Source organism: Lycorma delicatula, chromosome 6 (assembly GCF_047948215.1).
Source record: "Lycorma delicatula isolate Av1 chromosome 6, ASM4794821v1, whole genome shotgun sequence".
Lineage (NCBI taxonomy): Eukaryota > Metazoa > Arthropoda > Insecta > Hemiptera > Fulgoridae > Lycorma > Lycorma delicatula.
The window spans coordinates 4,223,505-4,347,896 of record NC_134460.1 but is presented as its reverse complement, the minus strand read 5'-3'; the positions used below and the strand labels follow the sequence as shown (position 1 = coordinate 4,347,896).

Genomic DNA, 124,392 nt, shown 5'->3' with positions numbered 1-124,392 from the left:
GTTTACTTTACTTGATTACCACATCCAAGCAACTAAATGCACGCATAAACCCCACCATCTAAAAGATCATACTCGACAGATACCATAGTCATTTGTTTATTTTTGTAGCAACTATTTTATTTTTATGTCAGGCCGAGAACTTTAAGAACGAACCTGGCATCTCAACTTCGTTCCTTGGTTAAAAAAACTAATGTATTTAATTATTTTTAATCTATATTCTTAAGTTATAACAAATTTACTGTAACAATTACAATAATTTATAACATTTTTCAGTCCTATTTTTTAAATCGGTACTTTACCAACCCACTGGGTGTGGAGTTGTGGTGAATTTGTCATTATTGCAAATCAGCTGATTTCAAAGTTGAGAATTCTAAGGTTCAAATCCTAGTAAAGCCAATTACTTTTATACGGATTTGAATACTAGATGCTGTCATAGATACTGGTGTTATTTGGTGGTTGGGTTGAGAAACATCAGTACTTGTAATTACACATCTAGGCATCACATGTTACTTGTATTTTGATACTTGCATATCCATTTATATAACTATCACCAAGGTTGGTTGAATTTTTTATTTTTAAATGAACACAATCATCTGCACTGATTACACAAGACATTTTGATCAGTATATTCCATTTTTGTATTGCTACATCGATTTCGGCAGCAGTTTGTGGAAATTGAATCCAGCAAACTTTCTCCGTTACCTTTTGCAGAACATAGTCAACTTTTTACTTCACCATCTATGAAGCAGCTATAACTATATAGAAGGGAAAATATGGCGATTGGTCAAAATTGGGCATATCTGATTTTCACCAAATCTTGATGAATCCACCCCTAAGGACCCCAGAAAACCGACAATTACCATTGAAATTTCTACAACAATATGTGTGTACGTATGTTGCATGTTGGTGTGTAAATCGCCTTATATCTCCAGAAGTGCTTGACTGATTTTCACCAAACTTGGCTATAATATTTCTATAGTAGGGACAGATGCTATTACATTTTCAATTCAATAGGTCAGGGAGAGAGGATGCAGGGGAAAAAATTATCTTCAGATATTGTATAATTAAGGTTATATATTTTTTTTTATAATTTTGTAAATTTAATAAAGTAAACAACTTTTGTAAAAAAAATCTTTTTACTAAATTTCACCCTCTACCACTAAAAACGATTTTCAGTGTTGGCCTATAAATCACCTTATATCTCCGGAACTACTCAACCGATTTTGACCAAACTTTATCAGATTACATCTGTATATGGGACAATGCTGTTATTCAATCTTCTAGAATACTCACAGTTTCGGGTCCTGTACTGACCAAAACGATAATTAAGTTCAAAAAATCAAATTAATATCCTCATCTGTTACTGAAAAATTAAAAAAAAAAGAAAAAAAGGTAAATTTTATTGTTACTCCATTTTACCCTTTAAACTCGGAATTTCAGAAAATCTTTTCTTAGTGTGCACTTCTACTATAGAAGAACACGTATACAAATTTTCATCAATTTATCTTCAGTAACTTTTGCTGGACATTGATGCATCAGTCAGTCAGTCAGTTACGACTGACTGACTGATAAGTTGTTTTATAGGTACAGATGTATTATATATATATTTACCTGTATACCTGTCTTAAATTTATTTGTCTTTAATTTCTTCTTTAGGAAGAAAAACTGATGTCATGCTACTATTAAATGTGTAAATATTTGAACTCAATTTGAAAGCAAATTTAATCTCTTACATTATCTCTTAAAATTAATTAAAAACACGGAATATGATAATATATTTAATTACCGGAGGGAAAAAGCTAAAAAAAATAAGTCGTTATTAATTTTATTTTGCATCTAAATAAGACTGCCTTTACTGAATGAATATATTTTTTCTGCTTCTGATAATTAGAAACTTGGTGGAACTAAGTCAGGAGGGTGAGGAAATATAAACTACGTAGATATATATTTCAAATCAAAGAGCTCTGAAATTAGCAATTATAAAGTTTTAAGATATCCAATTGATTTAGGATCATAACACTGAAGTCTTAAAATCTTGAAACGTGAATTAGCAGTCACATGTTTGTTAAGAAACGTGACTGACTATCGATACAAGTTTGTGTCAACGCTTAATGTTTATAGATTTATTTTTAATTTAACCTTTATTAAATGTTAAATGTTAATTCTTTATTACCAGTGTTATTAAATTCAATTTTATAAAATCACAGATTTTATTTGGTATTTCTTAAGCTATCTTTTATATTATTATCTATTTCATTTTGCGTCTACTCAAATATCTTTCTTTAATGAACCTATTTTCTATTTTTCCATATTCCTTTTGTATTTTTATATTATAAATCTATTTTTTTGTAATCCAATTTTGAGCAATCTTAGTATATGAACTACATGAGTATATGAACTACATCAGCACTGTAAAAATTGATCGATGTTGTAATTTTTAAGGAAATAAGTATAAATTGTGATATTTTAATGAATGAAAGTTCAATTAAAGTCTTAAATGGTGTTATAGTTACTCATCATATCTTTTTTTAAATTTGTGTTTAAAGAGCTTCTCTTTGTAAATCTGTTTACTGAGAAACGAGTGCTTGAACTGGAAGCGGTCCATTTTTGTTGATCCTGATTGTCTTTCTTCATTTCTTTATAACTTCTTGTTGCTTTGATGTACATTATTATTCAAAACCTTTTTCTTTCTCGTACTCATTTACTTTATCTCTCTCTGTTACTTCGCTTGAAATAATTTCCTAATTACCATGCGATTCAACCAAATGCTTTTCCTTATACATGTTCATCAGATTCCTTTCTTATACGCTTCAAAATTTCCTTATTCCTCTTTCCTTTTCAATCTTTTTCACTTTCTCCATCCTTCTTCACAAAAATATTTCAAAACTTTCCCGGATAATCTCAGATCTTGCACGTGGAAATAATATGAGAATTTTTTAGCGTATGATAAATGCTAAGCCTACTACCATTCAAATCAGATAATTTCAGATCTCTTTGTCTCTAGACACGCAGTATGATCGGGATGATCCTCATCCTAAATGACCCCTTATAACTTTCCAAAAGCTAAAATTTATATAGATGTGCTGCTTTTACATCTATATTTTTTTTATATCTATTCAGATTCCATTTTACATTTCAAGTTGTTAAGCTTGCCAAAAAAAATCTTTTGAATATCTTAAGCGATTGCAAGAACACTTACTTTGCTATTCTACACATAATCTGAACCCTGTTAATCTAGATGTCACTTAATTCAGATAGCTGCAGTACTAAAATAATAATATAGTGTATTTATTTTAAATATGACTTTTATTAGTAGAGAGATGTTGATAGGTAATACTGACTTGCTACAGAAAGTCTGACTTGCTCAAGAATGAACTCTAGGACTATCTCCAATACAATATAAATATTGGTGTTTATAAATATGATGTATCAATCTTCAGTAAGTTCTGTATTTAACTAGTATAGTAGTAATAAATAATGTTTAAAATGAATTGTTGTGTAAGTCTGATTGGTAATTAAGTATTCATTACTGAACACCAAATAATAAGGAATCAACACTCAAACCAAAACATTTCAAATATACCATCTAGCTAGTACTGTTAAATTAGACTAAGGATGTTCCTAAAGTTATACGAGCTATAATTTAAATTATTAGAGGTATCTAAAATATTAAAATAAATATGTTATAATTATACATAAATATGTATAATTATAACAAATTTACTATAGTATTTAATTTAATCTGGAGTCATACTATTGTAATCCCCAAAGATTCTAGTGAACCTTGCTGGGAATCAAACCTGATTATTAAAATTATAAGGAAAGTACAATTGGTTGGGATGTATTATTTTGTCAAAAAAAAAATTGTATACATTGTTTATTTGTCATGTGCTGTTTATGACATGTTAATTTATTATTCAAAACCTAGTATTTTAAGTTTTACATATGAACTGGTGGTGTTAAGATAACCATTCACAAATTAAGGAAAATTTTTAAATGGCTTTTATAATCAGCGTCCCTCAATCTTTTCCCTGATACAATCTTTTGTAATTATATAAAAAATATAAATATGTAAACATAACATCTTTTATTTCACAGGTTAAAGTAGATAAAAATGTTGTATACATACATATATATATTTATTTATACATTAGTTTAGTACTATATTTAAGGGAAAAGTATGGTGATGAACCAAAAATAGCATATCAGGGTGTTTTTGAACATCTTTAACTTTTCAGGTCCAACTAGTTCAGCCAGATCAAAAAAACAAATATATGTACGTGTAAAAAACATACATATCCATGTATGTTCTGATTTTAGCCTTATATCTTAGGATTGACCAAATTGATTTTCTTCAAATCTGGCTTAAATATTTCTATCTATGGGGCATGGATCATATTCATTCTTTCGAAAATTCATTAAGGGGTGGGGGATATCAAGAAAAGACCAAATTTGATATTCTTCAGAGGCATTCTACAGAAAACTTTATTAAAGTAAATTTTTTATCTACAGTGCATAATTTTATAAATAATGGAAAAATATTTTAAAAAAAAAAATCAATCCCCTACTTCTTAAATAAGGCATATCAGTGAAGGGAGAAAATTTAAAAGCTTGGTAATTCATTTGCTATTTGAGTAAGGATGCTGAACTTGATATATTGTCAATAAATTAAGCCGTTTAGTAAACATGGAGTAGCAGTCAGGTGTTCATCATGCTTCCCATTCAGTGGTATCTTTTGCCTTGCCATGGTGAGTGGGCTTGCATGCTCCAACAACCTCGAGAACTATACCGGTGGTAAATTAGCTACTGGTTGGGTCTTCCACGTTGGTCAGGTCTTCTTGAGGTAGGAGCAAGACTAAAAGAGATACCTTGATCCTCCAGGCTGGGGGTTGAGTGTTGGGCTAACGACCCGCCTAAAATTTTGATATGAAAATTATCCTGGGGAAGACGCAAATACCAAATTGGGTAGAGAGGAGATTTGGAGGTTAGCTATTGGAAATGAGAGCATGCACCAGAGATCAAATGACAATGGTACTTGACTGGTGAGCTTTACAACGGCAAATGACCTTAAAATACCTAGTACCATGTTCCCAAGTAGACATTCATAAGTACACATGGACATCACCCGATGGAGTGACTACAAACCAAATTGATCATGTGCTTGTTGATCAAAAAAAGCATAGTGGACATTAGAAGTGTTAGAGGGATAGAGTGTGGGACTGACTATTCGCTGGTTCTCAGCCAAAGTGACCCAAAGAATAGCAATCAAGATAAGAAAGGAGGAAGGAAATGAGAGAAGAATAAACACTGAAAGAATTGCAAATAACCATTAGCTGAGGGATTCAAACTCAAACTTGAAAATCAGAGAAGAAGTGAAGGATTCAGTGAAGGCACTAAAGAACAACAAAGTTCCTGGGAAAGATGGAATGAGAGCGGAAATACTGAAGAAGGAAGGTGATGTAATAATAGAAAAATTATGGGAAATAATGTTGAAAATCTGGAAAAAGGAGAAAATGCGAACTGAATGGCAGGAAGCAATAGTTGTACCCGTACACAAGAAGGTGGGAAAAAGAAGATGCAGTAACTTCAGGGGTATCTCACGCCTTACTATCCCTTATAAGGTTGTTTCAAAAATTATTCTGAACCACCTAGAACATTACACAAGTGAAATAATTCTAGAGAATCAGGTGGATTTTATGAAGGGTAGAGCTACAATGCATCAGATATTCATAATAAAAGAAATTGTGCCCAAGCACTGAGAGTTTAATAAAGAGTTCTATGTGGTCATTATTGATTTTCAAAAAGTCTATGACAGCATAATTAGAGATAGACTATGGATAAAGCTAGACAGATTTGGAGTCCCCAAAAAATTGATAAACCTAACTAAAATGAGTGTCGCAGAGTCAAGGGGCTCAGTGTGGGTTAACAGATGTGTTTCTGAGTCCTATAAATAAACTCAGGAGTCAGACAGAAGATGGGTTCTCTCCAGTCCTGTTCAATATTGCCATGGAGGAAGCACTAGAGAAGGTGGCAGAGATGGACCTGGGTGTTTGGATCGGAACCAAAATAAATATATTGGCATTCACGGATGATGTAACAATAATTGCAGAAAGTCTGGAAGATGTAACCAAAATATTTATAAGAGAAACAGAAAAAATGGGATTGAAGACAAATGACATCAAAACTAATTTCATGGGTTTTACAAGAAACCCAAATCAAAGGGATGGCTCTCTACATTTGTAGAGAACCATCCCTTTGATTTGATATGATTTTGATTTGATATGTCTCTTCCCTCAAATTCTTGTCTCTTTAGAAGAGACATGAATTTGAGGAAGTTGACCAATTTAAGTACCTCCTTATTCTCACTTAATATAATTATATTAAGTGAGAATATAATTATATTAATATAAATATATTAATATAAATATATTAATATAATTATATTAAGTGAGAATACGGAGGTACCAGAAATACAAAATAGATTAAATTCAGAAAAGTAGATGCTTTTATGCATACAACAGAATAGTGTCTTCATCCTTATCACACAAAACAAAAATTAGACTGTACAAAACAATAATCTCTCCAGTATTGCTGTATGGAGCAGAGACATGGAGAAAGGATAAAAAGGAAGCAAAAAAGCTCAATGCATTTGAGCTGCGAAAATGGCACGAGCTGCAAAGCATCTACTGCGAAAATATATGGACCTACATGTGAATAGGGGGAATAGAGAGATCAGGGAACTGTACAGAGTGTGGATATAGTGAATGAAATTAAGTGCAGAAGAATCCATTGGACTGGACATGTACTGAGAGGGAAGGATGGATGTTTGGTAAAGGAAGTGATGAGAAGTAATCCTGAAGAAAGGAAAGGGCTGGAGCTGCTGAGAGGGATGCGGGAGACCGGCCCAGATGGAGGGGATCTGTTGGTGTGGCTAGACGTCAACTTGGATATAAATGGCCCTGGGAGTGAGTGGGAGAGTGCATCATACTTTCTGTGTTAAATCATTTTATAAAATGGTGTCTTTGCGACAACTGTATGAAGATTATTTTGTAGGTGGTTCAATATTTGGCATCCTGCAATTAACTTATGGGTTAAAAAGTTTTAGGAAACTGAGCCACATTAGATTTTAAACATAAAGGGGCAGTAAAAATTGTTAGAATGCCACAAAACATTGACAGAGTTTGAACTGCCATATACGCATTCCAAAATATTTTGCGATTAAAAATGTTTAGCATTGAATATCTGTGAACTATTGATTTGTCAAATCTCACATATAGACTTAAATTTTCATCTCTAAAAAATTCTAATTATTCAGGTATTAAAAGATGCTGATTTGGTTGCTCACATGAATTTTTGTTAAATAATGTAGTTCGGATGGTGATGAAAACTTAATCCACCATATGTTTATGTCAGACAAAGCTCACTTAATAATAGGGCTGTGTTAATAAGCAGAACAGTCGACATTGGGGCACTGAAAACCCACTTCAGTTATAAGAGAAAGCATCGCATGATCTGTAGATCACAGATAAGTTAGGTCCATAAGTAGATAAGTTAGTAGGTCCAATGTCCAATTTCATCATCGGTCAATATTGGGCTGTTCTTTTTTCAAGAGACTGAGAAAATGCTACAGCCGTTACTTTAGCGTGTTACACAAGCATAGTCGCAACATTTTTGAGGAACAATTGGTTTGATTAATGCCACAAATTACATGGTTCCAGCAAGATGGTTATACAAGTCATACCGTTTGTGTGTATTTTACTACTTTAAGAAAACTTTTAACCATACCATACCAAATCCAAAAATGGGGGTATTGTTTGGCTAGATCTTCTGATTTGTCCACGTATAAATTTTTTCTTTAGGGTTTGCTCAAGAGCAAGGTGTAGCGACTGCAAACATTAGCAGAACTAAAATTAAAAATTCAGAAGTTGCATGTACGTATTACTGTGAGCGTCTTACACCAGTAATAAGAAATTTTTGATTAAAACTACAATAGTGCATACGTCATAATGGTGTCCACCTATCAAATGTTATTTTTATAAAATAAAATGACAGGCTTAACAGATAACTGTAGAAATATTCATATTTAAAAAACTTATTTAAATACAAGTGCTTTAAATTTTTCTGATTCACTGACATACCTTTACTAAGTCAAAACAGAAACTGGTATACATAAAGTAAGTTACCAAGGATGTGCATACGTTAAAATTAAAGGATTAGAGCAAAAAGGAATGGAGAATAGCATCAAACCAATCAAATGACTATAACTCCTAAAAAAATTAAGCAAGATGAGTGCTGGTTATTATCTTTCTTCATGTGCCCGGTTCCCGAGGAAACATTCATTGCCCAGGAAACAAATTTAACAGGTTTATGGAGTAAATAATTATTTAAATTTTTTTTTTGAGAAAGTTTGTAGGCATTTTATTACTAGTCAGTCATTTCTTTTTTTGCCACAAAATATTCAAATGGCAATTAAGAAACATTCTTTAGTTTTCATTGATATTCCTTGAATGCCCAGTAGTTGTTAACTTGTCTATCACTGTTATATTATTACCTCACAAATAAACTTTTCTAAACATTAATTACTATTGGATTAAGCAATAAAGCACACACTTCTCTGAGATAGTTGCTGTAATGTATGACAGTATTTTTATTTATTTCCTATTCTTGCAAAATGCAACAGTTATATATCCAAACGTCCAGCAAAAAATGAAATGAAAAACTTTCTCAAGAGGCAAACTAGAATTAATAAGCATACAGTGCTTATTTTGTTCTTTTTTAAAACTGCAGTACAATTTTTATTGCAAACATATCTCTCTTGCCTTGAAAAAAATACAGAATTTTTTGCTGTGAACTGCTCATAAGCTGGTTTTGAAAAATTTAATTTTCTTGAAAGTGAAATCATGAACCTAATGAAATTCACAAGCATAATGAAACTCATTTTACTGAAACAGCATTGTAAACATTAAATAACATTAAACCTGCTCCACTGAAATTTAGAGTAATAATAATTTCAGAATTTAAAATTAACAATTATCAATTGACTCTTATCATTTTTATAATCAAAACAAAAACAAATAATTATATGTAAACGATAAGAGTGACTAACATGTAACAGGAAAGTGCCAGTTTGTATTCAACATGAGCACTAATAAAATACCAAATATTTTTATTAAGTATCAAGTGTAGCAAGACAACAGGGGCAATATCTTACAATATAAAATTAATCAAAGGACAACATTTTAAATAGAGTAAATAGTCTTATTACAGAATTATTATTGTAAATTACAGGAATATGCTTTTGAAGATAGATCAGATAACAGAATAATCATGAAGCTAATGGCCATTAATCTAGATTAATTTGTTACAGCTCTACTGGGTCACTTATGTGTGATTAATTCAAATATCAGTTACTGTTAAATAAAATTTAATATATTCATATGTACAATATTTTATTCTATTGATATTTTAACACATTCAATGCAGCAAATTAATTATTATAAACACATAATCAAAAGTTTAATAATTTCAATTTAACATGAAGTAAACACCATGCATGGGAGTAGATTGTAAAGTGAATCATTGTGTACACACTCATCACTAATTAAGAAAAAAATTAAATACTTAATATACTTGACTAATCACAGAGAAAATTTATGTAACTATAACAGTTTTTGTAATTTTATACTTTCGACTTTTATTTAGATTTATAAAGTAGTAATAAATTCATTATCTGAAGATTCTACGATTCATTTACATGATTGTGGAATAGAATATTTCAGGAATGATTATGGTAATACGTATTCATTAATTTATTATTATTTAGGTTAACTACATCTAATCTCACCTCATTCCTGTTGACAGTTGGCCCTGAGATTCAGCATGAAAGTCAGATAGACATCGTCTACTTTGATTTTCAAAAGCCTTTGATAAGATGCCACACCATTTGCTTATTGAAAGACTTCCATGATTTGAGATCAGTGAAGAGTAAGTAAGATTGCTTAATTCATATTTATAGGACTTCTCTGTATGTTTTGGAGGCACCATCTCTCAGAAATACAAAATGAAGTCTGGGGTTCAACAAGGTTCCAATGTTGGTCCTCTTTTATTTATTAATGATATATGTTCTATGTTGGATCGGTGATTTACAACTGTATGCTGATGATTTAAAGAAACATAAAGCAGTTTCTTGAAAAGAAAATCATTTAGCTTTAACAAAACAATATAGATAAAGTACAGGCCCGGTCTCAAAATAACAGTACACCTCTCAGTATTAAAAAATTAAGATAGACAAATTTTCAAGGAAAACTAGACGGTATTTAAACTATTTAATCTCAAATGTGCCGATTATAAGAGATGAGATATATTATTGGAGATGTTGGAATTCTCTAGGATAATATGCTTCTCTGATGAACCGAGTGGAAAATATTGTTAGTAGAGTCAGAAAGAGTTTTAGACTTATTATGTGGATCGGTAGAAGCTTCAGAAGCATCCAATCTTGTTTTCTCCTGTAAAAATCACTTAAAGACTGAACCGCTTGAAATATGCTTCTGTGATCAGAACAGGAATAGGGAGTATACATTTGCAGCGATAGAAAAAGTCCAAGATAAATTTATCTCGGCTGAAATTTAAATTTTACCTTCCAGTAGAGTCATCCAATGACGAGCTTTGAACATATACTAATATCTTAAATTTATCTACAAGAAGAACCATATTTGATCAGGTTTTTGCATTGTATCCTTTGAGGAGAACAAAGCCAGGAAATTGATTTGGACATTTGAATCCCAGGATCAATTTTGAGAAGCTTCAGGCTGTGTTAAACTAAATTGAAGCTAGATCTGTCGCCAATTAAGAGCTTACTAATAATTGCTATGAAGACTTGGACTTTGGAGGTGTAATGGTAAACAATTTAAGAATTATCCAGAAATTATTGCAATATGAATTTCTGTTTTTTGTAACAAAAAAAAAATCCTGTTTTAGGTTGTCTTCCAGTTATTTGTTTTATTGCGCGCATAGCAAACCAAGGTTTTTTATAATGCACTGCTGTTACTCTTCTTTCTCCCTTCATTATCCTTTAACTGCCTGGTTCTTCTGTCCATTTGAAGAGGGTAGGAGTAGAGAAGAGAGAGGAGGAGATGACCCTTTAAAAAAAAAAAATATATATATAAATTATTATTAATACTTTCTTTAATACTAATGTTTTCCCCGACCAAATAAATTGATACATTAAAAAATAAATTCTTCCATTTATCTTGTGTCATATTAACTTCCCTCTAGCTGAACCCTACAATTTATATTTTTGTACCGAGTGATTAGTAGTCACTCAATCTCTCTTTTGATCCACTTCTACCCGCCACCTTTACTGTACATTTAATTTACTTATAAATTAATATTTTTAATATCTTTATTTTTTGATCATAAATAATCATTATAATGATATTTAAATACAGTATTACAAGGAAACAATATAAGATTTTGTTGAACAATTAATTTTTTTCCCTTTTCTGTAACAAATTTCATTTTCTTTTTTTAATTTTGATCGTCCATTTTTCTAAATTATTTTTATTTTGTTTTGTCATTGAAAATTTTGTTTTATTCAATTTGTGGCTTAAAATCTGCCGCATTTTGATATGTTTTGTTTATAATAAACTTAAATATTTTTTCGTTTGTATTCTCTACAAATTTTGTTTAAAACTTTTACGTGTTTATTACCCATTTAACAAAGTAATTTTACGCCAAACATAAAGTAGTGTTTTTTCGTTTCCGATCTTTCTTTCAACCAAGATTTTTCGAAGACTACAAAAAATATGGCTCTGGGACCTATTTTGTTTTTCAATTTTTTAGCTAAGATTTCATATAAAACCGTTAAATTTACCCTTTAGTATTTGTCCCAAGAATTTTAGTATGGTTTAATTTTACCGAAGGCGGAGAAATCAGGGCGAAATCTTTCGTCAGCCGGCACTCGCTAACTAGCGTTTCCGACTCTATGTTTATATGAACTTTCTTCTTTATTTTCACCGGTAGGACACACCCTGAAAGTTTGTTACATTTTCGTGAATCACATTGTATATGTGAAGTAATCCTTTTATTCGTCAGCAATTTATTTGCGATAACGCCAATTAAGTGTTCGTGAATATTTAAACGTTTCTCCATCGCTGTAAAAACCAACAATTAAAATTATTTTTATACTTCTGGATCCTTTTTTTTTACGAATAAAATGTTTAAAACGTACTCATCGTTTTAAATATTATACTTAAAGCGGAGAAAATGTCAAATGATAAAAATGAATTCAATTTGATCTCCAGGGTCTGAAATGCCTGTCAAGCATATTCTGAAATGCAACTCATGAAGAGAGCTTCATGCTATTGGTTTTTATTAAATATTTTTATCAAAATAGAAGAATTTTGAAGATATTGATGAAAAATATATTCGTCAAGTATTTGTTAATCGATATACAGAACGGCAATAAATCAGTTTCTCCTACGATAATAACAAATTGAAATAATTTAAAAAATTGCTCTCGAGATATATTTAATTTTAATGAAATCGTTCAACATATCCGTTTTATTTTTTTATCGTCTTTATTTTCCCCGCCCCTCGGATCCGGATCCGCAGCTAAGCGTAAACTTAAATCCGACTTAGATCCGGGAGGTGCACAAGCGCCTCAAACTACCTCGGAAGGGCACAACATCCCGCCCAGGTAGCCGGGACTCGGTCTTTTCTTGCTTGCCATACCTCTAACGGGTAGCTCCCAAAAGGGACCACCCACCGGGAACCCAGTCTTACATTTTCCCCAATGGCATCTCAAAGGAGTGCCCACCCGATCATTAAAGGTGGAAAACCGAAGCTTCCCACTCGTCCCGGACGGGGCTGTCTCTCAAACATACCTTGAAGTTACTGTGAAGACACAACTCCTGATGCAGACGAAGCCGTCTTGCATTCCCGACCTCCGGGCGCATGACCGTGCAGTTTGCAGGATGTACATCGAGGCTCCTATTTACAATCTTTACGTATACGGCTTTACCACACGTGAAACAATGACCACTCCTTCCGGTGCCGTTACGGAACTTGGTCCTATGGCTTGGACTCCAGCATCTGAAGCAGAGGTCGTCGGAGGTATGCCGCATCATCCGACAGGCTACCCATTCATTGTGAACACTCCCGTCAGACAACAGTTTATCCTTAAGAATAGGCGGTACTGCCAGTGCGACTATCTGCATTGATCCGTAAGCCGGCCGCATTGATAAAACATCTATAGTGACTGACACCCGTTAGTTTGCAAAGTTCCCCAAGAAACTCATCCTGCGTCGTAAGAGCATTCACGTGCTTAACTAGGATGTGGTACATCCTACCATCCCTTCCAGACAGGGCCGTGGTAGCACCCTTCACTTTTTAGGCGATATCTCTCCTCAACTGTTCGGCCTCGCCGCTATCGGCCCGCACCCAGAGTTGTAGGTCCTCTCCCTGTTTCTTCCGTACGGAGAGGATCCCGGTTTCGCCCGGTGACACTGCTCCCTTCACCGTGCGGAGGAGATATGTGTAGGTCTTCCCCTCTGCCCTGACAACCACTGTAATAGTTGGAGGGCCTGCGGGACGCTTCTTGCCGGTCAGCGTCGACGTTAGTGACGCTTGTAACACATGAACGAAAAGCTATTTCTCCATCCTTTTACCCACATATTCCACGGACCGTCTTATTATCCGCTCGACTCGCCCATGTGAACCACAGAAGCATATCTGCCGATTCTGTTCATCCGTCAGCACCCGCGAGGTAGACCTGAAAATAACCGAGGCTACCTCACGATCCCCTGCCAACGAGTCAACGAACAGAGGGTAGTCAGACCGCTCTAGAGCAATTTTACAACTGCTATCCTCCTCTGAAAGATCTTGAGCAGTCGATTGCAAAACCAGGACCTGGTCCGGGTTCAATCTACCCGCACTGGCCAAGCCCCGAAGATATCCACCAATAACTCGCTCCTCCCCAAGTCGGAGACCTTCTCAGTCGAGTACAAAGAACTCCAACCAGCCATGTGCTTCTTCGTTCCCTCAGAAGCCGAAGGAGAACCACGTAGCCGACGTTTCCCGGAATGTTTAGTCGCACTCTGCTCATCGTTCTGTTCGTCTCATAACCCGACCGGGACAGACGGAGAATCTACGGACCAGGCGAATCAATAACCCTTCTCTGGCATCGAACCGAAGTTTCCCCCGTCGTCTTCTTTTTACGCCTGGAAATCAACCGATTAGCGCGCCGAATTTCGTCTATGATCATTTCTCCAAAGGTGTCGCCACCGCTGCTATCAGACATGACTTCTTACACCGTGATCCTTGTGCTTCCCTTCTGCTGGATAAAAATTGCGCTAGAGTTTTATTTTGCAGTCGAATACACGATAAAATTTCTTAATTAGAAATGTTTTCTAGTTCGCATTAGTTTTGCAGTTTGGTCCGAGTACAGCGCTAGATATTATCTAAAAATTATAAATACGAGTATTATAAAATGTGTATTTCTACTTTTATACGTGTTACTTGAAACCTCGTGGCGGCACCAAACAACAATAGCGAAAGACAAAAGCGCATAAAAATGTTGAATAATTAACTTGTTATTAAAATGAACGACCAGAGGAAGAAATACGACAAATCGGGATCGTTTACAAAAATGCGTAAGTCGATTAAAAGAAAAGTAATTAAAAAATACTAATAAGAAATATTTCAATTTGCGGTTATTTCCGTAAAGGGTGATTATAGTTTATTTAATTTGAATAAATTCTATTTCATAAAACCGATGATCCTAATAAATTCAACCTAATAAAACCGGTGTATAATATAAGAGGTGTGATCAAAACGTAAAGCTCATAAAAATAAAAATAAAAATACTCGATGTACTTAGTTCAATACTTAACCTCTCTGATGCGACGCACTTATCCCAGCGACGTTTCCATCGTCGAAAGCATTTTTCAAACTTCTTTCTAGCGAATGCCGTAAGTTCTCTGGTCGCATTTCTTTTGCTTTTCTTTTCTGTCTTCAAATCTCTTTTCTTTAAGCAAAATTTTAAACAGAGGAAGGAATCAAAAATCGTACGGAGCCATTTCTGGTGAGTAGCCTGTTGAAGTCATCCGATTCCGTATTTTGCCAAAAATCTGTGGATAAGTTGCGTCGCTCAGACCGGAGCACTGCAGAAATGAATTTTCCAATCGCGATTTTCCCAAAGCTGTGGTGTCTTGAGTCGAACATCTTTCAGCAGACGAACAGTTATGTAATACTCTTTAACGATAGTTTATCCTTGAGAAGCGTACTCGTGATGACCTTTGTTCCCTGTCTTTCTTTTGCCGCGAAGAACTTGAAGTTTTCCGACGGGTTGACTCTGTTTCAGTCAGAGCTCAGTCCCAAGTTTCATCTATTATTATTTTTTTCATAAAATCAGGATCAGTGTCAGCACATCCTTCTGCTAATGTGATATCTTGGGTAACTTGCATGTCTTGAGGAACTTGCAGTCAGTTTTCCTTTTTTTTAACGAGTGAGAAATTTCGGGATGATTTTTGCTGCTACGCGCCGCATTCCGATATCTTCCGTTAAAATCGATTGCGGTGTGAAAAATCAATTTTTACTTCATCTTCAAGCTCTCTGATTGTTATTTGACGATAATCACCGTCTGTTGAAGTTTTTTGACTTTTTCTGGTGGAAGGTCTGCCAGAGGGTTCGATTCATTATCATCTTTTGTTAGTCGCTGAGAAAAAGTAAGTTAGTATTCCGTTACCGTTTGAATACGTAGAAAATTTTGTATTGAAATCATTACGTGGAAATTGTTTCACGCCCTGCTGAAAAACAAAAGTTAGAAACAATTCTCCAAAAATTATCCGTAGTTTTGTTTGTAAAATTATTAATTATTTTATCGCATAAGAACTGACGACCAACCGTAAGATCATGTATTAAGACCGTACATCATAACCTTTTCGGTACCGCATCAGAAGAGTATGACGCTAATGAAGAGTCAGGTTGCACCCTGAACGCGATTTTACAGGTTGTAATTCCCACGTCTTTTAAAACGTGCAGGAAAATCGAAATACAGAATATAATAACTATATCGTAATAACGCAATATACACTAATTGAAAAATTTCATCGGAGCAGAAAGAAATTCATGCGATTCCAGTGGAAAGTCTCGGACGACGTCAGATGATGTGCAGAACATGTGCCTTACCGCTAACGGCGATCACTTGCGTGATGCTTTCTTCAAAAAGCGAGTTGAAAACTAAACGCTTATCTTTGTTCTTTAGAATGGTGTTCTAGATTAAAGGTTCATTTTCAAGTTTTAAATTTAAGGCTTGAAATTTATTTCTTACCACGAAGGCTGGACATTTTAATTTAAAGGAAAGATTATGCGATAATAAGAGGTTATAGTTTAGCGACAAGTAAGACGAATAAGTTTTTCGTTTAAGAAAAAACAGGAAAACATTAAAAGAGAAAAAAAATTAATACATGCGGGAAACGGCTGTGTTCGTGCACGCGCGGTTGTCTGCTCATTTAAGAAGGTGTAATGGTGCGGGTAAGGGAGTTATTTTTGGTTTTGGAATAACAATACGCTATTTGAACGGATGCGTATGAACCCCAGAAACATCCTCATTGGTCGGAATTCAGTGACGTAATGTTTGCAGGGGTTGACGCACCGACCTCTAGTTTGTGAATGACCCGCCAAAATATCCACGTGCACCTCAAAAATAGGTCACAAGGTCAAACAAACGTAAACTTTCCTTAATGTTTTCTGCAGGCAATAAATGTATCTTTTCTAAATAAAAATAACTATAACATTAAAAATTATTTTCACAAATAAATAAATAGAGAGCGTTAGATATTTGAAAAATTTATTTTTTTTTAAATTATATTTTCTTTTAAAATTAATTTTGGGGATAAGATCAATTTTATTTTTTAATCCATTTAATTCGTACAATTTTATAATTTAAAAAAAAAAACTGCGTCGATTACCAAGAACAAAACGAGTTGGTTTTTTAAATTTTACGTAGACTTACAAAAATTCGTAAAATATAATTAATTTTCTTTTAATTAATTAATATAATTAATTTTCTTTTAGACTGTTTTCTTAATATTAGTTTATTTGTATTAAAATGGATAGATCTACAAAAAAAAAGAATAAAAACAAAGTCAATTGTTCTTGAGTTTGGAAGAAACGCACAAGCAGTTTCTTGCAAACATCTTTCGCTTTTGCAAAACGTCTCCAAGTGCAGATTTATAAAAAAAAAAAAACGTCTTGATAAGAACAAGAAAGGAATACAAAGAAACGATGTAAATAAATGGAATTTAGGTGTTAATGGTGGCGGGGGGGAACACCAGACTTTTCTTGAATTAACATGGGTAGTTATTGCTGGTTTACAATAGGAAGCCAAATAACTTGATACCTTGAAGCATGTCGACAAGCAATCGTCTTTGTTCCGTACCGTACTGCGACAGATGAATTCGGCCAACTATGACTTCAAACGATGGCATGCCGTATCACGATAACGATGTTTACGCCACTTCGCATCGGGCCAAATACATTCAGTCCTTTGAAAATAGGCCCCGGTCTCAGGGTTAACGAAATTATATGTAAGATTGATTTTTAAGTGTGCAATTCTTGCTCTCGACTCCATTGTGTAGTACGCTTTCCGGCAGTACGAACATATTTTCGATCCTAGGCGATGTTATTTTTAATCGCATCGATCAGGATCGCTCGTAAGCAGTGGGAAACCATCACTACTAAATACTTGTTGGTTTCCCGACATATGCCGCTAAATATCCATTGTTGTGGAAATATGCGGCCAGCGTTATTCTTTCTTTTACTAAATAAACTCTTATCGATCTCAGCGACTGTATCTGTCCCTCCGATTTTATTTTCCCAGCGATTTTAGCGAGTCTACGCACGCTTCCCGCATGTAGCTGTTCCTATCTATACCCGCATTTGCGTTTTTATCACACCCGCATTTTTAATTGACTGAGACAATTAAAGATGTACAATCAAATGCGCTTTCCCGGCTTCGTCGGTGAAGTTACGGAGCTCATTTTTTTGAATTTAATCATTTTAAACTCTATTTATATCTTTTTAATAAAATAATTCCTTTCTATTGAAAAATGTAACAAAATTATGATTTTTTTCATATTTTTATGTAAAAATAACTATTGTAATTTTGTGATACATAGATAAATACATAAAACTGATTATTTCTGTACATGTGGAGGACTTGCGTAAGTTGAACGGTTGGACTATTATTTTGTGTTCTTATTCTTTTCTAAACATATACAATAACTAGAAATACGAGTAAATTCATAATTAATTTTTTTGATATGTCAATCGGTTGCGGCCTACGCTTGACGCCTACTTGTATCAGCTCTTGAAGAAACGCCCGATAATATTATTATATTTGGATCGCAATTGCGAAAAATATGTTTTCGACTTTTTGAAAATTTGGGGGCTCATGCATCAGGGCACTTTTTTAACGATTAAGGTATCTCTTGATCAAAAACAAAATGTCTAACATACATTTTCTATAAAATAAATCGAGTAAAAGATTTTGGTTTGCTTGACATTTCTGCCGCCACCACCCCATTCAGTCGCCCTAAAGGGGAATGGAATGCAAAGTTGGCAGGAGTCTATTACTCCCTACTTTATCGCAGAACCTGGACAGAGTCCCTTGCTGCTGGATCATTCTAATCGGGCTTGTTTTTAAAAAGGTTATTTTTTAATCTCGGATCTAATTTTTCAAGTTTTGTCTATTATTATTTTAGTGAATTTAAGACGGATTTAATTGCATTCCAATCCGTTGTTAAACCAGCGTTATCGAACCCATTTCATGGGCCGACCGCGGAAGGCTAGGCTTATAAAGCCTGTCCTCCCGACGTAATTCCCCTTCAGACCGTCCACTGAAGTCCTTTCGGTGCTAACTCTTTAATAGGCTAGCAGGAATACGCCACAACGGGACACTAGCTATAGGGAGGGAGCAATGCGTCCCCTTTTCCGGAGGAGTCGCAATTGCTGGGTTATTTTGTCTTACTGTAAGTTTTGAAATAGGAGAGGTTGTGTAGAAGCTCTTCATCCGCTTCTGGTATGGCTGCCCTTCAGGACGCATCTCTGCTGGGCTCTGTTCCGGACTCCAGTCCGTGATGTTGAGGCGAGTGGTTGGTCTTCCTTCTTCTTCTCCCTCTTCTTCTTCCGAAGACCTCTTCGTTCTTCTTTGGCCTGCACTTTCCAAGAATTGGTAGTAACCGAAGTTACATACCATTAACTCGCCCTAAAGCGTAAGACCGAATGTCTGCGCCACAAACGGCAACTGAGCCTCGAAACAGTTTAGCGATCAGTGTTATAACTAGTTCCTAGTGCTAAGCAAAAGCGTGAGCGGAATAAGCGTGGTACTATACACCACTCGCTTGCGTGTCCCACCGCCCACTTGTCATACATCACTAAAATGGGTAGGCGCACCCCGTCCAATACTAAAACATGTATGACTATCAATCTATCAAAATTTGTACGACTATCAAAATTTATCTCCTCAAATACAGCAATTCGCTGCCCCGCCTAGGCCACTGAATGCCAGAGTAAAAGATTTAAATAACACAAAGAATATTTATTTTGCTTATGCTCATTCTCTTTTTCAGTACAACACTGAAGTTTGGGGAGGGGAATGCTTTCGATACGCATTTTAATAAACCGCTTACAATACAAAAAAAAAAAAAACATCGTAACAGGCTCTAGGATGACCTAAAATTTGCTAAACCTGCGACAAACGTATGTGAAAAACGCAATTCTGTTAATAAACAGAAATCTTTGCTACGAGTAAAACCCCTTATGACATACGTTAATCGGTCTTAAACGCCTACAATACCGATGTTGCAACGATAAATTCTTTATACGCCAATTTATACGTCGATGCCGTCTGTTAATAAATAAAAAAAATTCTTCAAAACTTTATTAACTACAAAAAAAACCAAAACTCAAAACAAACATTTTGAGATCGAGACCTGAGTGAAAACAGAATTTTATTTCAAATTATAATTTCTGTATTAATCCTAACATAATGGGGTAATTATTTTATCGTATTCTGTTTAAATGATGAATTATTTCTGTTGTTTCATCTTATTTTCTTTTTCTACTTACGTTTGTTATTTTTAGGTTATTTTACAGGTTAACTAAAACTGTAAACATATATTCGAACTTCACGCTAGAGCTCAGTTTTTTGTTTTTTTTAGCGGCGCCTATTCTACGTTATATTTAATAATTTTATAAAATTAAGATAATAATAACATTGTTTTTTTTTTATTTCAAAAATTGCAAATCTGTATATTTTTTTGGCGATAAAAAAAAAGAGTAAAAAAAAAAAAATACTGCAAAATACTTAATATTTGTGCAATAAAACGTGTGTAAACCGATGATGACCGTTTGACAAAAAAAAATGCGCATTTTATTCTCCAAGTTTACTTCTGGTTAGTATTAAGCTATTTAATGTAGTTTTATTGCAATCAGTGGTCTCTTTTAATTGAATAAGACCGCAGAAGAGTATTTAAAAATATTTTATTATAATTAATTTAAAAAAAATGATAATAATAATATACACGATACAGAATACAATACTATTTTTACATTTTACACGTTAGACAAATTTAAAAACTTTTTTTAATTTTTTTATAACGTGTAAAGTTGAATTATGATTTTAATTTTTTTACATTCATATTTCTTCGCTGAAGCATTTATAAGATTAATGAAAAAAATAAATCGTTATACGTCATAAACTCGCAATACCTTTCTGGGTAACATCAGAACTTCGGAGAATAATAAATTACATACATTTTCTTTGTAAATAAAGGTTTTTGGTTGGAATGAAATCTATCTACTCGTATTTACCGTATGATAAAATTTATTCACTAAGTATCATTAATAATTAACCTTAAAGTTAAATAAAATGGGATATATATAAATATATATATATTAATAAATAAATAAATATACCGTTACATATAGACGATCTCTGTGGCTGAGTAGGTAGCTCCTCGGCATTTCGTGCGGAGGTCCCGGATACGAATCCCGGTCAGGTCTGCTCTTTCGTAAGAAAAAAAAATTGTTAAAAGAAAAAAGAAAATTTTGTTGTATCTTTATTTAAATGTAGATAAAATAAGCGGAAATAATCAAGCGTACTAAATTTTGTACAGGTTGTGTGCGAAACAATAAGTATTTATATAAATCTAATAATAATAATTAATCTAGAACAGCTATTAATCGGATAATGAAATACTAATTTACTATCTTTGCTGTCGTTAAAGAAAATAAGCAATATTTGTAGGAATTAAGTTTTTAGAATGCGGATTCGTCCAAGAAAATAAATCTTTTTTTTTTAACAAATATAGATTCGTTAAAAATCGACTAAGAATTATAACTTGAAATAGTTCCTTCATTATGAAGTGAACGTCACCCTTTTTTGTTTTCTGAAGGGTAAAGACGTACCGTATTGTTTACTACAATAATACATCTTGCGTATTGATTATATAAACTTTAAATTATTCCAAGTATGATTGATCTTGCTTTTTTTTCAAAGAATTAATTAATACGAAAAGAACCGATTTAATAATTAAGTACGCATCAAACAAATGAACTTAAACGAACTTTGTTGTCGGAATAACATTAAGTAATCATATTTATGCGTCATCATATTACGCGTTTGAGATAGTTAAGTCATATATTCTGTATGCGAGTTATAATTTTTTAAACTGAACGGTATTTCTTTTTCTACGTTCATACTGTGAAAGAAAGATAACATAAAGCAAAAAACTGAAACAGAAACTAATCTATATCCGTTTCATAGACGGAAAAACTACATTATTTATGCATTTATAAGATTAATAGATTTACAAGGTATTTAAATTTTTACTAGTATCTGTTATGTACAAGAAAATGAAAGGTTAAATTCGTATAGATAACTCTTAAATAAAAAACATGATGTTAAATACACAGATGTATTATGTTCGAGTGTAAGCTTTTAAACTACATCGTTTTTTAACTTTTGAAATTTAATTTCTTCTATATGGAGCATTATTTTTAGCAGAGACTTTTGTTTTTTCAGCTAAATTGTATTCATTCTAATAAAAAATTTTCATGTAATAAATCGAAAACCCGTTAATTTTTCTAATATCTCTACAGCTGAAGTAAAAATTAAATAGACGATGATTTTCTAATTTTACATAGAAAAAACTAGTCTGGGTTCTAGAGATATGAATGCTGAAATTTTTAATTTTTGTAATTTCAATCGGCAACAAATAAACTAATTATTACATAGATATCATATTATAATATGAGATAATATAGAATATATAAAGCTATAAATAATGCGTTATCGCAAAATTTATTTTCTAATCGTTTGTTGTTCGTTGAAAAATATTATTACTGTTTAGTGTTTAGCGGAAAAAATAAAAGCTTAGACGTTGCAATAACTACACAAACGTTTTTCTGATTATATGTACATATATATATTTCAGGAAGTTTCTCCCGTAATACATAGGAGTCATCTAAATAAAGGAAAGCGTTCTTATAAACCAACATCTGGCAACGCGCTTTGTTTTCCAATTACATCTGACGACAGATCTCACCCAGATTTTTGCTCTAAAGGTCAAATAGTCATATAATAAAATTCTACCAGGAAATTAACTATTGAAAAATTTACTTCTTTTATATGCAATCTTACATGATGAATTGAAAATACGGGTCCCGAAACTTTATCTCTAGTAATTTCCGAAAGATTTGTTGTAAAACTAAAATAATCGGAGTGGAAGTAAGCTTTTTTAGGTTTGTCGTAGATTTATTTTGTTAAATTGTCAATATCCAAATAAAACTTCAAGAGAAAAACTGTAGATTTTTAATTTTGAGAACAGTTAATTATATAATATAGTTAATAGTTATAATTAAACTCGATAAAAAATCGAATAAAACTTTTAAAAATTCATCTTTTATTGAAAACCGAATAAAGAAATTAATAAAGCTGTATGAGGATATACACGCATACCCGTGCATGAGTGGGTGTATATGCGCTTGCCTATATTTCACGTAAACGCTGAATTTTACAGGATAACGTCTGCATATGGAGCAATGCTGAAAAAAAATCCGTCTACAGAATGAAGGGATACCAATATAAGAATTTAAATTACAGCTGTTTTATTATCTAACAAAGAAATTTATTCCACGCCTAAAAAATCGTGTTTTTCTTGGAAATCACTACGGATACAATTCTGGGGCCCATTTGAACCCATTTTTTTCAATTTTTCACGTATGATTGTATAAAAAATCGGTAATTTTGTACAACTTGTCTCTATAGAGTTTTAGTATAGCATTATTTGACCTTTAAATTATTATTATTATTGGGCATTCAAGGGAAAGGTTGACGGATGACAACGTTCGATTGATCCGTGATCTCATCGAAGACGATAGGCACCTTACGGTCGATGAAGTTGTCATGTAAGAACCCGTTTCATTACCCAAAACACGACGCAAAGTATGTGCGAGGTGAATTCCAAGACTTTCGATCCGAATTCAGAAATAGGCACGACAGGAAATTTGCAAAACGATCCTGAATCTATTTCGATTACTTTTTTTTCCAAATAGTCACATGCGATGAGATACGGCTGTATCACTACACTCCCGAATTGAAATCAGCGAGTACGGAATGGCGTAGGTGTGGAGAGACTCGTTTTGTAAAGGAGAAAAAGCGTTCGTTAGCTGGAAAAGTCCTGGCAACCGTCTTTTTGAATCGGAAAGGCGTAATGTTCGTCGGTTTTCCCACAAACGTCACACCGTGAACGGTATACTATTGTCAGCTATTGATCAAACCGAAAGCCGCGTATAACAGTGTCGACAGCTGATAGAATGAGATTCTCCTTTACGACAACCCCAGGCCTTACACAGCCGCTAGCAATCGGATAAACTGTACGAAATTTACCGAGAACTTTTCGAACATCCTGAGCACAGGGCTTTATCCCAGATTTATTCTCGTTGGATTCATTTTTGTTTGTACCGACAGGACATCGATTCCAGAGTGACAACGAAACGGAGGAGTTTGTGCTCAATTGACTCGTGACACGTCGTCAAACTCTTTATGAAGGAGGATCTACAAGCTTCGCTCAAGTGGGAAAACGAGTAGAACTTTAGAGAGACTACAAAAGCGATAAATATGTTTTGTATTATTATTCTGTACTAATAAATGTTAAAAACAAAATTTCGGTTTGTATTTGGCTAACCTAGTGTATCTATACTCGTATACACATGTACAAAATACACATATACAGAGCAATGTATGTACAAAAAAATTTGTGTCGCTACAAAAATAATTTTTTTTTGTTAATATTAAACGGTTGCATAAGGGCAGAAGATATTTGTTTGGTGCAACAAGTGTTTAATTCTTTGAATAAATTCTTATTTTTGTTAACAACATTATACTGTATTAAAACGGTTAAATACTAGTATAAATATTTATATACTGGCTGTTTGTTTTAAAACGCAACCCAAGCAAAATACTTTTTAGAAAGGTTAATACAATAATTACGGATGGTTGCAGCACTACCTATTGTTCTTGTTTCATTATCACCTGATATTATTTCCTATTTATCGGTTATCTGTGTTTTTTATTAAGAATAAACGGTTTTGATCACGGAAGAAAGAAGTTTTATTGCGGAGAATTATTTAACGCTAAATGTATTGTTTGTGCCAAGAAGCTTTTCAATTACAGTTCCCAGGTAAAAATATACCAAATAAATGTTCATTTCATCGTTTGATAAAGAAATATAGATGGATCGGTTCTGTTTGCGATCAGAAACACAGCCGGAAACGTTCAGTAGTTAATTACGAAACATTGGAAGACGCTAGGGTAAGCTTTCTAAACTCGCCGAAAAATATCGTTAAAAAAATTTGTGCAACCTAAAGGAATATCTCTGCACAGTGTCTTTAAAGCTACTTAACTTTAAAGACACCGATTTCACGCGAATTACATTCAGTTGAATATGTTAATTTTGTTATAATTTTTTTCTGTAATGCGAATAAATAAATTAACACTGCAATTAGTATGATTTCATTTCTGCTTAACTACAAAGCAGTGATAAATGATAAATAGCGATACAAATTAATTGTTTTTTTTTTTTTTTAAGTAATGAAAGAAGATATATATATAACAAAAAAAATAATATAAATTCATTCAACTTAATAAATAACCGATTCATTGAAGGTTTTGGCAGACTTCCAAGTTTCCTGAATGGGTTAAAAGGTGACACCCAGTGAGTATAAAAATCTTCATTCCCATTGGTCGCTTCAGATATGACGTCATATAGGAACGGGAGGTTGTTGACCCAATTCACAAGCTCAATCTTTTGGCCCAGTTCTTGAAATAGCTCATCCACGTGTTTAACCTGAATTCTCCTATCTAAAACGGGAAGTGCGAAATGTTTTGTTATCGACCGCACCCTTTACAAACGAAACTGATATTTATTTATTTTTGTTCCAAAAGTTAAAGTAAAATTATAAATTGAAAGTTCGATGTAACTTTTTACATGTTAGAGTTCATTCAAATGAAGATAATAAAGTTGGTACTCGCTAAAAAAAATCAATTTACATGGAAATTTTCCAGTGAAAAACCACGGGATATTTAAATTTAATGTAAATAAGGATCATCCTTTTCAAAGAAATTTTATTCATTTTGAAAAACTAGAAGCCAAAATGATTTTGAATAAATACGTTTTAACACATGTGAAAAGCTGCAGCGTTTTTCTAAAGGGGATGATAAAATTCCATTTAACCCTTTCTATTAATATAAGTTTGGCAGATTACATTACAGATCGCTAAATTTTAGCATTCTATTTTAAGTGAAAAAGTTTAAGCAAAACTGTGAGCAAGCAGGCAGATAGAATCTGATAACTACCGGAAGAGCAACTTAAAACTGAAACACGGTTGCTACTGGAAATGAGAAGGTACATTAAATTAATTACTGTATTTACATTAGCAAACTTTCATACGATGTTCGAAGCGAGCGCCTGAACAGTGATGCACTTTTGCGCTCGATTGACCGTATGAGAATCACCTGACGCAAAACGTTGTCGTCAGTGTCGTTGATTTCTTGTTGAATATTTGCTAGTCGTTGAAGTTCATCGGTAGCGAGGGGATTTGTTCGTAAGCTGTATCTTTCAAATAGCCCCGAAGGAAAAAATCGCAACTAGGCAAATCTGAGGAAAACGGAGGCCTACGCCCTCTACTGACAGTTCAATCTTTTGTAAAAGCCACATGAACGCGCGTGCCAATTTATCGTTTGATGTGCGACACCTAGCTCCGTCTTGTTGGAAGAGTCGTACGAGCTGTTAACCGAGCCTAGAATTATTCGAAAATTGAGCGGTACATTTCTGTATTGACAGTTCGGTCAAAAATATTGGCCCCGCTATACGATTACCAAAAACAGTACACCAAACACCGGTTTTCTCGTCGCGAAGTGAACATTAAAATATCCAGTGAGGATTTTTAGCCATCGGATATACGGTATTGTACAAATTAAAACGCCGACATGAATTAAACCGTGACTCATCTGACATGAAATACACCGTTTGGCTTATCTGTGCAGGGACAATGTTTTTGACAAGTCGATAATATTAATTAAGACGTTATGGTTTGTCTCTTCTTAAAAGAAGTTGTTGTTTGCACAGTAGTTATACCGTGCGGTTTTAATTTATATCGTGAAGAATCTTAGGGAAAGGTGTGTATTTCATAGCACTTTGTTGTTATAATTTAAGTATAGATTTTTACCTTTATCATTAAAAAAATTAATCTGCATGGTATTGTTTATTGATAAAAATATTTTTCCTGAAAAGTGTTCCAACCCCTTAATGGCATATTTTAAAAGTTAAAACAATCAATCCCCTCATATTACTTAAAAAAAAAACCAACAACATTTTATTTAATAACTATAGGTTTGTAAACCAACCTATAGTACGTAGAATAAATACTCAAAGAAGCGCGCGCACGCACACACACAAACATACACAATTTTTTAACTAATATTTTATTAGTTTTGGTTTCAAAGGAAGTCTTCGAGTAAACATCAAGAAAAGAAATAAAATTGGGGGTGGTCTCCAATAGCAATATTTTCAGCATCGAAATTAAAAGATGAGTACTCCGTAAACGTATTAAAAAAAAGAAGAAAGTAATCTGCAATTTAAGTTCAATTACTAAACCCGATAACCTATTTCAAAAAGTTGTTAACCCTCATCTCTGTATGTTATTTCCTTTTCGTTCCGACCACTACGGATCACGTTTGCATATTTTTGACTTCTTTTACTCTTCCCAAAAAATTCTCGTCCTTTTGCCCTGTTGTTGTTCCCTTTCTTCTATCCATCTATTAAGGTTTATATCCTTCTTTTTCTTTCTCTCTGGAAATTAGATTCTCGAATCGCTTTTCTCGATTTGTCTCTGTCTTTTCACGATCCTTAATCCTTAGAAACGTTTAATGTTTTTAAATCTGTTTCTGTTCCTTTAAACCGGTCGGTCTTTGTAGCTCTGTTCATGAAGAGATTAAATATTCGTTTTGTCAATCTTCGGTTGTTCGTTTTGCATTCTAAATTTCCATAAAACTGTAATCTTGTTTTTGGGATTAAGTCCCCTGTTTTTTCTGTACATTTGTAAATTTATTTTTCAGTTTTCAATTTGTAAATTCCATCTTCATATTTTGGTCCGTAAATTTTCTTAAAATTCTTTTTCCTAATTTTGTTATTTCTTTTTCTTAAAAAAACTGAAGAAATTCTGCTCTGTTTAGTGCTTCTGATAGGACTACAGTTTTATAGCGCCTTGATTTGGAGTTACAAGACAGGAATCTTTTATTTTAAATGCTCTTTCTGAGATGATAGGCGGTTTCCATTTTTCGTACTTTGTTCAGTAAATTTAACTCAATCGACTTCGGTGTTATGATTTTTCCCAAATATTTAAATCTTGAACTCTACTTATCTCTTTGTTGTCGGAAATTTCAAGGGTTTGAATTCAAAGACCGATTTTGCTTGCGATTAGCTTTTGAATATTGATTTTAGCCTCGTTTACATCTCTTACGAAAACTGCGATATTTATTATTTCCTTATGTATTACACAAAATAATTTTTTACCGATAAGTCTTCTTATCTGTTTCACCATTTTTAAAATCGTTTAAACAGCCGTGGGAAATTTTATCACACTATACGAGTAGTATACCCAATTATTAAAAAAATAAATGAACAGATACAGTGTATTTATAATTGAACACCGAGTTTACTTCTTTGAGTGACTTATTTTTATTTTTCACTAATTAAAAAGTTAAGTTATAAAAAGTTGACAAGTTAAAACGTGTGTTTCTATTTCTGTTCCTGAATTTAAGAATCTCCGTAAATTCTTTTCCGTAAAGGCTTTTTGGAACATCTAGTTTTTCTTATACGTCTTTAGTTAAGTATCGTGTTAAATCTTCTTCCTCATCGTACAATTTTAACTCGCATCAAATTAAAGATTTGAATTTTTTTACTTAATATTTACTTCAAAAATTTTTTTTTGTAATTAAAAAACTTGAATCGGTTTATCTAATTAATAGACTAAAACGCAACAAGCATTTCAATGCAAGTCGGTACGACTTTTTGTAAAAATAACCCACAAAATGTCATTTCTGATTTGATAGTTCGTACGGTTAGGGCCTGTTTAAAAACGTATAAGGTATTCTAACTTTCTGATAAGGATATAAAATTGTTTCCGCCTCCTGATAACATTCAGGAAAAATCAATAATAATAATAACTTTAAAAAAATCTAAATTCAATAAATTGAAAGTAGTGAAAAGATTGATAAATTAAAAAAAAAAAATAATAATAAATTTAGGAATGAATTTAAATATTTTCAAATAATTTCAAAAAAAAAATTAATCGGTATTTGAAAAGATTTTAGCTTATTTTATGATTCTAAAATGAACATCTTTTTATCGTGAAAATAATACAAAGAAAATAATTAAAAAATTACCGAATAATAAAAATATGTATATTGATAATTTCTACAAACGACTGCCTAATTGATTAGCCGGCTAATTAAATTTATTAATCGAATCTGATAAATTATAAATAAATAAAGATTATAATATAAATCGTTATATATTTGCAAACATCTATTTTATCCTGATATAAACAAAAGTTAATTTATTTAATAATTATTTTCTAGGGTTAAATTAAAGGAAAATTTAAGTTTAAAAAATCGTGAATTACAAATAGAGTGAATTAAAAAGGAGGGGGAGAAAAAAAAAAATATATATTATTCTCGTGGCCCCAGTTCAGTGACCTAGTTTATTTCCACGTGTAAGGATGACGTCGTTGTTTGGAAGTGTGATGTCATTTCGTAGTGGCCGTTACCATGGAAACTGCACGTTCACTTTTCTTACACGTGGTACTCTAACCCCAAAATGATGATCTGGGACCGTAAAAGGAGGGCAGGATGTATCCACGATCTAGTATTCAAAGCAGTTACTTTTATACGGATTTGAATTCTAAATCGTGGATACCGGTGTTCTTTGGTGGTTGGGTTTCAATTAATCACACATCTCAGAACCCGTCGACCTGAGAATCTACGAGACTACTCGTACAAGACTACAATTCACTTACACTTATACAAATCATCCTCATCATCCTCTGAAGTAATACCTGACGATGATTTTCGGAGGCTAAACAGGAAAAAAAAAAGTAAAAAAAAGGATGTATACATTATACGTTTTTTGAACAAATGTGAATGGATTTATATCGATAAGGAATATCGTATTTAAATACTAACGTCTTTAGACTGGAGTTACGTTACAGGAAAGAACGTAATTATTATTTAAAAAAAAAGAAGATTAATGAACGAAAAAAGTTTTTTTTTAATTATTAGAAAATTATTTTGGGTCAGATAGAACTCAGATTTATTACATTTTAACAGGAATTAGGGCAACGTGGTTCGTTATAAATTGTAATTTTACATTACATCACGCCAGTTAACCTTATTTGTTACTACCTAAAATGAAAGTGTCATCGTCTATCATCCTTCTAGGTGAAAGTAAGATATATACTTATATAAACAATAATGTTCTTCGTAAAAATGAAATGAAAACAATTATTAAAAAAGGCAGAAATAATAAAACGATTGCCTTTATGTAACTCTGCTCACCGATCACCATTATTAGTACGAGGGCCGTTCAATAATTAAATAGACAAAGCCTAGAAACAATTAAATTTTTATTCAACGACATGAAATTACCAAGTTTTCAACACATTCTCTGGCTACATTTAGGTACTTGTCCCGTCTTTCTGTGAGTTTACTTACTCCAGCAATAATGAAGTGTTCGCTTCCGAGTTCACCCTACGTTTGAATTCCGGTACAAAATTAATCCGATTTTCATCACAATTTATCGTGCGATTCAAAAAAGCATTACGTAACCCTAAAAACCAACGCTTAAATTTCCGTACAAATGTGAATTCGGGCATTTGTAATTTTACATCGACCGTTTCAGAATCCACTGAAACACGTTTTGGGATAATTCAGCTTATTATGGATAACAGAATAGCAGTGTCGATACTAGTACTACAAATTTCAACAATTTTTCAAATCTTTATGCGTCTGTCCTCGCGAATAAAATCATTAATGCTATTTTGCAAGGCGTCAATCGAAACTTTCGCCTGTTTTCCGCTACGATGAAAATGGTGACACTTGTGCCCGATTTAAATTGTTCAACCCGTTTTTAAAAACGTGCACTAGTAATGGACTTTTTACCATCCACGAGTGAATTTCAGCCGGTTTTACCCCATCAGAAAATAAGAATATTATCACTGCACACATCTAAAGCGGAACCGACATTTTAAATTATTGTAACTTTTTTTATTCGTTTAAAAATGAAAAAATAGTGGATAATAATGAAAATTTTTTCAATTTACTCTATTAAATAGTTTTACCGTTTGTCACTTTATTTATTAACGATCCACCCTCGTTTAATGAAAATAAAATAATCGTTAAAAATTAATAAAACGAAAAAACAAATTACAGGGTTTAAAAATAATAATAATATTTAACAATCACGAAACCTAAATTTGACACCTACTTTGAAAAATCAGATTTTAAATAAACGAATATTATTGATAATTTCTTCCTCATAATCTATTTTTTGAAGTTGGTTTAATAAAAAAATTTACTTTTTGTTTTTCTAGAAAAATATATTGCCTGTATTGTACGCAAGAAATTATGACTGCGGGAAACAAAGTTACGTATTCATTTTTTTCCGCAATAATTTTATTTACAATCGGTTTCTAAAGCGGACCAATAAGTAAATTGCGTAATAATAATCTCATGATACGGGATTCTTAATGAACTCCCATACGGATAAACAAAAAAAAAAAAAAAAAAAAAAAAGTTATCGACAAGCAAAGTTCTTAACTACAAGAATATTCTCGTATAACCGCATTCAATTCAATTCGCAGTACATAAAAATAAACGATAAATAAATAAATAAATAATCGATAAACAAAATATCAATAAAAAATAAATTATCAAATAAATAAAAATAAATACATATGAACACATGCGCATAAGTAATCTCAACAAAATGCCGTTAGTGAGACGACAGACACGTACCATGACAAGAACAATGTAACAACGATTAACAAAAAAGTAAAAAGTAAACAAAAATAATAATAACAATATCGGTGATAATAATTGCAAACTGTCAGTTTTACTCAAGTCTAGCGCACGGAGACTTTTCAACCTTCGGATGTTCTCGCTGTTATCAAGCAGATTGATTGCAGACGTGATTTTCTAGACGCCGCGCCGTTGATATGTATTACTGTTATCTTTCACAACTTCACGAACTCAAGCTTCCGAAAGCTTGAGGTAATCGTGAATCTCATCATCGTTCTGTGCAAACCACGGAGCCTCCTCAATTGTCCTTTTTACCTTATTTTTTAAACGTTGTATGACGGCACGTTACTTTTACTAGTTCCACATCGTATAAATCCAGATCGGTCGTAGGACAACTTTGTATATTAGAAAATATGAGGTATGCGTTTCTTCTCAGTAGCCGATGCAGTTCCCTATATTTCACTTTCAGTTGTCTTTTCTCCGTCACGAGGTATTTCAACGTCAAACGCCGGTCTTGGTGCAATCCAAGACACTTCATACCCTCTGCGGGATCAAAACACCGTCCGCGTTCACTTCGGGACAGTCACCTCTTCTTATTGCGGATGTTATGCGTTTCGATTTATTCCGATTAAATTTTATCCTTCGTTTCTTTAGCCGTGCGCAGATGAGTTCTAATGCCGATTGTAGTCCCCTCGAGGCTAGTCCAGGGTCTTCATCGACGGCAAGGATACGTGTGTCATCGACGAATGAGGCGACGGTGCAATTTTTCAGGGTCGGAAGATCCGATGTGAATATTGAATACAGAACAAGATCCAGAACTGAGCCCTGAGGGACGTCTGACCTGATGTCGAAGTATATCGGCAACCGATCGGCGTATCTGATTCGGGAGAAAAGTCCCTTAAGTAATATAGTAAATGAAGGTAATACGGTCAAGGAAGTTTTAATTTTAATTTATAGAGTAGACCTGGCTACTTGACCCTGTCACAGGTCTGTTGGATATCTAAGAAGACCGTAGAACAGAATTTTCTTTCTTCTAGACGTCAGTGAACTACGCTTGGAGGTGAAAGCAGATAATCTCCGCAGTTAGACGTCTCGTCGTATTATTATTAATTTAACTACTTATTATTAATTAATTTTTTTATTTATTATCAATAATTTTTATTATATTTAGTGGCGGAAATAAAAACAGGTGCGCAAGCGTACTGCCGGGTTAATTGTCTACAATAAGTCGATTGTTTGTCAACGGAATTTTACAAACGAGGTGTCAATTTGTTCAAAATAAAATGTTTAATAAATTTTGTCATAAGAAAAAATTTTATTAAAGGCAAATAATTACAAAGATATAGAGATTAAAAAATTAAGGTGGCCGCCGTTTTGACATTTTTGAAGGTGGCCTTTTCAAAATTTTTAATTTTGTAGAACAAGATAAGTCTTAGATTTGCCCGTTCCTGAGAAATAATTTTTAAAATGGCGTCCAGAAGGAAAACAAAGTAGGACTTTATCGATATGAACTTTTTTCTCATTTTGGTGTCCTGATATTCGGCGAATACATCCCAGAGAACTGCATTTTTTGTAATTTTCGAGAAATCTTGGGTAAAAGACAAAAGATTGGTTCGAAAAACACACTATTTTACGTTTTGGATAAAATAACTTTAACTTAACTGATTAACTTCTAATTTTTCCGATTTTAAAAACCCTCACCGGTGCTGATAAAGTTACTACGGGAAAACAAAGGAGCTTTTAAAAAAAATAAGAAAAGAATTATCGACGTAAGTTAATTTGATCGTAAGATTTGAACATTAAAAAAAGTACATAGGCTCAAAGACTACGAGTAAAATTCGGAAAGTCCTTTTATTTTTTTTTAAATCGGTTAAAATGATTCGAAGAAAATTGTTTTTTAATTCAAAGAAAGGAAAATAAAAATTTCAGCAAGAACAAAGTCGATAGCCTTTATAAGAAAATTACCGACTAGAATGAAAAAAGATTAAACGTAGAACGGTTTAATAATTAAAAGGAAATTTGATATCCCAGCCTGTTTTTGTAATGACCATTATAAATTCACAAAACGGCATTTCATAAGGATTGAAATCGATTCTTAGAACACTTAAAAATTACGCAAGGAAAATGATGTATTTGAAAATACATTTTTGGATGATTAATAAATTTAAGTTTACTTGTATTTTCGTTTAGTCGGTCCTTTTGTCTTTTCAATGATACAAAAAGTCTGATCTTTGCTTTTTAAATTTAGCTTTAACTTTATACCGCATGTAAATTTTTGTTTTTTACTCTTAATGATTTAAAAAAAATGTATATTTTAAGCGTAATAACAAACTTCACTGCTAACGCGTGCTTAACCGCATGAGAATGCATTTAATGTACCGGTAGCGAAACCTGGACTACGAAGAAAAAGAAATCGTAAAGGATTTTTCAGAAGAATAAAATTAGGTTTTTATTAGATGAAATTTTTGTAGAAATGATAAGAAATTAAAAGTTTAGGTAGTTTTATCTTTTTTCCTGAAGTTATCAGAAGTGGAAACATTTAATGAAAACTAATTGAAAGCCCAAATGTGGGAGTAGTTAAGAAATCTGTAATCAAGATTCCATCACTCTTAGAGAAAAATGTATTTGTGGATGATCAAAGAAAAGATGACGCTAGAACGTTTAGAAATAATATTTAATTATTCAAGTAGAAATTTAACGAAGAATAATTTATTTTTGAAAAAAGAAAGGTTCTAATAATAATTTCTTCTAAGAAAGGAAATAATAATAATAATAATAATAATAATAATAATAATAATAATAATAATAATAATAATAATAATAATAATAATAATAAAAATAATAATAAGGTATTATTTGCAATACATCACAAAAGAGAATTTTTAATTCTTTTTTTTATGTCGAGTGCAGGGTGAGTTGAACGTTATTTGTAGTGTATTTTTTGTGAAGGTATTTAGCGGTTTCTCGTTGCATTTACAGAAATATGTACTCTTCTATTTTGCAATAAAAAAAATAAAACACGTTGAATATAACATGACGTCGGTATAAACTTGTCGACTGCAGGACTCACCGTTGTTTGAAACGTGTACATCTGTATCTCGTTAAAAAACTATACGTTCTGTCTGCTATCGGTAAGTGACTTTTTTCATCGCTTTTAATAATGATACAATAGAATACGTAAACCGATTCGACTACAAACGTATTTCAAATCTAAAATACTTTATTTCCTTGTACAAAACCGCATAGAGTAATGCGTTTCACCTTTTTAATTATAAGATCTAAATAAATAATAATGAAAAAGCCGGAAAGGGTTGTATAACTCTTCCGGCTTTATCCTAGACAGATTTGTTTTTCAATTACCATACAGGGTTTTTAACTATTTGACATAATTATGCAATATATAGAGTACAATCGCGAAAAAGATCAAAGGTTTAGTAAAAAAAATGTTTGGGTCCGGGGGTCCGCTTTAAGTCCCTCGATCAAATTATGTTTTTACCTTAAAAATTATACAGTATTAAAAACATAGTTAATTAAGAAAAATATAAAAATACGTAGTAAAAATTTTGGATTTTGGTTGACGCCCTCGATCAAATGACGTTTTTATCATTATTACTTCATTGTATTTAGAACATAATTGCAAAAAAATTGAAAATGATCATTAAAAAAATTGGGGTTCCATTTAACCCACCCTTGCTCAGGGTCACCGCTCGAAGGCGACCTCATATAACATTTTTATTTACAGCATTTTCAAGTTTTGTATAAAACCAGATAAAGTATAAGAAATAATAAAAAATTCAAGAAATTCTTTAATAGAATCTCATGAAATCCCTTTTTTTTAAAAAAGTTCCCACGGCGTCTACATTTATACTACATACAGCTGAATTTTCAAATTTTCAATCTTAAACATTAATTTAAAACAATTATATATATTTTACACGGGTCTTTTATTTAGCGCCCTTATTTTTGAGGGCTTAAAATTTTATTTATTGGAGTAATTTTTTACTTCAATAAGTAAATATAGTATATATATATATATATATATATATATATTACAATAAAATTTCAATTCAATATAATTCATTCCCCATCTTCGAAAAAGTGATCTTAGGTCAAATTTTATTGGTCGTACATTTTCTAGTGGATTTTTTTTTCTTCCATTTAATATAGTAAACGTAGAAAAATCGAAAAATTTTCTTGGATGGTGAGGAAACAGAAAAATTAAAAAATAACAATTTTTTAAAATTTAAAATGTTTTTTTTTTATAATGATAATTTTACAATGAAACTTCATCAAAGATAAATTACTCCCACCTACAAATATTTATTTTTAGGTGGGAGTAATTTATCTAAACTCCCAATTAAACTTCATCATGTACAATTACCAGAAAAAACGCTTCGTTAATTGTTAACCAATTTTTTAAAAATAATAAACATTTGATTAATATGCCGATATAATTATGTAAAATCGATTCATTAATTAATCGTTAATTACGTAAAATCGATTGTTAAATGTCTATTAACTTAAAAGCCGACATCATTTAATACAAGTTGTGTTAAGACGATTAAAATAAAATAAATATTTTTTGAATAAACGTCTAAAATATAACCGATAGGATTAACATTTAAATTCAGACGTAAGCGTCATAAAGAATTCTATTAAAAATTTTAAGAAATTACAAAAAATAAAGATTAAAAGTTTATCTACTAAACTGAAGTAAGAACTTTTTCGTAAATCAAAGATGCTTTTAATGAATTTAAAATATTCAATTATACAATAATGTAAAATCTATTACTCGACAACGTATGCAAGAAAGAGTAACAGAACTTAAAAAGGTGAATCTATTTAAAATAAAAAAACACAAATTTAAAAAACTACATTTATGAGGACGGGAGCACAAGTTTTAAAAGCCTAGTCTCCCGCGGTCGGACCCAGAAATGAGTTTGAGAATGCCGGTCCAAACGGATATGGAAAGGTATTCACAAATTCGTCCGTAAAATATAACAAAACTTAAAACTTATAACCGACATTAAAATAAACGCCCGATTACAGAATCACACAGCAGCAAGGAACACCGTCCAGGCACTGCGATTAGAAGGGAGAATTTGTCATACTCCCGCCGTTCCGTATGAGGACGGGTAAGCTTCTAATAATACGAATTTATTACCAAAAGAGGAAAGAACTGAGGAAATTGAATAGAATAGATAACTGGAAATTAGATAAAAAAATATGCTGGAATAGTGAGAAAGAAAAAACCAGGTGTAAAGAAAGGACAGGTAAAAAAAAACACGCATAGGAATAACCGTAGAAGCTAGAAAGAGAAAAAAAATTAGCGGTAAAACTAAAATTAAATCTAAAGAAACATCTCAAGACTTATTATGTTTAGAGTGTAATTTTTATCGGTATCAAACAGAAGGAAAAACTGAAACTGGAGGGCTTCAAAAATATAAAATTGAAAAAAGACAACATACCATATTAAAAAAAATATATATATAATCACAATCCTTCGAGAGATTTAAAATTTTTCTTGCACGGAAGATATCGATATCGAGGATTTAGAACCGGTTGCAATCTTCCTTCAGAATAAGCGTAAAGATTTTTCAATCCTACAAATTATAAAGATTGAAGTCACATCTTTACGACACACCGAAATAACATAAGAACAATTAAAGACGAAATACCCCCGATGAAAGTTTATCTGGAAGATTATAGGTGTCGCATAGTTTCGGGGATTTGTTTTAGAGGGAAATAAGTACGTCGCAAGAAAATTATGGATACAGATCACAAAAATTAAATAAAATATAAGTTGAAAATAAAATAAAATCCTTTTTTTGAAATTAAAAATTAACAAAGATAGATTTTAAAAAATCAGTAAGGCGCATTAATAAACAAACGATATTTCTCTAAAACTAAAACTGTTACCGATTATAAAAATAAACCGGACTTCAAAAAAAATCTATAAAAATTTTGTAGCGATATCATCGGTATAGATTAAATGAAGTAAAAATTAATAGTAATAAAGAACTTGTAAATCTTGCGGATAGCCACACGGGCGTGAGTGTTGCAGCTTAATAAAGTAAACGATAAAAAAAATGATGTATTATAGTACCGTAAATGAAGAGGTCAAGAGATAGATCAGCTTGACAAAAATGATTATCTGTCAGTGATGGTAAATAAATTAAAAAAAGTACTCGGTAATTTATTATATTTGAGCAACTAAACACCTAACCAGTTCGTAAATACAATTTTCCGTAGTATTAGTAAATCAGAACTAAATTACATAATTAATCTAATAAACTGGGTTATGGAAACACATTAGATAAAAAGACCAAAATTAGAGGATGTTAATATTCTCCGGTGAATGTTGACACATATCAAATACGTCGGTGAAAGAGCAAAATATTTACTTATATTGTTGTACATTCAGAGCTTAGCCGGTGCATGTCGACAAACACAGATAAATACGGTGGGGGTCGAAACGATAACTATAAATTAACAACCATCACCCTGTACCATTCTTTAAGGTAAATAAATTATGAGAACCCTTGTAAGAGAAAGGAAGTTTAAATTTAAGCCAAACATAACTTACGCTCGCTTCCCTTGTCTAATTAACGTTAAATATGCAGATTATATATGTTATTCTCCAACATTGAAAGCTATTAATAAAATTCACCGTATTCAACATGCACTGATGATGAAAGTCGAATAAAAATTTATAAACTGCTGAAAATTTGACAGTGCTGGAGAATAACATATATAATTTGTATATTTAACGTTAATTAAATTAGGATAGCGAGCGTAGGTTATGTTCGGCATATATTTAAACTTCCTTTTTTTTACGAGGGAACTCGTAAACTATTTACCTTAAAGATTGATATCGGATGATGTTTTTTAATTTCTAGTTATCGTTTCGACCCCCGCCAGAGCTTATCTATGTTTGTCGACATATATCGGCGAAGGTCCGAATAACCGAATATTTCGGTCTTTCACCGACGTATTTGGTATGTACCTATAAAGATCAAACGTCACAAAGAAGCTAAATATGAATTGGACTTAAACAAATCTGAAAGAAATATTTTACGTGAAAAGTTTATCGTATCGTTTTGATCGAATAAAACAAAATTCCCATATAATTTAACTTTAAAAAAAGATTTTTGTAACGAACCGAGTGAAGAAAATGAAAAAGAGATAATCTCTGAGATATTTCCTCTTTATATTAATAATAATGATTAAAATTTAAAAATAAGAGGTTCACTTGAATCAATTTGCCCCAAAAACCGCTACGACCGACGAAATCGTCACAAAAAATCCACAGTTTCCTATTAAATGACAGTCGACTTGCTGTACGCGAGCTTGCTGATATCAGAAACATCTCTACCGACTGTGTCTACGAGATTTAACACGATGATTTCGGGTATGAAAACGTTTTACGCTCGATGAGTACCGAATTTGTTGACCGGATCAGTCGACCGCAATCGCATTCGACTGGACGCTTCTCGAAGGTGTTAAAACTTATTTAAACGCGATTCCGTTTCGATGTTTTATCGCAGACGAAACGTGGATTCACCATTAGACGCCGAGTCAAACAGCGAGTGGCCGGTGAAAGTACGCTGAAGAATGTAAAAACCGCTCAAACTGCAGAAAAATGAATCGATACAGGTGTTTTTTAAGGATTTTCGTGGTGTATTGTTCATACACCTCTTGAAAAGGGTGGATCATCACTGGGAAGTATTACGCCACTACCGACAGATTGAAGGTCGCTAGATGTCTAAGAAACCGCTCTTTCACCTCGATAATGCGCCTGTACACTCGTCTCGGTTGTCGCTTCAAAACTTCCAAGTTTCAAAATGCTTCCATATATGCCCTATTTGGCTACCGGTGATTATCTCCTCTTTCCAAACCGAAGAAATGGCTCACCGTATGAATATTCACTTCAGATTATGAAGTCAAATTACGAGATAACCGCTTATTTATAGAGCTGGAGAAATCATATTATACTTAACCAAAAAATAAAATAAAAATTATAATTTTTTATAATTATTATAATTATTTTTTATAATTTTTTTTGGTTATGGGTTTTTTGTTAGACTAGAAAAAATTAAAATTTTTTTGGTCTAAAAGAATCGAATCTCAAGTCGACTACGTTGAAAAAGTTTTTATTTTGCGTTAAAGGCCCAAGTACGCATAGTTATGGATTAAAAGTGCACGAAAAGTCCATTAGGCTGAACCGCATAGATTCAGACCTGTGTATTTTAATCAAAAAGACTGCCTACTACAAACTTGTGTATCGCAGAGTAGCGGACGAAATATCATCGGTCAGTTACAGTCTAAAATATTTTATAAATTTCAATATAATTGCAATATTTTATTTTGAATTTATATGAATATTTTAAAAGAAAGACAGTTTTTATTCTACAAGTGAAAAATTAAAATACTGCGTCAGAACTTTACAAATAGGAGAGAATTTTACTTAGTTATTAATAAAATATTAGCAATGAGGATGGATGGCATAAAATTATATGAAAATGACCAGACTCTAAAAAACAAATTGAAGGTAGCATTTCTTCTAACTGGAGTTGTATTTTATACCTTATAAATTTATATAAGAAGAATATTATGAACGATGAAAGTACTACGTAAGGAAAATTTAACAAAATATGTTTACATTCATTAACTTAGATTTAAATCCATTTTTATTGTTATAAAATGAAATTTAAAATAAATAATAAAAAGAATAAAAAAGAGAAGTAATTAATTTACAAACAAATATTTTTATCTTTTACATGAATTTTTTGTCACACAAGAATAACATTATGTAAACACAGACACACACACACACACACGCACACACACACACACACACACACACACACACACACACACACACACACACACACACACACACACACACACACACACAAATTATCAAAATCGAGAAACTAAATAAATATTTAAATAACTAAACCTACGCTATACAGAATTGCTATATTATGTCAATAATTTCAGTTTACAAAGTGAAAGATGGATATGACAACGATCATAAATACGTCTGTTGTTTATTTCCTCTTTAAATATGGAAATGATATATTTCGTAATTAATTACAATTAACAATGGCTTTTGTTTGAATAGATTTTGATGACAGTCAAACAAAAATCAAATCGTACTTTGCATAATTGGACGAAACGAAAATAACTCAATTCATTAGTAAGATGGAACATTTTCTGCAGTTTACTTAAAAATTCTAATCGCAAAAAAAATGTTATTTAAACTATGTCAAAGATTAAAAAAAAAATTATCAATTATGATATTGAACTTCCCTCGACGTTTAAATATTTAACACTCTTTATAAAGTTCAAGTACAACAGAATGAAGTCGAAAACAATTTTACCCGCACGACTTCATTTTGTTGATTTATTTTCAATTAATAGCTGCAGAGAGACGTGCCGTAGGTAAGCCCTCCGTTCGCTCTGTTAAATTAGAAATTTTACTCTAGAAATTGATACTAACGAATCGGGATTTTCCGCTAGTGATCGATACATTCCGGTGCCTACTTTTTGGTTATATTTCGTTATTTTGCGATGAAAAACAATCGCATAAATAAAAAAATCTGAGGTGAATACCATATGACTTCCTTGTAATATTTCCTTAATATATATTTCGCGTATATATCGATATATATTTGATATTTCGATTTATAATATTGTATGACATGTATATGACTTTTTTTTTTTTACCTCCGGGTCCGCAGTCAAACAATTCTTTCCGCAGAGGATGAGATGAGTGATTTGTAGCGTGTGTGAAAAATACCGTGCTAACCGGGATTCAAACCCAGGACCTCCGAGTGAAAGGCCGAGACGCTACCATTCCCGCTACGGAGGCCGGCAAAAAGTATATAGCTGACCACCACGAGACATGTACTAACGAATCGGGATTTTCCGCTAGCGATCGGTACATTCCGGTGCTAAGCTAAGGGGGACTCGGGCGCACACATACACACAAATTCCATTTAGTAGGGTAGGATTATATAATTTAAAAACTTATAAACAACAGATGCTCTCTTAGTCGAGATGCTATTTCGGCTATTTTACATAGATTTATAAAGATTTTTTAAAAATTAACAGATTTTGTTATGTCGTTATTATCGTAAAAAAGCTACCCTAAAATGAAATTAAAAATAAATTAAGTAAACTTTGGGATGTTTAAAAATATATATATATATATTATTTTAAAACTACAGCCAATGGCGTTACTAATTTCCCAGCAAATGATTCGAGGGTCGATCACTAATCCTCCACTATTTCCCCTCTCCTTTGATACACTGTATTTAGACTTTTGAGATTTGGATACAGGAAAGGATGGAGAAAGTAAGTAAGACGGACGGATAAAGTGAGGAAAGAGGAAGTAATGAACGCAGTTAAAGAAGAAAGAGGACTTATGCTGGAAGTACACGAAAGAAAATAAACCGGTTAGGACCTGCGGTATAAGTGGAATCTTGACGATCGCATCCGAAAGGTTAGTAAAAAGAGAAAGGAAGCGAAGAAGAAGTATGAAGTTAAAGGATGAAATAAAGATTGGAAACTACAAAGGGACAAAGGCACGGGATCGAAAAAAATAGAGAGAGCGTTGGCATAGGGGAGCTGCCGATAGGCAGAACACCCGACGATCGAGACCTTAATTCCAAACTTAAATAGAATCAAGATGTAGAAACCACCGTGCCACGTATGAAGATTTTTAATCCGACCGATCCTGAGTACATATAAATTAACAGAACTTACCGATAGGATATACGATGAAGAAAATTTAATTTATAACTAATCAATTATTTTAATAAAAAATAAAAAATATAACTAGGAAATTATATCCGAAATTTCATCTAAGTAGTTGAAAGGCAGCAATTTGTTTAAGACTTTTGTGCATTAGCGTAGTTTAATGCTGTAAAAAGTTTTTATATATCTTTTAATCTTGTTACTATTATTCCGTATTTAAAACCCTTGAAACAAAATTGCCACTGACGCGGATCTGTTTTTCAGCCGACGCATACTTTCACAGTCCGAGTGATGTTTTTCTGTATAACAGTACCAGGCAATATGTTTACGTATAGGAATCACCGGAATGAACCGATTTCACACGGAAAATTTCGATTACTGCCAGAAGAAATTTGGTGGCGGCCAGTTATCGATTAACTTAACCGGCTAATTACTAATCTTTACTCGTTGTCCTCGCCCGGTTTGGGTGTCTTTAGATCGAGTGTTTTCCAGCTATCGGTCTAGTAGCTACACGATTCAGCAATTATTATTCGTAAAATTTCAAAACCTATTATGCTCGTCAGAATATAGTAAAATTAATAAATTACAACCGTCTGTAAAATACCTATTTTTTTTTCATCATCGAGGTTATTAGCCGTAAACATCTAATGAAAGAAAGTAATAATAGTTCATTTTTTTTGGATCATTTTTTAAACTCACACAGTGGGGCCGGCATTCGCCTGGAAGACATTACCTTAGCCGCACTTATGAGTCGTAGTGGCGACTAAAAACCCACCCTTACTTGGAGCCCTTACGCCCCCCCCCACCATCGGGGTCCTCCTTGGATCACCGGGATATCCGACGTTCCGTTTCTAGAAGACCCGAAAGTCCCTCCCCAAGAGGGGAGGGACTACCTTCCCTGTCCTTCTTCTACGCAGGGTCCGGGTATGCTTCCCACGCATACCCCCCCCCCGTCCAACGCATCCTTCCCGAATACCTTGGGGTCCTTAATGCGTCATCGAACGCCCCGACTTAAACCACTCTTGCGTGTGATTAAAGCCAAGACGCCCTCAGCAATAAGGCTGCTCCCTGGTCCTACACGGTTCAACGTTTCGTTGTCCTGGCGATCTTATTTTTTTTCCATCCCCATTTTCGTCTTTTTAATAATAGTTTATTTAGGAAAAAATAATAAAACGCGATGATATTATTTATTAAAAGGTAGGTAATTGTATAAAAGTATGGACTCGACTCTTGATTTTGATGAAATTGGTAATATACCTTATTTAGCGCCTAAGTTATTCGTTACGATTGAAATTATTCGCCGGAAACGACTTTTACTCGAGTTACGTCCCTAGAAGTTACACAGTACAGTCGCTAAAAATTTCGTAATTCATCACTTTACAAGGAAATTATTATGGGAATTAATAATTTGGTTTCAATGAGATTAAGTCAAGAAAAATATTAGATTCACTTAAGAATGAATAAAGTTAGGTTAAGCTGAAAATTTGATAACAATCGGTCGGTTGGTTTTCGCGTAACGCTGTTGCAAACAACAAATAAACGTTTGGAATTATATATAACATATATAAATATATACATACATACAGTAAGAGTATAGTACTTATTATAATACATATTTGTAGTAAATTATATAGGGTTATGTTATGTTATTTGTAGTATATTTTGCATACCGCATAGGGTATACCTATATGTAAAAAGTATTAAAAATAGTAAATAAAATTGCTTTTTAAAAAATGCAGTATCGTTAAGAAATAATTTATATACACATATATTAATAACGTTAAATTAATTCAATATTTCTAAGGAATAGGTTACCTGAACACAAACTATTCGAAAACTAATTTCATTCCTACATATATTAAAACAGGCAGTATGCGATTACATTATCGAAAAAGTCACTGCAACAGACTTTTTCAAGTTACAATATATATCAACGTGGTACAGCGTCATAACGGAATGTTTCGTGCCGTCGAAACAGATCCGTGAGCTAAGAGGATGATGCGCAAGGGCTAGGTGCTCGTAGTGCTGGCACCAGCTCACTCTATCGGCAAAACAATCTGATATTTAAATAAAATCGTACGCCCCAAGTTTAGAAATTTTAATTCACTAAGCCTCAAAATATAAATGAACGCTGTATATACATTTAACTCGTTCAACGATCTGGTTTCGATAACTAAATTCTAAAATTTAACAACAAATTACGTAATCGACTTTGAATGGAAAATAACGAATCTAAAGTAGATGAACGTTTCGACTAAATTCTTCGTACTTGGTTTTAGGAATCGCAAACTTTTATAACGATATTTTATATTTTTTAAAGAGATCAAAACCCGTACGAGTAAAATTTTCATTAGGTCTAGCTCCAGCCTGTCCCTTTGTATATCCTCCCGTGAATTCAAATTTAAATACTATCTGCCAGTTTTAAATACTACCGATACCCCCTGTGTAGAAATTATTATGAGAAATTTGAAGATATTTGGTCCAGCCGATTCCGAGCTATTGCAACCAAAATAGACGCCAATACACACAGCCTCCTCCCTAAAATAATGTATACATATAGACCATCTGTAGCCAACTCGCGGCACGCGTGCCACAAGCGGCATCGCAGGGTCACTGTGAGTACCCACCGGGTTGGTCTAGTGGTTAACGCGTCTTCCCAAATCAGCTGATTTGGAAGTCGAGAGTTACAGCGTTCAAGTCCTAGTAAAGCCAGCTATTTTTACACGGACTTGAATACTAGATCGTGGATACCGGTGTTCTTTGGTGGTTGGGTTTCAATTAACCACATATCTCAGGTACGGTCGAATTGAGAATGTACAAGACTTACACTTCATTCACACTCATACATATCATCCTCATTCATCCTCTGAAGTATTATCTAAACGGTAATTACCGGAGGCTAAACAGGAAAAAGAAAAAAAAGGGTCACTGTGAGTGGCGCGTGGAGGATATAGAAATAAAAACCTTTAAAAATGTCAACTTTGGAGAAAAAAATAAAATCTTCCGTTATTTGAAAACATAACCGAAACAATAATTAATTTTCTACGTTTATTCTACTATAATTACACACTGTCTTCAATACTCGAATATTCAAACTGCATTTAATATAAACATTCTTTAGTTGCAGTTAATTAGTTGCAGTTATGAGTAAAATTTTTATTTCCTTTGAATTGTTATAATTCCGTTGCTTTACAGTGGCGCCAGGCATGTCTGGTAGACTGCGCCAGTAATATGGGTCCCCGATAGCTTTGAAAATACCCCGTTGCCTTGGGTAACCTGCACAGCAGTCGTATGACAGTAGTCGAATGAAGTCGATCTCGGATCAGATTTACGTGAATTTTACTTTTATTTTCGTGGGTGTCGTTTAAAGTTTTTCGTATTATGTCTTTAAATAAGCCATTTACCTCAAAACGAAAATACGAAGAAGATATTGCCGTTCGTGAATTCAAAAACGCGCGAGAGGAACTGATTTTGTTTACTAATCAAAATACATCGAAACCAGTTTGTTTGATTTATGGTGCTAGTGTAGCAGGGCCAAAAAAATTTCACGCGGAGCGATATTTGAAGAAAAACCATGGCGATTTTAATGAAACGAATCCTCTCGGTTCATCTTTGAGGACAGAATTCCTTAACAAAAAAAATAAATCTTTAATAAGTCAACAAATAGTTTTTCAAAAAAAAAATGAAGAATTAACGTCATTAGTCAAAGCTTCTTACAAAATTTCTTTACTTTTAGCACGAAGAATGAAACCTTACTCTGACGGGAAAGAAATTATTAAAACTAGTCTGCAAATTTTTGGTAATTACGCTTCCGACGCGAAAATTAAAGAAATGATGGAACAGATGGCCCTTCCGCAAAATACGGTGATGCGTCGCTTAGATGATCTGGCTGTGAACTTTAATACGAAAATTGTGTCGGCATTAGCCTCATGCAAATATTTTTCTTTAGTCGTTGATGCACTAATAATACCGACACTGCTTATTTAAGTATTTTTGTGCGTTGTATCGATGAAAATTTTGATATTATCGAAGAAATTTTTGACTTGCGACAATCAATACCAACGAGAGGCGAAGACATCTTTAATGGAATAAAATCGGTCACTGAGAACAATAATTTACAACGGGATAAATTAGGCAGCATATGCACGAATGGAGCCCTAGCTACGATCGGTAAAATTAAAGGTTGTTTATCATTACTTGAAAAGAGGCATTTTTAAGTACCATGAGGATTCTCAACGCTCCAGATACGCTGGTTGTGATAGTTTTGAACACCATTCCTGTTGAAAGAAGCTTCATTTTTACATCGTTAACATAATCAACAGTAATAGTCGCTGTGTAAAATTATTCAAAAGTGAAAAATTAATATCGTTCGTTTTATTATTAAATTTTATCGTGAGAAAATTATTACTTAATTTGATACTAATTCACAATAATAGAATTAATAGTAAATAAAAACAATTAATATTTAATCGAATTGAACGTCAATATGTGGACATAAAAAACAAACATAAAATTATAACATCGATTTTCTGCCATAATTCGGCTATTTGTTAACCGATTTTAAAAAATAAAATGTCATTTTTTTCAAAATAAAGGGCTTAATATCTTAGCAGTAACATGCATTTTGATACGACTTGTATTTATAGAGACATAACGGATTGAAAAATAAACATGGTCGCCATTTTGTAATTTGCGAAGGTATTTAGTCCTGATTTTTTGGTAATTTTATTACCAAAACGCCTACCAAATATTATTGTGTGATTCTTCTATACAAACTTGAGATATAGATTTTTATATAAAAATAAGAAAATGGCGGACAGAGGGAGAACGAAGGAGAAATCGCCATCTATCCTAAGGATATTTTTTGTTTAGTTTTACAAGTAGAATATAGCCAGCCCACCATCTTAAAAACACTCTGTATAATTAAGTTTATAAAAGAGTAGTAATAATAATAAATTTAAAAGTAGTCTGTTTGAATAGAGATAAAACAATATAACGACGAATGTATTTAGTATGCCGTTGTCAAAAGAATGAAAAATAATATGTAAAATACCGAATAAAATTTGCCTAATATATTTAGAATAACAACGGTATTATTTTGCACAAAACTAAGTTCATTAAAACGCACGATCCAATCAACTACTATTGTATAAAAATGAAAACAAAATTCAAAAGTAAAACAGGCCACAACAGAACTTGACAGCATATTGTTTTTTGAAATTAACAAAAATAAAATGATTTTAAAAATTGCTAACCGCATTGACCACTGAAGGAGAAAAACGCATCCGGCTTCATTTTTAAATTAACGAACACTCAAAAAAAATATCTTTTATAAATTTCCATCAGTATTAAATGTAAAGACGGAAATTGAGATCGACTACTCAATAATATTATTCGTACATACAAATCGCCTTTTTCATAAGTCGTTAAAAAAAAATAAAAACAAGAGACAAATATTAAAGATTAAATATACGAATGCCAAAAAAAAAAGTTCCTGACAAACATTGCTCTTTAATATAGTATAATTAAAGAGTCAATGATGACCATTTTCTATAAGTATAAGTTTTTTTTCAATTTTTTAAAATCTACTTTTATATATATATATATATATTTACAGAACCTATTGCACTCCCGGTAACGTAAGGATTCCAACGCGGGACCTACATCTAAATTGATTCAGTCGTTCGGCCTGCTTCGGTAGAAAAAAAATACATACATACATACTCTGCAAATACATTATATTTCTTTTCGGGCAGTCGTGTAATAAGAGCATGTCTTCAAGAAAAAAAGTTGAGTAACTCGTTATGTCCAATCTTTTGACAAATTAATGTAAAAAAAAGACATATGTCAGAGTTTAATTATTATCGTACTTCATGAATAAATAGGAAGGTATAATACTGATAAACGAAACAAATTACTTAGGTATTTGCCTGAAAGGAGGAAATTGTTGAAAAAAGATTAATTAGAAAAACAGGATCGTAAAATAAAAAAGCCAGAAAATTTGTAGCGTTTGAAAAATGCCATGCCTGACCGGGTTTTAAACCCGAGACCTCTGGATGAAAGGCCAAGATGCTACCGCTCCGGAGTGTTAAGTAAAATTTATTTAAACTTAACTAAAGATTGTAAATAGCAGAAAGTATTTACTGCAAATTTCATTTAAAAAAAAAACAAAAAAAAAACGGAAATAATGACAAATCTACCCTCTAAACGCTAAAAAGAAAAGAAAGAATTGTAGACAAAAATCAAATATCTAGGAGAAATAATTCAGAAAAATGGACTAGATAAAAAATGTTTAAAAAATAAATACGGTTTTAAATAACGAAAAATTTTTACAATAAAATATCGAATTTTTACAATGCAAAATTCAGACATTACAGCACGGTTATAAGATCTGAACGTGTTTACCAGAAACTTTCATTAAATAATAATGAGGGAAGAAATATATTAAAAAAGAAAAGAAATTCTTCGAAAAATATTAGGCGCAAAGTATGAAAATAATAATAATATTTCTTTTAAGATCAAACGAGGAAATTTAGAGAAAATTTGAAAACAAAATCGACACGATTAAAAAACGGGAATCGTATTTTACGGTCGTTTCAAGAGAATGAATGAAGAAAGATCGACAAGAAATATTTTCGGTTTCTTTAGTAATCTCAAGATTGAAAACAATTGACTTCTAGAAATAGGAAAAGATTTCCAGGATATCGGATTACGAGAAGAAAAAGTTTTAGTCAGGGCAATTTTCAAGAAAAAAAGTAAATTTAATTATAAAAATTATTTAATTATATGGGAACTAGCAGTTAATGATGTTAAAGAACAATTTAGATTCGGAGTAACAGTACAAGGTGAAAAGATAAAGATGCTACGATTTGCTGATGATATAGTAATTCTAGCCGAGAATAAAAAGGATTTAGAAGAAACAATGAACGGCATAGATGAAGTCCTACGCAAAAACTATCGCGTGAAAATAAACAAAACAAAAGTAATGAAATGTAGTAGAAATAACAAAGATGGACCGCTGAATGTGAAAATAGGAGGAGAAAAGATTACGGAGGTAGAAGAATTTTGTTATTTGGGAAGTAAAATTACTAAAGATGGACGAAGCAGGAGCGATATAAAATGCCGAATAGCACAAGCGAAACGAGCCTTCAGTAAGAAATATAATTTGTTTACATCAAAAATTAATTTAAATGTCAGGAAAAGATTTTTGAAAGTGTATGTTTGGAGCGTCGCTTTATATGGAAGTGAAACTTGGACGATCGGAGTATCTGAGAAGAAAAGATTAGAAGCTTTTGAAATGCGGTGCTATAGGAGAATGTTAAAAATCAGACGGGTGGATAAAGTGACAAATGAAGAGGTATTGCGGCAAATAGATGAAGAAAGAAGCATTTGGAAAAATATAGTTAAAAGAAGAGACAGACTTATAGGCCACATACTAAGGCATCCTGGAATAGTCGCTTTAATATTGGAAGGACAGGTAGAAGGGAAAAATTTTGTTGGCAGGCCACGTTTGGAGTATGTAAAACAAATTGTTGGGGATGTAGGATGTAGAGGGTATACTGAAATGAAACGACTACCACTAGATAGGGAATCTTGGAGAGCTGCATCAAACCAGTCAAATGACTGAAGACAAAAAAAAAAAAAAAAAAAAAATTTAATTATAAAATATCTAATCTGAAGACCTATCTGACGATTAAGTAATTTATTCAAATTTGCAACGGAAGCCTAACCCTTTCGTGTATTTCAAAGTTGTACGCTGCGTTAAGCGAAAACAATTCTGTTGTGGTTTAATAAAACCGATATTACTAGTTTTCAGGAACGAATGACTTTTTCTGTTAGAAAAAATAGAACTTTTTGTAAATATGAACGCATAGCAAAGCTAATTTTTTTTTACAAATTTATCGGTCTAAATAATTCATTCAAAAGAGCGCCGAACGTTCTTTCGATTTAGTGGAGTTTCATCGTACTATAAACAGGTAAATATGCTCGTATATTAATATTATATTTACAGACGGAAATACGTCATATTATGCCTACTTCTAAAGAAGGCGTAATATTTTACAGTCGACGTAGATACGAGTAAGTAAAAAGCCCATTATACAAATTAATGTTTTATTTCTGAGAGAACAAAGATCTGCACATGTCTGATAGAAGTATTTCGTTGTCGATGCGTTTTGTAAAGTTATAATGCGATTCAAAAATTGTAATTATTTTTTTGTTTTAACTAAACTTGTTTTATTAACTGCAAATTTCCCAGGTAATTTAATCCGCTCGTTGAACTCGATCTTTCGTCCTGATCCCGTAGAAGAAGACACCCGTTCCCTTGTGGCGATTCTGGTCGTCACACCATCCCCCCCCCCGTTCCGTAGCCCTAAGAGGTCGCCTTTTAGATCCTCTAAACCTGATAATATATCATCAGTATGGCCTTTGTTAGGATGCTGTCGATTCAAATGCCTCGGGAGATATTTCCATCGGTGTATTTACGCAATTTATTATCGCCTTCATATGGCTTCTTCCAACCTCGACCGCCTATTTACTGTAACTTACAACCCTCAACTATAAAATTAACCGATTCGCAGAAGGGCGATTCCCGCGCCTTCCTCTAACACCAAAGGTTCCACACAAAACGCTTCCGTTATTTAACTTGAATTAGACTATGCACTGCACTAGCTTGAGTCTTTTAATTACCAAAATTACTGTTCCCATACCGACATAGCAAGTGACGCAGTGATCGCAGAACGACAGTTTTCAATTAAATATACCATCAATAATCCGTAATAAATGTTATATTGGTAAATATTTATTTTCGGAATTATTAAACTGAAAATTCGAAGGTCTTTCAGGAAAAATTATTTTAAACAAATTTATAATCGAGGCTAAATTTGCTCGAACTTTTATTGAATCTCTTCAAAGAAATTCAGATTGAAAAAATAATAAATTACAGAAAGAATTAACAAAAAAAAAAAAATTACAAAACGAAAACTACATAATAAAAATTATTTTTCTTCCGTTTTTTTTTAGGGGGTTAGAGTTTTCCGGCCGGATCGTCTCTTCTGATCTCTAACTTACTAGCAAGAATCTATTATTAAAATTTGTAGTGCGTGCAAAATGTCGTAACCGACTCGAATTTGCATTCGGTCATTGTCATTTATTTTACTAATTTAAGTAACGAATTAAAAAGAGTATATATAAAGTATTCACAAAGTGGGAATGCTTAAATAACTTTTCAACTGTAAAATACAAAAAAATGAAATTTTGCTATATTCTTTTCTAAAAACGATATATTTTTGGGCAGAGACTACAGCACACCAAGTCTCCAGGGTTCTTCGTCGGGAAACTCAAAAATTTTAATTGCGTGTAGATTACGATATATTATTTTAAACAAATTGATAAAACGAGGTAAATACCGTCAAGCAAGCATAATCCTAACCAAAATGGCGGCCGCTTTATATTTTTTATACCTAGGTTCATAAGTGGTCTACAGTAAACCCTACTTAATCGCTTTATACAAAAAAGTGATTGGTCAATACTACTAAAAATAGATTGTTTTAAAGATGGAGAATTTACTATTTTTTTCACTACTTTTTTTTTGTGTTGAGAAGTTACTTAAGAGGTGTTGTAAACCGCTTTTAAACTACCTATGAAAAAAAAACTAAATAGCTATCATTTTGGTTAGGAGTGACATAGTCGAAAGGTCTTTATCTTAAAAGTTTAGTTTTATTGTGCCGTTTATGATGTGTCACAACCCTAACCTTTTCATTATAAATTCTTGAGCTGCCCCCAACAGGATCGTCCCGTTCTTTGATACGGTTGTCTCGTACTGAAAAATAGTTGTTTTGAGGTAGGAGCATTTACTAAATTTAACTTTTCTATGTTTGAAAGTTAAAAAATTATTTAATAAGAAATTATTATTTAATAAAGAAATTAAATAATATAAATATCTTTTAATACAAATAATGGTAATTTTATATTTCACTATTCTCTTAAAAGCAACTATCTAGAATAACTTCTTACAGTTATTTAAATAAAAAAAAGAGTCTAATTTATACGATTTTTGTAATCTTAAATTTCTTAAATCTTTTGGATAAGATTATATATATAAAACATTTAGCTACTCGCTATATTATTTTGATCGTTTAATAAACGATTTAGTAATTTTTTTCAGGTATGATTCAAGACGTAAGATTTCTCTTACTAATTTTGATAGGAAAAAAATACGTTAAGAAAGCACATTTAAAAAATGTATTGTATGTAGTTGAAAGACAGCGCCAACATTATTAAGCGTACATGTCCTTTTATACACTACGGTAGTTAATTCTAGTTCATTGCGCTAAATTACAGTGCATTCCAGAAAATCGGGCCGGTTCGGAACCGTAAGTGTATAAAGGAAAATTGAGGAGATATACGCAAATACAATTTAAGGTCTTATTATTTAAAATTTTATTTCTAATTCGGTATTAAAGTTAAGTAAACAAAATTATTAAATCTTTTTGAAGTCTTACATCAGTAATAAAAAAACTAAGCTTGATAAAAAAAATAGAGTTACAAGTAAAAATATAATTAATGTCATTTGCTTGGTTAAACTTCTTGAAAAATTATCTACTTTGCTCAGTCTCCCTTTCGTTATTTGATATTCTGTAAATCCGATACCCACTCGCAGTTTTGCTTAGGGACTCCTTCGTTACCTTCTTGCATAAAATACTACCAAAGTCCGTCGATGTATATTTTTGCATCTTATAATAGATACGCCTTTGTCTTCATCGTATTTCTATTTCCTGTTTTTGATTATTTCGTCATCATCGGTTTCATTTTCATCGTAGCAATCTCTCGTCGATTTCTGAAAACTTTTCAAAGTATTGAATCTTCTGCTGCAAAACGTTTAGCATCATCTTCGGCATCGACTTTACGCTTGGCAAAGTGTTTTATGATTTCTACTTTTTAATTCTTCCCGAGTTTTCTCGGTTAAGAAGTTACCTCCCGCCATGTAGTATACAAAAACAACGGTTAAACGAATTACATCGCTAATGAAATTGTGTTATTTTACGAATAAAGTAAATATACGAACTAGTAAAACTTTTAGGCGGTATTTTGGGCCGTTAAACCGGCGAAATTTTACATGAATTATACCAATATGTTTCTTTTGTACAAAACTGCCCCGATTAAATAGCTGCCACAAATAACCGTTTAATAACAAGTAGAAACAATTCGTAACAATTTTCCGACATAAATTCCCATCAAAGTTTTAAAATAATTTTTTTAATAAGTGCCAAAAAACTAATAATTCCGATGTTTCTTCTATATTGAATTTCCATGAAAAAAAGTTTTTTCTACGCAAAGAGAAAAAAAAAAACAATAAAACAAAAATAAAAAACATAAGATCATAAGAAAAATACCAGTACTTTATAAGTCTGCATTTGAAAATATCTGGTATTACAACCTGATTTGCTTTACAACAAAAAGTAATAAAAATACCATTAATTATTCTGTGGTTATCAAATATAACGTTTGATTCATTTCTACACGATCATTAAAAATGATTAAATTGTACATACCATATGTTTCTTGATTAAATCTATTGTTTTTGAATTATATAAATTATTATTGCATAAGTAAGATTAGGATTTTTCAATCGGTACACGTCGATCTAGTAGGTTCTATCAATATTATAAACAAAAGATTGGTTCTATATTTGAACTTCTTTGGATCTAAATTTAAATAAGAAAACAATACAATAAAATTATTACGTAGTTAAAATACAATAGAGTATTATACTAATTAAAATGATGAAGATGTTATATAAATCTTATTTATAATTGAATGGAAATTTAAAATAAAATATGACGCTAAAATGTAATATTTTTTTCTTTCTCGCTCCAGTTAATTTCTGTAGCGATCTGCCCGTTCTTATGAATTCATCTAGCTACGAGAATCGTTGGGTAACCAAAGATACAAACGACTGTAGAAAGATTCTTATTTATTCGACGACAATAAAACTAACAATGCTTTTTAACAAAATCCTCGGTTAAATTTAGGCGCTTGTGCCGTGATTGTGTGAGCTTTTTTATTTAAATAGTAAAGAATTGTTCACCTCCGTGTTTGAGCTATTCGTTTAGAATTTTTGACCGGCTTATTGTTGCCGAAATCGTTGCCGCGTAAAAACTCTTAGAGAAGTTCAAACGAAAAAAATTTCTGACGGGTCAAGATCGGCACTGTAAGACGAATGCGGCGATACTTTCCGATCCGCCAAATGTAAAATTAGATTCTATTTCGATCCAAAAAAATTTATCGATTGATTAAAGCTTTGGTAAAATAAATAATTTATATATTAAGCGTGGAACAAGAGTATAAATACGATGTCCTTCTATAATTAAAGAGACAAGCAACGACAGTGGAAAAACTACGAGTATTTAATAGAATAAACAATAACAGTCTGACGTTCAAATTGGCACCGATGACAGAAAATATCAACTATTTATTATGACGCAAAAACTATTTATTATTATAACGTTGTTTTCTTTTAATTATCGGCCCCGCTTGAAATGTGTACCGTTAAAGAACAACGTGATGCGATAAGATTTTTGAATCCTGAAGGTTAGGTTAGGTTAGGTTAGGTTAGATTAGGTTAGGTTAGGTTAGGCTTCTTGCCTAGGGTGTTCTGGCCCCATGTAATGGAGTCGGGGCTCCCCGATTAAGGACCCTCAGGTATGAGAGGTACGCGTGGGGGTAGCGGTACGCGGAAGGCGTGCCGGCTACAGGTAGGATAGGGTCGGGGAGGTTAGCCCCATTGAGGAGGGGGGAGTTAGCTGCCCGCACGAGGTGGTTGGCTCACCCCGAAGAGGCTTTGGGGACCCCGGTGGGAGATCCTCCGGCAGGAGGCAGATAGGGGGGGCAGAGACTGCTGCCACGACACTGCAAGGTGACCATGCTATGTCCTAACGGGCGGAGGCTGGTTGCCTTGGGGTGTTTAATAAGATAAAAAAAAAAAAAAAAAAAAAAAAAGGTTAGGTTAGGTTAGGTTAGGTTAATTTGGTTAAGTTAGTTAGGTAAAGTTAGTTAAGTAAAGTTAGGTAAAGTTAGTTTAGTAAAGTTAGTTAGTTAGGTAAAGTTAGTTAGTTAGTTAGTAAGTTAGTTAGGTAAAGTTAGTTTAGTAAAGTTAGATTAGGTTAGTTTGGTTAAGTTAGTTAGGTTAAGTTAGTTAGTTGGTTAAGTTAGTTAGTTAGGTTAGGTTAATTTGGTTAAATTCACTTCAGGGTGTAAATCAATATCGTAAAAAGTTTTTTAACCGTGGAAATCTTTATAAGTGAATCGAAAAGTTTAAATCGGGCAGCATAAGAATCACCGATTTTATTTAATCTTATCGGAAGAAATATTTGTTTTTAAACATTAATGTTTTATTTTTCTTTTTTACATCGACAATCTATTTAAATTTCTTCATAAAATTTCAATATAGAGAAAAAACATCGCAATTATTAGAATTTTGTCGCAATTATTTCGCATCAAAGTTTTTAAACTTTGTTGTCAATTTATGTCGGCAAATTGTTTATACTTTAAATATAAATACCGTGAATTTCGATTAATAGGATCACTGGTTATTCGGGGAAGCCGTTTAATCGGGGCAGTTTTGTAAAACCAGAAACACATTGGTATTATTAATGTAACATTACGCCGGTTTAACGGCTCAAAATGCCGCTTATAAGACAGTAGTTCATTTGTTTTTTTATTTTAGTTATAAAATAGCAATTTTGTTAGCGATGTAAGTCGTTTAATCATTTTTTACCTTTGACGTAGCTTCCAGCGTTTATTGAGCGGTATGAGGGTGGGCGTTACCTTCCAGCAGATAACGCCTTTTGAGATAGAACTGGGACGCTACCTCCTTATTGCGGGTTTCGGATTCTGCTATTTTCTAGCGTGTCAATAATACTCGCTGTTGTTCTTCCAAATAATGTTGTTGTGTACGTCGGTTGTTCTTCCAAATAATCGCAATAGCAGGGCCTTTATCGTTCCAAAACACCGTTAACATCAATTTACTTATTGACGCAAAGGTTTTCAATTTTTTCACGAAGGGCGAAACTTGAATATTTTTATTTAATAATTTGTACTTGAGTCCGAATGAAAACGATGAATTCCAATTTCATAACGAGTCATTGTGATCCACAAAAGCATTAATTTTCGCTAAAAATTGTCGCTTAAGTTCGAAAACGAATGTGGAAACAGAAACAACGAGGAAGAAAATGAAGCATTGATTAATGCACAACTTTCAGCGGATGTAATCACATTATAGAATTACTTCGGTTCAGAACGTGTAGCCGCTTAAATCATTTAATACCTTCACAGTTATCTAGGAGTTTACGGCAAGATAACTGATTTGCAAGGCATTTCTACTATTCGGTCGCCCTAAAGCATAAGACCGAATGTCCGTGTCACAAACGACTACTGAGCCCCGAATCAGTTTAGCGACTAGTGTCCTAACTAGCTATTAGAACTAACCTAATTGTGTGAGCGAATTAAGCGTGCTGCCACACACTACTTGCTTCGTGTCTCACCGCTCATTTGTCATATATTCTAAAATGGGTAGGCGCACACCATTAACTTTTAAAAATATACAGACACTCAATAAATTTAATTTACATCGTCAAGACAGCAATTCGCTGCCACGCCTAGGTCGCAGAATGCCAGAAAGTACCTGTCCATTAGTATTAAAGCGCTGGTTTCTAGCCATAACTTGAGTAGATTTCTACAGCAACGAGGTGCGGATCTTTTCCCTTAAATAAACTACTGATGCCGGTTGAACATAGCAACGGCATCAAGGAACAACCACACGGTCCAACAATGTGGCTCTCGCCACATTGACTCGCCGTTTATGAGTGGCTAACTTTCTCCTTGGCCTCTAAGCTCCAGGATGGTCTGAGTTCTGACCTCCCGAGAGCTGGACAGTCGAACATCATATGTTCGCTCGACTGGACCTCCCGGCAGACGCATAGCTCGTCAGCTGCCAGGCGGAAACAAAACAAATATTGGCTCAAATTCGTGTGGTTGGAGAGAACCTGGGCACCTGTTACCATTAAAAGCGAAGGAGAGACATACCATACCCCGTTGGAGATTCCTGTATAAATCTCTACAAGGATCTTTCCTTAGTCGTGGAGTGCCATTCTTGCTGCCACGCATCCACCGCGAAGCTGTAAAGCCTCTTCCGCAGGCGGTAGATGAGCAACTGTTGCAAATTTAGAACCGGTGCATTGTCATCATCGTTCCCTCCGGTACAGGCCCGGCTCGAAACCGCAACCCAAATACCTCGGCCTCCCTGCCTCTTTGTAACTTTCACATGACCGTTTGAACTTTCACCACTAAATCGATTGGGAGAGCCTTTCCCAATACGGCGGTAGCCTCGTAGGAGGTTGTTTTAAAAACACAAGGGCGTACAATTAAGGCTGTGCGTTGGGCCCTTCTTAAATTCTGAATAAGTGTTCGATTTCTGTCCAACCTATGCACCCAAACGGACGCAGCACAAGAGGCCATACTTTCGAAGAAACCTCGGTACAGCATGTACAAATGACGGTCCGACAGCTCGTAATCCTTCCGAATAATCCCCCCAGCCCCAACTACTATGGGAAGATCTTTGTGTAACTTTATACAGGATCTGGAGAGACGATCTGGATGCCTCTCCGTTTTTAAGGGCAACGGGTACCCGGGTGCTCACCAACCTTATTAATTTAACCAATATCTGTTTCAGTTCCGTCTGGCAGCTGATGAGATGTGTGTCTGCAGGGAGGTCTAGTCAAATGAACCCCTGATATTTGACTGCCCTGCTCTTGGGGGAGCCAGAGACCGGACCTCCGTGGAACTTAGAGGTCAAGGGGAAAATTGGCCACTCTAAAGCGGCGAGTCGATGTGGCGAAAGCCGCATTGTCGGACTTTGTGGGAGTTCCTTGATGCGATTGCTTTATTCAACCGAAATCAATAGTTTACCTAAGGGTAAAGACTCTTATTACACTGCTGTGTGAAGCTAACCTAGAGATATATATGGCTGACCACCAGCCGGTTAAGGCTCCAAGGCCTTTAATATAGTGGACAGGTACTTGCTGGCATTCAGCGACCTAGGCGTGGCAGCGAAGTGCTGTCAAAACGATATAAATTTTAATTTATGAATGTAATATATATTTTTAGTAGTTGACGAGGTGCGCCTAACCATTTTAGCAAATACATGACAAGTGAGCGGTTGGGACATAAGCCGCTGGTGTATGGCACTGCGCTTAGTCCGCTCACGCTGTTAGGTAAGCCCTAGGATATATTTAGAACACCGGTCGCTAAACCGTTCGAGTCTCAGTTGCCGTTTGTGACACGGACATTTGGTCTTATGCTTTCGGGTGACCGAATGGGGTGGTGGAGGGAGAAGTGAGTTTGGGACAAAACAAATTACCGGTAAGATACTCCTACCTTACTAACGCTTATTGAGCAATCATAGAAAAAGAAATTGTAAATAGATTACAGGGATCCCCTCTTCTATTAGAACATCCTTTACACAAAGGATGAAGTTATTCCAAAATCCCAAAGGAAGTCTGTGCATTTTTACTCGTTATAGCAGTAAAATTTTACTAATTAATTACTTAGCCGTGACCATCTGTAATGTATGTTACAGAATAATTTGATTTATTCAGTCGTCCGAGAACAGATTCAGAGTTCTAAAAGATGATCCTCGATTGAGTAATATCATCTCTAAAAATGCATAAATTTGGTATATTTCAGTCAACCGATAAATAATGGATTAAATTGCATTCAAGGATTGTACAAATTGGCACGGTACGAGATCGTATTTTCGTTAATGTACGGCACCAGATAATATCAGCAAATAGCACGTTAACTGTTGATCGTCAATATTCTGCGGGATATTTTGTCAGTAAACACATCCGAAAATACAGAATTTATAATAGATTTTATTTTTATATCTTAAATTCTGGGATATTAAAATGTGGAGAAATACGAATTTCGATGAATGAATAGGAGGGGTGCTTTCTGTACAAGAAAAAATAGGCTTTTTTTCTTTCTATTACCTAACACACTGTATTACCGGGGAGAAGTAATAAAATTGACGTTAAAAAGTTCTTAAAAATTTATAATTCGTATTATTTAGATAAATTATTTTAGTTTTTAAAATCGTTTAATAATTCCGCTTAAAATACGTGTATTCATTTTCTACAAGTAATTCGTTATGAAAAAAACAATTATTTGTGACAGACGTGTTAATTAATCATAAATAACAAATTGTCATAAACTAATGTAGGCCTAATCGCAAGTAAAAAGTGGAAATGTTTGCGATAATAGAATCGTAGAATAGGCTTGAATAAAAAATATTTAAATAAGAATTTCCAGAAAGGTCAAAAATTAATTTCAATTTAATTGCGAAGTATTATGCAATAAAGATTGACAATAATTATCTTAAATTATACGCGTGTATAAAATATATTAAGTATTCAACGCATTACTCATTATGCAAAGAATTGAATCCGTATTAATGAACTGTTTGTATAACATCATTGTTTGTCAGAGTATAAAGAGAGATATAGTACGAGTTTTCAGTTGTACATAATATAATAAAGCGCCAGTCACTAAACACTACACATTACACGATGTACCCTCTGCTCTTAATGCTGATTTTGCACACTTGCGCGTAAGTATCTTACTTACATTTTCATATAATTAACATTTTTGTGAACCTTAATTTTTTTTTAAATTTACATAAGTAAGTTTCAAAAAAATATTAAATTTGAACATTTTATTTACTATAAGAGATAAAATAAAACTCAGCTGCATCCGTTAATAACGACTCTAAATAAATTTTAAAAAAATAAATAAAAATCTAATGAGGTCTACGTACTACTTTGCTCGTAACATACGAGACAGAATGCAAGTATTATTAGCAAAAAAAAACAGGATTGACTTTTTTTTTAATAATAATTATATTTCCCTACATTCCAGAGAACCTTAGCTTACACGAAAAAGTAGTCTCTCGATATTACTTCTCTGTATTCCTTTTCTTGTTTTTATCAACAGGCAAAGAATTTCGTCTTCGCATTTGTCTTCTTTTTTTTTGAAACAGGAAATGTTTTTGTATACCTAATCGTACTTCACATTAAACAAAATACATTTTAACGAAAAATAAAAAAGTAACTTATAAAAGTTAATATAATATTAAGCGATTAAAACTTAGTCATTTCTTTTTTAAATCTTAATTTTTCGAATTTGACATCAAACTAAACATTAATACATCATCGGTAGTAATTTTGTATGCCCGCACCTTCCAAAAAAGATTAAAGGGCATACTTTATTATTTTATTAACTTAATTTTACTTTGACTGGTCTTTATTTAAAGTAAGATAATTTATAATTATTTTATTTAAATAATTTTAAAACGTTAAATTAAAAAACTAGATTATAAAACAACTAATACTGGAGTCGAGCTTTACCAAATTACGTCAACAAACTATCATAAAATAAGTAAATAAATCCTTAAATACATAATAAATCCTTATTATTTACTTATCCTATTATTTTACTACCGAAATAAAGGAATATTTCTGTATTATATTATTATTTTAAAAGAGTAGACTTCTCCTTTAAAGTAATATATATAAAAAAAATATTTTTCTTTCTGTTATAAATAAAAAATTTACAAATCGAAATAAGATTATTTTATTTACTTTTATTATTTACTACATCTATCTTAAATACCTCTTTTTCAGCACATTTTCATTTAAAAAAAAGTCTAACTTTACCGGGTACGCCGGTCAAGTTATGCGAATCATTTTTTCCATATCGTAATAAATTTTAACGTTATTGATTTAAAATAAAGCTTTTTTAATTCCGCATCGAATTACTTGTTTGATCATATTTGAACGTTTTAATTAAAAAATTTTAAAACCACAATGCTCAACAAAATAAGCGAAGACCAAAATTTTTAATATTAGTATATTACCGCGATTTCTAAAAATGTAATAATCGGTAATATTAGTAATAATTAATCATTAATTAATTAATAAAATCACTAATTATTAAATATTACCGATTAATTAATAATTGGTAATATTTAATCGTGGTAATTTTAGTATATTACCACGATTAAAAGTTTGAAATTAAGGAAACGATTTTTTTTCATTTTGGGGGCTTCCACGCTCAAGAGGGGTTCGGGTAAAATTAATTTTGAGAAAATGATCCCTAATCGGTGAAAATAAATTTATTAAGTAAGTTTTTAGCGTTATTTAAAAAGATACAAAGATTCAGCCAGAATTCTAAATAAATAAAGTTTTAATTTTTTTGGAAGGATGTGAAATTTTTTTCCAGAAATACTAGAGTAAGGTCTATAAAAGATTTTTAATTTTACATTTTAAATGCGACAGATAACTTGCAAGATGGATTTAAATTTACGATAAATTTTAAAAAGGTTTTTAAAAATTAAAAAAATAGTTTTTGTTACCGCAGACCATCGGAGTGTGACGGGCATACAATTTTTACATCGGTTTGAAAGCCAAGGTTTTTATTACGAAAAGGATTTTATCAAAGTGTCTCGGTAAAAATTTGAAATATCTTTTCGGCCTTCCCCATTTTCAAATTTTTGTACAAATTTAACGTATTTTTTCCCGCCGGAGGTAGTACCTGTCCGTAGACAGGTACTACCTCCGGCGTTAGAAGAAAATCGGTCGGCGTGATCGAGGGTTGTAAGACCAAATACATGTTGACATACGTACGTACATGCACGCACTCGTCCGTCTGACAAAAATGATTTTTTGGACTTCGGAGCATCGGAATAAAACATTTTTTGCAAATTTTTTACGATTACAAATCTATATAATTGTTGAAATTAAAAAAAAAATCATTACAGCAAAAACTTAAAAAACATCAATTGTTTTTGATTTCTTTTTGATCGATCTAAATATTTTACCGTTATAGATACAGCTACTATAGCAACAATACGTGTATATCGCTACAGCCGGGAGACAAGACAATGATTCTCTCTTTTCAATAAAAAAAAGAATCTCTCTCTGTCTCTCTCTCACTCTCTCGCTCTGTCTCTCTCTCTTTCTCTCTGTCTGTCTGTCTCTCTCTCTCTCTCTCTCCCTCTGTCTCTCTCTCTCTCTCTCTTTCTAGCTCTCTCTCTCTCTCTCTCTCTCTGTCTCTCTGTCTCTCTATCTCTGTCTCTCCGTCACTGTCTCACTCCCTCTGTCTCTCTTTCTCTCTCTGTCTCTCTCTCTCTCTGTCTCTGTCTCACTCTCTCTCTGTCTCTGTCTCTCTGTCTCACTTTCCATTCATAATTTAGATATAATATATTATAAAAAAATAATGAAATAGTAATATTATATACTTTTCATTTTAATTAAAGAAGAAATAAAATTAATAGCATTAAACAGAATTAAATTAAGTTACTAGTTTTAATCGTGCGAGTTCATCAGCATCAGTAAGATCAAACAACTTAATAAAGTAGAGTTAGAGATCATTGTTCTACCAGCTAATTTAATTAAATTTTTATCAAAAAGTATTATAATTAGTATTATTAGTATTACAATTTAGTTGTGTTTCTACCCTTAATCCCCAAAAAAGTTAAAAACAAGAAATAAATAAATAAATTAATAAATTCCAAAAAATATGAATGTATATAAACAATATTAATAAAGATTAAATAAATCGATGAAAATCTGGTACCGAAACGAAAAATAATTGTTCCATCTGTTCTTTTTAATTTTAGTAGATTATAAAACTGGTACATTGAATAAATGATCGATCTACATTTAAAATACAATGACTCTTTTTCGTGTAGAATTGTGTTTCTATTTCAAGAAAGTTTTATTAAACTGAAACAAACTTATTTTAGTTATTTTTATGTAATAAAAGTTTCTAATTCAAGAATTAACAGGTTAAAGGTTGCTGAACTATACGATAAAAAAAAAATGTGTACAACAAAAGCTGAATGACGCTGTCATATGAACATCTTTTCATTCTTTTTTTCTTTTTTAAAAAAAAGAAAATAATATTGGGTGAAACCAGAAGAGAAATTTTCAGGTCACTCACCGTACTAAAATAAAATGAATCCCCACATTTTTATTAAAAAATTAATGAAAGAAAAGATGTAATTTCTGTTTATAACTTACGATATCATTCATTCGTTTCGTCGTACAAAAATACTATGTTATAATTAATAATAGAAATCATATATTCTTAAATTGTTTTCTATTTTTATATAAATATTTTATAGAATTTTTACAAATATATGGATTCATATCCAATACACATTAAATACATTTGTAATTATAAAAACTCTTGGCCGATTATAAAAATCTACTGACTTTCCATTACTTCTAATCTTTCCATTTCCCGAATAGTAAAAAAGCAGATTCCTTAAGAAATTAATCCACCATTATTCGCAAAGCAGATTTATAGAAAGGTAGAGCTTAATAAATGTTAGTTAGATCAACAATCTCTAACCGGTTAAAAAAAGACATATATATATATATATACAGAGCGTTCGGAAGTCGCTGTGCAGTATGCTGTAGAATTATATGAGCATTTTGCTCTATCAGTGTTACGTTACGAACCTGAGGGTTCGTTGGGTGTTGCCAATAAACCAAGACGTCAGATGTCGATTCGGCGATTGAACGCGCTTCGATTCGTTTATCGGGATTAATAATTGCGAGAAACGTAACGGTTCTTTCGGTAGAGGAACGTATTTTTATCGTCGAACACATCTTTCGTGACGGTAAAAAGTATACTGATTTAGTGAAGCACAAGTTTTCTGAAACGTTTCCGAACACTTCCGTTCGGAAACGTATTTTAATTCACAAAAATATACGACTGTGGTCGACACTAACCTCCGTGAATTACATGAACAACATTTACACGAAGCGAAAATGGTGTTTGGAACGGTGCGAGTAGAACTCGCATTGTGGGTCCAATCTTTTTTGAAAATACAGATAAGTGATCATTACTGTGACGTTTTAACAAAAGTGGAAGTCAATCACGGTCGGTTACTACAAGATGGCGCTACAGCGCACACGGCTTACATACAGATCAATGACTTTTTTTTTGAACGATGTGTTTTGTGCACGAATCATTTCGAGGGGTATATGGCCTACAAAATCGCTCGATCTGACACCTTTCTATGGGGGGGGGGGGGTCACAGTGAAACAAGGAGTGTATAGCAACAGACCACGCACGATTGATTAACTAAAAACCGCAATAACGACATACGTACGAGATATTCCATTACATCAGCCGGTTAAAGTGTTTGAAACCGAATTACGAAACGTGTGCAGTAATGTACTGATGTCGGAGGAGGTCATTTTTAACACCTTTTATAAACTATTTCAGTTGTAATATCTATTTCTGTAAAATAATGAAAAAGAAACACAAAATAATAATTAAAAAAGTTTCATCATTACACTTCTATAATTCCAGTGCACAGCAACTTTCAGAACGCTCTGTATAACAGCTTTTTTTCTATCTGTATTTTCGAATCGGTTGAAGGGTAAAGTTTTTCATATTTTTCTTTACAATGTAATAAAAAAATATAAACAGTTTTCCCGGATTTGAATCGAAACCCCTTAATAAGGGTTTATAATACGATTTAAACCTTAGTAATAAGATGTTTAAATATATATTTAGAATAAAACTTTTTTTTTAATTAAAAATTGGTTCTAGTTATTTTTCTGATAGCATTTACAGATACCAAAAAAATTTAAAAAAGAAGAAAAAAAGTTTAAAAAGCAAAATAAAAAAAAAAAACAATTGAAAAAAATAGACAATGCAGTAGAAACAAGATGATGAAAAAAAATCATCTTTTTAAACCATGTGAATTTTTGTCTAATAAACCTTCTTCCTCTTATTCTAGAAGAAAATAAATGGTTATAGGTTGAACTGAAAACTTTATTTTTTGAAAACGGTTAAAAAGTAACAAAAAACGTAAAAAATAAAATTTTTGTTTTATTTTTATATAACAAAAATTTTCTTTTTCACGTCTTGTTTTTGTTTTCTTTTTTCATGTCTTTTTCTTTTTTCTTTTTCACTTCATTATTACGATTTTGCAAATGCGGTCTTTTTTAAATTCTTATTTTATTTTTATAATACTTACTAAATTTATTTGACCGTATGATATTCAGTAATTATATTAATACAAAAACGAATAAATAAAAGGGATTTGAGGTAATAATTTTCAGTTATATTCTTATTTTTTATTACAAAATTTGAATTTTTAAAAATTTCTATTTTGAGCCTCCTGTTATAAAGTTGCAATAGATTATTTGATCAAGGGCATTGTTTTTCCGAGTTTCAATCTTATGTGACATTATGAAGACGTTTTTCCTAATAATACTGAAGACAGACGACAGACGAATTAACTATGCGGTGTGTAATGCGAAATAACAATGTGAGACTTTTCAGTTACCTATAAAGTATTCTCCTCAAAAATAAATTGTTATAAATGTCTCAAAACAAGAAAAAATACTTTAAAAATTATGTTTAAAAAAAATATACGTAAGATATATTTTTATAGTAATAATTTATGAAGATTTTTCACATTTAAACTGTCGTAAATAAAAATATTACGTTGTTGAAAAAATAAATAAATAAATAAAATAATTCTAATAAGAGCATAACAGATAGGACATAATGGATAAAATAAGCATAACAGATGGATTCTAATAAGAGTATAACACTATACTTTTTAAAGACTAGTCTACAAAAAAATAAAAATTACATCCATTATAATTACATAGTACTGTAATTTATCGTTATAATAATATTACAAGAAGGTAAGTTATGCGTGCATAAGCTTTTTTGTACTGGGAGAAGGTTAATTGTGACCAAATATAACAAAAGTTTTCATCGAGATAAAATAAATTTTTGTATTCACTGATAGAGCAAAAAGGCTTGTGAAAATTAATTAAATGATAATAACAGTTGACGCAACTATGTTATAACGCTTAAATAACCCTATATAACGAATGACGAGGGGGTTCTATGACGTCACCCGAAGGTATACATCTGAAAGGTTTGTCTAAAGGTTGAAATTATTATATACTTATTATTTAATTAAATAACTAATAAAAAAAATAAAGTTTTGTATAATTAAACCTGTTAATTCTGATTTATTATTTTCAGGGCATTGCCGCCATTGTTTGAAGGACCGTTTATGTAAGTTCGATAATAATATTTTACTTAATGTTATTTGAATCTAGGATTGTATGTATCATACTGTTCGTTGGCGGTCGGTTACAATTGATCTGAGACTACAAGACTACATTTCATTAACATTCGTACATATCATTCTCTGAAGTAATACCTTACGGTGGTTGCGGAGGCTAAACAGAAAAAGATAAAGGATTGTATTATCGGATTAAATATATCGAATGCGTAAAGAGAAATGTTTCATTATTACTCGATTATCTTTACCCTACAACGATACTTAATACTTCTTCGATAACTATCGAGGTACTTAGGTGATATTTTTATTTGTTTGTGCGCCGGTAGCTCCAGAAACGTTGTACCGATTTCAATGAAATAAAAATCAAACGATTTATTTTAATCGCGCAGACGACTGTAGATACATTACGACCTGAAAAATATAAAATGACGGACATCAGACGTAATTTTCTTAAAACTGAAAAAAAGAATTTGTTTGGAAATTAATCGAGTACGGGATATCAAATAAAACTGCTTGAAAATGAACTAATTAATTAGAAATAATCGTGGTAGTATTTAAAAAAATTCGAAACATCTTTTCAATAAAGCGGTCGGCGTAAAAAAATAATACGAATGGATAATTTAATTCGAATCACTGAAAATCTTTTAAAGAATTCGTTTCGATCTTTATTGGAAAAAAGCAATCGAAAAGGACAATACGTTATAAATTAAATTAATAAAAAGGTTTGAGAAGTTAAAAATTTCGACGCCATCATATCTAAGTAACATGAAATCAGAAAGGGCTTCTAAGCGTAAAAATGCTACGCTATTAAAATCCTTTACCTTCTAGTTACAAAAAAAAAAAAAACTAAAAAAATGGACTCGTTTTTCATTCATGATTAAAGTTTAACTACAGACTGTCTGGTAGTCAGGCGGGAAGGTGGACCAGAGGAAGAGCCGGTTTAATGAAATCTCCCTGTTTAATTAAATCTTTGCCAAAATTAACTTTATCGTCTTCTTAATTAAATTTTTTGATTAGTTATGTTGTCCCTAATTAAGGTTTAAACTTGACCGGCCCGTTGGTACTCCTGCCTAAGACTTGTCCGATATAACCGCAGTGGTTTTTTATACGAAGTACTTCATTATTAGGAAGAGAAGTTATTAAAATTGCAAAAAGTTACTAAAATTGTCTGTTGATAAACAATAATTTACTTAATGGAGAATGCGATTAAAATAAACACAAGAAAATGCATTGAAAATTGCCGTATTTAGTAAAGAGAATAAAATTTTAAAATTTCATTATTATTATAAATTATTCATTCAATCATATTTTTCAACAGCAGAAAATTACAGTATTAATATGCTACGAGTAAATTATTCATATGCAAATTTTAACTGAAATGATTAAAAACACGATTAATATTGTAAATATAAAATTATATTTTTGTAAAGATAATATCTTTTATAAATAGTAAACAGAATAGGCAACTTAATAAAATGTTAAAACAATATTTTTTTTCCGGAGGGAGTTGGAAATGCATTTATGCGCAGAGTGTCGGACTCCCACTGATGGTATTTCCAATCACCATCGGCAGAACACCGACTAAAATAACCCCCTTTCTACCAGGACTCGAACCGGAACCGTTTAACACATTACTTCCGGCCGAATTCTCCTATACTAGCCTGAGAAGGCTGGTACCTAATTTTCAGGACTGTCCAGGTTACCCTTCTTGGTCCTGAGCATGCTGCCGACGAATCGGGCTACACTCTCCCAGCTGCTCAGGTTACAGAGCATCATCGCAACCACGTTGTGGGGGCTCAGTGCTCCGAGATTCACCTCTAGTGTCTCTCATTACCACACAACGAGCACATTTAAAAAGGTGTGCTCAGCGTCGTCCCGTACATCGGGACGATACGGGTAGTCGGGAGACGGCGCTTTCCCAATGACATGGAGGTAAGCGCAGAAGTACCCGTGACCCGTTAAAAATTGGGTCATGTAGTAATCCACCTATCCATGCCGCCGCACCGTCCACGGTCTGACCAGAGGGATAAGCTTTGCGGTCCATCGTCTTCGTGGTCCCAGTTCTCTTGCCATGCGAGAAACGTGCGACTGCGTTCCTTTTTGGCAATGGTCTCCCGGTCTTCGCCTGCCTGTCGTCTCCCTAGGTTGCCTGGCTCTCCCTTACCAAAATAGCGATGGGTATGACGCCGGAAACCACCAGTACTTCAGGCTCGGAAACCGTCCGATACGCGGAAGCGACTCGCAAGGGTGCGGTGCGTTGCACCTGCGCGTGCCGCTTCCGGTTTCTTTCAACTCTTAATGCCTGGACCCACACTTCCGCCCCGTATTACAGGACGGAATGCACCGTGGACATCAGAAATCGCCGTCTGCTGGCCTTCGGTCCGTCGACATTTCCATGTCTGGCTGACATCAGTTATAGCTTCCACAGCTTTCTCGGCGGCTTTCCGAAGCTGCTCAGCAAAGCTGAGTTTCCGGTCAATCATCATACAGAGGTACGTTGCGGCCGGCTTGGTCTCGACAACCTCCACTCCGATCGGCAGGGAGGGGAAGGTATTGATACGCTTATTCGTTAGTACCATGATCTCCGTTTTTCTGTGGGCTAGATACTTTCAAAAGTATCTGGGTGTTATCCTTGATGAGAGGCTTCTCTTCAAGGAGCACCTGCAGTATGTGGCGTAGAAGGCAGTTGATGCTTTTTTCGGCGTCCGTAGAGTGGTCCATCCCGATTGGGGGTTGAATTTCCGTACCATGCGGATTATTTACAAAGGTGTTTGCGAGGCCATTACGTTGTACGCTGCGCCCGTCTGGGCTCATCGTTTGCGGTACCAATGTTATAGGGACATTCTATTACGAGCCCAGCGTCTTCTTTTATTAGCGGTTGTCGGCGGTTACAGGACTGTCTCGCGAGAGGCAGTAACTGTGATCCAGGGCATCAAACCTGTGGATATTTCGGCTACGGAACGTAGCCAGCGGTATGATGCAAAGAAGGGAGGCCTTCTCACTTCTGAGCGTATGCGTGAGATCGAAGACCAAGGTTTTGACTCTCGGCAAGATAGGTGGAACACTTCTTTAACAGGTCGTTATACGCATGGTATATTCCCCAATGTTAGAGAGTTGCGAGCGGTTAGCTGGGTATCGGCACACGACACAGTTCCTTTCTGGACATGGTGCCTTTAGGGATAAATTGGCTAGGTTTAGGTTGGTTGATTCCGGCTTCTATCCGGACTGTAGGGTCGATGACACCGTGGACCATGTCCTTCACATATGTCCCCGGTACGAAGCTGAGCGTACCAGAGTTACTAGGGAACTCGAGAGAGTAAACTCTGTTTTGGATCTACGAGTCAACTGTAGGATTCGTAGAGAGTGGACAATAGTTGCTGGCTTCCTTCGCTTCCTCGCCCTGAGCAGGACCGCCGAAGGGATTTAGTAGGTGATAGGGTCCTGGGTGGCTAGGGATCGCCTGGGGAGTTGACTGGCCGAAGGTAGGCGCGTGCCTCGGTTAGAATAATTGGTGTTATTTTGGTGGAGTAAAGCTGTCGGCGGAGTTGCGGCCGCTGCCAACGGGCATGGTTATTCTTGTCCCGGGGGGTGCGGTCGCGCTTCGACGAGGGAATTTTGTGAGCTAACGATGGAGGTATGAAGCGGCGTTTCGGCGGCGGTAACGAAAGATGGTTAATGTCACGAGGGACTCCGCGATGGAGCTGTCCGGGAGTAGGCGTTTATTCTCCTCTCCCGGGCGGACCGGAGCGGAGTCAGATAGAAACTCACTTTGAGTAATAAGCGGGGTTCTTAAGGGAACTAGGTCTAAATTTCGCTGTGTTAAACTTTAGTAGGTAAGTTTGTTATAGAGGCTGTTAGTACGGATCTGAGACATTCAGTAATTGGCTCTTTTAATAGTTAGGACTAGGCGCGGGGTCTTCATTCCGCGGTTAGGCGGAATGAAGACCCCGCGCCTAGTTCCTGTGGGCGGCGTGGTAGCTGCAGGTGTCCGTTGTCTTCTTTCTGAAGGCATAAACACGTAAAACTATCTCGGGGTGAACTTTACCGATGCAGATGTCCCTCGGGGCATCTGCATCGGTGGCATTTCTGCGGGGCTGGACTGAAAGCTGTGGTGCGCAATCAATTTGAGGGCGAGAAGATATCCTCCGTTAAAGCCACTACTGGCTAGGAACGGAGGGGGTGGTGTAGCGACCGGACACGCTACGAGATGGGATCTTCTCCCCTCGGGGGGGAATCGAGATGTGGGCTAGAGACGACCCATAGTCGTCCAGCCAGGCACTTAGTCTGTGCATGGCTCGGCTGAGCCTCAGTTGGACGCGCTCCACGCCGCAGTCTGCAACAAGTAGGGCAACATCGTTAGCACACCCAACCGAGACAGATTCCTCAGGCATCTCCAGCCTGCGTTCCGGCGTTCCAAAGGTCGGGGACTAGAATCGACCCCTGCGCCGCCCCTGACGTGATCGCAGTCCTACGCCAGCCTGCCGCGTAGATGAGACCGCTGTTCCTCAGGTATGCGTCCACCATTCTGAGAAGGTATTGAGTGAGGCATACGGACCGAATGCTTTAGGGCCCAAATCATATCGCTCCACCGTGCAGAGTTGAAAGCGTTTTTAACGTCCAACGTAACGAGAAGAACCACACGTCATAAAAAATGTAGTCTGGACTTAATTCCTTCTGATTACCATTTGTTTGGGGAACTGAAGGAATATTTGAGCGGTAAGCGATTCGCGGGTGACGATGAACTTAAAAATGCTGTTAATCAGTGGCTAAATAGACTGGCGATAGAAGAATACGCTACGATAAATGTCTTAATTCACGTGGCGATTACATAGAGAAGTAGTATAAGGAATGTAGTTAAGAGAAATAAAAAAAAAATTATAAAGTTTTCAGAATAAGTTTTTTTACAATGAAACGGTCTTTACTTCAGAGATACCTCTCGTACATACTCATCCTAAATACATTACACTCCTTTTTGGGCAGTTGTGTAAAAACAATAATTTTTACCGTCAGTCTTCAGGTGTGACAAAATTTTACAACTGAATCGTTAATTTTAGCGCTAGCTATTGCTGAAATAAGCGATTCTAAATTTACTATATATTACTGATAAAATTTTTTAAGAAGTAAAAATTCATGCAACAATAAAATTATAATTTATCACGATGCGTGTATCTTTTGTTACAGAAGAAGTCCCAGTTTGTTTCCTAGTGTCGCTGATGGGTGGCCATCGCTTAATATTTTACACGATTTTGATTCTGATTGGTTCATGCCGTTCCCAGCAACCGGACCAAGACCTGTAGTAACAAAACCGCCATCGACTGGAAGTGGAACTACTGAATCTGCAGAGTAATTAGACAAGATTTTATATTATTTTAATTAATAAAATTTACTAACCTATTTACTTATTTATAAAATAAAAATTTTTGTAGTCTTTCTATTTCTTGAATTCTTTAAATATTATTTTTATGAAGTCTACAGTAGAAATCGCTATTATAATGGTGCACATGTTGACGAGCGTTTCTCATTAACGCTACATATCTTAGTTACGATTGAATCTCGGTGTAAAAAATGTGTTATTATCAAAAAAATAAACGATTATTTATTCCAAACTACATATAAATTGATAATTTGTGATATAAAAGCACATCTCTTCCGGACATACATTAACTATTGGCCAGTCGCTTATTTGTAGCGACGTTAAAAATTAAAACAATATAAATGTGTGTAAACGAAAAATTATTTGTACACTATATTTTACATAACTATTCATAAAATTTACACGATTCAAATTAAACGACCGACAACGATTTATAATAGATCATGATGATGAAATTTGTTTTTTAATTTAAGATTATACCTACTGTTATAATTTTTCCGATCTCTTCTTCCAAATGTTTTCAGGGTGGGTTTCCTCTACCTTTCTCCATTCATAAACCTTTCTTATCTTCATATTTCTTATTTTTTAAAAATAAATATTCTAATTTTTCTCATTACTGTCCTGATCATTTCGTTTTCGATCTATGTCAAGCGTTTTCCTTCCCCTTCTTCACTAAATGAAGGATTTTTTAATAACATGATAATAATAATAAAAATGAATAAATCTACATGATTTATTTTAACTACTTTGATATCCATTACCGATTATTTTCTTATCATGACAATCATTATCCTATATTTCTTTGATTTTCCTGAAATACACTTAAAATAATAAAATAAAATTATGTATCGGTTAATTTTATAAAAAACTAATCTATCGCTTAATTTAAATTATATTTCTGTTTTTATTTACGACAATAGAATTAAATAAGTATAGTATCTAAATTTATTTCTTTACAGATGTCGAGCAGTGTCCGATGTATCTGGCTTAAGCTTTCCACCTCACTCAGAAATACCTACAGATGGTTTGAAGCCGGAAGAGATATTAAAGAATGAAGTAAAACAGACAACATACTTATGTAAAGATAAAGATGACGTAAGTAAGATTTAAATATTAATATGTTACGCTATATTTACATAAATTTTATTAATAGTATTCTACCTGGCCTATAAAAGCGTTTTTTTTTTCTATTATAAATCCTATGATGTATTTTAAACCTTTGTTACACCTTAATTCCTTCAGTCGGCTCAATAAATGAACTGACTTGACGTGATGTCTTCAACTACTTCTGTTTGAAATTTATTCGTTGCAATCTTTTTGGAAATAACATTTGCTAAAAGAGATCCTATACGGGGTAAGTTTAAATACAGGAGGGATGACGAAACAAAAAGTTCATCGGTGATTTTATGGAGTATATGAATAAATATGAATACACAGATAAGGTATATTTTATTATCTGCTTTGATTTAACCCGTCGTAATTTCACAAGTTATTTGCTTTGTAAGAAAACTTTTAGGCCGCACGTAACAAAAAATGCAAGTTTTCTATTTAATACGGTTACCGCAAATTTACAAAATTTAAAGTACTCGTATAATTTATAAATTTTGGTGTCTAACTGTACAGAATTATCACATTTCTCGCGAAAATAAGTGCGGATAGAGATGTTGTATATTATGTAGAGAATCGGGGAAAAATATTAAATTTTTTAATTATATCAAACGTTAAACGAAAATTGGAAAAGACTTACATATTGAAATTATGATTTGTTTGTTAGAAAACACGTGGGTAGATATAACGTGGTAAAAACACGTGGGTAAAAACAGGAACCAAGAGGTGACCCTGTTTTTATAAGCGTTTTTTTTAAGTGTACTGCATAAAAAAAATTATCATTAAAATTCGTGAAAAAAAAAAGTGAAAAAACTCTAAAGGAATTTTAAGTGGAAAAAAATTCGCAAAAGAACGAAATACGGACAAGCATGATGATAAAAAGAATAAATATATGAATTATTAAATAAAATTAGTAAAACATCGTATGAAATTTACATTAAAGAGAAAAGTTGATGTTACAGTTCATGGTGCAGTATAATTACTTTTTTTTCTTGAAAGAAAATCAATTTTCCATGATCATGTTTTACTTATCAAGCTACATAGAACAATAATATAATCATTTCAAATAACAAGGAAATGACCTCTTTTTCCTTACTGACACATACATACGTGTTATACTGTCGTGTAAACGATCATTATTGCAAATTACCAATAATTTACACTAGTTGAATTTCTCCTCTTATTAGTTCTTTTTGATTAACGAGAATGAAATCTTTGAATAAAAATCCAAAATATATATATATATATATATTCACCGACATAAAATTAGTAATTACGTAAGAAAAATGTAATTTTTGTTTATTATTGTTTAAGACTATTATCATTTACCATTTATGTAAGGCTGTTTCACTACTTGCTAATTACGCTAATGCTATTTCCATTATTTGAGGTAATATCTAAATTTAGAATGTCAGTAACATGATGCCATTCAGATACAGATAAAACATACCTTTGATTAGTTTCGTAATTGTGTTCTACACCAACACGTAACATATCAATTGAAACTAACTAGTGATAGTGGCAACTATCCACTGGTTCATCAGAGTATCCTTTCACGCTCTAACAAGGAATAAAGAAGTTTTATTTTTATAACCTATAAATACTACTACATATAATAATAAAGCAGTACGCTTTATTATCTAATAATAAAATTTTACAAATTCATGATTAATAATAATAATAATAATAATCCTTATAATGGACTGGCGACATTATAGACTATGTGGATGCGTCTACTTCCACACCTTCCGTGGCAAAGGGTCCACGCAAAAACCTTGGTCATGGAGAGCCTCTGTTTTCGCAGGCGAAGAGAAGGAAGACTGTAGAATTCAGAAACATTGAGAAAACGGATCGAACCAAGTTTCGACCGAAAGGCAACGTAGTGATACCAAAATATTTGGTTATTAAGAGGAATTAAGGAGATTTTAGCAAGACAAGTTCTTTCGTGATCGCTCGAGGCATCATGAAAGCCGCTGGGGAACCGGTAACGGATGTAAAGAAACTTACATTAGGATTGCTCGTTGAAACTGTCAACGATTCACAATCGACACGGCTGCTGAAGGCGAAGAAGTTTTCCAAAGTCACAGCTGCTAGACATTCAAGTTTTATCGTAAGGGACTGTATATCTCGAACGGTGCAGTTGTGTGCAGGAACCTTCTAAACTGCACAGAGGAAGGAATCGTTGAGGAACTGAATGAATAAAGAGTTATAGCGTGTCGACGATTGAACACTCGACGCGGTGAGAAGTTCTATCCTACTCGTCGTATTGACATTCAACAAGTCGAAGTGCCCAGAAAGGATGAATTATGGCTTTCACAGACTAGATGTCCGTCCGTTTGGAAAGTCGGGATGATTTCATCGCGATGCTTTGGATGTCAGAGATTTGAATACACAGCGGCACGTTACACGTGGAAATAGATCTGTGTTTGCGGTGAACCGCTTCATCCCGATGACCCGTGCAGGATTCGCCTGTCAGCGTCAATTGTCACGGAAATCATTCAGCAAGATCTATAAACTGTTCATTGTATAGAGAGAAGTTAGCGATCCAAGAGGTTAAGAGAATTCAAAAGGTAAGCTGCTTCGAAGCGATGAAAATCGTCAAAAATAAATCGCTGAAGGAGAATATATCGTACGCACAGACTGCGAAGGATGTAATTGCGGAGCTAGCACCGGCGTTAGCAAGTATGGTTGAACGCATTGTGAACAACAACTTGGAAATCATCCAACCAGATAAGAAAACAGGAGCTATTTAACAAAAGAGTTCGTCTCCTTTGAAGAATGAACCTTCATTTGCCATTATTTTTTTTAAGAAACAGTAAAGAGTAAGAGCCATCAAAAAGTCAGATTTTTACATTTTAAATGTCACGGGTAACTAGCGAAAGAGATTTAAATTTAAAATAGATTTAAAGAAAAAAATTAATTAAAAACGAATTTTCTTTACCGTAAACGATTGGAGTGGTATGAGAAAATTTGTTTTTATTGATTTGATGGCCTGTTGTAGAAAATATATACGCAAAAAACTTGTTTTAAATCCTATTCTAAAGCAAGATATAGCTAAAAAAAAAATAAAATAATAAATTTAATTTTTTGGGAGGGGGGAATATAAGATAAAAATTTCAACTTTTGAAAGAAAGTTTTTTTGCTGAAGTGCCTCCGTAAAGATTTGAAACTTTATTTCTGCCACAACACCGCCACCCTGTTTTCCAGTTTTTAAAAAAATGAATAGATTCCCCCGGAAAGTAGTACCTTCTATATTTTTGCTATTTAGCCTCCGGTATGAATGAGGATGATATGTACGAGTGTAAATGAAGTGTAGTCTTGTACATTCTCAGTTCGACCGTTCCTGAGATGTGCGGTTAATTGAAACCCGACCGCCAAAGAACACCGGTATCCACGATCTAGTATTCAAATCCGTGTAAAAATAACTGGCTTACTAGGACTTGAACGCTGTAACTCTCGACTTCCAAATCAGCTGATTTGGGAAGACGCGTTAACCACTAGACCAACCCGGTCGGTTCCGGAAAGTAGTACCTGTCTATCAAGTTAGAAGAAAATAAGAATGAGACGGGTCCAAAATTATAAGACCATATATTGGCCATACATACATATGTACAAACGCAGAAACGTCCCTCTGACAAAAATAAGAATTTCTTTGGACTTCGGAGCGTTGGAATAAAAAACCCTTTTGCAGATTATTTACAACTTATTTAAATATATATATTTTTTTAAATTAAAAAAAAATTGTTTCCTAAAAGAAAACTAAAAAAGATTAATTTTTTTGACCGATCTATGTACTTTGCCGTAATAGCTATAGCTGCTATACCAGCATACATCACTGTACCTGAGAAAATAAAAATCTACAGAGGTCAGATTGAAGCTACTGTAAGACGGCTGAGAAACAAGACGGTTTCTCTTAATATATCGATCAGAAAACCTACCTTTAAGTTCATCTTGAACGTTTTGAGTTTAGCGGTTGCTACATCTGTTCTTAACAGATAATAGTTGTCGCGTCAATCTGAGGAAAAAATAAATTCCTGAACCGTATAAGTAATATTTTTTACCGCTGTTATTTTTTCATTAATATAAAATGGATCCATCAATCGCATTCGAGACATAGGTTGTCGAGACACACTGTCGTGATGGCACTTACATCTTTTAACTTGTAAAAATCAGACAGATAATGAAAAAATTACATTTAGTTGTTGAGTTTCAGATTTTGTAATTATAATCGGTTTTGACAAAAGTTATCTGTTTATTTGAAAGGTTATCTACAGACTAAAACTAACGCGCATTCAACTACATGAGAACGGTCACTTACTTTAATTTCATATTTTTCCGGGATTTTGTACACGTATAATTTGAAAACATGTATACATTTGAAGCTCAGTTTAAAAGTTTTAATGATATCAAGTTCCAAGCTTTGATGCGCTACAGCGGTAGCAGATCGTCTTGGAGATTTTTTAATGACCAAATTTACGCTAAACTGATTATACCACCAAATAGTTCTGATTTCGTTTTACGATGTATTTTGACCGTCAATATTATCTATTGATTGATTTGACCACAAAAACGCTTGGCCTCTATCGATATTTAACTAACTGGGACATGTTTCGGATAGCCGCTGATCGTTGATAGCTTCAAGACGTATTGAAGATGACAACAGCGAACAGAACGATACCTCTAAATTTTGTATATACAGTTCAATACAGTAATTAAAGAAATCGATCGATTATTATTTAAGATATTTTATATTAAAATGAAGGAAAACGTTATGCAATGAATATTTTCAGAATTGAATTACGTTGTCAACGTGTAAAAATTAAAACGTAGACTAAATGTTTTACATAACAAAGTTTTATATAACAGATTTATTTCTTAAAGGAAAATAGGTGGTAAAAACCTGAACTAAATAAATAAATTACAAGTTGATTCACGTGGGCCTTTGTGTTTTTCCTTTTTAGCGACTTGTCGGTTTTGTTATTATTATTCTTATTAAAGTTAAGATGGTTTCGTGATTAACAAGCAGATGGAAGAACTCTACCGCTGTGAAAAATGGTTTTAACAATATCGGTAAAGTTCAATGAATTTATATTTTCTTTTCACAACTTTAATAATTCTCTTTAAACTCATTTATCACGTTCCTATGTAGAATCAGATTTTTACACGTGATTATTAAGAATGTTTTTTTTTTTTATATTAAAACATAATTATTACCGTCTACAATAAAAAAAAGAATGTAATTAAAAATATTAATTTAAGCGTTCAGTAATATTTATTTTATTGTAGTACTAAGAAAACAAAATATAATTCCTTCTTTATACTTTTTCAGAACGAATTTTACATGCTTAGAACTCATGCTGTGTTTGCAACTCATAACATTCATAATGAACAGAGTACGGCTAATTATTATTCAAAGAAAGATAACAAACCTTTAGTTATCGGTAAGTTCGCTGTGCAATAATTATTTTTTAAAATTACAACGGTATCAGTAATATCATATTTAGAAAATAAAACAGAAAAACAAAAACTAAATAACTTACAGAAGAAAAGAAATAAACTTAAAGCGAATAAAAAAAATACTGGCAAAATATTAAAGCCAAAAAACAAAATCTAAAGTGAAACTGTTTCAACACGGTCTTGTAGATTAAAAAAAAAAATTTGACAAATAAACGGGACTAACGAAACATTACAAAACAAAAGTGTTTAGCCGACATTTTAGAACGAGAATAAAAAAATAATAATAGTTGTTTTAGTCAATATTTCCAGACAATTTAGACAATTTCGTTCTAGCCAGTCTCAGTAAAACTGTAAATTTATTTTTTTCCAAATTCATTAAGGTACTTAAATCAAAAATTTATTCTACCGGTTGTACAGATAATATCGGGGCTTGGTACATTTTAGAGCGAGTTTGGACTGCAGATGATGATGAAGAAATGAAACAACTCCTTGTTGCCTTTGAACTGTTATGTTTAATACGTCGTTACTCTGGACATAATAACTAAATTGGCAATAATAAATGCTAACATAACTAGACTTGAACATTATCAAGTATACTACTAGTAACACTAATTGTCCATCCGGACGAAATGAAAAATACGACTGCAGGATTCGGGTGCCGAATGAATACAAGGTAACTTATACGATCATGACCGCTCCTCGCGGCATCATGACGTATAACATCGTATGATCAGAGCTTGCCGGGAAGCTCTAGCTCTCGCTAGGTAGCAGCACCAGACGACTAAAGGTGGAACGTAACAGGGCTTAAATTGGTTACAGTATCTTTTGGATATGTTCCTACACCTCATCCAATATTTAAGGCATGCCCGCCTTAGATTTTAAGGCAGGCGTGACCGTAGATCTATTCCCTATCATTCCGCTTGACGATGTTACTAGCAAAGATGGCGACTCCTGAACAAAAATCTTTCTTGTATTGTAGTTTACCAAATGTGAATCTGTAATTAAAGTTCAACGTGCGTTCCGTAGACAGTTGAAGAGTGATCCTCCGAGTGAAAGTAGCATTCGTTGATCATATCATCAGTTTGAAACGACGTTCAGCCAGAACTCTTACAACCCAAAAGGGACTCCGAAAAATATTTTTTATTTTAATTTTATTTTTTACGATATCCCGAAGCAAGGTTTACACAGACCGTTCTTTGACGCTGAAGCAAGCGTAATTGAAGTCGCTTGTTAAAATAAACTTCGTACATGACGCTTTCCTCAACTGCAAAATGGACCTAAGAATTTTGTTTGGCAACAGGATGGTTGCTGTAATTAATAATTTCCGGAAATGAGATTTAGAAAAAACTGAATTTTATTTCGTTATTTTATTTATAAAAATCAGGTACACTGTTCTTTCCCGAACTATTTTCCGTATAATGTAATTTTTCAAGATATCAGCTATTTAAAGAAACATTTTTTACGATTTTCATTGGTAGATGAACAACTTTTAAAACATTAACAGCCGGTTAAGTGGTGGATAGGCTGGATTGAAGATTTAAATGGTTTAGATATTTGGAATAAACTAAATTTGCGCTTTCTACTGGGGATTCCCTAGAACGAAAACTACTATTTATTATTATTATTATGCTTTTTTATTCTCATCCTAAAATCTCAGCTAAACAATTTTGTTGAGCATTGTTTCCTAACTCCCGTTTGTTTGTCTAATATATTATTATGAATAAAGAAATATATATACGTATTTATTTTTAATCTACTATGGACGTTGTTAAAACAGGTTCTTCAGTTTGCATTTTTCGGCTTTAATATTTTACCGATATTCTTTTTATTCTTTCAGTTTAAGTTTGTTTTTATTCTTCTGTCCTAAGCTAATAATTAGAAACAAAATATAAAATATGGAGTTTTTCCAGGAAAAAGCAAAAGCAAAAAGTTTCATTTTTGCTCTTGCTTTCTTCTGGAAAAACTATAGATTTTATATTTTGTTTCTAATTATTCCTCTATCATAAATTTCCTCTTCCTTTATGTTTAGTTCTTTTAATTTCTCTTCCGTATCTTTATACGATTAGGTTTGTTCTTATTCTTTGAGAAGTAGTTAAAATAATTTCTTTGTTAGCCTATTTTCACTTATTCTTTAATCGTTTTAAATGTTAAAAGAAGAATAATTCTTTACCTATTGAGTTAATAATGTTTTTCAAATTTCTGATCGTTTGGTCTTTATTATTTTTTTACTTTGGGCCTAATATTTTTCTTCCTTTTTTAAGGATTTTTTCTATTCTTGATTTATCGATTTGATTGCGAATCGTTACCGCTCGGTATAAACATACAGATTTTATTGTTTTCCTAAATTTCACATTATAGGAAATCATTTTTTTTATCGCAAATATTTCTTTTCAACCGATGTGCTAATTCCATTTTCTTTAAATTACGAATCGATTGAGATATAACGGATCGCAAAATAAACACGGTCGCCATTTCGTAATTTGTGAAGGTATTTAAGTCCTGATTTTTTGCAAATTTTAAGATTTTATTAACAAGACGCCTACCAAATAGTATTGTGATTCCTCTATCCAAACTTGAGGTATAAGTTTTTATTTAAAATAACAAAATGGCGGAAAGCGGGAGAAGGAAGGAGAAATTACTATTTTTCCTAAGGATATTTTTTGTTTAGTTTTACAAGTAGAATCCGAAAAAGTATAGCCAGCCCACCGTTTTAGAAAAACTTTGTATATACTTTTTATATATACTTTGTCATAGCTTTTACGTATGATAACTGTTTAGCAATCACGTCAGCGTTAGAATAAATGCAAACTAACAAGCTGCAGAAAGCACTAATTTTTAGATTCCAATCTTATATGAAGTATATTTTCTAAATTTGAAAAAAACTCTATTCATAATGATCTTTACTAGTTATAAATATACGTAATTTATAACATTTTAGTCAATTATAATCGTGAAAAACATTTAAAACAAAATTATAAAGCGAAAAAAAAAGTAAAACAATAATGTAAAGTTACATTTTTATTATAGATATAGATAATAATTACGAGTATTTATCTGATCCAAATAGGAAAAGATTTGAATTTAGACCAAACTAAATTATGGGAAATTGTCGATAGTCAAGAACAACAAAAGGAACAAGAAGATGAGAAACCTTCTTCATTTGCTTCGGCTTTTTCATCTCCATTTGGACTTCATTCTTATTGGCCTAGTCCTAAAAGATGGTGGCATCCTTATGCAGCTTATGAAGCAGTCAAACAAGAGTAAGTAAAACTATATAATTAAAAAGAAAAAAGTGATAGATAAAACTAATGAATTGGAACGTAAAATATAATGTAAAACCTAATTGTCATAAGATTAGCTGCTGTAGTAGTAAATAAAACTAGACAAACATCAGATATATCGGTAAAAAATCTGCCCTCATTTTTTTGAATTTGTTATCGATTGAATTCCCTGAAAGTAAGAGTATAAAAATTTGTTTACATACGTGTTAGTTAGTAATTTGTTTGTATCTAAGGAATTTTCACACGATGAATTAACTCACCGAATAAGCTTGAAGGTTGTGCGCGGGAATGCGCAAATGCAAGTTGTAGCTTATGAAAAATCTACCTAACCGGAATTCGAACCCGGAACCTCCGGATGAAAGATCGAATCGCTACTGAGACCGAGACATCTTGTGTGATTCTCGTATCGCATTTGTGTTTTTTATTTGCGATTAATTTTTATTTTAACAATAGTTATTTTCCCAGTACATTTCTTTTATAATTTGTAACGTTTTCTAATCTGCTCGAAGATAATTGAACTAGAACCATCTTCATTCTTTCCATAAGCTTTTTTATTTTTTGTGGCCTATTGCAATCCACTAGGAGAGCTAATTCTATTACAAAATTCGTTCCGAATATTTTCAGCCTGACATAAAGACGGCGTAAGTATGACAAAATGACTAAGATTTATTCAATTATAATTCTTTGTGGTGTATTACGAAGTTTAAGACGTATAATTTTTAGTACCTTGATTGTGGTGATCGAATAAAATAAACAGGTATTGAAATTTTTTGAAAAATAAATAAAATTAAAATTAAAATTAAAATAAAGTACTTCGTTTTAAAAGGTTTAATCCCGGCGGACATATGAAAAGAGTTGCGATTCCAGGACTTAAACAAAGGATATGTTTATAGCTTGTATAGCGTGCGTAGATATAAGAAATAGTAATAACCTAACCCACCGGGTTGGTCTAGTGGTTAACGCGTCTTCCCAAATCAGCTGATTTGGAAGTCGAGACTTACAGCGTTCAAGTCCTAGTAAAGCCAGTTATTTTTACACGGATTTGAATACTAGATCGTGGATACCGGTGTTCTTTGGTGGTTGGGTTTCAATTAACCACACATCTCAAGAATGGTCGAACTGAGAATGTACAAGACTACACTTCATTTACACTCATACATATCATCCTCATTCATCCTCTGAAGAATTATCTAAACGGTAGTTACCGGAGGCTAAACAGGAAAGAAAGAAGAAATAGTAATAACCGATTGATATAGGTATTCTGTTGGAGCAGAGAGTCAAAATTAAAAAGAAATAAGAATATCATCAAAATCTGACGCCAAAGCTGAAAGATTTGTGAATATGTGATTGTAGACTACCGTTGGAAATATATACATTCTCTATAAAAGTCGATAAAAATTTCGTTTTGTTTAATCTTTTCCCCTTTCACTCTTACACTTTTCGCCTTACACTTCTTGCAAAAGTAAAATCTTTAGTAGTTAAATAATAAAAATAAAATTTTCTACCGGAAAAGGATCAAAGTCTCCGATCAAAATTACAATAAATACTTCTTTCAAAGCTACACTTTTATAGATTCAAATCTTTGTTCTAAAAATATTTTTGTCGACTGTATCTAGATGGTAGTAATGTCACAGGAAACCTGAGGTCAGGAATTCTCTAAATAGGATGGCTCGCAGGCTTAAACCTGTCTTGAGATGTATTAAAAATGAAACATTCAAAAGATACCTTGAAGGTCTATCTCCTTTATATAAAGACGGTTATTCTCTACGGATGGCCACTAAGAACGTTCAACGGTTTCCACCCGCGTTTCCTTCTTTGAAGGTTTCGGATGGATCGTGGGCTCGTAGTGACGAAGACTAAACGATTTGCTATTTACCTGGGCTAAGTATTTCAATCGCTTGACATACAAGAAGGATGCTGGAGAGTACGGAATCCTTGGGTTCTTAGACAGCCCGCTTCCTTTGAGTTTTCCAGTGAGGCCTTTTTCCGCGAAAGAAGTGCTGCGAATAATCAGGAGGGTGAGAAATGCGAAAAAGGCTCCAGGGTTTTAACTGATCACTAATAAGATACTACTCGTGCTTCCTCTGAAAGCCACCTACCTGGCCTACTATACAAACTAAAAAAATGTCTCTCTTAGCCGTACTACTAGTTCTGTGTAGCTATCTAGACCGACTTTTCCCAGGTAAAGTATGGTCAAGAGCTATCTACGTTCTAAGACTAAATCAGGCGTAACTCAAGCCTCGATTGTGGATCTGTGTTTTACTCCATATTCAATGCGAAACTTCCGACTGCGAACCATATCACCATTACTTCTTTTGTTGACGACACGGCTATTCTAGCTGTCGATATGAACCCAAGTGTGGTCTCGACTCTTCTGAATCTGAATTAGATAAGTCAAAAGGTTGCTGGAGAAATGAAGAATAAAGGTCAATCAAGCGAAGTCGAGTCACGTGATGTTCGCCATGAGGAGAGGAGACTATCCACAAGCCGATCTGAATGGCGTTTGGGTTCCGTATATCAACCGTGTCAAGTACCTGGAAAATGAACATGAAATGCCTGACATGAAATGTTCATATTCGGGAAAAGAGGGAGCAAATTAACGTCAAATCTAAGGAAGTGTTTAAAAGTTTAAGGAAACTGTTGCTGGAGGTTGCAAGAGGTCCCAATTATCATTATCTAATAAACTGTTGTTATACTCTAGTTTAGCGACTAGTGTCCTAACTAGCTCCTAGAGCTAACCTAATTGCGTGAGCAAACTAAGAATGGTGTCACACATCACTTGCTTCGTATCCCACCTATCAATCAGATAGGAATCAGATAGTGTGTACGACCAGATTTACTTAAGGTTTCTACGATACTGGGAGAAAACCCGACACCTGTGTTTCTTTTACCGCATACCAACGTTGGCTAGAGCTTGGAAAGAATGATACTATGTGTTATCGGGAGGACGGTAGCTCCCTTGAAAGTTATTGATCCTCGGTCGAGCGAGTTGAAGGTTGATACGAATACCTCGGTGACTAAGAGATACACGCCACCTGTACCAACCAGTGGCACAGTCATCGTGAAGGCAGATGGGCGTACATATGCTGAACTACTTCGAACTGTGAAAGACTCAGTTACCGTTGAGAAGGTGGGCGATGTGTTCTCGCTACGGAAAGGAGTAGCTGGTGAACTGCAGATCAGGGTCAAGGGACCCGACAAAGCGGCCGAACTCAGGAGTACATTACAGAGTAAAGCTTCCGACCTCCAAGTAGACCTGAGGTCTAGTGGCAGTCGCAGGATGATAGTCCACCTCCAGGACTTAGATTGTGATACCACCAAGGAGGAAGTTGTAGTGACGGTGAAATGGGTGGTGAGGGAAGGTTGAGTAAAGTGACCTCGCTCCGTCCAGCGTACGATGGTACGCAAAATACCACCATCATCACCTCGTATGGCACAGCAAGGAAATTCAATGACGAGAGGATTAAGATCCGTCCCACTGTCGGGCTCGAGTCAGGGACTCTGAGCATCGCCGCTTTAGATGTTTGACCCTGGGGCACATTTCGACCGCCTCTTCAGGACCCGATCGATCCGGATTGTGTTTCAAGTGCGGGCAGCAGGGCCATAGGAGAGCCCAATATTAGAACAAGACGAAATGCATGATTTGTGATATAGGGCGTCACAGGACCGAGGTCTGTCCAACCCTTCGATAAAGTATCTCCAAATTAATACGGGCAGGAGTAGTAGGTCGCTGGACGCTGGACATAACCTGGGACGTGGCCTTGCGTCATTCCATGTACATCATTCTGTCGGAGCCTCCTACATCGATGACACATCCAGTGAGATACGGCTAGTGGATCGATCCTAAATTCAGGGCTGTGTGAGAATACATAACGACGATATTGCAGCACAAAGGCAGGGATGACGAGGTAGCGAGGAGTGATGGTCAGCCTCCTGTGGAGTCGTCGTTTGTCCGGGCTTGCCGGGATGGGCGGCGACGATGAGACACGAGGACTACGTTGCCCTCTAGCTGTTAAGACCGAGACCCGGTTTTTCCTGAAAATTATTATTTTCTAAAATAATATTTTTAAATTTATTTCTATTTAAGATTATTTCTTTCGTGATATTTAATTCACTCATATAATTTAGAGCTTCATTAAACCAGGTGTCTTTAGATTTTTGATTATAAACAAAATTAAAAATTCTTTATCGGTCTTTTTTCTTCATTCTTTTAATTCATTTTTATTGTTATTTTTTATTTTTATTTAACAGGTGCGAGAAACACGACGAGTTAAAATCAGTCGAGTACCCAAAGATCGAAGTAGAAGATTCAGTACTTGGAGATAAAGTAGTAAAGAAGGATGTTAAACATGAAACATTCCTCTGCACAGAATCAACAAACGTAAGGAAATCTAACGCAATTTATTTTATCATTTGATAAAATTAATTTTTTTATCTTCTATTTTCAAGAGTAGTACAAGTATTTAAAATGTTAACAATAATACTGTTTTCCTAACTTTTATAGTTTATAAGGAGGAAAAATTCTGTTCAACAGCAACAGTACTATCGATCGAATGATTACCTTTCTGATTTTTATATTTCTCAACGTTCTATTACCTTGTAAACAGCAAAAATACTGTTAAATTGTAATAATATAATTTGTAAGGATGTGTGCATTAAAGTAAGTATCTTTGATGCCTTAAAATAGAATATCTTAAAGCAGGATTGAATTTCTATAAATTTTTAGAAATTGTTGCTGTTTAAAAAACTCATAAAACAGTTTATTGTATTTATTTTGGTAAGAAATTTTCAGCTTTAACAAGGAAAATATTAAACTTTCACAGTTTATTTTAATTTTAATTTCATTTTAAAGTCTATACGATTTTCTATAAGATTTATCACTCTAACTTTCTTATTATGTAAAATAACAAATTCGTTTAAAGTTCCTACTATTCTTTGGATAAGGGCCTAAAACTTATGTAAGTAAAGTTTTTTGATATCATCAACCATTGGCCTAGGGATGGAAAAAATTGGGTTTTGAAGACAAAAAAAAAATCATACCTCCGTTAATATGTACAGTATTGAATCGGTTTAAAGTGGTCGTTAGTCCGCTAAACATTACCTAAAACTTTGGTCTGAAACAATTTTTGATATAACCAACCCTTACGGCAAGGGATGAAGTTTTTCTAGAATTGTAAGAAGATGGAGCATATCGTATGCTAAACATGTAAAACGTTTGGTTCCATGCAATTATTGTCGTTTTGAGTAAATTTGAAGGTTTTCTTAACTTTAAGTTGGACATTTTTTTTCCCCTACTTAGCACCGGTGAAATCTGCCTCCGCCTACCGGCGTGCCGAAAGAGATTTTTTTTACTTGTGAAAGTAAAGATTATAAAAATAAAATTATTTAAAAAAATCAAAGGAAACATTTTAAATAACCACATATCTTTTCTAAAACTATAAAATCATATAAAAATTTCAGTAATTGGTCATTTTGAAATAAAAAATAAAGAATACGATTCAATAATTAATATGCTTATCATGACTGCAACCCTAAAAGATTCATAATTATTAAGTAATCTTTTTATTTAAATTAATAAATCTCTATTGATAATTTAAAGATTAAAATAAATGGTTGAGGTAATTGGTTTGTATGACATTTCTCCCGCGACCAACCCGTTCGGTCGCCCGAAAGCATAAGACCAAATGTCCGTGCCATAAACGGTACTGAGTACCGTTCGTACTCAGTTCGAACCGAGTACGAAATCAGTTCAGCGACCAGTGTCCTACCTAGTTCCCAGAGCTAACCTAATTGCGTGAGCGAACTAAGCGTGGTGCCTCACACCACTAGCTTCATGTCCCACCGCTCACTTGTCATATATTTTTAAAACGGGTAGGCGCACCCCGTCAACTACTAAAAACATATATGACCCTCAATAAATTTAATTTATTTCGTCAAGACATTCGCTGTCTTGCAGTCAGGCATTCGCTAAATGCCAGAAAGTACCTGTCCAACATTTTTAAAGAGCTTGGAGCCTTAATTGGCTGGTAGCCATAACTCTCGGGTAGCTTTCCACAGCAGCACGGTAGAAGTCTTTTCCCTGAATAAATATCGCAACGGCATCAGGGAACACCCACACGGCCCGATAATGCGGCTCTCGCCATATTGACTCGCCGCTTATATGAGCAGCTAATTTTCCCCTTGACCTCTAAGTTCCAGTGTGGCCTGAGTTCTGGCCTCCCCAAGACTTGCCCCCTCCCCGCTGACGCACAGCTCATCAGCTGCCAGGCGAAACCAAAATAAATATTGCTTCAAGTACCCGTGATTGGAGAGCATCTGGGCACCCGTTGCACTTAACAAACCATCCGCCCAAGCCATGCATAAATCTAAACAAGGACTTTCCCTTAGTCGTGGCTTGCCATTCTTGCTGCCATGCATCCATCGCGAGACTGTAAAGCCTCCTACGCAGGCGGGAGGTGGGCAACTGTTCGAAATTTAGAACCGGTGCATTGCGATCACCGTTTCGCTCCGGTACAGGCCCGGCTCGAAACCGCATCCCAAATATCCCGGTCTCCCTACCTCTTCGCAACTTCCACATGAACGACCGAGTTTTCTCTACTCAATCTATTTTGAGAGCCTTACGGTGGTGGTCTTATAGGAGGTTGTTTTAAAAACACCAGTGCATACAATTAAGGCTGTGGGCTGAGCACTCCTTAAATGTTGAATAAGTGCTCGAATTCTGTCCGACCTGTGCGCCCAAACGGACGCCGCATAAGAGGCCACACTTTCGAAGACACCTCGGTACACCATGTACAAATGACGGCCCGACAGTCTGTAATCTTTCCAATAAATCTCCCTAAGCTTGTACATCACAGAGACGGCGTCCGCCGTATTTGACTAATGCGGTTGCTAAACAGCAGCTTTTCATCAAACAAAACATCTAGGTACTTATTAACTTTAACTCGGCTGATTACACAGCCTTTGTACTTAATGTGTGGTTTACGGCTGTACGATAATGTGCCTGCACCCTTGAGAAGCATACACGTCGTCTTGGGCACAAAAATCTTTAAATTTTGCATTTCCATCCAGCCCTCTGAGGTCGACAAAGCCGCCTGCGCCCGGTCTTCTGGCTGCAACTTTCCATGAAATCGGAAAGCACTCCGAGAACAGCCTGCCAGGCGCCTCTCTTATGACAGGCAGCAGATGATAGAAAATATCCGGATCAAGTTAGTCAATTCACAGTGCTTTTCTCAGTGCCATTTGAGATACCATACGGTTTCATTTGAGAAACCATTCCACAGCCCACACGCCAAGGAATAATATCTAACCCTCCCTGACTTCGACTTATTAATTGAAGCCGACCACCAGCCGACCGCCCCCCTTGATGGCCAGGCCTCGATCGGGATGCCACCTATGCAAATGCCTCGGCAGATATTTGTAACAGTAAAATACAAATCAAATTTTGCCGGTCGTTGTACAGCCCCGACGACGAGAAAGTAGAACACTGTTCTTGCTGATAAAGCAACCAGTAATGCAGTGCAAGTTTGCAGTACTAGGTCAGAGGCCGAGAAGCGATATGGTTGAGGTAAACATTATTTCCAGGCCAAAATCTTTTCAGTAGTTTTTGAAGTTATATTGGTAAATATATATATATACATACAATACAAGTATTGTATATATACAATATTAATTCATATCAATTTAATACATATCCTTTTCCTGTAAGATCAGTAAACATTATTTTGTTAGCGATTCATCACTAAAGAAAATGTATTATTTTACTTATGACTAATTAAAGTAAATCGCCTTTATACATGGTTGAGGGTGTTTTATGTAATGTAATCTTTTTACTTACCCTACCACTTCATTTTACAAAGTTAAAAATAAGTTTTTAATTGGAAAAATATACTTTATTTTTATATGAATGATTCTTAGATTAACCTTAAGCTAATACGTTTTTAATTTAATGAAATAACTACTTGAAATATTTCATTCCGAAGCTGGGAATAGAACCCAGTACATTTACGTTACCGCCTGGCTGGTTGCTCTAGCAACTAAATTAGCTAGTATATTTTATTACAAAACAGTAAGTTTCTTCTAAGTTCAGAACAATAAATTTTTTTATTTTTATAATTAAAAATTTAATCTTATAATCTAAATTTTCACTTTTCAATGTTGTATAGTGAACGCCTACGCAGCGGCTGAATTCTATGATGAAATGGTTTTAATTTTTATAGGCCATAATAAAGATGAAAATTTCATTACTGTCTACTGACATTTTTACATCAACAAATCGAAAGTTTGCTTATGATAAGATTAGGGGTTCTTTTATATTAATATTTCACATATAATATAGCCTATTACAAATTCCATATTTTTATTTTATTTAATCAAAATTACAAGCAAAATATTTAAGAATAACAAACGATTACACACGATTGATATATGTTTGAATGATTTTGTTGTTCTTTTTAGAAAACAAAATATTTCTTGCTTAAGACAACGATAGATGTTTCAACAAAGAGCGGAAGTACATTCAGCAGAGTTCAAAGTATTTCTCATCCAGCTGATAGTGATGGTAACCCGCTTACTGATACTGACGGTTCCAGTCATCCAAAAATATTGTCTGGTAAGTATTAAATATCATTATAACTACAAAAAATTTCTTAATTTAGAAATAATTACTAGTAAAGCGTACACGTACAATGTATATAACTGGAAAAATCTCGTAGGGATGCAATTTTCTCTGGTAGAAAGCTTCGGATAACAAAGGGGGTTTTCCCCGACACATTTTCAACGGGTTGAAAAGGTGTACAGATCCAACTATATCTTTAAACGAGAAAATCCTCGATAATGTATTACTAATTCTCACATTTTTCAAATAACTGGCATAATGCAATTTGGTATACCTTGATATAACTAAAGGAATTTTTAGGAATAATAATAAGCCATGACGAGTTAAAAAGGGTATTGAATTTCAACAGAAAAAAATATTTCTCTGTGTAAATAGTAAACGTCGAAAATCTAGTTCTGGAAAAATTCTGAAAACAAAATTATACAAAATACTGAACTAACACTGTTCAGTATTGGGCAAATATTGAATTTCCACCTGTGAAATATTAAATATTTAGGTACTTTTATATTTACATCTTCATTGAGTTCATTTCCGCTTATGAAAAAATATTTAATGTAAAACGTATAATTTTAATTATTTTTACAATGTTTGTTTGCAGAAAAAAATAGTTTATCTGATTATGGGTAACATAAATTTTTTTTTTATTTATTCATAAATAAAAAAAGTAGGTAGGGAATCTTGGAGAGCTGCATCAAACCAGTCAAATGACTGAAGACAAAAAAAAAAAAATATTCATAAAAAACTACTTACATTCTCAAATTTGTTTTTTTTTAAATAATTTTAATAAACTCGACAAAATTTAAACGTAAAACGGCGGCTACTTACTGTTTTTTTAACACTGAAATTTTTTCGTTCATTTACTTAATTAGGAAAAATAAAGATGTCTTTTATGATATAGTTTTGATGTTAGGCTATTCTAGTTAGTTACATTTACTAGTTAGGAAAAACCGGTGTTTGGGGCTGATAATCTGGAGACTTTATCGTGTAAATATTGTCACGGACATAATCATCGTAAACTAGGTTTATGATGTTATAAATTATCTAATACATTTTAGCATCCGATTAAGCTACACACATACGACATTAACTATGTTTGGCTTTGAGTCATAAAAAATTAGACAGGATAATATTATTAATTTTTTTAATTAAATTATTTAATAATATATCTTATGGTCCAACAAATTAATTGCAGCAAATTAATTTTTATGTACCATCTGCTTAGTCAGATTTATTAATCTTATTGCCAAAATCAGAAAATTAAATTATTAGTTTTTTAAACTTCTTATAGTAGCTTATAGTACAAACGAATAACTGATAAAATCTTCTTCCTCTTGTTCCTTACCTCTTATTATTTTTTTGTTTTATTTTTGTCTTCTTCCCTCCTTATATTCTTTTTCATCGTTTTTTTTTACAATTAAGTGTTAATGAAGCTGAACGTGAATCAATCTGTAAGCCACTATATTAATAAATATGTTTAGTATTTGTAAGAAAACAAACGCACAGATTTTCTAGGCTAGCATATTTTTTCACTAAAAAGGAAAATAATATTAGCCATGTTTATTTCTTTATCGCACAGTAAATTAAGAAAGCTGACAGAGCTGGGGGTCATCTGTTTTCAGTTACGGAGATCCTCTCAAACTGAGAGTGACCCCGAGCGTTGAGCAGATTTGGTTTCGAGGTATAGGGAGCTCAGATGTTATTAGCACAAGGTAAGGCAGGCCAAACGTGATTATTGGCGTTCCTTTGTTCAGGAACAAGATAACAAAGATCCGTAGAGTGCTGTTTATCGAGTGCTAGGGCATAAACGAAAGAAGGACTTTCTTCTGTCCGCACTGTCGAACAGGCAAAAAGAGTGGTCTTGGATAAAACTGAGATCCTACGTACTTTATTAAACTTTTTTTTTGCCGGTAGCTGTAGAAACTGCTTAACATCATCCTATTTGAAACGATGTTGCTTCTCATCGCGTGGATGTTTTGTCTTCAGAAGCTACTGAGGCGGAAGTGCGTGAAATAATCTGCAGCTGTGGTAAAGTTCTTGGCTTTGATGGAATAACGGTGGAGCTCCTTGTTCGTTTAGTGAAAGTTAGTGGGAAAATATTCACTAAACTATTTAATAAAATGTTGTTTGCGGGCTATTTACCAATTTGATGGAAAAAGGGAATAGCTAAATTGTTGTTTGAGATTAATTCCTCATATCAGCCTCTTACGTCATTGCCAGTTGTTAGTAAGGTCTTAGAGAAGATACTATATCTGTGTATTAATAAGAGGTTGACATCGTAACGGTTATTGATGGAGAATCAGTATGGATTTCGCCCTGGTAAGGGGACGAAAGATGCTATTTTGAGTTTTAATTGCTATTTTACGAGTTCTCGGTCCTTTGTTGTGGAACCTGGTTTTTGACCGATTTCTGGGATTGACATACCCAGAAGGGTTCGCGGTCCAAGCTCTCGCCGATGACTATCTCCTATTAGTCTGTAGTAATTCAGGACCGCAGGTAGAAGAAAGAGCGCAAGCAGTTTTATCAACTGTAGAGGGTTGGATGGACAGTTAAAATTTAAACATTTCTGTGCACCACACGAAGTATATGCTTTTTAAGGGCGTAGACCAGGGGTTACACTGTATGATAATTTTAATTATCATACAGTGTAACCCCCGTATTAAGTATAACGGCTTTGTAATCGGCAAGTAAGATTTTACAAGTGCCTAGGTGTAGGGCTAGGCGAGCCGGGGGTATGTCGGAGTGAAACGGCAATTACAATGCTCCGAATGCAAATTTCGTACAGCTGCCCATCTCCCACTAGCGGAAGAGGTTTCAGAGTCTCGCGATGGAAGCACGGCAGCGTGAATGGAACACCACGACTACGGGAAGGTCTTTGTATAATTTTATACAAGACTTTGGGGATCGGTAAGCTTCAAGATCATTTTTAAGGGAAACGAGGCCCAAGTGCTCACCCATCACATAAATTTGAAACAATATCTGTTCTCGTTTCGCCTGGAAACTGATGAGCTGTGTGTCTGCGGGGAGGCCCAGCCGAATGTACATATGACGTACGACTGCCCGCTCTTGCGGGAGGGCAAAGCTTGGGCCTCCCTGGAACTTAGAGATCCAGGGCAAAATTGGCCACTTATAAGCGAATCAGTGAGGCGTGAGTCACATTGTCGGACCTCCTGGGAGTTCCTTGATGCAGTCGGATTGTTGAACCGGCGTCAATAGTTTGCGTAAGGGAGGATTCTTAATCGCTTTACTGAAAGAAGCTACTCTGCTGGAAGAAGCTATTCGTAAGTAATGATGAACTATCGATCTATAGCTCCAAGTAGCTATATAGGATGGATAAGCACTTGTTGGCATACAGCGACCAAGACGCAGCAGAGAATGGCTGTCCTTATTTAATTAAATAGACGAGAAAAATTTTTTAATTTATGAAGCTCATATTATAAGACTCATTCTCCTACCCACTGCCATTAAATGGCTCCTATCCATTTAGAAAATATAGGTCATGTGAACGGCTGGACAGAAAAGCAACTGATGCTTATGCTGTTCACGCAATTCGGTTAGCTCTAGGAGCTATTAAGAACTAGATCAAGATACAGTAGCCCTTTGAGGCACGGACATTCTGTCTCGTGTTTTAGGACGACCGAGTGAGGTGGTGGCAGGAGAAATGCCAATAAATCCAATTTACGAGTTTTAACCGTTGTCAAGAATAGTAGTACTGGGTATGACTTGGGGATTTTCCTCGACTTATCCGGGGCATTTAACAATTTGTGGTGGCCTCCTGGTTTATTTAAATTATTGAAACGTCGGTGTAACAAAAACGAATTGCTTGCAGATAATGGACGGCTACTTTGGGCATTGAGACGTTCTACTTTGTGATGGTGGCCATGAAGTGAAGAAGACATTGTTTACGGGTTGTCCCCAAGGCAGTGTGCCGGGCCCCTTGTTGTGGGTTGCGAAGTTTGATTCTTTGATGCGGCTGCGGTTTCCGACGGCTGTCACGTTGTCGCTTACGCTGGTGATCGAAGGATGTTCCTGGAATGAGGTTGAAGTGCGCCTCACGGGCATGCGGGATACTTGAGCTGTGAGGCCGTCAACATAAGATGGCATTCAGCCCTGGTAAAACCAAGATGATACTGCTGAAGAGCCGTTTGGATATGACGCGGCGAGTCCGTTTTTTAATGTCAGGCTATCGAATTCGAAGAGTTCACATTCAGATGAACTCCGAGGTGCTCTTTGACGAAAATTTTAGTTTTAAGGAGCATTTACATACGTCGCAAAGAAGTGCCTTCTTGCCTTATTCGACCTGTGGTTAATCCGGATTAGGGGGGGGGGGGGTCTGAATTTTAAGACAATGAGGGCCCAGCGCATTCTGTTGTTTTTTTTGTTAACGGTGACAGGTGGTTACTGTAAAATTTCTCGTGAGGCTGTCCTGGTTATCGCTGGAGTAAAACCTGTTGATGTTCTTGCGCTTGAGCGTCAACAACGCTATTTCCCAAAGAAGTTTGGTTAACTATCCTCTGCTAGAAAAAGAGAGATTGAGAATGATGAATTTCAAGGGTGGCAGACTAGTTGGAATGAGTCGGCTGAACGGCCTTACAGGCAAGGTCTTTTTCCTGATGTGAGGAATCTCCAGGGCGCCTCTTGCGTATCTCCTAACAAGTATATAACTCAGTTTCTTCGGACCGTAGTACGTTTAGGTTGGTTCGTTTCGGCCGGGCTGATTCGGGTCTGTGTCCATGGTGTGGCATATTACATGATCTTTCATGTTTTATATGTCTGTCATCGGTATGGTGAAAAACGATTAAAGATAGTGAGGCAGCTCGGGGATATTGGGTCTATTTTAGATTCAAATGTTAACTGGAAAAGACGGGCTGAATGGTCAATTGTGGAAAACTTCATGAACGTTTTGATTCTTCAGCGAGTTGCAGAGGGCGTGTTGGATGGGGATTTCGAGTTACCCGGGTGGTTAGGAACCGCTTGGGCGCTTTCATGTCGCCAAGATAGGAGCTCCGTAGTTTTGTTTCGTTATTTCGTGATGTTGTTCGTTTTATTTCGTTGGTAGAGCTATAGGTCAAAATTTAAATATTTTATTTCAACGCAGTTCTGTTCGTTTGAGTAGTTTGTTTTTGCTATGGGTTTATTAATAGTACGTTCTTCCACTGATGGAAATATCATTCGTGGCATTTACATTGGTGGCATCCTGACGAAGGCGAAGCTATTAACTGAGAGAAGCTATTCGGTCTGCAGGTTCGGAAAATGACTTCCGATAGAGCCCAACAGGGCTAGGTACGGAGGGGATGGCTGGCGACCGGAATCGTCACATGGCGGGATCTTCCCCTTCGGATTCAGGTGTAGGATTTTTCCTTAACGCGGCTTTAGCCGCTTGACGGCTAAACAACTACAACTGTGGGTTGATTCTGATGCACGACTTACACAAACAAACACACACAACTTAATTAAAAATATTTATCATTTTATTTAAATATATTTTTTCGTTTATTTAATTAAACGATTCTAAAGCGCGCGCGCATACTGTATTTGTACGGTCGGTAGCTGGAGTAGCCGCGAGGCTTAACGCACCAGGTACCGAGTCGACCGGGTGATCGAGTTCAAGATCCGGTCAAACCGAATTACTTTTTTACACTTTAAATATTGTTTATTTATTTAATTCTACCGTTCACCTGTGACGTTACAACAAAGTAGACGACTACAATAGCATTTTTTGGGTTGGGGGTGCAATTTTGTAACAATGCTTTTTGTAAATATTGTTATTTTTTATTCGTTGTGTCTAAGAAAAATATGACCTTAATTAGGCGAAATCTCGAGATATTGAGGCGATCGACTTTGGTCTACAGCCTCAACCCCTTCACTTTTTAAGTTGAAATTTTAATGTCATTAACATAGAAGTAATCTGACCAAGTTTTGTCAAAATCGGTCCAGTAGTTCTGGAGATATTTACAGGTGATTTAGAGGCCAACATCAAACACACCTACACGGGAAAATTAATATCCGGAAAATTTCCATACGGTTTTTTGGATTCCTTAGGCGTCAAAACGTTAAGATCCAGTGAAAACCGCGTATGCCAAAATCGGGCAGATTACAATACTTTCCTTTCTAGAGCTGTAGCTCTGTATTAGCGCTATCTAGACGTGAAAGTTAATATTACGAATAGAAATCTTAGCATTAATATTTTATAATTAAAATATATCGCTAAAAAGTTTCTTATAAATAATTAAGTATTATATTTACGAAAAGGATTTGAAATTTTGTTTTGTGTTAAAAATCCGAAAGCTTTTTAAGGATTGAAACTTTTGAATGAGACGTTAATTCGCCGCGGAAATCGGCGATATTAATTAAAATATATTGATAATTAAGAAGTATACACTTTACAGAGTTAAACATTATAAATAATTACACAACTGCAATTATATTATAAAGACTAAAATTGAATAATCTGTTCAGGACATAATACGTAACTGTCGTGTAACCTAATAAAAGCAACCTACATCTAATTGACGGACAGATGTTTTGTTTATATTCACCACCTGGAAACCGGATGTAGATTCATGTAAAATGACGTACAAAATTTCGTTCTAAATATAGTCGACCGTTTGTTTCATTAATACGAATGCTATTCCTGTCTTCTATTGTGTTATTATCTTCTCTTGTTTAATAGTAGACGAACAATTTAAAATACGTACTCGAATTAACTTCTTACCTAAGCACATACATCTATTCTCAAGATAAAAAAAGTAGTTTTTGGAATATAATTACTAAAATTTATTCCATTAGCAAAATTTCCACCCGATTTACCGGCCTTTCATTTTGAGGTCCCGGTTTCGAATCCCGGTCAAGCATGACATTTTCACACGTTAAAAAAATCCGATGTGGACAACTCATGACTTCCTTTTAAGCCTATTAAATTACATATACACATTTTTTTTAAATAAAAAGTATATAAAATTTTATTTCATTAAAAACTTATCATATTTTTTCATGTTTTTTTTTCTTTTGTTATTACTAAATTATTATTCGTCGTAAAAAAGTTTTTACAATGAGAGGTTAATAGTTATTAGTAAATAAATATATCTAAATTAAAAAAAAAAGTTAAAAAAAAGAGATGAAGTCTGTTTTGAACCGATGTGTCTTTCCCTAAGTTTGAAATATTTCATTAATTCAAATTTATTTGGCTATAACTCTGGAACCGATGAAAATAAGTATCACTTATGATATGCACTTAAAAAGCTCTCAATGAGGGCTTATTACCGCAGTTAAGAAAAAGTCCAAAATTCAAAAAGAACACTTTTGGACACTTTTGATTCAGTCGATTGCAATCAAAAGGGGAGGTGCAGAACTAGATGTTACAAATCCAAAATTTTAACATCCTACGGCTAATCGTTTTTGTTATGTTACAATACATACGTAGTACAGACGTCACGCCGGAACTAGTCAAAATGTATTCAGGGATGGTCAAAATAGATATTTATGTTGAAATCTGGAAACCAAGGTTTTTTTTCAATAAACAATAATTCCTTTATTTCGTACAAGGAAGTAAATACTGTCATTCATCTCATCCTCCAAAGTAATACCTAAACGGTGTTCCCAGAGGTTAAAAAAAAAACAAAAAAAAAACGGTTTTACTGCAAAAAGTTTACAGATAATATTTTTTACTTTACGTATCGTGTGAATTACCTATTCTTTTTTATGTACATCCATAATAGAATCTTAAATTTAAAATAATTAAAATATTTAAAAAATATTATATTATGCGATTTGACACGAGCGTCATAGAAATTCGAAATTAAAAGATTTAATAAATAAAAATATTTAAAGAACTTAATTATCGGCTACCGATTACATGCGGCTTATACTTACATATTAAATCGGTATTAAAATACGTCTGAAAATTATTTTATATGATTGAACTGATTATTTAAATTTATTGTATCAGATAAGATAATTACTGATAACCTTTATCTTATTCTTGTTCTTCTTCTTATTATTATTTAAATATAAATCTGAATGATTATCGTAATTCAATTGGATTACTTCATATTTTTTTAAATTTTATTTTTTAATATAAAATATTCGCTTATTATTATGTAGTTTAAATTTCATATTTTATTTACGTAGACATCTATTAAAGAAGGAGTTTGAAAAACTCCGTCTGTAAGGGGGAGCAGATATTTTAATATAGATTCTTTATCTTCCAAAGCGGAAGTGAATATGCTATTTAAATTTTTTGTTAAAGACAAATTGACACGTATTTCATCATTTTTCGAAAATCAAATCTGTGTGCAAGGGGGCGGAAGAAAGTTTTGTATGAAAATTCTAAATATTAGCGACAATATACAATGAATAATGATTGTATTCTATGAAACGACTCCGGTCCGCTATGTCATATTGTTCAAATTCGATGATACTATCATGCGGTTTAAGTTCGATTCGAATTATTATTGTTTGTCATTCGTTTAGAGAAATTTAAACGTAGATAGACCGATTTGCCGATATAATCGCTGAAATATCAACATTTAAATTACGGTAAGATTTTACAAAAATGTAATGTTTCTTTTGAAAAACTATTCTAGGTATAAATCGAAAATCCACGCGAGCAAGTTGCGGGTTACAGTTAGTTTGAATTAATTTATGTCTACATTTTTCCAAACTCTTAAGGGTTGGAATGACGCATGGAGCATAGGGAGGAGGTGGAATTGATGGCTGAACAATTCGGCCGGGCGATCGACACTGGCTGAGATAGGGTCCTACGGCGGATTCGGCCGATGGACGGACCCTTAGGTAGTGGCCAGTCCACTAATCGCCATCATGACGCTGCTTCCGGGGAGCCGTTTGTTAAACGCAGGCGGAAACCCGGGAAAAAGTGGTGGTCTTCTGACCTTACCGTGCCGAGCGCAAGAGTTTAGGTCTCCGCCAGAAGAAGATACCAGCGCCGCACCCTAACGGGGATTATCATTGATGACAAGCGCGCTGAGGGTTTGCGGATCTACTGGCGCGACCGTAATGAGTATTCACGCCATCAAGATTTCTGAATAAGAACCCCATATTAATGCCGATCTCCGTGGTGGAGTTGTACCATCATGGCTTTTCATTCCGGGTTTGAATCCCGGTCAGACATAGCATTTTTTTATAGGCTACTATTTCCACGAGGCTAATGACTGTAGCAGTTGATGCCTGTAAAACTAAAAAAATTACCTACAAAATACTTTTAATATTATTTTTAATAAAATCAGACCTATTTAACAGGAAATCTAGGGAAGGTTGATTTTCACTTCGTTATAACTTTATGTATATATTTTTTCTGTTCAATAATTTCATATCCTTCTACTTACCTCCTATTTGATATTATAATGCGAATACCTTTTACTTATTTAACGAAAATAATTTCACAAAGCTTCTAAAAAACGTTGGTCTACCATAACCTAATTGTCTAATTAACTAAACGACAATAATTAGGATCATCTTACCGACAAAAATCAGCTACAACAAGAGATAAATATTAAGAATTAAAAGACACGGATGCTGAAAAAGCATTGCTGACAAACATTAATATTTTTTTCTGGTTTGATTCTACTGTGAATTATACCCTTTTGAAATACGTGAATTTTGAAGATCGGTTATGAAGATATAACAATATTTCCTAATCCGTGATCTGTTAGATCGAGAGTGTTATTGATACATGGCAAAGTTAGCCTTCAACCTACTAACAAATACTCCGTTTGAAGTTTGAAAGTCGGACAATTGTTTGCAGAGATATAAGAGCACAATATCGAACCTACCAAAACAGCAATCCAGGGACACTGCAGGCTTGGCATTCCTCCCGCCGCCACCCCATTCGGCCTTCCTAAAGCATAAGACCGAATGTCTGTGCCACAAACGGTACTGAGTATCGACCAGTATCCTAACACAGCCCTAGAGCTTACCTAACAGTGTGAGCGGACTAAGCGTGGTGTGCCATACACCATCGGCTTACGTGTCCTAACCGCTCATTTGTCATATATTTGCTAAAATGGGTACGCGCATCCTGTCAACTACTAAAAATATATATGACATCCATAATAAAATTTATTTCGTCTAGGCAGAAATTCGCTGCCACGCTTAGGTCGCTGAATGCCAGCAAGCACCTGTCCACCATTTTATAGCGCTTGAAACTATAATAATTGGCTGGTGGGTCAGCTTTCCACGGCAATGCGTTAAGAGTCTTTCCCTTAAGCAAACTAGGACGCCGCTTGAACAAAGCAACATAATCTACGAAACTCCCACACAGTTTGACAATGCGGCTCTCGCCACATTGACTTGCCGCTTCTGAGTGGCAGCAAGTTTCAGGGTGGCCCGGTCTCTGACACCCCCCCCCCCGTCAAGAGCAGGGCAGTCAGACATCAGGTGTTCATTTGACTGGACCTCCCCACAGCTCATCAACTGCCAGGCGGAACCGAAACAGATATTAGTTCAAGTTTGCGTGGTTGGTGAGCACCCGAGCACCCGTTGCCCTTAAAAACGAGCTCGAGGGATACCATCCCCCCAAATCCTGTATAAACTTATACAAGGATCTTCCTTTAGTCGTGGTGTCCGATTCCAGATGCCATACTTCAATCGCGAGGCTCTGCATCCTCTTCCACAGGCTCGAAATATGCAACTAAACGAAATTTAGATTCGGTGCATTGTGATCACCGTTCCGCTCCGGTACTGGCCCGGCTCGCAACCGCTTCCCAAATACCTCAGCCTTCCGGTCTCCTCGCAATCCCCACAAGGCTAGCCGAATTCTCATCACTGAATGGGCTGGGAGAGCCTTTCCCAATACGGTGGTAGTCTCGTAAGAGGTTGTTTTAAAAACACCAGTGCATACAATTAAAGCTCTGCGCTGGGCACTCCTTAAATTTTGAAGAAGTACTCTATTCATATCCAAGTTATGCGCCCAAATGAGCGCCGCATAAGAGGTTATGCTTTCGAAGAAACCTCGGTACACCATGTACATTTGACAGCCAGACAACCCATAGTCTTTCCTACCAATCCTCCTAAGTTTGTGCATCACTTAGACGGCGTCCGCCGCTACTTACCTAATGTGGTTGCTAAACAGCAACTTTTCATCAAACGAAACACCTAGGCACTCGTGAACTCTAGCTCAGCTGATTATACAGCCTTTATATTTAATATGGGGGTTAAATAGAACGGAACCCTGCGGGCTTCCCCTGGTAACGGATTTATTTACAACTAGGTGCGCATCCTTAAACAGAGCCGTACGGTTAGACAAATAGTTACGTATGTACCACGGCCTGCCCAGAGACACTCCGTTTGTTACCAGTCGATAGCGATGATTGATCTATTCTCCATGATGTGCTCGCATCACTTTACCATTCTAGCCTCACACGCAGTCCGCACGGGAATCCCATTATTATTAAACAAAAATGTTTAATTAACAGAAATTTTTTTAATTTATTTAATATTAATTTATCTTATTTAACGTAAATTTAGTTCTATTATTTTTATAATATTATTCATTTGATTGATTCTAATCATTCAGTTCAAACCCAGCTCACAATGATAGAGGTTTACAGTCCACAGTTCATTAATTCAATTCAATTCATTTACGCTTCAACCAGAAAATCTCTACTACTACATACTAGTGTATGTAGCAGTCTAGATTTGCGATAACGTAAGGATTCTAACGCGGGGTTAAACATCTAAATCTGTTCTACCGTTCAGCTGCAACGGTGGACCAAACATGCATACGTACACCCTCAACTCATACACTCCTTTTCGGGCAGTCGTGTAAAAAGGAGCGGATTAATAATTTTAAAGTATATAATTACACGTCTAAATTTTCAAAGCCAATTTAATATAATTTAATTGCTTTCTTGTTCTAATAATTGAATAATTGTTATTACGTAAGATTTATTTATATGATAAATTACACTTTGTATCATTTTGTATCACTTTGTATATTATGTCATTCGTTTGTTTCTGTTTCAGATACATTATCTGCAGTGTCTCAGAGTTTCAGTACTTCTTCTAGCAAATCCAAATATAATAAGTAAAATGTTATGAAAGCTTGTGAAAATATAATACTTGCACATATATATAAATATCAGTTTGCACCTTATTATAATGTAAAAAATAATAAATAATAAAACGATAGAATTTATGCTGCAAGTAAATAGATTAATAGAAACATCATTCTTTAATTTTTAATTTTTAATTTTGGAATTAGTAAAGTAATGTAGTTTTTTTTTATAAATTAAGCTTTATAGAATTATAAAAAAAATTATTTTCCAATTGTGTAATTAATATTTTAATAAACTGATATTCTGAGAATTTTGTTTTAATTTGATGTTTATAACACATCTATAAGCGAATAAAATTATTGTAATCTGATACAGGTGACCTGCTAAAAGTACTTGGATTTCCCTACATTATTTCTAACTTAAGACGCCATAAATTAATATACAAAGTTAGTATCCCAACCTTTACAGTTTTCATAAGTAACAATTCGCTCTTGAAAAAAAAAGGAAAAGAAATATTCAAGATCAACAAACATTTTAGGACTCACGATGGCTAATTTAATGACTAACATATGACTAATTATGGTCTCCTATTGCATTCTTAACTGTTCCTCTTCAATATACCAAAGGCACAAAAATGTAGATGATATCAACTCTATAAATAACACGTTAACTATATTACGGCTTAGGGAGTAGCTGAATCGATACTTCCAGAGAAATCAACTCTGAGTATATCTCACATCTTTCAAACGTCACAGGAAAAGATGGCGTTGCGCTTGCGCTTGCGTAGTTTAATAACGTTAAACTAGTGTTATTCAAAGATAAAATATACATTTCTATAATAATATTATTTACGCATCATTTATTTCATTTTTTAAACATTAGATTTTCAATTACATTTGACGTTGTAAGGAAAAGCTTGTAGATCTAAAATGAAATATCAACATACCACAAAAGTAGGGTAGCCATTCTATTTAGAAAAGATAAGCTTATTTAGAAACGTGACGGCATAAGCGGTTCCTCGTTGACTTGAAGTGTTTTATGCCAAGTCTATCTAAATTCACGTTATGCTCGACTTTACACGAAGCATCTTCAACACGTTCGCTATAGGAAAGGACTATGTAGTAAATGATATTACTATAAAAAAGCGACTGTTATTAAAAACCCTATTAGAGTGGGATAAGTAGTGTAAAATAGTAAATTAATGTATTCTGTGGAAAACAATGGTATGTACAATAAAACCCGTTTAGTAGGAATACTTACCGAAAATGAATTGCCTACAAATACTTTTAATATTATTTTTTACAAAAATACCATCCCCCAAATCCTGTATAAACTTATACAAGGATCTTCCTTTAGTCGTGGTGTCCGATTCAAACCGTCCGAATCAAACCTATTTAAGAGGAAATTTTGGGAACGTGGATTTTCACTTCGTTTACAGAGGAGATATCCAGGTTATCCAGATTAAAGGATTGTATGTTTCACTTAATGAGGTGTGTGTACCTAAAAAACGATAAACACTTTATTTACTTTAAATAATTGTATTCAAACAATCAGTGTTATGTATAAACGCAAACGTTTGCCTGTTAGTTTTTATTTGCAACAGCACCAATCGAGAACCAACAGACCGAAGGCTTTTAAATTTTCACGATGAAGATTCCCTTAGTGTCATCCCAGGGAAGGTTTTAACACCCACCGGGTTGGTCTGGTGGTGACGAACTCGTCATCGCAAAATCAACTAATTTTGGAAGTCGAGATTTCTAAGGTTCAAATCCTAGTAAAGGAAAAACTTCGGTAACTTTATTACCGACTTAAATCCTACATCGTGGATACCGGTGTTCTTTGGCGGTCGGGTTTCAATTAATCACGTCTCACGAACGGTCGATTTGAGACTGTGCAAGACTACGCTTCGTTTAGATTCATACATAACATCCTCATTAATTCTCTGAAGACCTTAAGGTGGTTCCGGAGACTTAATAGAAAAAGAATTTGGTTCGAATCCGACTTCATTTCCATTTTTTAATTTAAATATATTGATTTATTAATAATTATTAAACTCTGATTGCAAAAAAATGTGTATATGTAATTTAATATGCGTACAAAGAAGTCATGTGGTATCCACATCAGATCGTTTTATGCACAATTATCAATTTATCGTTATAATAATGTTTTTATTTTATTTCTACACGCATTTTTTCATTCGGTTTTTAAAATGGAACTAGACGGTTACGTTTTAATTTTTAAAACTTACAGCTCCTGACTGAAGGAAGTAGTAATTAATTAAAATAAAAACTCCGGAGCTGGAAAACTCTTAATCAAATTTGCGAGGTTAATGAGAAAATTTTAATTTTTACGGACTTAACGGAATTTGTTTTTAGAATCTTTTGTGGATTTCACACAAACAGATTGTAGTTAAAAAATATTAAAAAGTGCACTTGTATTTAGTTTTGTATCAAATTTTGAAGATAAATACAGTACTGAAATTTAACTGCTTAAGATAACAGAAAAGAGGGTCGAGGAATAGAGTAATACTCCCTTCGCACATTTTTTTACCGTCGTTATGAATTAAACATTAAGTTTAGTTTTAAATTCATCGTTAAAGATATTACGGAGGTAGTACAATAGAGAAAAAAATTAATAAAGGTATAATGTTCTTATAATAATGTACGATGAAACATATAGAAATAAGAAAATACATAGAAAATATCGCACTTATAAATAACTATTGAAACAAGTGTTCCGGTGGAACATAAATTATAAATTTATATCATTTGATATTGATCTTAGCAAAATAAATGCATTGTTTAAAAAACAATAATATACATTTAAATTGTTATAGATATTATATTGAGCTTTGTAATTAATAACGGTTCCCATATGTAACAGGTAAATAAATGTCTTATGTACACATATAAAAGTAAACTTTGAAAGATTTTTATTTTCTTTAAGTGTAAACAGCTCATCAATCATTCAAATTAAAACTTCTTGAATTTAAATATAAAGCGATTGACTTCGTTTAATTAAAATATAATTAAAATAGAACATGTGAATGATTAGACGTGATAATTCGTAAACAGAAATTAAGAAATACATACGACGATTAAAAGGGTCAATTATACCGCATTACTGATTTTTAAAAATTATAGTTATGTATGCGACCTATCCTTAATAATTAAAATGTTAGTAAAGCTTGGAAATAACTGACGACCTTTCGGACAGCGTTGCCAGGTGAATCGTTGCAATGTTGAATTAAGTATGCACGGAAACGTAACGAATAACACGGTAGAGGGGATGATTTACCAGCCGTGTACTTTGGAATCGCAAATCTTCTTCCGTTGTTGGTAGCTAGGCCCGGCTATGCCGTTCCCAGCTACCCCGCCGGAGACCGGGTTTCGGTCTTTCCTTTTGCCAGTCTCAAACCGACGGCGCAGGAGCCGAAGCCGCCAAAGCGTATCCGGGAACCCACACCGCCGGCCGGGTCTCGGTCTTTTCATTCACTCACACCTAACGGACCCCAGGAGTCCCCGCTCCATCACGGAAACCCACACACCAGGGCATGTGAGCCCTCAGGAACGGGGCTGTCCGCCCAGCCCTGCTATAAACTACAACCCTCAGTATCTCAGTCGTCTTGCCTCATCTTTTATTCTGAGAACTGCTCTTGCAAATATTGCAAAATTATGCCGGTTTCCGGACATAGCCAAGAGCCACTCAGAGAGCTGCTCCGGTCGGGTATGCATCAGTCCTGCATTTATACGATGTTCCTCCCATCGTCTGCACACAAAAAGTGTGTGTTCGGCATCATCAACCGCATCGCAGTAACAACAGATCGGTGATTGTCTCCTGCCAAACCTATGCAGGTGTTGTTCAAACGCACCATGTCCCGACATGAGCTGCGTTGTGTGGTAATCTAATTCGCCATGAGAGCGATCTAGCCGAGCATCCAGGACCGGGATAATTCTTCTGGTCCATGCGGCCACTGCTGAACCCGCCCATGCCACCTTCCATTGTTCTCGTATAATAGAATTGGCCTCATCTTTGGCTACACCGGACGCCCTTAGTTTTCGTCCTTTAATCTGCAATTCGATCGGGGGCACCGAAGAAAGCACGCACAGTGCATCATACGATAAGGTTCGGTACCCCGAAACTACGCCCAGAAGCGACTTCCTATGAGTGCTAGTTAATTTTCTTCTGTTGCGCTGGACATTAACCGCATCGGCCCATACCGGGGCGGCGTACAACAGAGACGACGTTATCACCGAGGTGATAAGTCGCCTCTCCGACGCACGTGGAATTCCTTGTCCCGCAAAGAGACCTCGCAAGGCACGGATTGTTGTTTCCACTCTGTCACAGATCATGGCCACATGACTGGAGTATTTGAAGTGTTTATCCAGTAACACCCCTAGATATTTAGCACTTTCCACCTCGACAATTGACTCTCCTCTCAGGCGCAGATTTAATCTTCTGAGTATCCTCCTACCGGTGAAGAGGATACTCTTGCATTTGGAAGGAGACACTTCCAAACTGTTGTTGACGAGCCATTCATTCACTAATTCTAAGGTAACATTCCCTTTGTCCTCCACTTCATCTAAGGTACTGGCGTCCACTAGTAGCGAGATGTCGTCCGCGTATCCTACGACATTCACCCCCGGCGGGAATTGAAGTCGGAAAATTTTGTCATAGAAGATGTTCCAAAGTAGGGTTCCGAGTACAGACCCCTGCGGGACTCCACCGAAGATCTGATGACTTACCACACCATCCACCGTATTAATTTCAGTCCGTCTCTCGGATAGATAGCCGGCTACTTGCGTCACTATGTACTCGCTTATATTCATTCTTTGAAGTGCCCTCAATATAGCTGACCAAGGTACCGAACCGAAAGGACTATCATCAGTGAGATACGCCTGGTTCTCCAAGTTCCAGCCCTCACCGCAGCAGCCCATGAAACGACTTTGTTGATGGCGTTAATAGTTGACCGCCCCCGCCTAAAGCCAAACTGATTCTCATGGAGGAGGTTGTTGTTTTCCAGCTCCTCAATTAGTCTATTAGAGATGAGCCTCTCCATGACTTTTCCCTATTATTAATGAGACTTATAGGGCGATCGATATTCGAGAGCCCCTGGAACTTACTGTTGTTTGGGCAAGAAAACAATTCTTGATGCTTTCCAGCAAGCAGGAAAAATGCAATGCTGGACCCCATAACTCGCAATATCTGTCATCTCCCACGGGATGACGGACATCAGACCCTTTATGACCGGAGCTGGCACGCCATCGGATCCTGGACTCTTTTTATTTTTTAGTCTTTTAACCGCAGTCTTCATCCTGGGTGAACCCGCCGCGTTCACCAGGTATTAGCTCTGTGATGCCCGTATCAACCCGCGGGAAAAGCGCTTCCATGTGTCGTGTAGCTTCTATCTTATTAAGGACGGGCAACCGCCTTCCCAGTCTCTTCATGACTACCTGGTTTTTTTTCATGCTTAATCATGAAGTTTAACTGTTTTCTTGCTGCTCGGTATTGTGTAATCGCCGTGTTCAGGTCTCGATCAGCTCCGTATGTTCTCGTTCTGTCTCTGCACGAGCCCCCCCTCCCATGGATTGCAGAACCATGCGTTGATCCGTAATATCGGAAGACCACCAATAGATAAGGTGATGTCTGGTAGCTCTTTCGGGGAGCCTGGCCAGCTCAGTAATCATGATCTATTGTAATTTGAAACCTTACCGTTGCACAGCGTAACCACCGTACCACCGTAATAATATTTCTCATCGTCAAACTTCATAATATTGAAATAATTTAATTTTACATTTAACTAAACGATATTAATCTGTAATATATAATCAATGCATATTATCTTAGATTAACGAAAGAGACTAATATTATTTCCACATACGGTAATGTACAAAATAACCGTAACTAAACTAAATAACTAAACGTAAAAGAATAATTAATCTGCAAAAGTATTACGTATCTTTCAATAAGCTTTGGTATGAATTTTGTGATAAAACTTGATTGTATTTTTATATATCTTTTAGGAAAATCGCTATCAAAATACTCCGAAATCAAACTACGATTGCAGTGGTTCCCAAACTTTTTCGATTCTCGGGGCCCTTGCCGATTACAAATTTTCCCTACGCCAAATTCCAACAAATACACTTTGTGAAACCCCCGAAAAGTTTTCTCAAGGGTTAGGTAAATATAATTTTGTTGGCTACGGTGTTAACTACGCTTTTATTTAACTAAATATTTTCATTACTTTTAATTTTAAAATTTAATAATTATTACATTTATTTATTTTTTATTTATCGGTTATTTATTAGAAATTTATATAAATTATTTTTTTACTTTTCAGTGCATTTTTATATTTGTTAATATATTATATTTTTTTGTTTAAAATTCTCAATTTGATTAAATTGTTATTTTTTACTTTTTAGAGGGTTTTTCTAATTTGTTTCCTTTTTTTTATTAATGTTAATATTAATATTAGTTAAATAAAAGCTTTTTTTAAAAAAATAATTTTTTTATATGTAATCAAATATATTTTTGTATTTTTTACTTTTTAGTCTTAATGAACAATAAAGTTTTTACATCCAAAAAAAATATTCTTAATTATATTTATCTGAATATTATTGTTTGTTCAAGTTTGCTTGTTTATTAAGATTAAAAAGTAAAAATATTTATTTTTACGCATCGAAGTTACATACGTGTACCAAATTTCAATCATTTTCATACGATAGTTGATGAGAAATAAAAATTTTAAGCAACACGCATGAATTTAACGTAGGGGAACTGTGTGGGGGGGATGGGTCATATCAAAATGCCGACACTGTAGCATTGTATTGTCATCGAAGTTACATATGTGTACCAAATTTCATTCATTTTCATACGATAGATCAAAAGATATAGCAGTTGCAAGATTTGATTATAACTAAAGCAAGTTAAATAAAAGCTTATAAAAAGAAAGAACCAATAAGAATACTGTATTCTTTTATTTTTTAAATTTAAATTATCATAAAACATTAAATATTTATCAATTTACGAAATTTCATATCATATACAGAAAAAAATATTAGTTAAAACTTACTATTTACAAAAAAAATTATTTATAAATATTGTTTAGTTAATCGTAAGAATTACTGGTTACCTTGTACACAAATCTTGAATAATAAAGGTACTGAATCATATATATATATATGAGATCATATTAAGATCTGTTAATTAATTTAATATATGAATTGAATTTAATAAATTCAATTCAAAATTTAAAATCTTCAGACACGCAAAATTTCATTTTATTTTTTATTATTTTACGATGAATTTATATATAATGTAAATATATGTAAAATATATAATGCCGATCTTTGAGACGAATCGGTGGTAGCATCATTATCTTTCATTTGGAGGTTCCGGATTCGAATACAAATTAAGGCGTGATATTTTTCCTGCAATATATAAATAATATACCTGTATTTCCAGATTACAAGAGAGGAAGGGAAAAATTTGGTAATCAAAATGAGGAAAGGCAAGAAACTAGATATATGTAAATGAATATATTTATGTATATATATATATAATGCTATTTATTAAACACATTATTTAACAATATTACAAATATTTAAAAATTGATTGAATCACTAAACTAAATTAATGATAATTTATAATAAGATCGCTCATGAGACGATTAATATTCTAATTATATATACTCGATCTACCATAATGTAAACATGTAGGTAAGTATATATATAACATCATAATTATAATAATAAATAACAGTTAATTTTAAACGTAGTATCAAATTTGATAATTCTCATTCATACAGATTAATAAGTTTCGAGTGAATAGCCTCCACATAAAGGCACATAGGTGGAATAAAAATTTTCTTTTTTGTATTTTTAAGACGGACGAATTTAATATTTTATAAGTTTGTATTTTAAAATTCCTCATTCTCTTTTTAATTATGCAATTTTTTTATCTTATCGCGTATACGAATATCTACGTATTTATAAATACATTTTATTTATTTAATACAAAATAATAATTATTATTATTTGATTTAAATAAGCGATATATAATTTTTTTTTTTTTTAAGTTAATTAATTTAAAGTTTGAATCGGATTTAATAATAAAAGTAATAATAATAAAAAATTCGTCAAACGTTCATAAATTTATTTTTATTTTAATTATGATTTTATTATGTATTTATATATAATATAAATATATGTAAAATATTCATTTTTACACGATATAAATCATTACTATTTGGCAACAGCCTTTCGTGTTACCGTTATACGAATAATCGACTAGTAAAATCTAATATAAGAAAAATTATTTAAACTGACAAGTTAAAAATAAACTTACATTTCATTACTACAGTCAAATATTTGTTTCGTTTATTTTTTTAATAAATTGTATATCGTAAAGACAATTTTTTTTCACTACAAAAATAATTTTATAAGTACACAATCTATTATAATTAATTCTAAATTCTACCGATAATTAACTACCCTAATTTTGTCACAGCTCTACCTTATAACGATAATAATAAATTAATTAAATAATGTAATGATATTTTTTAAAAATTATGTTTATCAATAATAATGAAATCGATAAAATCTATGAAAGCATTTTATTATTTATTAATATTAACTAACTAATTTTTACTTTTCTTTTGCTACGATAAAGATGTATACATAAGTAAATTGAATCGAAGTATAAGTAATAATTATATAATTACGTCATATATATGTACGTTTAGATATAGAATAAATTAATTATTTTGTATTAAATATCCGTAGTGTATTTTTACTTATCTTTTTATGAAAAGCAAGTAATATTAACAAATACCTAATTAAATAAATATTTTATCGATATTTAAAACGAAAATAATTAATAAATAATCATAAATTTACATAAACCAATAATATATTATATATAAAATATTATCGTTTTTGATATTACTTTTAATAAATAAATAAATTTACCAATAAAAATAATTAGGTTTATATTATATAAACATAGATACATTAGTATTTAGCAAAATACCAAAATATTTCCTGGTATAATTATACGTTAAAAAGTTTCCATTTCTGGATAAGAAAAATGTAAAAAAACAATTTAAAAAACGTAAAATATTTTGAATAAATATAAAACTAAACGATTAAAAAACCGATAAATGTAGCATTTAAAAAAGATTTTGAAGAAATATTCGTGAGATAAATTTTATTTAGACTCACCAAAGATATAACTTCATAAATGATAGATATAAATAAAAAAACAAACAAAAAACAGATCATATCACTTTCACTTAGCTTCCTTGTAAAACTTCAGTATGAAGAAAACACCGAAAGGAAAAAATTCATCTTCTCTTGGCCCTGATTTCCACTTGCTGTGGTCGTTTCTTGAACGGACTCTCTTCATCTGCTTTTCCCTGTGACACCTTCCATTCAGTACGACACCGCTTCGACAGTTATTCATAACGATGATGTAATTTTATTAGCGCGCATGAGGACAGCAAGCGTTATTTCTCGGTACTCGTATCGTCGGTAAACCGGACAATCCTCTGACATACGTATATGAAACCGGCTGTCTTAAAATTCTTTTAGGCGGTTCGCTTTTGGTTTCGGTCGATGAACGACTATTTATCGATAAAGATTGGAACATTTTTCTTAAGGATTCCGAAGAACGCATACTATCAGCACCGGATGCGCTGCTGCTGCCGCTGCTCGATCTTTCAGAATCGGTCGAATCGTCTTCGTAATCATCTCTGCGGCGGCGACCCAACTTTTTGCTTATAGCGCGGAACAACTGGACTCCGCGTAACTCGCTTTGGCTACTGAATAAAACCGGGTTGGAATTCATCGTACACTTGTTGTCATGCTGTACTGAGCGTCGAGCGGTCCGACGCTCCTTTATGAAGGGTTGTTTGTCCTGCGCACTACGATAATTTACACGTGAGTCTACCCCTTAAATCACGCGACTACACTTACAATACTACTACTTGCTGAACGTCATTACAACGGCTTCAGCCTTATCGATATTTAACTTATTACAAAATTAATGGAATTTATTAATTACCTAACCGCGTCGTTAATTAATTTATACCGCTTTGTATCTTAAATTGAGAATTACGTTCTGAAACTCAAATTTCATTTAAAAGTAAATCACGTAAATCCAGGTACGACAGTTAATTTTAAAAATACGTGTTAATATTTTTGTTACGCTGATATTTCATAAACGTTTGCAATTTTTAGAGGAAAAGGTTCGATTTGTAAAGTTAAGCGACAAAAAGATTATGGGTTTGTTGTATAAACAGTAAATAAATGATTCTGTTACAGGCGCAGCGCACACGAAAAGAAAATAACATTAACTTTTTACTTAATAAAAATTACAAAACCTTTACCGTTAATTAAAAATATATAACCGATAGGAAATTTAATAAAAATCAAAATCTAAAACAACGTTAAATTTTTCCGATGTTTTCGTAGAGCTTAAAATGCAACTTTTCCTTACTCAAACTATTAAAATATTGTACCGATCTTATTTTCCATAAATATGAAAAGATAAATATTCGATCGATTAATTAAACCGGTAAAAAATAAATGTAACAGCCAATCGTTTTCAGGCAAGATACTCGAGTCTCAAAGTATCATATGAAACGTGTAATATTATATAAAAGATAACAAACAAAATATTCATTTTGGAAAACTTGAACGATAATTTATGATGAATTTTAAAATTTATTTCCTATCTATTTAATAAAAGATTACATAAAAATTACTACTACTACTACATTAAAAGAAATTCAAGCAGATAAGTTGAATCGGTTGAAAGCTTAAAAAGTTATCAAATACAAATTTTAGTTAAGATATTTTTATGAAAAAATTATTATTTAAAATTATACTTCTGATAATATTTTTTTATTTTTATATATTTATTATCATCATCAAATCGTGTCGGTTTAGAGAAACACCATCATCTTATTAACCCGTCGCCTAGCTAAAAAAAATTTAAAAAGAATCAATTTTCGTAAAAAAAGAAAAAAATACGAACCTAATATGGTTTTAGGTTAACATGTTTTTAAGATACTAAAATCGCTCCAAAAGCGTAGTACATCACATAATTTTGTAATAATATTTTATTATATATAATTTTAAATTATTTAATTCAAAACGTGAACCTTAAGAAATACAATATCTAGGGGGTAAAACCATTTTCTTTAAAAACATTAAAAAAATCCTTTTTTTTCATATTTTATCAAAGTCGGTATAGTAAAGTAAATAGTTACGCGATATAATATTTTGTAATCAGGCGACTGATATGACGTAATGAAATGAGATGTAAAAATGAATAAGGATGAGATACTAAAACGCGGTAAAAAACTAGAATAAAATAAAATTATTCGCGTCACAAAATTATTAAAACATTAATGAAAAATATTTATTAAACTATTAATAACATAAAATAAGACCGACAAAGGGTTAAATAACTTGCTCGGCTTTGTCTCCAAAAATTTTTTATTTCATACACGCCATAGAGTTTTTAACTATTAATGACTATTTTATTTTTCATTATTTAGAGTTCAACTGCGGAAAAGATCGGTAAAAACAAATCGATTTAACTGTAAAAAAGACTCGAGAAATAGAAAATTTGATCTAACTGTAACCCGGGTCTAACTAGACGGAATTTTCATCCCGCACTCTGACCGCGTACTGCACCTCGGGCTGCACCTTGATCGTCGTTTGACGTGTAAGTAGCACAAGAGAAAAAAGGTAACAGTTAAATACGAGGTATAAGATGCTTTATCGGTTGTTAAACAGGAATTCATACTAGTCGCTGCCAACAAACTTTTAAAGAACAAGATTCTAAAACCGATTTCGACGTACGGCATAGTGGTGCGGGGTATGACAAGCAAGAGTAACTTTGAAATTACATAACGTTTCCGAAATAAGTAGCTGATATCCATTGGAGAGGACCGTGTTTCGCACGGAACGAAGAAATTGACGACTATCTCGTGTTCGCGAGAGGTCAAACGGTTCAAATGTAGACAACCGTTAATCACGTGAACTTTCTAGCAGTTAATCTCGTAGATAACAGCGAGGATGTCCGGTGACTGAAACGCCTACATGTGCTGGACTTGGATTGGGGAATCTGAGCGACTCTTAATCCGGTTTAATATCGCATATGGATACGTATGTTTCTACGCCTTGATGAGTAGCCTAGGCTCTTTCCATTTGCCTCCATAGTCTTATTATGTTTTTTGTCTTCGTCTATTGTTTAATGATGTTATAAATTTTGATGTTTGTTTTTCATTAGGCTTTTGTGAACTATTGTATGCGGTCTTATTCAGTGCGAGTGATTTTACATATGTATGCATGTATGTTATTTATTTATATCTTTATGTATATGTGCGTTATGTTGAGGGTGTTCGTTGGAATTCCCTCATCAAATGCTTTTTGTACTACTATTTACTTGCGGTTTCTTAGTCGGAACCAGTCATATTTAACGGTATCAAAAATGATGAAAAAATCTCTACAACATCAGACTCTAAAACATTTGATTAGATAACCTTCCGATGAATAAATGATAAATAAAAAAATTATTATTCCTTCACATTTTTCTTTTAACGAATAAATATTACAAATACGAGTATATTAATTAGTTTAATACCCCTAGATACTTAAACTCATCACAAGTTCTATACTACGTTTTTCCATCTAAAGATTATAACCCTCCTGTGCAACCACTCGAAGTCTTTTAAACGCTACTTATCAAAATCCATTGCAAGTGTCGGCAGAATATAGTTTATGTCACACCTATCTCGCCGATAAGCACTTGATAATCGTCAAAAAAAAAGTATATGGAAATGTTGTCATCATCGATGAATTCGATACTTCCGTGCCATCTAATCCAAGATTTCAATACTTTGCACAAATAAATCTTTTATAGTGATCGGTGATATGCAGCATCCTTACCTCAAGTTCTCTTTTGTGAAGAATCCGTCAGATAACTTCTTTCAACCTATCGCTAGACTCACTGTACTCTTTTATGATAATAACAGCATTAATTAAAGAAATAGTAAATTGAAACTTTTTCATTTCTCGGCAAAAATTCATTTATTGCAAAACTGTGGTGGATTTTAGTAAAATTCATAACATCAAGCGAATTAATTTCCCAAATCGAATTCTATTATCGATCGACTAACGAAGGAAAAATATTATCTTCACTTATTTCTGATCGAATCGATTAATTTTTAACGATTGAAATTTTATGTTTTTTTTTTCTTTAAATATCGTTGCCGTAAATTGGGCTGAAAATATAGTTGTGTTTGGAATAAAATACGTATATTATTTTAGTCTATAAATATTAAAAGTTAAATCTTTAAATATTCTCGGAAAGAAGTTTAGAATTAATAAAGAGCGCCACGTGCGAATAGTAATTGTTTCTTTTTCTGCAAAATAAGCCGGAATAGATAAAAAACTATAAAGATTTTATTAATTTAAAACACTTCCTGTCCATTAAAATACTGAAAAAATGATCTGCATAAAGTTTATTGTATACTAAAATAAGATTAATTCATTTCTTTTAAGTATTTTTTCTTGCTCAACGCTAAGCGGTCTAGCCTTCATTTTCATAGCGTATTTTATTCAAAAATTTACAAATACTTATTATTTTAAGAAAATTTCAAAGAACTATATCGCTTTACTTATTTTAAAAAATTTTTAATTAAAATTTTGATAAATAAAAAAAGCTGACGATGACGAAATATTGTATAACTTTCCCAGTTACACCGGAACGATTTACACTTCAAATACTAAGGGTCTGACTTTAATTTTTAAAAAAATAATTTAAAAGATAACGCCGGTCAACAAAATTAAATTTTTTATTTGTTGAATAAGAGTGAAAGGCTGATTCTTATAGTATTTTTTATGCCGATTTCAAATACGTTAATAGAGTTTTTCTATCGGGCTCAGTTTTTTTGCAGTTGATATTTCTTTTGTGAACGTAATATGGCAGTACATTACATGCATTTTGTAATCTAAAATCTATTTCTCTTGGATTTCCTGCTGTAATTTGGTGTAGGTAGATCCCTCTTTAGATTCCAACAGTAGTCGGCTAACACTTTTAGGTTCCATTTTCCCCGGTATCGTGTTTCCATTGTAGATATCTCCTGGTGAAAGCGTTCACCATGTTCATCACTGATAGCGCCGAGATTTTTAGGGGGAAAAAACCAAATGTAAGAAATGAATTTTGAGTGATATGTTACACCCAAGTTCTTTATAGTTTTGAAGAAGTTCACTCGCAAGTTTTCTGTAGTTACTGGCCTTACGGTTCCAAAGAAGTTGTTTACCGCATTTTGAAATGATTTCCGTGCCGCAACCTTCAAGTCATTCAAACATTCTTCAAACGCCGGATCGCTCATTAGTTTTCTTATTTGTGGTCCAACAAATTTTTTGTAATTGAAATTTCTTTTGAAACACAATCTGTACGGCGAACCTAATATGACAATACATTTGTACTCGCCTAAAATCTATACAATCTACACACTTTTTATATGCCTTCCTTTATTTTAGCATCGCTTATATAGGACATTTGATTTTAGAAACTGAAATCCTGCACCATTACGCTTTAACAAAATGTTTGAATAAACCTACATTAGTAGGTTTCTTCTATCAGGCTTATCATAAGCCTGATAGAAGAAACTTTTATATTTAAAATCACCATTAAAAATACTATAAGGATCAGTTATTGAACCTCATTTAACAAAATCATTCAATATTGGTCAGTGTAATTATTTAAAAATATAGGAAAAAATAAATTATAGTTTTTATGAAAGTAATGAAAAAATTGTCCGCAATGTAATATAGGTGCCAAAGCTATTTTAATATTAATAGCCCTTTATGTGATGAAGAAAAATACAAAAAAAAAAAAATTAAATCCGTTAAAGACAAAAAACAAGGAAAAAAGAACGTATATTTTTTAGAGGTGAGGAACAAATTTTAAGGAAGATTTTTGTAAAAAATTCATACGTAAGTTAAGCTTAAAAAATTCGCTTAAGTTAAGTTTTCCCTAAATCTAATATCCGCTTGAATAAAACGTTTAACGTAAGAAAAAAAAATTGACATAATCTTTTCTGCATTTAAGAGCGGAGTCTACGATTTAAAAAAATTGTACATTTCTTAATAGCTCTACATATGAAGTACAAACTTTTAAGTAATTTTTAAAGGATATTTTAACCAATATATATATATATATATATATATATATATATATATATTGTTTTTTGGTTCTAGATGAACTAGTTGAACCATAAAACGTAAAGATTTGAAAAAACTCGTACCTCATTTTTGACATGACCACCATACTTTCACTTTTAATACAGCTATTCTAGTTATATCCGCTGAGAAAATAAAATGCTTTGAAGATAACGACAGGTTATTGAAAAGCGTTTGATCTAAAATACGAGTATATCTGACACATTTGTGGAAGTCAAAATTAATTTTTAATATCTTAATTTAAATTTAAAAAAACAGACAGACGATAACGAATAACGTAAAAAATATAACGCAAAGAAAAATTTATAGTTTTCAGAGTCCGAATACTTTGTTTTATTCATCGTAAACGAAAAACAAAAATTTTCAATAAAACTGAAGTAGCGCATTACACAAGCCATTCGCCTACGCGACAAATAGTACTTCAGACGTAGCAGCCGTAGCGATTCAAATACTGACAATGAATTATACTACGTTAACGTATAATCACTGTCAGTGTGACTAAAAATGATAAACTAAGTAGTAGTTAATTAATAATTTAAAATAAAATCCTACAAAACCTTTTCAAAGCGAATCTTTTAATACACGATAAATATTAATACAGATATTTCAGGTAATTCTAAACATTGATCGTAACGTAATTCCTATTATTATGAACCATTTATTTGGAAAACGGGTAATAAATATGATTGTGTTTCTTTGATCCAAAGTTATACGTCTTTTATGTTTAAAAAGAAAGAAGCCGTAATAAGAAAGGGAGTCCGACAAGGATGTTCCCTATCTCCGTTACTTTTTAATCTTTACATGGAACTAGCAGTTAATGATGTTATAGAACAATTTAGATTCGGAGTAACAGTACAAGGTGAAAAGATAAAGATGCTACGATTTGCTGATGATATAGTAATTCTAGCCGAGAGTAAAAAGGATTTAGAAGAAACAATGAACGGCATAGATGACGTCCTACGCAAGAACTATCGCGTGAAAATAAACAAGAAGAAAACAAATGTAATGAAATGTAGTAGAAATAACAAAGATGCACCACTGAATGTGAAAATAGGAGGAGAAAAGATTATGGAGGTAGAAGAATTTTGTTATTTGGGAAGTAAAATTACTAAAGATGGACGAAGCAGGAGCGATATAAAATGCCGAATAGCACAAGCTAATCGAGCCTTCAGTAAGAAATATAATTTGTTTACATCAAAAATTAATTTAAATGTCAGGAAAAGATTTTTGAAAGTGTATGTTTGGAGTGTCGCTTTATATGGAAGTGAAACTTGGACGATCGGAGTATCTGAGAAGAAAAGATTAGAAGCTTTTGAAATGCGGTGCTATAGGAGAATGTTAAAAATCAGATGGGTGGATAAAATGACAAATGAAGAGGTGTTGCGGCAAATAGATGAAGAAAGAAGCTTTGGAAAAATATAGTTAAAAGAAGAGACAGACTTATAGGCCACATACTAAAGCATCCTGGAATAGTCGCTTTGATATTGGAAGGACAGGTAGAAAGAAAAAATTGTGTAGGCAGGCCGCGTTTGGAATATGTAAAACAAATTGTTAGGGATGTAGGATGTAGAGAGTATACTGAAATGAAACGACTAGCACTAGGTAGGGAATCTTGGAGAGCTGCATCAAACCAGTCAAATGACTGAAGACAGAAAAAAAATGTTTAAAAAACTTTACGTTAATAGATAAAATTTTTTTAATTTTTTTACAAAAACCTTCTCTCTTTATACACACGAAAAATAATTAAATTTGATAAACATTACATTTTAATAGTTAATTCTAATAAATAAGTTCATTGCTTATTTTTAAAAAAAAATTATTCCTCCCTGCAAAACCAACGAATTTTTTACCACCTCGTTGTTATATTCTTTTATATACGCTATTCATTTTCCTGTTGTATTCTCTCCCCGTTATTCGTATTCGATTTTTGTAATCGTTAGAATAATAAATTTCATAAAAATATTAAGAGAAATAGCATTATTTCCGATTCGATTATTTAATAGAAAAAGTAAGAAATATTAATCTTTAATAAAAGTACAGGTTTTTAAAAAAGGATAAGTAAAAATTACGGTGAAATAGGAAAAGGTATAGCAAATATATAACTAAGGATGCAAGCGGTTGAGCAAGGTTGCGTAGTTAGAAGACGTAACAGCAGTAAACGTGCCGTGGAAAGAAAAAACTACAAGTTGACGACTACAAGAAAGTTTTCAAGCGTTTCAACCTGACTGTTTCAACACGTGAATAATATTGACGTCACAAAATTATTATTTTAAATACGATCTGTGAATAATATTACTTACGATTAGTAACTATTTATTAATCGATTAAAATAGCTATTAAATAATAAATAAGTTTACAATTTAGTTCGCATTTCTTTCCTTACAAAATAAGATTTATGTTATCCAATTATACGTGCAGATTTCTTTCTTTAATCAAACAGTACGTCTGATTAACCGGTAAATATGAAACTGGCAATACGAATGGCTTGTCCATGCGGACTGCAATTCTAGCTAATCTTTACTATCTTTCATTCGCTAAAAATCCTAATAAAATCGGAACGAATATAAATGTTGAGGACGAATGTAAGATTATTCCCCGTAAAATATTCGGCGTTCTCATTATTTTCGACGTGGGAACGTGCTATATTGGCACGTTATGGAGCTAGATCGCTCCACTCCGGAAATAAACATCCGGTTAAAAGAAAATAAATAGCGATAAACAAAGCAGCGGAAACAAAATTCGGTTAGTCAGAGGCCTGCAACATTTCTTGGCTGTGCACCCTTCATCCGCAAAGCGTAGAAAATCAAAGCTCGCAATATATACCGTAACTGATTTTCTTCGTATTAACCGATTTGGCATGCTCACAGCAATTCGGTGTTTTCTGTTCAAGTAAATAAAAAAGCCGACAAGACAGTTATAGGACTTTGAAAGTCATTACGGGTTGTTTCTGATGCACGGTTTACAAACAGATACATACACTAATTAAATATGTAAACATTAACAGAAAGCGTTAAAACGTTATTGAAAAAGTGTAACTAGTGTATTTTATTTGATATAAAATGATCCTGTGATTTCAGTATTAGAATAGTGGGAAATTAATGCGGACGCTATTCACCGTACATTTTGGTCCTTGTCCGCGGATTTGAAGATTTGTATGTGATAATGTTAAAATTTAAATGATGTATTCTTCAAATTATAATTACGCTTAATTTTCAATTTTTATCCAGATTAATACATAAAATAAGGAATTGATCAAGTTGCCGTCTCACAATGGAATTGAGGTTACGACACCTTATCTATTCAGCAGCATTCACGTAATATTACTTTATTTATTTTTTACTTAATTTACGGTATTACGAATTTTCAATATTACTTATAAGGAACAACAGTTAAAGCCGCTATTACACGAATCAGAACATTGATAAATTTGATGTTTCAACGGGTGATACTTATCCCCTACAAATCAAGTTGAGAAATCTTCTTGATTTGCAGAGCATATGAAGTTATACAATCTCACCTTGAAACGGGATTTGATGACGGTATTCTCTCATCAGACTGTATTCAAGTGGAGATGATTTATGTTCCATTGAATAGATAAAAAATAATAATCAAAGAACAATAATTCGAGAAGTCAGTGTAAACTCGGCAATTGACAGATTATAATTGTAGCCGATTGATATATTGATATCTACAGGTAATGTATTAGATTGGCAGCATTATTATAGCATCTTTAATCATCTGGTGCATAGTAAAAATGATTTGACAAACTTACAAAAATTGAATTACCTACATTTTTCTTTGAAAGATGATGCGTTGGCCGTTATTAAGAATTTGCCTGTGACAAGCAAAAACTATATCGTTGCACTAGAGCTATTAAAAAGAGATTTGATAATAAGTATATAATCGCCTTTCATAATGCCGTACAAATTTTAAAATTACATTCTTTAAACAGAGAATTTTTGGACGTGTTTAGATTTATTAATGAACTGTCTTCTTATGTAAATGCTTTAGAGGTAATGCAAATTCCAATTAACATGTATGAATTCATTGTAGTTCAACTTTTAACTTCAAAATTAGATTACAACATTTCTAAAAAGTGGAAGGAGAACTATTAAATCAACAGTTTCCCACCTTTCATGATATGTTAGCATTCCTCGATTCAAGACATCAAGTTCTTGAGAATACCAAAGAAAAAAGGTCAATTTGTCACGATAACATAGAAAGTAACACTAAAGGACAGTGTTGTAACACTGCAACCAAATCTTTCACTAAAGGATTTACTTAAAATATTAATAAACAGTATACAATAAATGATCTTAATTGTTATTCAAACTCTAATTGTATACAATGTCTATTTTGTAATTATAATCATCATTTGTATGCTTTTTTAATTTATCCACTGATGAACAAGTAGATTTTTTGAGACAAAGTAATTGTTGTCTTAAAGGCCATTCTGTTAATGAATGTCATTCTACCAATATATGTAAAATCTGCTCTCAGAAACATAACACTATTGTTCATACGGGTGAATTTATTGAATCTAAATTAAATGACAATAAGTCTGAAGATAATTTTGTCTTCTTCAGATCTTCTTAGGAATTCTTCATTTAAATTGCAATCGGATAAAAACATAATTTTGTCTACGACTATATGTAATGCCAATGACTTCACGGTTATGTTCAAGCGTGTCGCATCATGTTCGATTCAGGAAGTCAAGTGAATTTTTGTACATATAATTTTGCCCAAAGGTTAGGCCTTCTGTTTGTAAAAATTAATCTCTCCCATACAGGAATAAATAATTTACTTTCTTAATCTCAATACAGTGTTGTAATTAAACTGCATTCTTTGTATATGGATTTTTCATTTAAGGTGCGACGTGCTGTTCTTTCAAACATAACAAATCGTCTTCCACCATATACCTTTGACATTTCTCATCTTAGTTTACCTGGTAACTTATTTTTGGCAGATTGGCAGATCCTGATTTTAATGTAACAAATATTGATATACTCATTGGTATTATATACTTGATTGGTATTGATATTCTCATTAGAGCTCAATTTTACCTCAGCCTTACTCTTCCTGGGAAATTTATGAAAAATTCTAAATATCCTATTATACAAGAAACAAACTTGGGATATATCCTCAGTGACGGTCTTCCTATTAATGTTAAAGGCAACAATTCTATTACATTGTTCTTTTCTTGTAAAGATTCAACAAATCGTTCAAATATAATTGAAACTTTTGGAAGATTGAAGAAATTAATTCTGAAATTAAACTTTATGAAAGCTACAACTGCAAAAACATTCTCGATTCAATTTACATGAAATAAGCAAGGCAGATTCATACTGTCGTTGCCATAAAAATCTGATAACATTCCATTGCGTGATTCCTTTGTTATTGCTGGGAATAGATTTTTATATTTAAAAAAACGACTAACCAATAACTCCAACCTTAAAAGAGACTATTCCACTTTCATAAATAGTATCTAAATTTGGAACACATGTCATCACTTAACTCCGATGACTTATTAATTAAACAATCAAGTGTGTGCTGTTTACCTTACCGTGCAATATTTAAACCATCCAGTTTGACTACTAAGCTTTGTGTTGTTTTCGATGGTTTGGCTAAAACCTCTAACGGTCTATCTTTATAGTTGGTTCTGCAGTCCAGCAAGATCTATTTTCAATAACGATTAGATTCAGAACCCATAAATACGTCATTACGTCAGACATACAAAGATGTATTGTCAGGTTTTACTTACACCTAGTGACTCAAATTTGCAATGTACACTATGGCGTGATTCTCCAGATCAGGAAATAAAGCACTATGCATTACGTACAGTAACCTATGGAACTGCTTGTGCTCCATTCTTAGCCACATGATGTGTAATACAAATAGCCAATGAAAATGAAATTAATTATCCACAAGCCTATTCAAAATTATACAAGGCTATTCAAAATTACTTCTATGTTGATGATCTTATTACATTAGCAGACACCTTAAATGAAGTCATTCAACTAAAACCAACATTTCTAAATTATTACAACAGTATGGTTTTACATTTAACACATGGTTTTCTAATAGTCCCATCAGTACTTCCCTGGATTATAATTCTTCCATTCTGTCCCTTCAAGAGCATTATATATGAACATAGGAATAACACCTCGGACACATTATTTTACCAAATTGTTCATTTCAATGATGCTACAAAAGGAAATATTTTATCTATCATATCTGGTGTATTTGATCCACTAGGACTTATTGATCCTATTATATTTTCCACAAACATTTTATGAAATTATTATGACAAATTAAAATCAACTGGGATGAAATATTATCCAAACAATACTGTCTCAATGGCTCTCTTGATATAAGCAGTTATCTTCAATTCAGTCAATCAACATAAATCATTCTATAAATCCCAACACTAAATTTAAGGTTGAGTCAATACAAATACATGGCTTTTCTGATGCGTAGGGCTATACATACAAATAGTATTCACCAACAATACAACCTCATCAAATTTACTATGCTGAAAAATAAAGATTTCTGATTTCCTGGTACATGTAACTAATGTATTACAGGTAAATGTTGATGAGATACATCTATATACAGATTCGACAATTGCACTCTATTGGATTCATGGGCAGTCATCCATCTGGAGGATATTTGGAACCAATAGAATATCTGAAATTAAA

At 33.5% G+C, this 124,392-nt stretch overlaps 1 protein-coding gene and 1 long non-coding RNA gene across 2 annotated transcripts; one reads left to right on the top strand and one right to left on the bottom strand.

The window, feature by feature from the left end:
* Nucleotides 1–11,075: 11,075 nt before the first annotated feature.
* Nucleotides 11,076–44,305, bottom strand: LOC142326696 (uncharacterized). Its single transcript, XR_012756843.1, has 3 exons — nucleotides 44,222–44,305; nucleotides 20,980–21,064; nucleotides 11,076–11,138 (listed from the first exon to the last, which is right to left on the bottom strand). It is a non-coding gene; the product is annotated as an uncharacterized LOC142326696 (long non-coding RNA).
* A 15,619-nt stretch (nucleotides 44,306–59,924) lies between these two features.
* LOC142325999 (uncharacterized) lies at nucleotides 59,925–102,744 on the top strand. Its single transcript, XM_075368046.1, has 9 exons — nucleotides 59,925–60,071; nucleotides 66,548–66,580; nucleotides 71,772–71,933; nucleotides 72,924–73,059; nucleotides 78,401–78,512; nucleotides 81,596–81,788; nucleotides 86,061–86,190; nucleotides 90,264–90,417; nucleotides 102,403–102,744. Exons 1-9 carry the CDS (start codon nucleotides 60,031–60,033, stop codon nucleotides 102,465–102,467), a joined length of 1,026 nt encoding a protein of 341 aa, XP_075224161.1. The 5' UTR covers nucleotides 59,925–60,030; the 3' UTR covers nucleotides 102,468–102,744.
* The last annotated feature ends 21,648 nt before the right edge of the window (nucleotides 102,745–124,392 follow it).

Bases quoted from the DNA above. Each gene is read 5' to 3' on its own strand.
- LOC142325999 (XM_075368046.1), top strand. From the start codon at position 60,031: ATGTACCCTCTGCTCTTAATGCTGATTTTGCACACTTGCGC. The intron at 66,581-71,771 runs GTAAGTTCGATA...CTTTTGTTACAG, and splicing joins TTGTTTGAAGGACCGTTTAT to AAGAAGTCCCAGTTTGTTTC. The intron at 78,513-81,595 runs GTAAGTTCGCTG...TGATCCAAATAG, and splicing joins TAACAAACCTTTAGTTATCG to GAAAAGATTTGAATTTAGAC.